Source organism: Cupressus sempervirens, chromosome 3 (genome assembly GCF_028749045.1).
Source record: "Cupressus sempervirens isolate cs-2001-9-10 chromosome 3, ASM2874904v1, whole genome shotgun sequence".
Taxonomy (NCBI): Eukaryota; Viridiplantae; Streptophyta; class Pinopsida; order Cupressales; family Cupressaceae; genus Cupressus; species Cupressus sempervirens.
In genome coordinates this window covers 396,744,877-396,889,055 of record NC_143120.1, presented here as the reverse complement: position 1 = coordinate 396,889,055, position 144,179 = coordinate 396,744,877, and the positions used below count along the sequence as shown (strand labels likewise).

The 144,179-nt window shown below is 34.5% G+C and overlaps 1 protein-coding gene across 3 annotated transcripts; it reads right to left on the bottom strand.

Moving 5' to 3' along the window:
* Positions 1-34,470: 34,470 nt before the first annotated feature.
* On the bottom strand, positions 34,471-123,860 carry LOC149566690 (uncharacterized). Of its 3 annotated transcripts, none has more exons than XM_089820004.1 (4): positions 122,902-123,860; positions 101,183-101,330; positions 61,228-61,334; positions 34,471-34,829 (listed from the first exon to the last, which is right to left on the bottom strand). In XM_089820004.1, the coding sequence occupies exons 1-4, from the start codon at positions 123,580-123,582 to the stop codon at positions 34,563-34,565; spliced, it is 1,203 nt and encodes a 400-aa protein (XP_089676130.1). In that variant the 5' UTR covers positions 123,583-123,860; the 3' UTR covers positions 34,471-34,562. The 3 variants fall into 3 exon arrangements, with proteins under 3 accessions (XP_089676130.1, XP_089676131.1, XP_089676132.1); XM_089820005.1 differs by lacking the exon at positions 34,471-34,829 and adding an exon at positions 41,294-41,891; XM_089820006.1 differs by lacking the exon at positions 34,471-34,829 and adding an exon at positions 43,264-43,660.
* Positions 123,861-144,179: the final 20,319 nt, after the last annotated feature.

The window sequence follows — 144,179 nt, the reverse complement described above, 5'->3', positions numbered from 1 at the left end:
CAGTTAAATGGATTCTCAGATATTTGTGAGGAACAACCAGTAAGTGTCTACATTTTGAGGGCTCTACTGATTTACAGGGCTATGTTGACTTATATTTGGTATGGGATATTGATACCAAGTGGAGTACTATAGGTTATGTATTTACTGTTGGTGGGGCAGTCGTGAGCTGAGTTTCTAGGTTGCAAAAGGTTAATGCTTTATCCACTACAAAGGTAGAGTATGTTGCTACTATGAAGGCAGCCAAGGAGATGATATGGATTTAGTTCTTTATGGAAGAATTAGGACACCCTTAGAGGGATAATTATTTATTTATAGATAGCCAGAGTATCATTCATCTTGTAAAGAATTCAACTCTGCATTCAAAGATAAAACACATACAGTTGCGGTACCATTTCATTTGGTCAATTTTGGATGATAAATAGTTAAAGATAAAGAAGATACATACAAATGATAATCCAGTGGATATGTTTATAAAGGTAGTGACAAGGGAGAAGCTAAATTCCTCTTCAGCTTCAATTGGTCTTCTCAACTAAACAGAATAAAAGAACAACAGAATCTAAGGTGGTTTGCTATATTCCAATGGGAGCTACAAGTTTAGCAATGCTATGATCAATCTCCAAGTGGGAGGTTATTGTTGTGGAGTTTGATCAGTCTCCAAGTAGAAGATTGTTGTAATGTGGAGCCTAATTAGACTCAGAGGTTTATTCGACATGATTTCCCTCCAAATTATTTCTACGAGGGTTTGGGAAGACAGGGTCAAGGGGCAATGCCCTTGTGGGGTCCTAGGTGTGCTCCTTGTCACAATACAGGTGGGGTCAAGGGGTGATGCCCCCACAAGGGTTTTTGGGGGCAGCACCCTCAAAGCCAAAAATGCCCTTATATTGTAAAAGGCACTGGCTACTATTTTTCTATTATTTTAGCCCTAATTTTTTAAGTAGCAAAAGCTTGTATAAAAAGGCTTTGGGTTAGGGATTTTATTATGAATGGTGATATTGTAGCTTCTTGTGGCAGTATTGAGCTATAAGAGATTATGAATAGTAATTAGGTTGTAATCACTGTATAATAATAATATTGGACTTGTTGTTGGTGGATGTAGCCTAGGGATTGGGTGAATCACGTTAAATCTTGGTGTATTGTGTTCTCTTTTATGCAATCTACTATTTTATAGTATTGGTTATATTTGCATGTAACTATTATTTCTATCTGAGGTTAATTCTAACAAGGGTGTCTACCTTTTAGGTTTTACCTTTCTCCTTTTATAAGGACAATAATTGTAAATCTATTCACTCATTCAATACAATTACAATATCTTTTTTGCACATCAAGAATGTTTCATCTTCTATGGGTCTATGAATTCCAACCTCCATATCTTTTGCTTTTCTCTTTTTGTGACAAGTGTTTACATGCAGTGATTCTTGGGAGTTGTGGGGTTGATCTTTCATTAACTTCTACAACTTCTGTTCAAACTATTTTAATTATTGCAGCTACTAAAGCTTTGCATCTAGAACAAATTGATGCCAAAATAGATTTACTTCATGGTGATTTGTTGCTGAAATTATATTGGTACAAGTGTGAAGATGTGTTTCAATAATTGTTTTGTCACTAATGTCAAACTTGTTACTTGTTGGTAAGATAACTGCCTAGTTGATTTGAGTACTATCATTTGTTTGATTAATGAAGAGGATTTGATCAAATGAGATAACAAGAGCACCTAGAGGAAAGGTTGAGTCATGGTAAGAAAAAGGAGTACAAACATCAGTTAAGACAGTGATATTATAGTGCATTGGTTATCTACTTAAGGTTGCAAAGGTTGGATACACTGACTAAGTATAGAAGAACAAGAAAGAAGAATTGACTCTTCCAAGCTTGATTGAGTGGATAGTAGGTGCCAAGAAAAGTAAGTGCAAGCCGAGAAGAAAATCAATTAGAGTCAAGAAAAGTGAAATTTTAGTGGATGCCAAGTGATATAGTGTAAGCCGAGTAAAGTTTAGTTAATTTTGTGCACCAGTAAAATTTAGTGATTGCTAAGTGATCTAGTTAAAGATGAGTAGAAGAATAGTATGGAAGCCAAGTGATAATATATTGATGTCGAGTGCTAGCATTCATGTTAATTTATAGATTTGACAAATTTGAGCTGACAATTTTAGTTTTTTGAATATCGTGAAGTGTGTGGATGACAACCATGATGAGTTGGTGGTACAAAATTTATGGTAAACCATTTTGAGGTGAATTCAAATTAGATTCAAGAAGAAGTTTCTAGAGGGACTAAATGAAAAGATAGGTAGATTCATTGAATCCTACCTAACCCTACCTAACCCTAAAATGGATGATGGAGGTTGAATGACAAAAGATCTTAATTCTCTATTTATAGAGGTGGTTGGTTAGAAGCAAAGTTGGTCATGTTTGAGAACCTAAGTTAGACAAGAGGTCTAAGGTATTGCTTCATTCAATGGCCAAACAAAAGAGATTGCTATTGGCATGTAAAGCGAGAAGGCTTAAGAGTATGAATGCTTGAAAGGTGAACAAGCTATTAGAGCTAAAGTGTGTGAAAGCCATGTAGAACAAAGGACTGAAAAAAAGATCTATAATTGGCAAGTTTGTTGTAAATTTTTTGATCAAAGTAAGCCTTACTATTATTTTCTAACCATTATATCAGTTTAGGATAAATCCTTTGGATTAAGGTTGACCTAACAGTCATTTGTAAATTCTTTAATTGAGTGAAATTTGAAGTGAATGATATAAAGTCCTCTAAAAAGGCTCACTCCTAACAGGATGATTGAAATCCTCCAACTAGGTCACATTTAATAGTGTGTATTGTAACATTTAACAGAGTTGGCCTTCCACAAGGCATCACTTTAGAAGAGTGAGAATTAGTAGCATGTTACTAGTGGTTTTTCTCAAATTGGGTTTCCACATAAAATTCTTGTGTCAAATGTGTTATGTTTCATGTTTACATTGCTATAAAGTTCTTTTGACCTAGGACAATAACCTACAAGTTTAAGTGATTGTATGGTCTAATGGATGCATGCATGAATATATTTTATGGATATGGGTTCACTAAAATGTGAAAAATTTTATTTGTACATTTGAACCTTGGATAACTGATTCACCCCCCTATTATTTTAAAGAATTAGAAGAAATATATATGGAAAAACTATAGGGATTTGAGGTCAAAGGTAAGGATAATTCATTGTGTAGATTGAAGAAAAGTTGATATGGCTTGAAGTGAGCACCTTGACAGTGGTATCTTAAATTTGATAGTTTTATGATTGAGCATGCATATAGTCAGTGTCTTTTAAACCATTATATTTATTTTAATAGATTTGATAATGATAGCTTCATTATTTTATGTTTATATGTTGATGATATACTTGTCATGGGGTCTAATATGGATCACATTAAGGGGTTATAACAACAATTAGATTTTTTTACAATGAATGATTTAGGGGAAGAAAATAAAATCTTTGGTATGAAAATTTTCTAAGATAACATGAATATAAAATTGACTCTATCTCAAGTTGATTATGTTGAAAAGATTTTGAATAGATTTCTTATGGAGAATGCAAAAGCTATTAGCACACATTTTCCTAGTCATTTGAAACTGACTAAGGATATGTGTCCAAAGATATAAGAAGAGGAAGATAAAATGTACAAGATACATTATGCTTCTATTAGGTAGTTTAATGTATGTCATGCTATGCACTAGACCAGACATTGCACATGTTATGGGAGTTGTTAGAAGGTATATGAGTCATCCTATAATTAAGCATTGAAATGAAGTCAAATGGATTCTTAGATTCTTGAGAGGTACATCTAGAAGATATTTACATTTTGGGTCCCTAATACTAATTTATAAGGCTATGTTGACATAGATTTGGTAGGAGATTTTGATACCAAGAGGATTACTATAAGATATGTATTTACTATTGGTGGAACATCAATGAGTTATATTTCTTGATTATAGAAGATGAATGCTTTATCCCCTATAGAGGTAGACTATGATACTTCTATAAAGGCATATAAGGAGATAATATGGCTACAATACTTCATGGAAGATTTGGGACACTTATAGATTATAAAGTATCTATTTATAGATATCCAGAGTGTCATTCATCTTTCCAAGAGTTCTACTTTATATTCAAAGAAAAAAACACATAAAGTTGTAGTGTCATTTCATTTGATCAATTTTGATTCATGGATATTTAAAGTTGGGAAAGATACATACAAATAAAAATCTAGTCAATATTTTTATAAAGATGATGCTCGGGGAGAAGCCGCATTCCTCTTCAACTTGTTGGTCTTCTACACTAAACATAATAAAAGAACAACAAACTCTAGGGTGCATTGATCAAGTTGGAGCTTTAGGGATAATGGTGTAGGTAAGAAATCAATCTACCAATGGGAGGTGGTTTAGTGTGGAGTCTAATGAGTTCCCAAGTGGGATGTTGTTGATTTATGGTGACTGATTAGACAAGTACTTTACACTTTTTATAAGACACAGGGTTAATTCATCAAGTATTTTTTGAGTTGACTCATTAAGCATTTCCCAAAGTTCATTCATAAAGCATGTTTAAGGTTAACTTTTTAAGCTAACATAAGTCATGTAATATGTCTTAGGGTTTTCTAACAATATATGTAGCTTCCTACAATGGTATTGAGATGTAAGAAAGATTGCACATTATAATAGGTTGAAGTTACCAGATAATAATATTAGACTCTCTATTTGGTAGATGTAGCCCAAGATTGAGTGAACCATGTTAATTTTTGCATATTTCATTCTATTTATGTGTTCTTTATTCCTTTGTGTTATTGGTTATATTTGCATGTAACTATTATTTTTATGTCTACATATTCCTAATAGTTTGATCATTGTAACAAGTATGTTGGTTATAAATATATCCTAGATGCTCGTGTTTTAAGGGATTATGAATAGGTAAATATTGCGCAAGAACTTGATATTAAGTTTATTAATACGGGAAAATGTTGTACACTTGAAGAGAAGCATAGGTTTTTTGAAATCATAGTGAGCTATAAGAGTTTTTTTCTTGGCCCTATACAAACTTAAATAATTTCAAGGAAGACTAGTTTCAACATCATATTCCTTTAAAACTAAGTCTAACCCCTCTCTAGAAAAAGTTAATAAATAACAATCCCAAGGTTGCATATGTCTTATTTAGGAAAGTAGACGAGACGTTGAAGGATATAGATATGTATCCAATGCACCATTCAACCTAGGTGGAAAATATTGTTCTCATATGAAAAATAAATTGGGAAATCCAAATCTATGTATACTTTAGAAACTTACATCAAGAAGTTTAAAAAATAATTACTCTCTACATGTCATGGATCATATTCTAAAAATAGTTTTTAGGTCACGTAAATGTTCATTCTAGATAGGTTTTTAGTTTAAAACCAGATAATGTAACTAAAGAAGACCAATACAAAACTACCTTCACAACCCCAAGGGGAACCTTTTCATATAATTTCATGTCATTCAACTTGTTTAGTGTTGGTACATTATTTAAAAGAGCAACAAATCTATCTTTTGGTTATTTCAAAGATAAAATAATTTTCATTTATTTGAATAATTTAACCATTTTCTCTTAGGGCCCGTTTGGTTGTTGGAATGGGAATATGAAATTAGGAATACATTTTTTGTTTTCCATTTGGTGCATCAATTTGAATAAGGAATAGGAATACATATTCCCATTTTGCCTCTAAAATGAACTTATGTCCAAATAGTTGTTATTGGAATAGCCATTACTATTCCCAATATGCATTCCTATTCTCAATTCCTTTGCCTGCAATAAATGGGATCTTAAATAATGAAAAGAAAACCTAAAGGACTTGAAGTTGTCTAGTTGGGATGTAGAGATCTGAAAATATGATTGATCCAGACATGATAAGAGCTATGTAATTGTTAATTCTCCCATCTAAGATAAGTGGTGTTATATCCTTCTTAAAAGAGGTGAACTTTCTCAAGAGGTTCATGCCAAACTTCACCAAGATTATAAAACATATTGTGGGAATGATGAGTGATAAACAAATATTTAAGTTTAATGAAGAAGAAAATAACGCCTTTGAATCTATGAAGGAGGTGATCATAGATGAACCCAACTTGATAAATCTAGACATCCACAAGGAGTTTAATTATTATCTATTATGATTCCTTTGATCATATGATATCTAGTATTTTGTTGTAGAAAATGAGTTTAATGAAGAGGTTCACTTAGATTTTATGAGTGCCCCAAATTAAAAGCATGAACTTAGATATTCATTGGTTGAGAAATAATCTTCTTTTGTGGTTAAGGCTATTAAACATTTTAGATATTATATCTTGCATTCTCACTCTATTATTTTTGTACCTACCCCAACTATTAAAGTATTTTGACTCAAAAATATGGTGGAATGAACAATTAGGCTACTTGGGTTTCTAAAATTCAAGAGTTTGATCAACACATCAAGCCAACAAAGGTAGTTCAAGTTCAAGGCCTATGTCAAATAATAGCAGAGAAAAAGGAAGAGAGAGGTAAATAACTACCAACTTCCTTACTAGTTGTTATCCTACAAGATCCATGGTTCATGGATGTAGCATACTATTTGACAAATAGATAATGGGTAGATCATATAATCCTAAGGGAAAAAAGGAACTTTTGACTAAAGTTAACAAACTGTGTGATGTTTGATGATTTCTTGTACAAGAAAGGTATGGACTAAACCTTTTTGAGGTGTGCTAACAAGGAACAATAAAAATATCTCTTGAGAACATTCTACTCGTCCATAGTAGACAATTTTAATATTCTTAGAAATTGTTATTACTAGCTTAGTATGTTCACGGATGAGAACAAATGGGTGGATAATTATGAGAAATGTGAGTTTTTATTTGGAAAGCCACAATTAGAAAAATTATATTTGAGGCCCAATTTTATAGAGGATCTCTTTAAAAAACGGCCTTTGGATTTTGTTGGACCCCTCATTCCCCCTTCATGTGCTATACATAGCCATATTATTGCAAGCACTGATTATTTTACAAAGTGGGTGAAAGAAATCCTAGTAAAGAAGACAACTTTAGAGGTTGTTTATAATTTCCTCAAGGAAGACATATTGTTACATTTTGGTGTATCTCAAAAGATTTTAGTAGATAATGTTACTAATTTATCTTCTTTATAGTTGGCCATGATGTGTTATGATCATGGTATCTCACTTTCCCATCATCAAATTATTATCCTTAGGGGAATGGAAAATGTATGTCCAACAATAAGAATTTGATAGCTATCACAAGGAAGCTAGTGAGTGGTAACACTAAGGAATGTCATAAGAATCTATATGAGGCACTCTAAGACGAAAAAACATAAAATAAGAGGGCATTAGGTATGAAACCTTTTAAGTTGGTAAACAAGATGAAAGTTCAATTGTCACTTCAATTGAAGTTATCTACAATTGAGTTATAAAAAGTGATTGAGGATCAATACTTCCAATAATATATAGATAAGAGGGTGATGCACCTAGCTCAAATAGAAGAAGAAACAAGCGAGATGGTGGACAATATAAAAAATCATCAAGTTCATGTTAGGAAGCTCTAATTGAAAAACTAGACTAAGGAAATTCATGAAGGGAGAGAAAATATTTATACGGGTTAGAAGGAGAGAGCCAAAGGGATTTCATGATATATTTGATTATCTTTGGAAGGAATCATTCAAGATCCATCAAGTATTAGGTCCTAACTCTTTTAAGCTAGAATAATGGGTGGAATAATTGAGCCCTCATCCTATAATGGACAAGATGTGAAGCTCTCTCAGTTGTAGAAAAAGAGTCCCATGTTCTTGTACATAGTCCTTTGTTTAGTTTTTTTTTTTGTTCTAAGTTTTGTTTGTGTAGCTTTGGTGTGTTATAGTTCTTTCTTTTGTGCATATTAATTTTTTGCATAACCAATTATTCTAAGTTTATCGTTGTAATACACACACACACACACACACACTCATGAAATAATAACATTGTCTATAACAATAATAATATTAGATGTCTTTATATTATTCAAATGATAATAATCAACAAAAGAATACATAATAAAAATAATTCTAATATATCTAACAAATAGAAAATAACACTATAATTTATTAAATAATTGAGAAAGTGAGCTAACCACTAAATATAATAAAATATATTTATGGTGTCCCTTAGAAGGGTCGCAAGGTAGCATGGTCACCATACATTAAAGGTTGAGCACGAATACAAAAAGGGGGAAGGGGGACACATCATATAGTAAATGAATGACTGCATCATAATCACCACAAAGTACAGACATGGAGCTATAAACATATTGTGATATTGCTATCAATATTTAACTATGTGATTTTTGAGTCAAACTCATTGACCCATGTTTCATGAGTAGTGATTCAACATGAATCCATCTCTCATGAGAATAAATGGACCACTTAGCACTCATTGGATTTAGGTGATGCTCATAGGGGTGAAGCACTGGGACTTCCTGGGAGGTCACCCATCCTAGTACTACTCCAGCCTGAGCATGCTTAACTATGAAGTTTCCTCCATGGTTAAACCCAAAGCTTGCAACCCCATTTCCAAAACCTTCACCAAGTGTTGTGCCTTATGAACCATTCATTAGAAAGCCCCTTAAGCTCATAAATTGATAAGTAGGAGATAATTTCCACAGCAAGTCAAATTGTGATATTGCTATCAAGATTTAACTGTGTGATTTTTGAGTCAAGCTCATTGACCCATGTTTCATGAGTAGTGATTCAACATGAATCCATCTCTCATGAGAATAAATGGAACACTTAGCACTCATTGGATCTAGGTGATGCTCACAGGGGTGAAGCACTGAGACTTCCCAGGAGGTCACCCATTCCAGTACTACTCCAGCCTGAGCGCGCTTAATTACGAAGTTTCCTCCATGGTTAAACCCAACGCTTGCAACCCCATTTGCAAAACCTTCACCAAGTGTTGTACCTTATGAACCATTCATTAGAAAGCCCCTTAAGCCTTATGAACCATTCATATATCATCGTGGTGACATGGAGGGAGAAAAAAATATCAAGATCGAACATAGGGAAGTACAAAGAGACCATGTGGACATACCATCAAACCAAAGGATAGATTGGAGGTTCATAGTTTTAGTGAAAGGAGTTGGTCAAACATTGATCGTAGTTCAAGTTCCTTCATAGCTAATCACGTGGAACAAAGGTGGGTCTGAAAGAAAGGGTGGTCAAATCATATTACTGACATCAACAAGGATTAAACTTGACCAAACATGGACATTGAATTTGCCACCATCTGGGTCAACGATTGTTAAGACTTCTTGCATGGCACCCACGTCAAACATAAAACAAGGAGTGAATATCCCTAAGTACATAATGCCTCACCCATATCAAGGCAAGATACAAAGAATATAATAGAAAATAAGCAAGGGAAAGCTTTGGGCTTAGGAGCATCACAACCCACAAGGTATAAGGTAAATGAATACACTAAATTCATATTTAAATATTTCTTAGACATTTAAGGTATATATAGTCTTCTATATATATAATATAATATGTTATTAAATACATAATAAATATGTAACTATATTATTCATGGAAATGGACATTGATTTAAAATGATGATATTTTTTGGTGGGATTAAATTCTTATAGTTCTTGTAATATCATTGTAGATATTACATTCAATAATATATAAATAGCTAAGTGCCAATATAGGAATTGAAAATTTCTATCTAAATGGTTAAATTGGATTAATAGATCCTTATAGTGACAGTGCGGAAGATTGATGTAATCTTCATATAAATGGCTATCATGCTAGTGCGAGGGATTACTGCAACGCCATATAAATGGATAGAGGATAATGTTAACTCATAGTGTCAGTGCATGAGATGTGTCCTCTCATATAAATGGCTTATGATGCCAATGCAAGAAGTAAATATATCCCTTGTATAAATGGATAATGAGTAATGAATCTTATAGTGCTAGTGCAGGAAGTGAGATCTTCATATAAATGGCTATCGTGCCAGTGCAAGAGATGAGTAACCCTGTATTAATGGTTAGATAAGAATGAGGCAATGACCAAAACTATGGCTAGAATAATATATTTAAACTTGTTGATATTTAAACCTAACATCTATTTTTGAAGGTAATAATGTTCCAATCTAACTCTAATTAGTGGAGACATTACAACCACATAATCCTTCACAGTTTTGGTCCCTAGTCAAAGCTGATTGATACCCTTATTTTTTCACATGTTAAAATGTTCCCTATAGTACCTCTTTCAAGATAAAATAAGATTTATTAAGTCCAACCAAGTTAGTGTTTTCTTGAGTCATTTTTGTCTCATTATAAATTCCTCTCATTTTTAGCCATTGAATACCAAAGTCTTCACTTCAGACCTCTCTACAAAATTCAATAGTACATTAGTTCAAAGTTCATTGTGTATGTGCGTATGTTTTAGGTCTTTGTTAAAATAATATTGAAGTATGAAAAATTAACCTCAATGGTGAGAGAATTTTAACCTTTGAACCTTTCATCTCAGTTCAAGATTTCAAAAGTTCAAAGGTGTTGTTAGTAGTACATTAGCATCCCTTGTGGAGATTAGTGACATAGTTTAATAAACCCATTTTTCTTCTAAAACATAATGGTTGTATTAGGCATTGACATGTCAACATTTTGGTGTAGTGAAAACCAATCATTCTAATAATTAGTATCAAAGCTTGGTCGTGGGCTCAAATCCATGCAAGCCACAATAAGTAATGTGGGGAAGGGGATTTTTGGCAGTGCACCAATATCCCTCATGGTGATTCATGCCATGGTTTAACAACCTCTTGTATCTTATATAAGTCTAGTGGATATATTGAACATTAACAGGTTGATCTTTTAGTGTAATGATAGCCACTACTTATAACAAGTATATTGGTTCAAATTTCATCCTATAATTATATGTTTTGTCACTCCCTCAAATCTCAAGTCTTTGTTTGAAAGGAATATGAAGTGTGTTGAGTGGTATTGGTGTGATGTTTTGATTAAGTAAAAATAGGTTTGAAAGGACCCGAAACATTTTACAAAGTATTAGACATATATAGCTAAGAAAGCCCACAAGGAACTCTGCATCAACACCAAATAAACAAAACAAACTAAGACAGAAGCCTTAATACAATAATTAGGAAAAAAAAACCAACAAAAAGACATCACTAGGACAACTAAAGGGTCTTTAGTAAATTAGCAGCCTGATCTACAAGGATATTAATGTTCACCGTAGAGGCCTTCAGCTCATCAATTTCTTTGTCTTCCAAAACCTCTTATTTCTTTGAATGTGCTCTAGTTTGTTTACTAGGGCCTTGATCCTCTATCTTATCCTTATACCCATGAATTCTCCCTTGATCTAGTTTATCCAACACAGTTTTGGTATTGGTGATGTTGAGCTTGAACTTTTGAACCTTTGTATTTGGTTCAAGTATTGAAGTTCAAGGTTCCTTTTACATTAAAGACAAGAATATGAGAAAAACAATTAAGGGAAATGATAAAAAAGGGATCTAGGGCATCTCTAAAGTTTCAAATTTCAAAATGTTCCCTTAGATAAAAGATAATTATTACACAAAAATTCCTTGTGTGGAAGAAAATAGTAATAATATGGGTTTCATATTTATTTATTTTCAAGGTTAAATCCACATGGATGAATTGGTTGTTCAAAGAATGATAATCTAGTGCCATATTTTATGCCTTTAAGTGTAAATAGTATGAGTTTTTTCTTAATTGTAAAGTCAAAATATTTTAAAGGAAGAAAATGACATTGGAGGTAAATAAATTATCTTCTATAGAAGCAATAGGAAATTTGGTGTCCATCATAAATGAGTTCTGAAACTTCTTAATATCATCATTGTTTCTTAGTTCTTGAAGGAAATGGTTTTAATTTTCTACATTTATTAGCTCATTACATTATTTTGTTTTGAAGTCTATTTAAAATCACCACCATGAGGCATGTCTACCAAAATTTAGGGTCAAGATATGGCCCGTGGCTATATAGCCACGAAAATGCACTCCCTTTACATTGTTTTTTCTAACTTTTCAAAAAAAATTATAAGTCCTCTCCTTCGTAAGGAAGTGCATTTTCGTGGATGTATAGATGTTGCCAATGATCTTGTAAGTTCCTTATTATAATTAAAATATATATACTTAGGCCAGGCCAATTTAAGGGATTTCTTAGATAAAGTCCAAAATCCCACAGATTCCTTTATGATGCAAAAACAAATTAGACAATGGTCTCATAGAATTTGTCATTTTTCCCATGGTCATCCAATGCCTAGAACTGGCTCTCAAATGAACAATTTGATATGACCCCTTGCATAGATGAATTCAGTATTCAGATGGTAATGTTTTAGTTGAATGTTAACATGGATACTATAATAGTAGTAAAAAAAATTCCCTACAAGGAACCATATCCCAACTAGAATATTACCATATCCTATTGTGTCTTTTCTCAACATAAATCCAAATATAAAAGCATAATCACCAAAAATATCTTCTAAAACTTTGAAAAGGTGATGCAAGGTTATCTAAGCCATTAACTAGAGAATACCTTAAAAATAGGTTATAAATATTGTGGTTTGTCTAAATTAAATTTTCTGGATCCAACATAACTTTATTGGTAGGATTGGATGTACATTTTCATCCAAGTACTACTAAAAAAGCAACAATACCTAGATTGGGAAGAAATCATTGCTGAGAGGTAGTGTGAAGGTTTGAGTAAAAGTATTGGGTGTAAAGATTTCTACATTTATTCTTACCTCTTCTATTTCTTAGCATGCACAAGGCTCTTGTTAGGTTTATATCATGAACCATTTTTTAAGGGAATGAGAACCTACGAATATCACCCCCATTTAAAAAGTTTAGATGTTCTAAGAATTTTGGAAGGGTGAATGATGTTTTTACTATCATATTAGTCTATGAATTGTAGGGAAATGTTAATAGAAGGATTTTGGATGAAGCTATGGAGCTAGTGAGCGCATATGAAAGCTACTTCATTCGATTTCCTAGATTCATATATAATAGGTTTGGAAGTTTTGAGGGTGATTTAGTTAGATTACCAAGGTATGCCATGGATCACTATGACACACATGAATAAGAAACTAGGAGAAAACTAGAGTTTAGTTGATATTATTCCCTATCAAATTGGGCCATTATATTTGTAAATTGTCCCAATTGCCTTGAACTTGCAAATTGAGCTAAAAAACTTAAAGTTGCATATACACAAGCTCACTTGAACCTAGTTGTAGGATTCTCCTATATTCCTCATCTAGAAATTTATTGGAAAATTATTGTAATGAAATCAAGGTGAGAATAAGGATGTGTTCATGGTTCACTTTGAACTAGATAGTTACTCTCAACCTAAAAATAAATTACTGGAGTTACAGATGAAGAGAAGAATGTCTTGGACCCATAATATGATGAAAAAGTGCAAGGCAAATCTATTCTAGAAATTGATTGGAAAAAAGATAAAGAAGATCAAATCCACAATAGGACTTTTCCATTGATTAGAAGAACTAAGAAATGGTTGAGGGATAGTTTTTTAGGAAAGTGACAATCTGTGATTCAGAAACCCCTATAGGCATAGATGCTAGTTCTCCCTCATAAGCCAATGTTATTTTTGTTGACAAATCTATTGCCGCTTTGGTTGAAAGTACCATCAAAGTTAAAAATGAAGGTTTAATTATTAAAAATTTAAAGAAATGTATTTTAATTCATTGCCCTATTCACTCTATGCAATCCAAAAGAAAGAGAAAGAGAAAGAAAATCCCAAGTAGGAAAGTGTTGGTAGATTTGGATCTTATTGAAGATGTTACTAATAGAATGGATGATCAAGGTTCTAAAGTTCCCACATGATAGAAAATGTTTATATAGAGAAGCAGCTAGAGAGCGTCTTAAAACCTTTGAGAACCATGGTTCTATTTAATGAAACACCAAGCCATGCTCCTCCTTAAAATAAAGATTCAATTACTACCTCTTAATGGTTGGAGACTTTCATTAGTAAAAAGAGGAATATCATTTCAATCTCCTTGCACATTGAGGATGTGGTAAGTAAATTTTTGGGGAAAACATTAAAATCCAAGAAGCTCAAGACTACTTCTAGGGTATATTTTAACCTAGATTCAAGGAGATAGGTTGTAGATAAGGCTATCCCTTTAACAAATAAAGAGGTGAAAGATGCTTCACTAAATGAATTTGCAATTAAAAAAGTAGATTTTGGAACCACATCAATAGTTGTGGGTGTACATCACCTAGAAGCCTCTATTAGATAAATGTTCACTAAGACCTAGAAGGATGAGAAAGACAAAAGGAATCTAAATAATACCATGCAGAAAATGGATAAGTATATCAAATCCATTCACCACCCTAGTCCACAACCAATATTACAGTTACCCCTATCATTCAATCCCAAATCCCTTGTTAGTCAAAAGATGGCAGATTAGATTCAAAAGAAGAAAAATCCCATTGAAGTCTTTAACAAATGGACGGAAGGAGCAATTCAAAGAGGATTTTATGCAGGAGCATCCTGGGTGTAAGAGCAATCATACATCACCCAAAAATATTTTCTATTTTAATAAGGACTAGTGACAAGGTAGTTACTATTTTTGGAAACTTTCTTCTTTTAGTAAGTTTTTCATATGAGTTCAGAATGTCCTAATTTCAAAGGTGGATATTCATCTTTGATATATTAGCCTACCAGTTGATGCTCAATGCCATATCATGCATATTCATGGATTTATTGTGGATTTTTGGTTTGTAATTTTTGTTTATAAACTTCAGGCTCACTGTTAGAGGCCTTAGATTGCTCAGATGAGGTCTGAAAACTCGATGAATGGGTGCTTGTGCCAATCCAAGCATGTTGCTTAGGAGTTGGGGTTTTTGAAAAGTGGTTATAATAGCCAATTGGAGCAATAGTTCAAGAGTTATGGTCTTTCAAAGTTGGGCCAACTAAAATATCCAAAATAAATGTCAAAAATGTATTTGGCCAACCTTATATGTATTGTTAGGATCTGTCGACCTAGGTATTAAGTTTGAATGTCTAGAACCTTCTCGGGAAACACAAAATTGCCTATTTAAGAAATGCCCGAACATGGTCTAGGACAACTTTAGGTGATAGTTCACAAATTTTTCTTGCATATTACTATAATGAAGGCACTCATGTGGGTTAGCATATTGTAAATCTAAATTTTGTAATTTTGCATTTATGACGATAATAAGAAGTCCATATGTTGTTCTTGCATTTGTTGTTGTTTCTTTGTTTATGTTGTGTGTTTATGGTATTAAGGGGGAGCACCCTTCATTGAGATTTGAGAATATTAATGATTTAAGGAAATCATATGAGGATGTCGTGGTAGTAATTAAAGAGTTAGAGTTATAAATCATCTCTTGCAAGAAAGAAGAAACTGAGTGGATGACAATGATTTTACAAATAAATGACTTTCATAGGTATGGGTAATCAAGATCCTAGAAGAAATGATTATGGTAGGTATAGATGATTTTTTTTTTGTATATTTATAATAAGAAAATTGAGTGGAGGAATTCAATTGTGAAGCATGGCAACGAGGAGTCCACTAAGATGATGGAAGAATTAACAAAACTTACCCTATCAATGTAGAATGATTTAAAATGTATCAATGTCAAGTTCTTAAAGAATGATGGTAAAACCATATAGGCTATTGATGTCATAATATAAAATTTCAATGAGAAAATTTAATTTGTGAAAGCAACTAAATCCTTGAAAATTGAAGACTTCTTCAGAGTAGTCAAGATCAAGTACCTCCTACCCTATTCATTGATCAATAGGAGACACATGTAAATAGGGTGGCAAAGGTTAGGAGGGATAAAGAATTTTGGAAGCAACATATTTCCCGCATTGGACTCCTTAACTTTGAGATAATTTAAAATTTATCCATGATGCACTTAGAATGGAATATGCAACATCTCGCTACTATAGGAAATGACCAATTAGCGATCTCCACATCACCACAACCTTGATCACACCATTGGATTCTGGATCCTTATTTTAATATTTCTAGACATTTCTTAGCATACCATATTTTTAATTATGTGAAAATAGATTTTACTTTGGGGTGGAGTTAAATAACTCTATGTTTTAAAGATAGCGAGCTTCTATTCTCACCACCGCCCACCCCACCCACAAACCCCCACCACCACCCCGACCCACCCCCACCCCCCCAACACACACACACACACACACACATTGAGACTTAAAAAAGGTTCAACAATTTCTAGTGGGGCTTATAGACATAGTCTTCATACTTTATACATGATCTTTTGAGAAAGACTTTTTTATCTGTGAATAGAATGAATGAATGACTATTGTAGAATCAAATGTGTGCATTTGAATTGATGGAAATAAGTCTCTACTTGGATTTATTTTTTAGTGTGATAGTTGTTTATTTCTTTGGAGATTTATCATGTATCTGAATGAATTTGGTTGGTGTATAAGCACATTTTAATTCATTTCATTGGAAGTTAAGAGTTTGTGCTCTTTGTTTATTAAGATTTCTTATATTAAAGTTCACATTCATGACATGCCTATGTGTAAATGATAGTTTCCATTACTACTTTATGGTGAAAAGTATAATTACAAGTTTATGTTTACTTTAATATATTTATCTTATATCATAGAAAAGGTGTACCCAAGGTTTACTTTAGTGGTGAATATTTTCCAATTGGCAAATTTCACACATCGGCCTACATCGATTTCAAAAATATTTTCCACATATGTGGTATGGCATGTCGCCCCAACTTTACCAAAAATGGGTCACACCCCCGATCCCTTCGCTACAGGATTTATGTCATCAACTCTCCTTTTCACATGATATAGCCAATCAAAATTGTTTTTTACACAAGGAAAATTAAACATGTTCACCTATGATTTCCAAAGGGAATATTTTGGATGGCCTAAATTCGGCCATGGTTTTAAAAGTTCTTTTTTGGAGAGGGATGACATTTGCCCCACAAATATGTGGATGTTTGTCCCACACTAATTCAGTTTTGATAACTAGAATATGCATGGCCATATATTGGACGAACCTTAATCGCTTAGGAAATTACGTAAGATGTGATTTTATTATGTGGGATTAGCTAAATATTTTGTATACGCTATAATATTCTTGCAAAATTTGCCAAAAAAGATTGGTATAAATACAGTCATAGATCTGTAGGTTATCTCCATTCCAATCAATAGTGAAGCCTCAATTTCTCAAACTGTCGATAACATTGGTGAGCGATGAATGCAATTTAGGCAAAGGTGAATAACTCATAGCCCTATTTGTCTAGACTCTACAATTTTAGTTTGTTCTTATTTAGAAGGTACAAGTTAGACTATTAGTGGTCAATTTTCACCTGGGACCAATTATCCTAAATCCATCAAAAGAAATATCAAATTCATAAAGAAATTTATGATCACAAGGAAAATTGAGTTTATCTCCTAATCCTCTTATATACAAATTTTTTATCTAGTGATAAGTTCTCATATGATTTTGCTAGTTTTTCCAAGTCAATGTCAATTGGATTTTGTGCTTCATACTCTAGGGCCAATAGACTAGCAAATTCATTCTATGTTATTGACAAAACTATCTCCTGTGTATTTTCATTGACAGATACTTTTCTATTTTCATCATAATTTTCAGCACAAACCATTAGAAATTCTAGACAAGGGTATTTTACTAGAGGTGTTCCCAAATAGGTTGTTCCCACAATCTGCATTGCAAACTTATTTACAAAGGACCTTATCATGTTGTTCATTTTAACATATTTTGACTCCTTTTTTGGATTATTCCACTTATTTTCAATTACATATCTGATTGCCTTCATACTCCTTCCATAGATATCATCAGTACAACCTAGCATTTTAATCAGTTTGTGTAAATCTAAAATTAGTTTCTCGGTCCCCTGTATTTTCTTTTGGGTTGCAAATGCACTTCCATTTCCACTGCCACTCCTCTTGTATGTTTCCTTCATCATTGAAGATTTTAAAGAACTACACATAATCACAAATTAAAATTTACGAGTGTGATTAAAATAAAACCCTAAATTGTAATTCTATTATTTTTTTACTTTGCAAATTAGCTAGCTGCTAGAATGTAAACAATTTAGGCTTAGAATGCATGACTGCTTCAAAATTAAACCCTAAATTTTACAAATGATACTACAACTATAGTAAAAAAGATAAGATGAAACTCAAATTGATAATTGTAGTTTATAATTTTTCTCAGAAGACTGAGACTATGTTGCAACTTGCAAATTGTAACTCCTTTATGATTAGTGATGCTCCAAAGCTTTTACTGAATCTTGGTAGTTTGTGTCAAGATCCAAGATTGAATAATGAAAACAAAACCTTATGGGTCTACAAAAAAGAAAATTTTACAAATTATGGAATCAGTAGAGTTGAGACTATGTTTGGTATTAATTTTTGTTACATACATTGTACATTGTACAACTGGTATTATAATTTATTGCGAAATGTGCGACATTACAGTATAATTCATGATTAACTTTACTAATTTTTCCTAACTTCTGAAGAGTTGTGGACTTCTTTTTGAAGACTTTTTTTAAAGAAATTTTTTGAAAAAAGATGATGCCAAAATTGACCTAAAATACATCTCGAGTCATTGATCTTTGATGATCCAACGGTGGTCGGTGCATCAATTGTTACCTCTATAGATGTCATCATCACACCACATCATAATGAAATTATAAATAGTGATTTCCCACTTGATAGATATATGTCACGTGTCTTCTTTCTGTGGGAATTTGGGAAAACAAACAAACTATTGTCAAAATTGACTCTAAATACATCTATAGTCATTGATATTTGATGATCCAAAGATGGTTCATGCATCGACCATCACCTCTATTGGTGTGTGTCACTACACGACGTCATAATGAATTTGTGAATAATGATTTCACACTTGATATGAGTATGCAACATATCTTCTTTTCATGGGGATTTGGGAAAACAATTGACTACTACTGAAATCGGCCTGAAATACATCTATAGCCATTGATCGTTGTTGATCAAACGATGTTCGATGAGTCTCCTTTTTGGTACAATGCAAATGATGTTGATGTTGTGTCACCACATGTCACTCTGATATTTATAATGTTTAGATGAATAGTGATTAGTCACACATGATATGTGTATTACACGTGTCTTTTTTCGAGGTCATTTGGGAAAACAAGTCGATTTCTACCGAAATTGGCTCGAAATACATCTTAAGTCATTGATCTTTGTTCATCTAATAGTAGTCGGGGCACACCCTTTATAATATTAACATTTGTGATATATTAATAACTATAATACTAATAATAATAATAATGAAATTATATTTCATGAAACTATAAATAATTGAAATTTATTTAGATCGTTTCATTCATTAGGAGTTGGATACTAATTTATTGTTACTAATAATTAGATTTATAAATAAACATCAATTGTTGTACTTGTAGTTAGTAAGTTACAAGTAAAAGCATAATTGATATTATTCATAAGATAAAATCATAAATAATATTATAGAGATATATTTTTGGCAAATTTAAGGTATTTAATTATCATATCTTAAATCAAATTAATTAAAATAAAAAATAACCCTTATAAATGTAAGCATTAAATTTTTTTAAGATTAAATGACAATAACATGCTACATCTTCTAGTTCTATATATATATATATAATAAAATAATAGAATAGTTCATAAATCTATTAGAATATTTCTAATTTTTAAAATAAAATAGTTTTTCAATGATACTTTCAAGATGAAAAATGAATTTATAGAACTGTAATAAGTGTTTCAATGATTCATTTGAAACCCATCTAATGAAGAAATAATCTTGATTGTCCAATGTCATTGGCATTTACACACTTGAATTGGTTGCACTAAAAGAAATCTAGTTTTTACATATATAACTTTCATAAAAATTTGAATATTATTATCAATAATTATTAATACACATAATAAGAGAGGTAGCATAAAAGAAAATCATGAATTCATACTTGAAACTTGTATGGTAGTAATTATATAATTTCATTTACTAATCTTATACTTGATAGCTCCCAAAAATACATATAAATTTTAAATTAATTAAAAACTTAATTTATTAATAGATTATAAAAGTAAATATCATTTCTGTTACACGTATTTTGTACTAGTATATTCTCATTATATGGATTATATTTTTCTCTTACTTTCTTAATAAATAGTTCATAGATATAATAGCACAAAATTTGTTGGATACACTTTTATACAATAAAGTCAATAACAATATTGGTTATTAAGTTGACATGTGGTCTTCCTTCCAAGTGACATTTATAAAAATGGTTGAGTGTTTCCCAAATTTGCCCAAAAGTCATCTGGGGTGGTTGATCTAAGTTGATCAAATGATGCTACTATTAGCATAAACTTAATTAAAATGTGAATTAATTGATTTATTACATAAATTAAATGTTAAATGTTAAACCTCAATCTATTAATTTTAATTCAATGTTAAATATTTTATTTTATTTCTTACAAATTTATAGGAAAAAATTGAAAATGCCAAAATATTGAAGAAGTCAGTAGAACAATAAAACACAATTGTATATGGAACTCCAAAGTTTTCATTGATTATTCTTGAAAATTATAATCTATAGCAAGACATGTGTATAGCATTGAAATTTGGTAAAATAAAATAGAAACTAGACAAAAGATGTAAATAGGGGGAAATCCAAGTACTATTATACTAGTCTGTGTAGAAAGTACAAGACCTGATTAAGTCTATGAATTCTTCAAGCCATTGGTTTTCCTTTACCACTTATCCACATTATACCATTTTCAAAGAAAATAAGTGACAATTCGTGCCCATTTATTATGGTACTTCAACTACCCTATAGTCATGCCCAAGAGTAATAGTTGTAGGGCCACATTCTGGCTAGGTTTCAGAAGCTTGTGGATTTCACCTACCCAAAGGATCCCAGCCCCTAATACCGCATGAGCAACAATGTCAATGTCATCACCCAAGTATTTTTCTTTAAGCGGCTTCCTCTAGAGAATTTTTTTTTTAGACCCTTTCTTCTTCAAGGTCGAGCAGAGAGGCTAGAAAATGGGATGTAATGTCTGTGTTGACATGATGCCTATTCTCATTCTCCAAAAACTTGCGGCCAAAAACCATTTTTACAACATGGATTTTAGCATGAATGATGATATCCATAGCAAGCACAACCCCATTGCAAATTGACAACAGGTTTTCATCAGGGACGTTGCCTAAAAAGGCCTTCTGGTCCACTTACAATTTGCATGTCAGGAAAATTGGAGTGTTTAACTTCATTCATAATTTATGTAAATAGGAGGATTTAGGAAATACTTAACTACATAACAATGACTACCACACTAATTAACTAATTGGCTGCAAATTATATTAGCTACAGGCTACAAACTGATGACTACTAGTCTACCACACCAACTAAGTAAACCAAACCAGTATTTATCGAGTACTACCACTACTAGACTAGTGACTACCAAAAGTTAGATGAGCAATGATGAAGCAAGAAGTTCGATTGCCTATAAATAAGCTCGAGTGCCTAGAAATTTATTTAATCTTAACCCTAGTCTCTAACCATTTTTCATTATGGCTTCCATTTCAATTGTTTTAAATGATTAAATCTTTGAAAATCTTCCTCATAAATGAAGGTTATTACCAAAAAAGATGTAATGGGTGTGGAGTCAATGAAGAGGGAATGTCACTAACAATGACAAGAAATCTATTTAATGTCCACTACAAGTGGTACAGGGTGGAAGGAGATGTGTCACAATTCCAAAGACTTGAACAAGGTCAAGGTTTTGTTCGAGCCATTTGGTTCGAGATAAACCTTCAACCATTGATGTATAATCATCAGACGATAGTCTATAGATGGATGTTATATGCATGTTGGAGATATGACATGTTATTTGAAACATTTCTCAAAAAGCTATCACTACAGATATCAATTCAAGCTTGCATGTGTATTGTGTACTAACTAGTAAATACTTACTAGAAAATTAAATTATAATTCACACAAATTTAGAAATTAATAATTAAAAACATCATCTAATTACTGTAAAGTAACTAGAGCCAAAAATAAAATACCATGCCACTAAAATATTAAAAAAAAGGGATTTACTTTGCATTATATTATCTATATCTACTGTACATTTCATCTTCATATATATATATATATACCATGCCACTAAAATATTAAAAAAAAGGGGTTTACTTTGCATTATATTCTCTATATCTACTTTACATTTCATCTTCATATATATATAGACACACACACACACACACACACACACACACCAAAAACGGTTGTGGTTTCTCTAAAAAAGGGAAGTGAGAAGCTTCCAACCATTAAATTTTATAAACTTTTCAATAATCTATTTTACAAAATAAAACCTAACTAAACTGATGATTCTTGGTGTAACGCTTCTTTTCTCCTTCAAAACATCCCAAAAGCGTTGAAATTCTAGTTTTGTTATTCCACCGCATTTGTAATTTGTTCTTCAAAATTAGTAGGGTTGAGACCCATTTCAATGAACATAGCTCAGAGGTCTTCCTTTTCCTACTCCTTTTCTTGCTCCTTTTCCAACTCTTTGATGACATCCACAAGATTAGCAGAGAGAACCTATGAAGCTGCGATAAGCCCAATAGTAAGATCACTTTTCTCCTCATCTTCCTTTAGAGTCAAATTTGGGTTAACAATAGGACTTGGATTTTCATTCGATGATTCCTCTACCGAAGGCAGTCTCATTTTTGGCAATCAAGTACGTTTCTAATAATGGAAAGCAATAAGCAAGATGTCTACAATTCAAAGAAACTTTTTTTGACCAGATTCCATTCTGCCATAAATGTAGCATAACATTCCATGTATGCGTCATACTTTAGCTAGCTCACTTTCTTATCAATCTTTGATTTAATATTGATCGTAATCTTTTGATAATCTAACAACTGATTTGATAAACATACGAATAATTTCCAATCATTATTTCATTGAATAATCATGTCATTTGTAAATGATATGACCTTATTTGTTGTCTCGAAGTGCACATTCTCCAACACATTATATTTTTTTCATTAGATGGGATTAATCGCCTAATCCAATATTTTTTTTCTTTTATTGAATGGGAAAAATTACCTATTCCAATATACATTTTTTCCATTAAATGGGAAAAATTGCCTATTACACTATATTTATTTTTTCCATTAAATGGGAAAAACCACCTCATACAATATTTGTTTTGCTATCACAAGGAACAAAATCTCCACTTAAATTTATTTGTTTTTCTATCATAAGGGAAAAAAATCACCTCGATTTTATGAAATTTTTCTATGGTCGAAGAAAAATTGCATCTAAAATCAAACTTTTCGAGACGTTGAAAAAAATTGCCAATAGAAATTAAAAATCTCCCCCAAATCTAATGTTGGAATCACCACAACTTTATATATTTTTCAAGGAGGGGGTCTCTTAAAGTTATCCCTAGGTGTACCTCAATATAGAGGAAAACTATTTATAATTTACCCAACTATTGATTATCAATTTGATCCTTAGGACTAATTATAGAGTCAAATAAATATATCATTGTTGAGGACAAATTTGCTAACTAAAAGATACATTTACAGTATCCATTAGTTTCATTGCAATTTATGTGGTTTTGGAAAAATTACCAAAATCTATAAAAGTTGTATTTGAGATTATAAAGTGTGTGAACAATGTTGTGCATTTGATTCATATTACAACTATGCAACTTTTTAGCAAATATTTTAAATTTGAGTAGCCACAACTAAACAATATTCTTCTAAATGATTTTTAAAAGTATTATGTAAGATCTTGCCTTATTAAGGACTCATAAGAACATGCTTCTTAAGAGAGAGATTCAACCTTAAAATATTTTTCGTCGATTATTAAAACTTGATTAATTAGTTGACTATATTGTAATATTCATTTTTTTAAAATTTCAAAAAGGATGTGATTTTTCATGTATATATAGGATACACATCTAGTATGTTCATTACTACACCATAGTACCATAAAATTTGCTTTTGAATAAATAAATAAATATGTAAAGTCTAAGTAAGTGATTGAAGTATTCCAATTGAATGACATTGAATGTATTGGCAAACTTACCCTTTGTGTATCAGTAAAACATAATATAATTGTGCATGTGGAGGATGTGATTTTCAATGGTTGGGATTCTAGCTTTTGACTCTAGATGTTAAGGTGGATCTAGTATGAAAATTTTGGCAAGATTGTGAATTAAGATGAGTATTCCTATTCAATATAATGTGTTATATGAATTGTTCCATATATAAAATTCTTACAATGCAATTGGGATATCATAGTTATTTTCCTTCCTTTACTCTAGATATCACTAAGAAACATAACTATTAAAATTAGAGAATTAGATGAATGATTTAAACATATTATACATTGTGAAGACTAAAAATGCTTAGTTTGTCATCCCAAGGGATTCCTTTCTTAATTTTTGAAGTACTTGATAGAAGGAAAGGATAATTTTAACATGTGAATTGGGTTGTATACTATAATTTTAATAAGTATATGTGCTAATGGTTTTAGGTATGTTAATGCTATTTCCAATCAATAAATTGTAAATGATTATTTACATGAGTGGGAATTAAGGATAAGAGAATGTTTCCAAATACTGGTGACTTCTAGGAGGAAGTCAAAGACAAGGGGAGGGGGATGTAAGATCCTGCCTTATTAAGGACTCATAAGACCGTGCTTCTTAAGAGAGTGATTCAACCTTAAAATATTTTCCGTTGATTATTAAAACTTGATTAATTAGTTGATTATATTGCAATATTCATTATTTTAATTGTAAATAGGATGTGGTTTTTCTTTAATGAATGGATTATTGTTTTCTAGTTAGTAGCAAGTTACAATGGTTCCCTCATGATTAATTTAAATATTATTATCTTATGTGTATACATTATTAATAGGATTAATTATTCTCCACAAGTCATTTGTAACATTTTGAACTAACTCATTGGATTATGTGGAAAAGTGTATGTGGTATTTCTCATAGAATGTAAGTCCTTCCATATGAGGGAATATGATTAGAGCTATTAAACTTATGAATAATTTCTTATGCCTTCCTTCATGAATAAAAACCTTATGGAAGTCATTTAGTTTAAAGGAAGTTTACTTATATTATACAAAATACCACCTTAGGAAAGACAGATTGATATGCCAAGTAGAACTATAATTGTGATTAACTAGGAACAAGATTCATCATGAGAATAGTTATAGGTCTCTTAGAGTACTTAGATAAAAATGCACCTTGCAAATGGTTCCTAATGAAGATATAAGAAATTTTAATATTCTTTATCGGATAAAGTGATGATGCATTTCTTTAACATAGGTTATGATGTTTTGTTATTTAGGAAGGATTAATAGTATTAGATATGATGCATTTTACATTATTACTAACCTTGTATTGGTATAATGATGCATATATCTTTATTGGATAATGCAACATATTTTATGGATAAGAACACCTTGTCTTGTTAGATATGATTTCATGATGATAACTAGATATTTTAAATAATTACATTAAGATCAATTGAATTGGATGGATACCGTGTTACAAAGAATAAATCCATGTTAGGTGAGTTATGGTTCTAATGTAAATTATTATGTATGTTGTATCCTTGAATATTGGAAAAAAGTGCATACATCTATCTAGTTGAAGCATGACATGGAATTATGTTGATTATGCAATTTATTTACACTCTATATGTGTATGATTTTGTTTGTTACTAATGAACAAGTTAAATTGTGTAGGAAAATTACCATGAACTAGGGATAAAACTGATGTGCGATAGTTGAGCCTGAAATACCTAATGGCAATGCAACTTGTTCGTAGAAGAGATTCTTTGAAATATAGCTCAAATGAAAACTAGAAAATTTGTAATTATGTAATTTTATATCTCCTATAAGACATGACAAGTGGAAGGTGTGATGTGATCAAGTGGAAAAGTGAGAAGTCCTATGGAAGATGGATAGGTTGGAAACTATGTCTTAGGTTGGGTCATGCAAGTCCTTATGTGAAACCTTAGTTATGTAGCTTTGAATAGGGTCAAATATAAGTAAAATTCGTATCAAAACTTCAAATGAGCTTTTGGAGGGTTAGGATGACTCCTAGAGTCAATTTAGGACTTGTTTTGAAGGTCCACATGGTAGACCTAGGGGTTAGGGGAATTTTTAATCATATAAACTCTTATTATGGACTTAAGGGACCACCCAAAAGTTGGTTTTCCCAAGATGGCCGAAAATGAAGGACAATTATTGTAGAATGTGAGGACTTGGAAGTACAAAAGTTGTTCTTGAAGATTGTGTAAGGAGGACCACCAACCAAGGGCATTTATTGTGAATGGAATGGGTGAGAAGGAGAAACCAATGTCACCCACACCTTTTCCAAGAAAGCTTGGGAAATAGAGAGGGAGGGGTTTTTAAGAAGGAGATGGCAAAACATTCTCCTTGTTCATCCACTCTTCATCTTGACAACAAAATTTTTGGATGGAGTTAGGAGAAAGCTAGAGGAAGAGGAGAGAAATGGATCTACATTTGGAAAGATTAAGATCTTGCATAAGGGAGAGCTTATGGAAAGATAAGTTATTATCCCTTTATATTCTTAATACTATTATGATTGTTGAGCTAAAAATGTAGTTAGAAAAAAGTTACATTATTAATGTCTTAGAAAGAGCTCTTAAGATGGCATCCAAGATCTTGGTTGCAATGAGTTCTCTTGCTCAGGGGTATGGCTAGGATCTATGAGATCTCATGATGTCATAGTCTAATTGCAAAGTCCTTTAAGTTTTTTTTATGTTATGTTTTAATGGTCTCTTTATTTTCTTTACATGCAAATAAAATAAGAATTTCTATCATAACCTACTTTTGCATAACTCTATATTTTTAAATCTGGTTTAAGTATAATATGGTTGTAGATTTACACTTCATATATATATATATATAAAGTGTTTGGCTAGAAAAATTGGGCATGACATATTCATCACAATAGGAATAGAGTCAAACCCTAATATATAATACAACAATGTCCTTCAAATTCATTGTTGGGAATGAGCCTTGCACATGTGTACTCCAAATCAAAGGAAGACATTCACATTAACATCTAGTAGTCGAGAATGCTTGTGAATTTATTGCAGTAGTGGACATCAAACCTTAATTTCTTTTACTTTGGCACCTCAACACACACTAAAGAGTGTGCCTTAGGTCACATTAGACCTTAATACCCATTAAAATAATCATATTTTAATTTATCAAATCTTTTGATGATTACACATTAAAACTATTGCCCTTAATACGACAAAGAAAACCATCAAAGTGTTGGGAAATCACCTACCCATCACACCTAGGAGACAAACATGAAAGCCCTCAATGTCCTAATATAAGATTTATTGGAAGACATCAAGTCATCAAGGTACCTTTGAAATGCATATGATAGGATATGGAATGAAACACTCCAAATTTTGAAAGGGCAATCACATCTACGAAGGAAAGGAGAAATTTCAAAATTTTGGAGATGGATGGAAAACTACAAAGGAATGAAAAAGACAAACTTTAAACTAATTGAAGGAAATTAGAACAAACCAAGAGAGATATAGGGTTATTGGACTTTAGGGGCTTCAATATTGAGTCAAAAAGTGCATTAAGGATGATGCATAGAGAGTTTTAAACAAAGAGCCAAATTTTATGAAATTGAAGAAAATATATTAGAATCAATATAAGATAAATCTAAAAGTCTAAAATGATGAAAATTTTTAACACTTTGGAAAAATTTAAATGGAAAGGGCGAGGACAATAAAGTCAAGAAATTAGGGAGTTGAGGACCAGGAGATGGATGAAGTTTGAAAGTTTGATCTAGACATGAATGAATTGGCATGTTTATGATATGTGGACTTTGGGGATCAAGGATAATAATGAATGATATATGGGAGTGTGAAACTCTATTAAAGAAACACAAACACAACTTTAATCATTGAACTTTGGGGTTTGACGAAGTTAAAGAGGCCTGAGTGTAGCTTGACAAACCCTAAAGATCAAACAAGCCATCTAATTTGACACTAAGCCAATTTTACAAGGTTCCAATGTGGGGTTTGAAGAGTGAAAAAGAAGGACATGCCATGATGAAAACTCCCAAAGCTTTGAAAACTCAAAAAAATCATACAATTTTTTTTGAAAGGATTGAAGTGTGGAATTGAGGTTGGAGGGGATGACATGAAAATATGAGCAAGCATAAATATCTAAAATCATAGAAAGCTCAACACTTACTCAATTTTTGGTTCTTCAACGTGGTAATTACTAAAACATGAAAAGGGGTGACTAAGGTGACATAAAAAACCACATTTTTCTAATAGAACATTTATAATTTTTGGACTATCGTAAATTCTAAGCATTCATTTACTATATAATTTATGGATTTATTTAGCACCCACCTTAGTATGTTATTCATAGGACCTCATAAGGCATGTAATAGACACAACAATTCAAATATGGGTCCTTTATCATTTAAGTCTTGTTCAAAATCAAGGCAAGCCTTTATCTCTAGGTGTGCTTCGTTTTCTTTCCTCCAATCACATTATTTATTTTATTACTTAGGTCCTATATTACTACTTGTGGTATTTTTGTTCTGCCTCAATCTCAAAACTATTTGCACTCTATAATCTGACACTCCTGATTGTCTGTGACTTGTGATTTCAATTTGAGCTCTAATTGGTTGAAGCATCATAACTTGGGGAATTTTGTTTCTTGATAATCAAACCCAAATTTGGTTGGGGCTCATATCTCAATAGTTTAGTTGGATATTCAAATCTATAGTCCACCTACTTATGTTTTAACCACTAAGATATTGTGAGAGGTACATAAACACCATATCTATCCTTATTTATCCAAGCTTATCATCAAGCATCTATTATCAGTTACCATTGTCAAGTGACCACAATCAAGATTATCAAGAATAAACATCTACTATAAAGAAAATCAAGTTCAAGTATTCTAGGTAAGCATCTAAGATGTAAACTTATTCTTAAGCATTCAAGGTATTCTTCACTTTGGATCAAGCTTATTTCCCTCATTTAAGGCCAAATAGAGGAGTAATATTAAGGAAGGAAATACAACCCCATTTACATCTTCTCAATCAAATATTTTGACAAATTACAAAATCCATCACATAAGGTTTTTCCATTTATTAATTCCTTTTTTGTTAAGTCAAAGATATTGCATCGACATGGTTGATCACATTCAAAGGAACATTGACATTACCACGATATGATAGATTCTATTCTCTATATCAAACCTCTATTATATGGCATCACGCTCCTATTTCTTTTATTTGATGTCAAGGTTGATTCTAGATAGGAGTTTGAATTAGGGAGACCCCTCTATCAAACATGCTTGCTTAAAACTATATGCAAGTACAAGTAACATAATTGTCAAGACTTGATCTAGAAATTATAGGTTCTGTTAGGAAGACTGCAACTAAATATAGCGCAAAATCTCAGCAAATAAATGCCCCATGTACTTTCTTCCCAATGAAAAAAATCTAAATTTGGTATACAAGTTATTATAGTCTCTAACTTTCCATTTCTAGTAATTATAGGTTCTTGCCTATTTCTATTAGTCTATATTTTCCCAGATATGCTTAATTTATCTTACATTATTAGATTACTTTCCCAAATCCATTTCATTCTTAATCACATATTATAAAATATGATTACACTCAGTGTATGAGTAGTACTCAAGTCTTTTGGGTAATCTTCCTTTCAATTATGCATTAAGAAAAGGAAAGTGAACACCTTTTGTATCTTGCCTCTCTTTTGTCACTATAAAATTCCTCAAATAAATCAATAATAATGGGTCAAACATTACTAAGGCATACACAAAATGGCTTAAGAAAGATGAATGTTACAAATTTAAGTCCCAATACAAGCCATAAAATTTCCACATCTTCTCACTTCCATTATATGTTCATTTACACGTACTTTACTATACACATCTTAATGTATCTAACTTCAAGCATGATCCAATTTTACTTTTAGGTAAATTAGATGGACACATATCTACCTATCTAATCATTGCAATCTGAATTGATAACTTAATTATTTGTAATCTATTTGTTACATAATTCATTAATGAATAGAATAGAAAACTCTATCATATGTTTATTAGGTCTTTCATTCTTTCAATGTACTTATGAGGCTTTCACACTCAGGGTGCACTTTATTGAGTTGTCTTATTTTCCAAGAATGCAACTCTAAATCTCACAAATAACTAACTAAGATGCACCAATCTCCTTTTTTTCAAGTCATGAATTCAAGCTCGTGTAATATGCACAAACTTATTGTGCATGGAACACACTTCAACAAACTATCGAAAGCATCCCATATTGTCAAATCGATCACCCACCTTACACAGATTAGGAGTACAAGCATTTCTACTTGTTTTAATAAAAGAATGTCCCATTCAATTACATCCATTGGTTTCTACAAGATTTAATGCAAATTTTGACAAAGATCGATGGTGGAAGAAATTGGATACAATCTAGTTGGGATAATTTCATTCAAGTCATGTTAAGTCTTAGGGATGTTAAAAATTAAATGTATATATATTACCATGTTTCTCAAGATTGTCTTAATGTGTTTATCTATTTGGTTTTACTAAATTAGGTGCAAGTGAGGATGGTAAAGAAAGGTACCCTTACATGCCTTAAAAATGAGTAATCTTGTAGAAAGTAGTGTTGATGGTAGATTATCCAAATGCATGAAATTTCCACAATCTATCATAATTGGTTTGTAGCTTCTTGATTTTGACCATTTTAGCAATTTTCCCATCAACTTTGTTAGATTGCACTCCATGATCCATCATCATAATGAGAACCCAAAAGAGAGAATGGTTATGTTAACACATGGAGTAAAGAAAGGTGTTCTTAATCATGTGCAAGCAAGAGGATGGTAAATTTTAGATGCACTTAAAATGATAAAAATTGTATAAACTAATATTGATGGTAGATTATCTAGATGAATGAACTTTCCACAATCCATCATAATTTGGTTGCAACTTCTAGATTTTGATCGTGTTGACATTTTTTTCATCAACATTTTAGATTGCACTTTGTGATTCATCATTACGATGTGGCCATGATTATGATCCATCATCATGGACTATGATCCTAATCTAGAAGCTACAAATTAATCATGGTAGATTACTTTTCTATATTTTGTTGATATAAGGAGAAGATTAAGCCTAATGAATTGGGATATTGGTTATGTTGGGTAATACTTCATAAAATTCTTAAGAGATGAGAATAGGTAGTAGGGAAACCTTATACAATTTATCATGAAGATGGTTTAGAAGGGGGAATGATGTGTGAAGATAGACTAAAATAAATCCTCTAAAATGAAACATCTTATGAGATGGAAACATACCTTATCCCATAGGCGAGGGGGGCATCTCTCTTAAATTCATTTGAAAACTTCATTGGATGCTTTTCACCCTCAACAAAATCATTTATGTATTCTTTGAATCGACTACTCTTTAGACATTTGATATTTGTACCTTTTGTGCATAGACTAGTAGCCACCTTGATGGGCTCCTTTGCCACCTCAAAACAAACACCACCAATATCATTTTTTATTGTAAATTCCAAGATTGTGAAAATTTTATAAAATTAAAGCGGTTCAAAAGCTTCTCATAGGTTCATAGCATAATTTGACACCACCATTTTTTGATATTTTCCACCCAAAACTGTTATTTAGCACCTATTGCCATGGAATTCTTTTAGTTCTCCTTTTTGCTCGATGCTTATTCACCCAAGTCGTCAAGGGACTTAGCAAACCAAAGAGCACCACACAATCAAGCATTGATAGAAGGAGAAGATGCTATATACTTTTTAAAATAATATTTACCATCTCTTCCATGTGAGAAAGATGCTAGCTCTGTGGCGAAGCTTTGTATTATGATGATAGTTTCTTTTTGTTTGGGAGCCAAAGTATATATATGTATACTAATCATGGAGAAAAAAAACCTTTAAAAAAAAGTATTTAAAAAAAAAATTTTAAAATTAAATTTAAAAAAAAATTAACATGAACATAATCATAATCCTTTTAATGTAATCATGAAGTGTAAGTAACAACAATCCTTAATCAACAATATGCCATTACTTCACATTGGCAATTCCAAATCTTTAAGAAAAGGCCAAGTTATAGGATCATAGATAACCTCTTTTTTATAAACTTACATAATATTTTGTGGATTATTAACAATGTGTTCCCAAAACCTCCAACGTTCATTCGGTAAACCAACATTGATTAATTCATATACTATAACATTATCCTTCTTGAAAACACAAGCAAAAAGGAAGTGAAAATTGGAATACAAAAATTTTAAGTTATTAGCATAAATTTTTTTTTTTCATCTCAATTCTATTCTTCCATTGAAGAAATTGATTGTAACTTTTCCTTCTCCCTCGAATCATATTTTTTTGATTCCAAGAGTGAGAATCCAACAATCCACAACCATCCCAACTTCATTGTTCATTTATATTTCAATACTTTTTGCATGAGCAATGACAAGGTCAACTATACCATTCCTTTAGATTCTCCCTCCAGTGGGCATACATGGATTTCCTTTTGAAGCCCCATCAAATTTAATTTTACTCCATCCTAGCTTAGTAGGATTTAATCTCACAACATTTTGTCTTTTTTTTTTTTTTTCCCTTATCAAAGAAAATATTATTAATAACCCTATTAATCCCCCAACATTAGGCAATTTTATCTTCTTGCAAATAAGAAGGATAATGGGATTTAGAAAAAAATAATTCCACATTTTTACCAATGGATATGCAAATGCAACTTAAAGTTACATCATTATTTTAAAATTGTCCTTAAATATTCTCTCATTTCTCTCTTTCTATACCTCCCAACAAATATGCAAGAGATTGAAAAATCGCAATTCCGTAATCACTACACAACAAAAATTGGGACATTCAACTTGAAAAGGGAGTTTGTTTACCCATATAACTTCATATTTTCCAAAAATGTTCTCCCTTAACTATCAGGAATTATTATAATGGAAGAATAGGCAATCCATTATTTTTCTACACTAGAGGAACAAATAGTACATCCATTTGGTAAGGGGCCCCTCTTTTTGTAAATTACTTTCCATTACAATTATATTCAATTCACCAAAAGTGGTTGGCTTTTGAGATGAATTACTATTTTAGATATTTTTCAATTTTAAGGATTCTCTAGTTGAATTGAGTATCTTGAAGCCACTAAATGTTGAACCATCATATTTTTACACCAAGAGGTTATGTTTTACCTGTTAATTCACACTTGCATCTTCGTTGTATTTTTATAAAGTTTATAGGCTTAAACACATGCTTTATCATTGTTCATATTCTTACTACGTTTTCTTCACCTTACGTTTGAAAACCAAAGACTATAAGTCAATATTTTTCTTTAATAAATCTTCTAGAGAAGTGTGGTGTTCCATGACATTATATGTACTAAGCCTATCAAGGCTTAGTACTAAATAGTATTGAACATGGCAATATGTTCCCGAGATTTCATGAGTTTATGAAAACACAACATGATTTGGCTTTCCCAAAATCAAAGCCAAAAAAGAACAATATTTAAACTTATTAAACGTGGATGTCTTGTAGTTGGGGAAACTTATATTTGGTTGAATGCAATTCAAAAGTAGATTTTTTCTAGTGTACTTGATCAACTTTCCTCCTAATTTGTCCTTCTCGTGTCTTTCATGCCACATATGTCATGGTAAATAGTTGTAGTATTTTTGGGAATTATTCATATCTTATAAAATATTAAATGTAATTATATAACTAGTTTACATTTTACCATTTAGTAGATATTCTAAAATTAATTGCCATCTTGGGGCCAAGTTAGAAAAGAGATAGAGGTGATTCAAATCCATGTTGTGCTAAGACAAGTTCACCTTTAGCTACCATGATTCAGAGACAACACATACGATTCTTAAACCAACAAAAACTTTAGTATAGAATTAGGTAGCTTGGTTTAGTAAAGTTATGCTTTTTGTAAATGGAAGTGTGTTTTAAACAATGCAACAATCTTGCATTCCTAGGCATGTATAAAATTTGCAAGACAAGAATTCACATTAATCTTAGATTAATTATACCCAAGTAAAAAATAGAATTCAAACATTCAAAGTAATAGCTAATTATACCCAAATAAAATATCGAATTCAAACATTCAAAGGAACATGCCGACAAATCATTTCCAATATTTTAGTACTCTAAAGTAGAATTTTCAACCTCTAAACATAATTCAAAACCCACTTGCATAGAAATGCATATAAAAATGTATGACAATAATAATAACCTCGTATGGTCCCAAGAATTAATTACCCTTATTATTAATTATAAAACTTGAATGTTCCAACGTTAACAAAATGCTTACAATGAACCTAGGTTATGTCATCATTTTAGTTGTTTAAGTGCCTCATTTGTTGCTTGAACACTATACCAGTTGAGAAGTGGCAAGACCAATGCCTTTGCAAGTTGAGGTTGTCCTAAAGAAACCAAAAATTTAATGAGTGGTTCAAGAGTCCTCTCATTTAAAATACCCCCTAATGTGAGAAGGAACCATAACATTTGATGTATAGGGGTCATCTGTATCATATAACACACACTATATATAGGGTATTTCCGATAAAAATATGCAGCACCTCGGCCTCTTTGCTTCTCCTGCAATTGCAAGTCAAATTCATACCATCATTATTTTTTATCCACACCTTTCATTACACAAAACTAGTCGTATCCCATGTTAAGTTCTTTGAGCTAATGTCTTGCTTATTGTTTGAAGAATGAATATACAATATCCATGAAGCTTTATAAATAATGACTCCCTTAAGAATAGAAAAATGTTACTTCCTAAGTAAAAGAATAATAGTAACAAAGTGAACAAATAAAATCATACTTATAGCTTCATGTACCCATAAAATCTTAGATAATTTATATTGGAGTCTACGTGTAATTTAAGTCCACAATTCATGTGTTATGGCTGAATAATAACTTGTCTTTCTTCATTTTCAAGGGAGGAGAAAAGGACTCTTGGTCAATGTAATCTAAATCTAATATAATAAGAAATGTCAAAACACACAAAAGGATGTGTATCGATAACAATCAATATGGACAACATAAAATAAGGAATATATCACAAAATCATAAGAAAATTATGTGGTCATTCATAAGATAACTCATTATGGATCCCCCTAGAGAACCAAATAACTTGGAAAACAAGGTAAACCATAAACAAAAAGATGACTAAGCAACCAAGGGATTAATGTAAGACAAAAAAATTTAAAACATAGAAAAGTTGGACGGTATGCAACAAACAATCAAGAAATCACAACCAAGTAAATGAAAGTAAGATAAATTGATACTTACTTAGGGCTGACATGGAGCATTAATCTCCCCCTTAGTTTAAGCAGTTGTCGAGTAGTTGTAGGTGAAAGTATAGGAGAGGTCCTAGTAGACCACAAGGAGGAACCATAAAGATTTGGCACACATTAGGGATATTTAATCATAGGTCCTTACATCTAACTTGTCTTGGTGATGTACTACTTACCATAGTAGTCAATGAATCCCCTAAGAGAAGATGGGTAGAAGTGCAACTTAAGAAGAATTTTTCATTATTACATTTAATAAAAAGAACCTAGAAGGATGCAAAAGTTGGTGTTATCTAGTGTTTTTGTTCCTCACCGACTCAAAATAGTTGACATCAGCATCCCCATAGATCATAAATGCAATGTGTTTTTTCCTCATTGCCTCAACTATTGAAGCCAGTCCAATAGGGGTTAGGTAGTAATGCATATTGCAATTCCATGTTCTTGTTGATGATGTAAACCAATACATCTTAGATTGAATAAGGAAAGGGGAATAATGTAGGAAGGCCTAAATGTATATGAGTGTTGTAGTGGGGTTAGTAATGACAATAATATGGGAATAAAAGGGAAATTAGTTTTAAAAAAAAAAATCAAAGGTAGATAAGGAAATAATAATGACCTACGATACATCTTTTGCCAAGTACTGAAATCATCTGGCCACTCCAATCTATTTTTGAGTTAAGCATACAATCTCTATTAAGAAGTAAGCACAACTACATGTCTTGACAACACAAAATGCTAGTTCGTTTTTAAGTCTATACACATGCTCTCACAAAGCGCATTGCTTCTCACACAATGTATAAATAGAAGGGGCAACCTTCTTCACCCTTACAAATAATGATGCTTCAAAAACACATATAAAATAAATAAATAAATAAAAAATACACTGATGACTCAAACAAAGTTTTCAAATATCTTCCACCAGTTTTTTTCTTTGAAAACAATGTATATATGTATCGGGATTTGCTTGTGGCTAAAACAAGAAGTTCCTACGGTAGCCTAGTGATGCAAGACTTCATAGAAAAATGTATCGTAAACAAAGTAATAACTCTAAAGATGTAGATCCTAGGACTAGTCTGGATAGCCAAAAGGGTCAAGATTTGTTTAGGCCTAAAAGCTCCAAAAAGGAATCAAAAGCAAGTGCAAAGAGTTATGAGGAAAATGTTAGACACAATCAAGTTCGAAAATCTAAATTTATGCAAGGGAAAATCCCAATCAAATTCAAGAGAAAACCTTGTGACATTAAGAAGTGGTTGAGAGGGCAACTTCAAATTCAAAGATGTAACTATATTCAAGTAGTCTCAGTAAATGACTTGTAGAATACACTAAAAGAGAGAAAAAAAATTGAAAAATACAAGAGGGGCTTGGAAACAAGATTGTCTACTGAGGGAAATATTTAAAGGGAGGGAAATAGGCAAGATAATGTAACCAAGGAAAAATAAGGTATATGTCTAAAGTAGTCAGTTCCCCAAGGCTCACAACTTCCAATATCTAGATTCAAGACACCCAATAGGTTTGGACTTGGGCTTGGGCTAACAAGTAATGTTATTAAGCATATTCCATGATAGACATTTGCTAATAATGTAATAAATTGCCACCTGCCATGACTTTTCACCATTTTTTAGCCAACATTAGATACAAAATCCCAAACAAAGATAAAGTCCTTGTGTGAAAATAAGGTAACACGATGTTTATATGTGGCTTGGTAATCTAGTCTATTGTTATACCACACCCCAATGGACTTGCACCACTAATTGAAGTCAAAAGCTAAGTTTGAGTTTTCAATGAAAAGATGAGGTATGCCAATGAGAGGTAGATGATCATGTAATTTGAGTGATTTTGCAAATATTATGTTGTCATTCTAGATTATTGGCCAAATAACCCAACAATATCATGCAAAAAATATTGTACAATACAATCATGAACCCATTATCCACACTTTGAAGCACAACACCTTGATGTAATAATTATCATAAACAACTAGGACAAATGCATTATAAAAAACCAACCAAGAAGGAACAATCAATATGAAGCCTACCCTGTTATCCCCCAACAGGATCTCCTTTGAAGAATGCATAATGGATCATGAAACAAAATTCAATTTTCTTAGAAACAACAAAACCTCACTACAAAATCTCATGAACCTTCATCTTTGGCTTTAGATTTTTAGTTAGACCAATGAAAGATTGATTCAACCATTCCCACTTTATCATTCACATTGACAACCTTTTGATCCCAGTTCGAAAAATATGCGTTACACATGTTTTTAAAGAATTGAGAAGAAAAATAAAAACATCGCAAAAAAATGCTTTAAATCAATCTTGTTTAGAGGTACAAAAAGTTGGAAGGAGAGGAGATTTAAAAGAAGAATACATTATGAAAACTAATTAACTACAAAATGGTCTAAAACAAGCACTCAAGTCTACCAAAAAAATCACTAGTAGACATAATAATTTGAATATAATCGTCTAAAATTTTTAAGCAACTTTTGACCTGAAATGTACTAAAGCTTTAGATAAATTTCATACCTAGCATGATGATATGTCAAACACTTGAATTTGAAACCACATTGATCCAATCAAACAATCAAATTTTCGCCTAGGGTTTTGACAAAGTCAAAAATTTGTGGTTGAATTCTTGAACAGATCTAGTATAAAAGAAACCCTAGGTAAAAGGTTCTAATGAAATTAGCAATAGAAACACAAGAAATTATCCTTAAAATCTACAATGGATGGCACTTTGAAAGGTGGTAGCTACCTTAAAACCTTAATATTTCACTCTTAATTTGTATCTCAAATGAATACCCCAACAAGTGCAAACTATGTTTGAAATATATATATATAAACATGGTCAACCACAAATCTACAACATCAATGAAACTCTATGAGCTCATATGGTGTCCCAAACTTGCGAAAAAAACCTTGCTCTATCATATAGAATGATCTAAAACTCTACATGGTGGAGAAGTTTTTGTCACATCCCTATGTCAAGCCCCTTCCAATCAATCATTAAATAAATGAAATGCTAACAAAGAATAATATATTGAAAGAAACAATGGAGAAGACAAAGAAAGGATGAATCCAATGATCTCATGCAACTCTTATTAATTAGGAATGGGTTCCTATATTTGTAATGATACCCATCAAGAACTTACACTTCATTGAGTACATTAAAGCAACAATGCTTGTATGGGCATCCTAACAAGAGTATGGAGAACCTATCATCACAAACAAAGCACACAAGATAGAAGGAGTGACTGTGATAGCCATGGAAGACATACATAGAGCAAAGAATAAAAATAAAGGGGAGGTGAGAATGGAATGGAAGGAGGTGGTAGAAGGAAGATGGAGGTAAGTGCCTTGGGAGATGGCATGAAGAGAAAAGAACACACAACAAGGAGATGAATCATTTGTGATCACAATGACTACAATCTCCATGATATTTGTCAACACCCTCCATGCTTGTGCCATCATAAGAGATCTAGGACAAGTCATGGAAAATGATGAAAACATAAAAAGGATAGAAGGATTAGGATAGATAAGATTAAGGTAAGGATGGGGATGAAATTGGTCTGTGAAAAAGCCTTCAAAATTTTCCATGAAAATGCAATAGGTAGGTGCATTAAGGTAAAACGAAGATAATGGGCAACGATAAAATGTGAAGGGAAGGAAGAAAGTGATATGAGGAAGCAAAAAACAAAGAGAAAACCATGATAGGAGGAAGTTGAATGGCATGAGGGGAAATATGGAGGGCAAATGTGAGAAGACAATAAAATCACAAAAAGGAGAAGAAGAATATGGACAATAGCAGGGCCATGAAGAATAGGAGAAGGCGAGATGGGGAAGAAATGAAGAGAGATGTTGTGAAAAAGGTGAAGAGGCTTCGAACGTTTCTTTAGAGCATAAATAATAAATGACATGTAGGTAGATTAAAAAAAACATGAAGGGGAGAATCATGTGAGAGAAGGAAGGCAAGAGAGAGAATTTTGAATCTAAACATAATTATGGTCAATGTTGGGCGAATAGAACTTAGTTAAGACTAGTTCGGATTCAGTGCATTACCAATTCTTCCTTTGACATGTTACGTATATAATCTGGAATCTAGCTTTTCCAATCAAGCTATAGACTTGGCAAAAAAAGGGCTATAGTGGCAAGGCACACATGTTACGTGTAGAATCTATTCACCATAGCCCCTAAAAAATTATGCCACCGATAGGGCCCACAAACAATCAATTGAAAGGCTTGTTAGGTCACTACCTGCTACCCCATGGAATTTTAGGGAACCTCTACATGCATGTTCTCCACGAAGGAGAAGAAGCCAAACAGGTGAGAGGAAGGCATGTGCAAGACATCACAACTACCCTAGCATACATATATGTACATATATGAAATTATGTAAAAGGCTTTAAAAATTCAAAGCACATGCATAATCTATATACCAAAAGATATCGACTTGAAGCTAGTTTAGAAGAATTTTGCACCTACATCCAAATTATTTCACCTAGAAATGAGTACCCTCCTCAACCATTGTTTCTTAAGATAGTATTATTCTATATTATTCAATATTGCAACCAAGATGAATGGATCTCTTCAATTTTGATTTGTCTAAATGATGCATTATATAGTTTCTCCTCTTCCACATGTATGAATTACTTTCTTTATAATGACTCTAGAACAACCTTTAAACTAAAATTGGCAAATCCTCTTGCCAAACATTGAAATTGAAGCTCCATGAAAATTCTTAAAACTGTGAAAACTAATCTCTAAGTTTTGACAGAGTTCAAAAGCCATGGTTGAATCTCTAGAATGAAAACACGACTAAACCTTCCTTTTGATGATGTTTTCCCCTTGAAAGCCTACTTGAAAACATATCACTTTGAGCATTCAAAAATTGTAGCATTTACCTTTTTCTATATATATATATATATATATATATATATATATAATAGATAAGGACTAAAAATTAAGCAATTAGCACATGTAACATCATGCTTTTTTGAAAATGTGGAGCCTTGTAAAGCCAAAGGATAACCCTTTGTATTCATCTAGATCTTTATCATAATGTACCTCTATTGCACACTAATAATATAATAAATCTTTGTTGAAAGCTCAATAAGATCATTATTATTCCATTCCAAACTATTCAGAAGCTCACCTCAAAATGATAACAAAAATTATCTTTGAAATCCTGGACATACTTAGTCTGCAATAAACTAATATGATCATAAACATTTTTCAAAGGTAGACTAAGTGATTAAAGTGCTATTGTGGGTTTAGAAACTAATATGATCATAAACATTCTTCAAAGGTAGACTAACTGATTAAAGTGCTACTGTGGGTTTGCAATTATGATATAGAGCACATTTGTTTGACAGCAAATCTTCAATGAAAATTTGCTGCAAGATAGCTGTTCAAACCTTATTCACTATCACATGTTCAGCCCTTTATCAGGGCTTGGCAAAGTCTTACAATGACTTTTAACCTGCCTTTATGTTTGGAGCAATTAATCAATTGAAACACTCTAGGTGCATGCTAATGACAAACTAACTGCCTATTGTTGGTGCCGAGCATAATTTTGAGCCACTTTAACCATGCTTTCATGTTTGGTGGAAGAATTAGATGGTTTAGCCCTCTTAAAAGTGTGTTTAAGTTATGGCATCTACCTTTTCCTAATCTAAGCAAGGTTTTTGTCAAAGAATGACATCGATGCAACCACATTTTATCACTTAAAAGTCAAGTAAAATTTCAATCCATTAACGCCACCTTTTCCTTGAAGAGAAATTTCATAAAACTTAAGCCAAAATGAAAACTTTAGAAGGTTTATGACAAGTTCTGATGTGAGGCAAAATTTTGGAGTGACACAGTCACTATAGGTAAGCACATGAATAACTTAGGCCACTTTCTGGGTCAAGATTAAGTCACTAGTTACCAAAAGGGAAAAATTTCCCCTCTTCAACCAAGGTAAAATAGGGCTACTTGAGTTCATATATTTGATTCTCTTTACCTATTTTAATTTTTTCTCAAGAAAAAGTTTGACTAACTTATGCCACTTTTCCCGTGCAAGTTAGGAAAGTTTATCTATACTTGAACCGTGCTTAGGGTCTTTGGTGGAGATTTAGACAGTTCTTGACAAGTCACCATTTTCTTGAAGACATAAGAGGAACTTTGGGAAAAGTTTCAATCACATAAAGAACTCTCCAAGCAAATTTTTCGCCTCGTGTTGTTTTGCCATGACTGAAGCCAAGGAGGAGAAATGGCACACTTATGCCAACTTCCCCTTCTTTCCGCTTAGTTGATGCCTTTAGCACTAACTCAAACATTGTTGTTTTCTTCTTACCAAACTTGTGATGATCATCACCAACCTACAAAAGTGTGAATTAGAAGTCATAATCCTGAAAAGATGATACTGCAAACTGATTTGGGATACCATAAATAAGTTGGATTGACACACAAACAATGATCAACTTGACAACAAATTAGTATAATGTAAATTACAAATGTAGAATTTTGTAGGAGTTCAATGATGTATCAAAATTCTGTCATTTTTCATATGTAAAATTTGTCCCAAGTAATCTACATGGTGTAGCAAGGTCAAGTGTGTGAATTTCTACAAGAAAAGTGGCAATGGAGTTTGAGCATATTTCCAAGATTTCTCTTCATGAGGGCATCTCTCCATGCAAACAAGTCAAATCCCACAAGAAAAATCTAAAAGGCACTCCTAAAAACTGAAGGAATGGCAAGAGCAACTAAATGAAGAATTTACAATGCCCTTGCAGCACAATATATCACTAACATACATCTTCTTGATCTATTACACCAGCTTCAAAAGAATCATACTAACAAATATACTCCTTGAGATTGCTAAGCCCATTGCTGATGCCTACATATACATGGTAGCATGACCATCCACCTTGGAACTCTAAATCTCCAAGAATAAAGCTAAATTTTACTAGCCAATACATTCTAGATGATGATGATAATTGTGCCAGGGAAGATCCAGGTTTTGAATCACAAGTCAAAAATTTGAGATTATGAAAAGTGGGATCAAGACCCACTTCTTGCAGATGGATTTTTGGCATATGAGATATAGTGGGTAATGTGACTATACATTTTTGCATCATCTTGATTAGCCTCCACATAGGATTTAGAACATTAGATGCATAATTTTAGGTAGCACGTAACAATTTTCTTTGGTTACAATTCTGTATGTGCTTGTATCCATTATCAAAAGCATATGGATTGGCATAAGTTTGGACCATATTACAGTTTTTAGGATTGGTATGGATGATGATTTATTTGGAGCTCTATATTATTACTGTTTTTTCAAGTCTTGGGGATGTGGTGAAAGATGTCAGGTAGATCTTTTGAAGGACTCTGCTGAGTTTGTTTGAAAAACTTGTCCTTAACCAGAGAGAAGAAATTGTTTTTTGGTTTTGTATATATTCTGATTCTTTGAGTTTTCAATGATTGTTTCAAAATTTTCGGGTTTTTGAATATCAATGCAAATATGGATCACAATACTAACTGAAACAAATTAACAGCTAATAAAAGTCACACCAAAACTAATAGAGAATAGATTTTTCTCATTAATCCTCAAGGCAATGAAATACATGTAATTGTACAAGTGAATGCTTGGGTAAATTCTGAGAAATCTGAAGTCATACAACTCTGAGATCCACTTATTTGTATTTTTGTAGCTGACAATGGCTGATGTCAGTCCTCAGGGAAGGAGGTACGGCTCGGGAAGTGACTGAGAGGAGTCTCCAAACCCCCGATCTGTTGAAGAATATGCTTATTTGGACCTGCTGATTGGTTTTGGGCTGGAACCCTCACTAATTCAATCTCAAAATGCAATTTTCAGATTTCTTATTGCTGTACGACATTAGGAATTAGCCTGGTGATTTTGAGAACTGCTGAAACTAGATCAATCTGTGGTATTTCGCTTCTGAAATTCAGTCACCAGTCCCTTCCACCTTCAAATTAACAGAAACATTCATTAAAAGACTGAAATTTTCTGCAATCACCAATTTCACCAGCTCTGGATGGACATCTAGATTGATAGGAAATAAGGGTTTTTGTTCCTGAACCCTCCAAACGCTGAAAAATCCAAAAATCTAAGCTCTCCACAAACCTGTAGGTCAAAATTATGAAAGCTGAATAACCAAAATGAATTCCTTTTTAACTCTTTATTGGCTTCTTCTCCCATTCAAACCATAAATAGGGTTTGCCCTATTATTTCATTGAATAAGTTTATTAAAAAGGACTCCTCTCCATAGAAGTTCCAACCATGAGGGGGAAATAATATTATTATTATGATGTTGGCCCCTTTATATTATTATTTTATGTGGAGATGCCTAGGTAAGGGGTCCATAACTTATTATAACTTCTTTTAATACCAAGTGATTATGATATCACTTTAGTATTATTTTATTAGAAACAAAACTTAGGAAATATTAAATTATTTAGTTGTTTTTTAATAAATAATAAGTTCAAAGCTCATAGTTGAATTCTAAGTGTTGTGATCATTGTTGTTGTCTGAACCCTGTAAGCTAACTTGCAAGCTACTTGCAGTTCCTCCTAAAATTTAGAGTCACTCTAAAAAATAGGAACCTCGCTCAAAATACTGGAAACTCTTCTAGAAGTCCCTACTCTATTCTCTGATCCCCCAAGCATCCTCCTGTCAATTGTCAGTCCTCTCTAAAAAATAGGAGACCACCCAAGAAGTAGGAACTACGTGGAAATGCTCAAAACAACTTACAAAGTCCTTGCGATGCTTTGTGAACCTCCAAGTAAATCCCCTAACCATCCCATTGGATTATGGGAACTCAAGTAATAGGCCAACCTCCAAATATTTGCTATAGTTGTCTAGAGAATGGACATGACCATCCTCCTCTCCCGTTGCTTGCTTACAAGCAACTGTAAAGCTGGGTGCTGCAATGGAGTCTCACTTTCCCAGGCGGCATCCTCTAAGGGAAAATCCTTCTAGCGTACCAAGTGCTCCTTGATAACTTTATTCCCTCATTTTCAAAATCTCAACAAGAAGCAGAATGAATCTACCCTCCTTATCCAATGGAGGTACCCCAAGTGAAGGTATAATATGATGTCCCAAATCCTTCTTTAGGCACAATAGATGGAATACATTATGTATCTTGCTCCTAGAAAGCAACTCAAGCTCGTAGGCCACCTCTCCAATCTTTCTTACTACTCTATTATCTGTATGGCCCATAAAATATTTTCTTGGGTTTCTCTGCCCACTCCTCTTAACTGTACCCTGTTTGTCGAGATGAAGTTGCAAGAAAACCATGTTCCCCACCTCAAATGACCTCTTTGTCCTGTGACGGTCCACTTACATCTTCTACTAATTTTGTGCATGAGGAATGTTATCCTTAAGTGCATTAAGAATAGCCTAATAGTCCTATAACATATCATGTTCTCTAGGTGCTCTATTGCCATCCAAAGCCAAATCTACAAAAGAAAGTGCATCATAGCCATAAAAAGCTCTATAGGGAGTCAAGCTAATGGACATATGGTATGTAGTATTATAGTAATACTCACCCAAATACAGCCAATGCACCCAAGCTCTCTATTGCCTTGAGACATAGTTACATAGATAACCCTCAAGCCACTTATTATGTACCTCTGTCTGTCCATCCGTCTGAGGGTGATCACTAGTCCAAGGAGTCAACTCCATACCACCTAACTGAAATAACAACTTCCAAAATACACATGAATTTTCTGTCCTAGACACTAAGAATGCTCCTAGGGACTCTGTGTAGTCTAAACATCTCTTTGAATAACAATTCTGCCACTTGAGATGCTATGAAATCTGCTGCAACAGGGAAGAAATGAGCATATTTCGTTAGTCTATCCACAACCTGCAATAGGGAAGAAATGAGCATATTTCATTAGTCTATCCACAACCACGTAGTGTCATGTCCCCAATTTTTGGTGACAGTTCGATTTAATTAATTTAATTAATACTGGTTGTCCAAGGACGACTAATTAATTATTTTAATTAAATAAATAAATAACTTTATATTTAATAAAGTGACTTGGATTATAAAAATATTTAATAAAGTCACTTGAGGGATAAGATCAAAAATGTTCTAGAAGTCTCTGGAGAGGATGGAGAGAAAAGAATAAATAGGCACCCCGGGGCTCCATTCGAATCAGGCAGTTGATTATCTCTCTTTGATTTTCAGATTGTGATTCAATCACAGGTGCATTGTGGAACCTAGGGTTTTCGCAATTGTCACAGTTGGCCATTGAGAACGATAACTCTCAATTGGTACGCAATTTTGAGGGTGTGAAATATCATCCGAATTATTGCAGATTGGAGGTGACATTCAGTCATTTCATCAAGGACAAAATCTGTGGCCTAAGGCCAAATCTTGCGATTCATTGATCATTGGAGGTTTAGTTAGGAAGGAATTAACTTATTCCTTATCAGGAATTAACTGGAGAGAGTCGAAGGGAAGCTGGAAGCACATTTGTGGTCATAAATTATAAAATATTCATTATCAGGATTGAGGGCCGAATGGAGGAGTTGGTATTGTGATAAGTTACATAAGGAGTTCGAAGAGTAAGGGACATCTTCTGCATTTTATATAGACACCAGCAGTGAATCGACTCAGGGCAGAAGAGCGAATTGCTAGAATTATCCCCTCTAGCAGCGCTGCCGAATACCATTGAGGTCATTTCAAGGAGCATGGAAGATTAGTTAAGGAGTTCGTGGGTTACCATCCAGCACCTCTGTATATTGATCAAGCCAGATTTCATTCACCTTGGACAGTCGGTGATGCCTATTTCCGTGAGCTGTCTACCAATCAAGATGATTGACTTCAAGGAAACATGGCCGGTGAGTATCGAAAGGTGGAGCGTTTGCAAGTGCCAGAACTGACTTCCGCCTAAGATTGAAGAGGAACACGCAGAGGAGATCGAAACAGGAGAGCATTATAATCTGCGGTTTAGATAATACCGACAACGAGCATTATAATCTACGGTTTTAACTCTCGATAGTACAAATTGCGAATCACATTAAAATTTCGCATTTGATATCCAGCGGTAACAAGGGCAGCCGGAGCAGTGAAGGTCTAGCGGAATCTATTGGAGTGGTAAACCTACTTGCAATGAATGATATATCGTGAGCAGATTAATGATAATAACGATGGAGGAAACACTGCAACCCCCAGTTTTCCTTCTGCACGATTTTTATCCACTTTCGCGTTAGGATCAACGGGATCTATTAAGCCAGGAATTTCAACATCAAGCGGTTCCATTTGGGTCGAGATTTATGACTTTACCTGGCTCGGTCTGGGGCGAGGCTACTGTTGCTGAGGTGGAAACAAACCGAAGGGCCAGTTGAAAAATATGAATATCAAGCAGAGGTTAGTCGACCTTTAGACTTGATTATGCATAGTTTGTATAGTCACAAGGAAGTGTACCCGTTAAAACCTCAGGTTCGTGTTATTGATTTCTTGTATAAAATACTGTTTGGGCGGCTCACATTCAACCAAGGAGGGATCACCAACTTAAGGGAACCGTGGCTAAAGACACAAACAAAATCAGGTTCTCAGTAGATCATTAGAATCAATTAAAATTATCAGGCATTGTTACTTTTCCTGTATTACCCGTAGGGTAACTTGTTATTGATACTTGGGTCTGTAATCATTGCACTATTACGAAGAGTTTAATATTATTGGTGTTCCAGTTATCATGGCATCCCTTGTATAACCATCTTTATTGCAAGTAGTTTCAAAGACAAATTCATTCCAGCAGTATTAAGTTGTTGACTAACTGTTTGACAAAATGTCAAACCTTTGAAGTTTTAAGTTTTTGGGTGTAAAAAGGAGCAAATACCTGCCGGGGATATTTCACGTAGATATAGTATCTCCTTTAAACCCTCGAAAGTCCTGTTATAAAGTCCAAATAAATATCTTCCCACTTTTGCTTTGAAAAGGGTAATGGTTGCAGTAGATCCATTGGGAAGTTGTGCTCTGACTTGTTCTGCTAACAAGTCACACACTCACGCAACTAATGCAAGAAATCATCCTCAAGGTTCATCCATGAAAACATCTCTCTAATCTTCTTATAAGTCTTGTAGTACCCCTAACGCCCTACAATTGGTGTGTCATGGATGGCTAGTATGATCTGCTCCTTATGTTTTGATCTAGGAACCAACTAAATTCTATTCTTATAATATATGACATCATCACTCAGTATATACAGGTAATCCTAAACCAACCCATCCATAATCTCGCATGCAGACTAATGTTTGGAATACTCAACCAAAAGTTGGGATTTTCAATCTGCTGAAATCTCGTTCAAGGAACATAGGGAAGTAACTGGATACCTCCTTAAAAGTGTATCAGCAAGAATATTTTTCTTCCCTTTGACATACTTGATGCCAAAATCATAAGCCTATATCCTACTAACCCACTTTTGCTGATGTTCATTAATCTCCTTCTATTACAACAAATATTTTAGACTATTGTGGTCACTCCTCGCCACAAACTTACCACCTACCGGGTACCGACAAAACTTTGCCAATGCATGCATAATGACAAGTATCTCCTTGTCATAGGTTGAGTAAGCCTTCTCATTATCTCTCATCTTCCTACTCCTATAGGCTATAGGATGGCGAATCTACTGCCCCAATACCCTCTCCTAACACTTCACACTCCAATACAAAGGGCTGAGAGAAATCCAGAAGGGCCAAAATTGGGCACTACTCATAGCCTACTTAAGCCTATCAAACACAACTGGTGCCTCATCTGACCATCTGAATGCACCCTTCCATATAAGGTCTATCAAGGTTGTTGCAAGCTGTTAATTGTAGGATTTGAGCAAATACACCAATCAAATCCACGAAGCCCAAAAAAACCTGCATGTAGAAAACCTGTCACGGAGAAGAAAAAGACAAGAAGAGGCAAGGGTTTGATTTGAAAACTGAAAAAGTGTATTCAAACAAAGAAAAATATTATTCAACAGATTCAATGAAATACAAAGAGATCAATCCTTATAAAAGGAGATCGAAACCCAAAAAGGGTAACCTAAAGCCTAAAAAAGTTAGGGTTGCACATTATAATTAATAAAATATTAATTACATGCACCTACACGATAGCTTAAGCAAACTAGAGTAATAGGCAACCCATTTAATTAAATCAAAGTGATTTAATTAATAAGTCCGAACAAATAATTACTCTAACACCCCCCCTTAAGCGAAGCTCAGGAGGTAAGCTAACCTAGCACAGCTATAAAAGCAAAGAGATGGGTCCCGGCAACAAGGCTTGATCAGGTACCCAATACAAGGAAATCTCTATGAAACGGAGAAATAGAGAAAACCACATGGGAAAAACCCTACTCCAAAAAGAGATAGCAAAGAATGTTCCAGAAGAAGGAACAAAGAGAGATCATGAAGAGAACCACGGAAGCATGAAAAGCCGCAAAACTCTGTCGAAAAGAGCTGATCTGTAGAACCTCCATGGAAATAGAAGGCACAAACTGAGTGTGTCTATATGGTAGATGATCCATCTCACCGAAATGCATAGGTAGCCAGCCACTGCAATTGCCTAGTATGTAGGATTAGGTACTAAATACATAGCTCACACTAACGAACCATCGAACCAAGGAAGCATTAGAACCAACAATATAACTCCCCCTTAATGCGAGGGTGACAGGCAACTGAAAAGGTGGGCCAAAAATCTCCTACAACACAGGAACCAAACACATCAAGAGTGAGGTACAGACACCTATAAAGGCACGTGTCACCAACACTGCATGAGGCAAAAAAGGAAGAGGGCACAAAATGGCAAACAACTATCCCCCCATGGCACTTTATAAAATAGTGCGAGTACAACGAATCACAATGATGAAAAGGATCTCGAAATGCAAGAGTGGCACTTTATCTTAGTGTGTTTGTATAAAGATGCTTACAAATGATATCAACAATGATCAGGAAAAACATAAGACTGGTACAACAGAAAGTACAAGCCAAAACGAAGCATCTGAAGCAACAAAATTGATCCCCAAACTTGAAACAACCAGGATATCCACCAGAATGCAAAAATGCATGACTGAATAAAATGTTCCTAGAGTAGAATCTGGAACGACAACCAGCATCACTGGAAAGAGCGTATAAACAACTTTCCAACGATATAAAGAAGTCCAAAATCGGAGATTGAATGCTCAAGATATGCCTCCCGGAGTACAAAACAGAACATCTGGCTTTGACTGCCAAAACAGGCAACCAAACTGCATCAAAACTCAAAAACATCTGCACAAATATCTCTATCTTGGAACCAACTTTCCAACACATTTTTTGGATCGAAAAAATACGTTCGTATGCTCAAGTTACGGAGAAGAAACCAACAGGCCCTCTGAAATGCATGAAATTTTTTTTTTTTTTTTAATAATTAAAAAACCTTCAAAAAAAAAGGCGCCAGTGGTCGCGAAGCGGCGCTGGGTGGCAGATGGCAAGCGGGAGAAGGTCTGCTTCGGCAGAGCCACCGACGGAGCCACTAGCGATGACCGCTAAGAAGGCTGCCTGCGGTGATCGCTGCGGTAACCGTAGCGGAGCCGCTAGTGGTTAGCTAATTGCGACGGGTTCAAAATGCCGAAAATCAAAAAAATTTCAATTTTTTTTGCAAATTTGTGTCTTGGAGTGCGTGCAAAAGGCCATATGGCCTTGCCCAGCAAAATTTTTTTGCCTCCTAGATCAATGTTGTCCAAATCGGACAAATTTTATATCAAAACGAGAGTTGACACCTGAATCCATCCGTGAGGTCTGTTTGGCCTCAAACTGCTCCAAAAGTAGTGACCCCCCTATTTTCTCAGGAAAACCCAAAAAAACACCAGATCTGATCCACTAAACCCTTGTTCTCCCTTTTTCTTAAAACACCGAACAAGCTACATTAGATCTGGGAACAAGCTACAGCAGATCTGGCTCTGATACCATGTAGGATTTGAGCAAATACGCCAATCAAATCCATGAAGCCCGAGAAAACCTGCATGCAGAAAACCTATCACAGAGAAGAAAAAGACAAGAAGAGGCAAGGGTTTGATCTGAAAACTGAAAGTGTATTCAGACAAAGAAAAATATTATTCAACGGATTCAATGAAATACAAAGAGATCAATCCTTATAAAAGGAGATTGGAACTTGAAAAGGGTAACCTAAAACCTAAAAAAGCTAGGGTTGCACATTATAATTAATAAAATATTAATTATATGCATCTACAAGATAGCTTAAGAAAACAAGAGTAATAGGCAACTTATTTAATTAAATCAAAGTGATTTAATTAATAAGTCTGAACAAATAATTACTCTAACATTAATACCCCTTAACAAACCTCCTATAATAGTACATAAACCAAGGAGCCCCCTCATGCACCTTGACACCATCCTGTCCAATCACATGTCCCAAATACAATATTTGTTAAAGTCTAAACTCACATTTGGACAACTTGGCAAATAGAGACTCAACTGTAATGTTGTCCTACATTTTGTCACCACAAAATGTTGGTCACAGCACGAACCATTTTCAAGCTAGTTTCGCATTTTTCTAAGATTGAATTTGATATTCAATTGCTTAATGTTGATCGATCGATTCATTCCAATTCATATATCAAATCTTTTTATTGAAGGCCTTTGTCAAGTCTTTTTCGTTTTCCTTTTTGTCAAGCCTTTGCTTGATTTTTGAAGCCTTCATCATCCGTTCTTTTCTTTTGAGTTTGTGTTTGTTGGTTTTTTGTCCTTTGGTTTTGCTCATGTCATGCCCTTCGTTTTTCCCTTCGATTGAGTCTAACCTAGAGCTCAATCGGAGTTTTCAGTCAAGAGATATGCCTGTTTTAGTGTCTCAAAAGTGGACCTTTTGGGTGCAACAACACGAATTAAAAATATGATGTTATATTTTTAATTTGACTTTCACTCTTTGATAAATATTACTTCTATTCACTTTTTGTTATTTTTTAAGTTACTTTAACTTTAAATTTTTAACTTAAAGTGACTATAGTGCACTTTATGTTATAATTTTAAGTTGAGTTACTTTTTAATTTTTCACTTAAAGTAACTATATAACTATATAATTCTAGTTTAATTTTTGGTTTTTAAATCAAATGTTTATTAAATTGTTACTTTTTAAATGATGTTTATATGTTATATTTCTAAATATGATAGATAAATATTGTTTATGGCCCATTTTGTAACATTTTTATAATCTTAAGTGAATTAAATGACTTAAAGTCTTCAAAAGTGGACATTTTATATGCAATTACATGTAAAATCCATCAAAAGTGGACATTTTACATGTCACTGCATATAAAGTTCACTTCGGTGGACCTTTTTGATGTCATTACATCAAAAGTCTATCATAACTAGACCTTTTTAATGCTATTGCATCAAAAGTGAAGTTTTTATGCTTTTACATCTAAAAAATGAGATGCATTTTAAAATATGTATCCTCCCCTAAAAGGTCTGATTTTGCTTATGAGCATATTTTAAAACATGTAATAGCACCCAAAAAGGTCCGATTTTGATCAAAAACATGTTTTAATATATGCAATGACACTCAAAAAGTCCAATTTTGAAGAACATGTTTTTGCCCTCCAAGAACCCGATTTTGATCATAAGTAGAGATTTTCTCAATGGATTTGCATGAAATTTCTTCTATTGGAGGTGTTTTTGATTGGCAATGATTATCTTACATTTAAAATGGATTCAACCAGCTAAACAATGTTATTGAAAGCTCCCATCTAGGGCACATTTTTTGAGAAATCAGCAAATAAATCCATTTTTGCTCCATATTTTGACTCCAAAGGAAATCAATTTGGCTTCTTTTTGGGATTGCATTACATATTGATGCATATGTTGGTGTTTAAACACCAAAACGTCTTGATCTTGCATCATGGAGAAACACATTTTTTGCTAAAAACGTCCCAAGCATATGTTCTTCCAAATGTTGGCTCTTGGAGTGTTTTTAGGGCACGTTTTGGTATCTTTTACCAACTTCTCCTTGATTGCTGCCTTCTCCCAATTGAATTTGAGAAAGTTTGAAAGGTTCAAACTTTTTTTTGAGAATTTTTCAAACATTAGAGTATCTTTTCCCTTCATTTTTGGCACACGTAAGTGTACTCTTTCTTTCTTGCTTTTAATTCATGCTTATCTTGCTGATTCTATGCACATAATTGCTTGATGATTGCCACTTGTTGAAATCTTTGCAATGGAAAGTGCAGTTTTCCTTTAAAATGAAGTTTTTGTTCTCTTTCATGTTTTTGGTTCTTCCCTAACTCCCAATTTTGAATTTGTGTGTTGAAATGCATTGCATCTTGGCATGTTCGAATCACTTTCCAAAGGTACATTTTTCTTGTGTTTTGTGCTCCATGCTTGCTTGTCGATTTTCTCCACTTGGAGAAATTGCAAAGTTCTGTCCCAAGAACTTGTTCTTGTTTCACTTCATGCGAAAGCATCATCACGTTTCACATTCCGTTTCCATGTCACAACACTTCATTTCTCACTCAACAAATGTGATTACACGTTTTCCATCTCATTCACCATCTGCACATGCATGTAATCTCATTTTCTACATCTTTCCATGTTTTTTATCTCACCTTCCACCTCCCGTTACATGTTGCACTTACATGTACTCATTTTTCATGCAATAATGCTTTGAAAACACTGTCACTTTTAAATTCAGCAAGTTCTCATTTGCACGCATTCCCATGCACCAAACACTTCGAGAAAAAAAAGAGGTAAAGGTGCTGATGGAAATTTATTCCGAGTTTACATCCGGACATCGTCAAGAAGGTTTTCAAAGTGTCAGAGAATCCAGAATGTGCCAATCTACAAAGGAGAATTCGCGACAACTTGAGCGAGAAAAGTTGGATCATGTCAAAGTTTTCAAATGACAATGGACAATTCATCAAAGTCACAGGTTATCAAAAGATGCAACACCATGGTTATCAAGGTGAATGTAGTGGCACATAATACAAGAACTCCCAATCCTATGATCATCCGAGAATGCATCGCCAAGTACAAGGTCTTTCAAGACAATCCCTAGGATTGTTTCAATTCTCTTCCATCTTTCTTCTTCTTCTTTCATGTTTGTAATTGAAGAGAATGTATAACATGAAGATGTGTAATTACATGTAATGCGAGTTTCATGTACATAAGAAGGTGTAATGCGAGTTGCACATGCAGTTGCATATAACCCTATATTTTCTCTTTTGGTTAGACTAGGTCAAAGTTGGTTGAGTTGGTCCCACTTTTTCCTCCACCTTTTTCTCAACTCTTGTGCCTATATAATGGAGTGCCCCCTCATTGTAAAATCGTCATTATCTTTATGCAAGAGAGCTTTGGAGAAATTGTGCCAATAGAACTTTGTGTAAGTACTATTTTGAAAGAAAGTGAATATAAAGGAGCATTTGAGACTTAACTTTGATTAAGTGAGATTGTTGCTTGCATGAGTTATAAGCTTTGTCTATAATTCATCTAAGTTATCTTTGATTCATGTTATCTTGTGTTCTTGGTAATTGTATCTCGTGAATTGAATACAAAAAAGAGTTAAGAAGCAATTGGAGCCAGAGCTTTGACTAGGAACAATTGTGGAAGTGTATAGCTAGAAGCTTTGTCTATAGCTTGTATTTTCTTCTTAATTCGCAAAATAGTTAAATTATTCTTACTTTTAGGAGTCTTTGTGCCCTGATTGTAAAGTTTTTCCATATAGAAGTATGACCGGACTTAGAGCCAAACTGGTACATTTTCAACTAGCCTTCGAGTTAGTGAAGGTTTATCGGTATCACTGTTTCCAGCTCTTGATAGAATTGTAGTTAGAGATTCACCCTACCCATTACTCGTGGAAGTGGAATCTTTCTTGAAAGATAAGAAGAAAGGATATTGGTAACACCCATTTTACAAAATCTCTCGACTTCTTGCTTACCTTGAGTTGATCCAAGGAACGGTGAGAAGGGGGAGCCTTTCCTTTAAGGTAGGAGAGACTTTGTCTCACACGTTGTGGCTAGTCATCCTATTTTGCGACTGAATTTTTACCTAAACTGTCGGTTGCAAAATATCCACCCAACATGTAATATTCCCAACGGCACACTTGAGTTAGCTCGAGAGAAAACACCTATAAGAAGCACCTGAGGGCAGCGCCCTAGGGAAAGTACCTGAGGGTAAGCACAATGGGCGTATGAACTTTAATGAATTGACAGTGTACAGTGAAACTTCAAGGGGGGATTGTTGTGTGAAATGTCTGGAGTGGATAGACACAATGGTGTGTGGTGGGGGTTTTTAGTCTGAGGGACACATGCAAGGAACTACAACACAAAAAGATGGATTCGTGGGCATAGACAAATAGAATGCCAAATTGCATGGATACCAAAGATGAGTGTCGGGTGCTAGAGATACCAAAAGTAATTGATAATAATATTTCAAATGAGAGACAAAACACTAGAAGGTTGTCACCAAAACCATCGACTCACATATGTTAACCTTTAAATAATGAAAGTACTTCAATTACATATAATAGAGGCATCAGACAAGATATACAAAGTAGTCGCCACATGACAACAATTGATAGATCTCGCGCACTAGTGAAATATTTGTATGATATTTGCAACAATAGCCTAGGGTGGACATGAACCCCTGAAACTGCAGTCACCAAATAGGGAGGATCTTCCACCTCCAAAATGGCAAACAAGAACTCCAACTGGAATTCGCAATATCAAATCAAATCCAAGATGCATGCCTACCACAACCTAAGACTAGCCTTATAAAGGTTTTTGGGGAAGCTTCTCGAAGGATTTCAAAAAGTGCTGACATGACTAACACTTACGAAAAATAAAATAAAAATGGCCCGTTATTAATTAAAGGTCCATTTATAATGTTATTTAAATTATGGGACCATTAATTAAAATACTTTATTAAAATTGGGGATAGTACATCAGCATCCATAATACCAAGCACCTCATCCAAATGTCTCAGACAATCCTCCAATATCTTGTTAAATCAAGATGTCATCGAAAAACATCAGCACAAACATCCTCAACCTCTTATTGGAGACGTGATTCATGCATAACTAGAAAGTGACAGGTGTATTACTATGGCCAAAGGACATCACCAAAAACTCGTAATGACCATAGTGGCATATGAAAGTTGTTTTATGTATATCCTCCTCTCTAACTTGATTTAATGATATCCTCATCGAAGATACATCTTCAAGAAAAATATTGCTCTGTGTAGCTCATCCAACAAGTCATCTATGTGTGGACTAAGATACCTTTTCTTTAATTTTTTTTTTGTTTAATGCAAAGTAGTCAATGAACATGCGCATAGTGTTATCCTTCTTTACCAACACCACATAAGAAGCAAAGGAGCTAGAAATAGACTTAATGTGCCCCATATCTAATAACTCCTAGATGGTATTCCCTATCTCATCCTTGAATTTCCTAATATGACAATAGGGAGTGGTGATCACAGGCTTAGCATCCTCCTCTAACTCAATCACATGCTTAAACCCTTGATCAGGAGGTACCCCAAGAGGAATGTCACCAAAAACAAGTTATTTTGCATGACGCTTTTACAATCATAATGTATTATTTTAATTAATAATAAGTAAAGTCCATTATTTAAATGCAACTCTTACTGAATTATTAATTAAATAATTATAATAAATCAAATTTACTCTTTAATATTTTAATTCTTCTTTTACCTTTTCTTTTTTATTTCAATTTTTCAAATTAGACTTTTAAATCAAATAATATTTAATAATTTGAATATCATAAGATTAATGCAAGCATCATAATTAAACCATTTATCAAGCAAAATCCATAGTCAAACCCACATACAAACAACATAAGAAAAACCGACCAAAGTCAAAATCAAACAACACAGACAAAGAAAAAACTCATAGGTTTCAAAAGGGTAGGCAGTCAAATACATATCCTTCTTAGGACAAGTAATTAGGCTTTGGCTAGGATTGGATATGAACATTATCTCCCCATTCTTACCATTGACTTATTGCGATAGGGCATGCTCATCCTGGAAATTCAGAGAAGTCAATGCCCAACACTTGCAACCTACATAAAAGACGAGCATGCACATGTGCATATATATCTAAGCTAAACAAGCAATGGCAGGGAGTGGTAAATTGTGTAGATCCTAACTCGCAGGTGATTAGGACTCCCTCAACCACATCAGGCACATCAGACATGCATCCACATGTAAAGAACAATCATCTTGTCAGGCCGATTTGGATGAAATGAAGCACTGTGCCCCCCAAGACACATCACTAGTTTGAACAAAAACTGCATCGTACATGTTGAGACTACCATCAGTCCTCCATTAGAGAGTGCCTTAAGCACAACCTTCTTGTCATCTTCCTTAAACTCAAGTTGCATCCTGTTGAAGTCTTGTACACATGTAACTAGGGATTGCAACCCCTGGATACTCAAAACTATGTCAATCTCCCCAAGTCTCATAACATAAAATCATTTGTCAAGGTATAAACACCCATTTGAATACTCAATTGTGTAGCACTCCCACTACACCAAAAAGTGAACTCATCTACCACTACCAAACTAAACCTAGTAAAGCCTTTTGCCTATAGCCCACGTCTAGAAACTAGTCCCTCATCTATAAAACTATGGGTAGCTCTACTGTCTACCAAGCATGTCACGCATTGTCCCTTGATCACCCCTTAAGGCAAAATGAACTGATCTTGGGAAATCCTGAAAGAGTGGTAATAATATCTTGTGTAGTCGCTAATGCATCATCCCCAAGCTCTACATGTTGCTCTTGCTCACTCTCAACACCACTATTCCCAAAACTAGTATCTTGCACGTGTTCATCATCCACATCAGAAGTCACTGCAAAAAGGTGCCTTGCCTTCACAAATGCCATGAAGTTTCTCTTGTAGACCCTCAATCAAAAGCACAACAATGCACCTCGAAGGCATCTCTGGAACCATGACTACAATGTGCTGAAACTCATTGATGTGTCTCTCTAGAGGATTTGTATCCTACATCAAAGCTAGATCTCTATAATATAACTCAATGTCCTTTTGATTGGATCTAGCTATAGGCCTATTTGTGAACGCAGTGTAGAAGCATATGATATCATGGTTTTGTGTGACCAATCCATATGCCACTAAATGTATGTAGCCCCCTTCAGATGTAGCACTACAAATTAAATAGCCTCCTGCTCTAGCATAGGCTTAAGTGTCAAATAAATGTCTAACTTGTGCACCTAAGTGTGTGTACTCATCTTCCCACTGCCATCAAATGGAGATAATGCAAGCTTTCTGGTAGCATGCTTAAGATCCCCATTCTACTCTTGTCTAGGCCCTTTGTCTCCTCTAGGCCTCAAATTGTCCCTGCATTGAACACAATACTATGACAGTGGAAATGCATTTCTAACATGCTGAGGAAAAGCACACCACTCCTCGGTATCTGCCATCACTGCATCCTAATATCCTACACCATCCAAGGGGTTTGTCAGTGCCTGTTCCTCTCTAGGAGGGAAATGTGATTGTAGAGGTCTATCAGTTGTGCAAGTGTGTTCTCTCCCATCTAGGAGAGCCAAATGTGCTATCATCCAATGAGAGTGACCTACTGCTCCTGTGACTACTAGCAACTGAAACTGACCTACTCCCTCTACCATGCCTACCATCCATGTCTCTATGTCCACCCAACTCCAGCTGATCCAGTGTATCCTGCAATCTATCTAAGGCCTGTGCTATCCGTGGTTGTGTATTTATTAGTGTTCTCATCAACTCACTGTCAGGATCCTCCTGCTGAACTTGTCAAGTACCACCATGCAGATCATCCATATTTGCTAGTTCCTTTGTAAAAATCTAACTATGCATGTGGTTTCCTGCGAGTGTAATATCTGTATATCTTAGTCTTGCCTGGATGCATAGGAGTGAGCACCACACCCTACACGCTGACAGAATCATTGCTCTGGAACCACTGAAAGATGCCAGCTAGGTCTTTTGAAGGAAATTGTTGAGTTTGTTTGAAAAACTTATCATTGACCAACGAGATGAAATTGTTTTTTGGTTTTGTATGTATTCTGATTTTTTTGAATTTTCTGGGTTTTTGAATATGAAAGCAAACATGGGTCACAATACTAACTGAAACAAATTAGCAATTAATGAAAGTCAGACCAAACCGATAGAAAATAGATTTTCCTTATTAATCCTCAAGGTAATGAAATAAATGTACTCATACCAGTGAATGCTCGGGTAAATTCTGATAAATCTTAAATCATACAACTCTGAAATTCACTTATTTGTACTGTTGCAGTTGACAATGGATGATGTCAACCCTCATGAAAGGAGGTACGGCTGAGGAAGTGACTGGGAGGAGTCTCCAAATCCCCGATCTGTTGAAGAATGTGCTATTTGGACCTGCAGATTGGTTCGGGGCTGAGACCCTCACCAATTCAATCACAAAATGCAATGTTCAGATTTCTTGCTGCTGTACAGAACTAGGAATTGCCAACTAGTTTCCAGAATTGCTGAAACTAGATTGATCTGTGGTATTTCACTTCTGAAAATTCAGTCACCAGTCCCTTCCACCTTCAAATCACCAGAAACGTTCATTAAAAGACTGTAATTTTCTGCAATCACCAATTTCACCAACTCTGGGTGGGCATCCAAGCTGACAGGAACTAAGGATATTCATCCTTGAGCTCTCCAAATGCTGTCAACTCCAAATCTGAAGCTAGACTTGTAGTCAAAATTATGAAAGCTGGATAGCATTTTACTTTTTATTGCCTTCTTCCATTTGAACCCTAAAAAGGATTTTCCCTATTATTTTATTAAATAAGTTTATTAAAAATGACTCCCCTAGATAGTAGTTTGACTTTGAACTACATGGGGGAAATATTATTATTATTATAATGTTGGCCCCTTTATTTTATTGTTTTACGTGGAGACACCTAGGTAAGGGGTCCATGACTTATTATAACTTATTTTAATGACAAGTGATTATGATATCACTTTATTATTATTTTATTAGAAACCAAACTTAGGAATTATAAAATTGTTTCCTTATTTATTTATAAATTGCATTATGGAGCTCATTACTGAATTCTGTCTGAAGAGTTGTGATCATTGCTACTGTTTGAACCTCTGCAGGGTAGCTGGCAGTTCCTCCTAAAACTCAGGAACTTGCCCTAAAAAAAGGAACCTTACTCAAAATACTGGAAACTCCTCCAGAGGTCCCTTCTCTACTCCGTGGTCTTCCGGCTGGTCCTCCTCACAACTATCAATTCTCCCTAAGAAATAGGAGACCACCTCAAAAAATAGGAATTGTCATGGAAATGATCAAAATGACTCACAGAGTCCTTGCAACACTCTATGAACCTCAAAGCGAGTCCCCTAACCATCCCGTTGGCCTACGGGAACTCAGATGATAGGCCAACCTCCAATATCTGTTAGGCAGTCTAATGAAGGGACATGACATGAGGGAATGCCAAAATTTGCCATATTTTTGGGGGCGATATAGGTTGGGTGGGGGCAGTGGCTATTTAAACAATATATCAAATTAGTGTTTAAAATTTTGAAATACAAATAAATCAAAAAAACCTACAAACATAATAAACAACCAAAAGATGCTGAAATTTTAGAAAGTACGTCCAATAACAATTCGATTTCCATAATCCATGTGATTGATTGATATTAATTGGCATAATAAAAAACATGTTTCATTGGGAGATGCAAAACAAGAAATCCTACATGATGATTAGAACATAGGTCCATTTAGGAGCAAACACAAAAATCAGAGTAATCATCCAACTTTTATATCAGAAACTAATTATTTCCTCTTGCTCTTCTATTTTGGTGAATTTAAAATAGCAACAGGCATGGGTTTTAAAAGGTTTTTGGGCTGCAGGACATTGGTGGGCTTCCTTTCTGGATTCTATTTGTTTTAGAATTCTTTTATTTTTCTTACTGTTTCTTATGCATTTGATGTCAGGAACAGCTAGGGGACTTCTTGTCCCCTGTCGCCAAGTCCCTCGGATATTTGGAATTTTAAACAGATCCAGGGGTGCATCCCACTGGAACAGTGGAAATTAGTGATTCACACTATCCCAGTGGAAAACAATTAATGTCAGATAGTGTCCATTTATGAACAAGCTTCTTGATGGTGACCCACTGCACTCAATGGACATTCCTAATCTTTTTGCCACGTCTTTGCATTTTTCCATTACAAGAAGGTAATAATCCATAACAACTGTCATGCTGGAAAGACTATCTAGTTAAAAATATTTTTAGATAGATAATAGAAAAAGTAATCAGGTGACTGCTACTTCTCTATTTATTTTTACAATTTCATTTATTGCAGTTAATGTTTGTGCTAATGAATGTTTTTAAAGCAATTAATCATGATCCCACATTACGATGTTTTATTTAAATTTTATTTACTATTCTTGTATTGGAGAAATAATAGAACATGATCATCCTCATAGTGGATGACGTTCTTCACCTCTCATCAGTTATCCTTAAAAAACTGTTATTTTGGAGCCATTTTTATCCTTAAAAAACTGTTATTTTGGAGCCATTTTTATCCTTAAAAAACTGTTATTTTGGAGCCATTGCCAATTTTATTTGCAATGCATAGTTGGTAGCAAAAGTGTTTGTGAAAATCAATGCAAAAAACATAAGAACAAAGACAATCTGTTAAATAGACGGAGATTACCTGCTCAATCTGCATGGGAAGCTGATCATAGCTAAATGAGGGATGCCAATGGTATCCAACTGCAGCAGGTGCGTGCTTAAGTTTTGCCCCGACTTTCTTCAGCCGAACTGTCCAAAAATTTTGATGAGCCACAGAACAGATCCTCTCAGTATAAACAGGGAGAATGGGCAGTCAACCCAAAAAATGCAGTATTATGTTACAGCACATGTTTATTAAATGATTGCAGCAGATTACAGATTTCAACAAAGATTATTCCAATATTTTGCAACACTTCATTACAATGATACATTGCTTTTATGCCCCCAGTCGAATGATAAATCTCTATAGAACCACCTCTTCTGATTTTATTTGACATGGGTTTACCAAACTAAGATGTATTGAGACTGCATACTACAATAATCTTAACCTCACTTATAAACCTGTAAATTTGAACTTAGCAATTTATGGTACAATTAAACAATTTCAGCATTAAAAACATTTCATTTGATGCTTTACTCTCATCTCACTCATTAAGGCCAGGCTAGGATTTATCCACTGATATTAGTAATATGCAGCTTGCAGAAATGTCATACAGGTAAAAAGGTGCTGCAAAATATAGTGGAATGGAGATGTTTATTTCTCTTACCAAAAGATATAGAAATGGATGTGCATGCATATTCATCTATTCTTTGAAAAATAGCCTTCAAACCCAACAATTTCTTTTCACAGGTGGAAGTTTTGCTAGAACCTCATTTTTCCAGAAGTTTTAGACTATTTCAGCCATATTTTGGCTGCTTGAAACTTTCAAGCCTTATGAAAACGATTCAAAAGTAAAATGACATATAAATGACTTGCAGCATTACAAATTATTATTTAGAAACCCACTTGAGGTTCCTTGCATCTTTTCTTCTATTTTTTAAAAATAAAATCAGTTATATGCTGTATTTGACCATATTCCTTTCCTAAATTCCAACTTTTCCTGAGTGTTCCCTGCAACATACAATGCCATGAGTAGGTTGGTATTGAAATGCAAATTTTATTAGCATTTCTGACATGAAGGTAAATAGAGTGGCTCACCTTTCATTGCAGGATGACAACTTCAGCTCATCTAGTACTAGGTCTTTTTCTACCAACAAAAGTGCTGTAATCTCTTGATCATCTAGTGCAGACAGATCAAAAAACTTCATAGCATACAAACTCTGATCTCTAGGAAACCAATGAAGTTTCATCCATTGATTCCCAGAACCTAAGGATTCTTGTCCTCAATTCCAACAAGTAAACACAAGCGCTTTAATCTACAATTTGATATATGTTGATATAACATCCAAAGATGATTCAAATTAATGAAATTGTTTGTCATATATAGAGGTTGGCGGCCTAGCATAAGCCCATTCATATTGAATTTCGTTTGTAAGTTTCATTCAATATTACATTCAAATTTAGGCCCACTAATAGTGTCCCAGGTGGACCTTGATGATCAATGAATTCCTTTGTAAATTTTTAATACAGCAGGGTCCTATGAAAAAGCATGGTATAAAACAAGGGCTGAGGAAAAGCTTGCCAACAGATGATGCAGGAGCATCCTGGGTTTCTTTGTAATCCTGCACAATAGTTCATTCTGCCTAGTTCCCAACTGGGCCGACTTTGCTCACATTTAAGTTTGGTATAGTTAATTATATTTGATGAGGGCCGACTTGTGGTTTCTCTATGTTCTAGAATTATCCGTAAGCCATTTTGGCAAGTATAAGTAGGGTGTTTAGGTTTAGGGTTAGGGCAGTTTTTGGGGAGAGTTCAAAAGAAAAGAGATATGTGGATTTAAAAAGCTGATTTGGAGATCTGGAAGTTATACATTTGTAATTGGCTGTAACCCAAAAGGCCTTACAGCTGGGCATGTATGCTGAATATTTGATGAATCAATAAATATATCCTTGTTCTCTCTTTCCTTGGTGTTGTTCCTCGTGTTTGCTTCCGTTGTGTTAACTCTTGTAGGGTGGTTTGGATAGCTGGGTGTGCCTTTGGCCCTAGTTATCCCTTGCCTACATCAGTTGGTATCAGAGCCCGAAGTTCATCCTTGTGGAGATTGGATTGTGTAGAACCTTGATTTGGATTTGGTTGTAGGGTGGTAGATCTGTGGATTTGACCTATAACTTGTAGAGGGTTACGATTTTGCAGGAACCTGATTTGTAAAGATGGTTCGTAGTAGAGGAAATAATGTTGATAACGCTATATTGGATCAGTTAAGACAAATTGCAGCCAGATTAGATGTTGTGGAGATAGCCCAGAGGAGAGGAGCGCATCTTGAAGATGTAAGTGATGATGAAGCAGCAGCACCAAACCATAATCCAAAACCTGAAGAAGATCGAGATGAGGAAAGATTGTTGCGATTATTGTCTAGGGAAAATTCAAAGCTTGTTGTAGAAGTTGTTCCTTACGATGGGAAATTGGATACAAATACTGTGCTGGATTGGATCTCTGATATGGAGAAGTTCTTTGAGTATGAAAACACTCCTGATAACGGAAAGGTGAAGATTGTAGTCACTAGACTGAAAGGTCATGCATCATTATGGTGGGAGCACTTGCAAACTGATAGACAAAGGAGAGGAAAGGAGAAGATAAGAACTTGGCCAAAGATGGTGAACAAGGTAAAGAACAAATTCCTTCCTGCTGATTACCAAGTTAGCTTATTGAGAAAGATGCAAAATTTGAAACAAAGGGACATGACTGTGAAAGAATATATCGAAGAATTCTATAGATTGGACATCAAATCTGGACATGTGGATGATGATGTTGAGAAAATTGCAAGGTACATTAATGGATTGAGATCTGGAATTCAAGATGAGATAAGTTTTGTGAAGTTGGAAAGTGTGGAAGAAGCATACCAGTATGCCTTGAAGGCTGAGGAGATCTTTACAAAGAAGCATGAACAAAGACAAAGAGGTAGAGGTGGTAGATTCCAAAGAGGTAGAGGTAGATCTTATGGAGAAAGTAGTAGATCTGACAATTCTATGCAAGATAAAGGCAAATCTGAATGGAAGAGTGATGATAAAGGCAAGACCGAATGGAAAGGTGGTAATTCTTACCAAGGAGGCACTAATTCTTACCGGGGAAGAGGTAATTCCTATTCTAAAGTGGATTTCATGGTAATTGTTTTAGATGTGGCAAAGAAGGGCATAGATCTTTTGAATGTAGATCCTCTGAAAGTGGACAGAATAATAGAAATGTTGTGATTCAAGAAGACATTGAAAGTTCACCAAGTGGACCTAAGGTTGGAGAAAATCTGATGGTGAGAAGAACCCTATGTAATAAAAGAAGTGATGAGGAACCTATTTTAAGGAGAAGTCTTTTCAAGACAAGATGTAAGATGGCTGGAAAATGCTGCAAAGTGATCATTGACAGTGGGAGTTCTACAAATCTGGCATCAGAAGAGCTGGTTACCAAGTTGTAGTTAGAGAGGCTGAAACATCCCAAAACTTATCATGTTTCATGGATAAAAGATGAGCATGAGATATTGGTAAGAGCGCAATGCCTTGTGAAATTTAAAATTGGACATTATGTTGATGAAGTTTTGTGTGATATTATGCACATGGATTGTTGTCATATTTTGTTGGGTAGACCTTGGCAATATGATAGACATGTTGTACATGATGGAAGATTGAATCAATATACTCTTTGGGTGAATGGGAAGAAACAAACATTGTTGCCTTTGATTGAAGTTCCAGATGAGGTTAATTGTATTACTGTAAAGATTTGTATGGTTAATGGGAAACAATTTGAAAAGGAAGTGAAGAAGAATCAGGTTTGTTTTGCCATAATTTCAAGAAATCCAAGTTTTGTCAATGAGGGCCAAGTGCAAGAAAATAATGCTAACCAAGTGCCAGATAGTGGTGACCGAGTGATAGATTGACCAAGTGCCAGAAGAAATTGCAGAATTGCTCAATGAATATAAAGACATTATTGCTGATGATCTTCTTGATGGATTACCTCCAGTAAGAAGTATAAGTCATTGTATGGATTTGATTCTTGGAGCAAGTTTGCCAAACAAAACACCATATAAATTGACACCTACAGAGAATGAAGAACTTAACAGACAAGTGCATGAGTTGTTGCAGAAAGGTTTGATCAGAGAAAGCTTGAGTCCATGTGCTGTACCTGCTGTATTAGCACCTAAAAAGAATGGAGAATGGAGAATGTGTACTAATTCCAGAGCCATTAACAAGATAACAGTGAAATATAGGTTTCCTATGCCAAGGATGGATGACATAATGGATTGTTTAAGTGGAGCAAAGTATTTTACCAAGATTGATTTGAAGAGTGGCTATCATCAGATCAGAATTAGAGAAGGTGATGAATGGAAGACTGCTTTCAAGACAAAAGATGGTTTGTATGAATGGTTGGTTATGCCTTTTGGTTTGACTAATGCACCTAATACTTTCATGAGGTTAATGAATGAAGTTCTGAAAAGATTTTTGGATAAATTTGTGATTGTTTATTTGGATGATATTCTGATATTCAGTAAGACTAAGGAAGAACATCTTGAGCATATTAGACAAGTATTGCAGAGGTTGAAAGATGAAAAGTTGTTGATTAATCTGAAAAAGTGTTCTTTTATGCAAGAGGGGATTATGTATTTGAGATTTGTGATTTCAGTTGATGGTTTGAAGATGGATCCTGAGAAGGTTAAAGCAATTTTGGAATGGCCTACACCTGAGAATGTGAGTGAGGTAAGATCATTTCATGGTTTAGCTAGTTTTTATAAAAAAGTTCATAAAGAATTTCAGTGCTGTTTGCAATGCTATGACTGAGACAATGAGGGGAGATAAAAAGGAATTCAAGTGGACACATGGAGCTGATAAGAGTTTTGAGACTGTGAAACAAAAGGTTGCAGAATTACCGGTATTGGCTTTGCCTGATTTCAACAAAGTATTTCAAGTTGAATGTGATGGAAGTGGTAATGCAATAGGAGCTGTATTAAGGCAAGAAGGTAAGCCTGTTGCTTTCTTTAGTGAAAAGTTGAGTGATGCTAGAAGGAAATATTCTGTGTATGATCAAGAGTTTTATGCTATTGTTCAAGCATTGAAGAAGTGGAGACATTATTTGATGCCTAAGGAGTTTGTGTTGTATACTGATCATAAAGCTTTACAATACTTGGGAAGTCAACATAAATTGAATCAAAGACATATGAAGTGGGTTGAATATTTGCAGAGTTTTACATTTGTGATTAAGCATAAGAGTGGAGTTACTAACAAAGTTGTTGATGCATTGAGTAGAAGACGTTCTTTGTTGACTGAAATGAAGGTTGAAGTTCTTGGTTTTGATGAGATGAAAGAGTTATACGATGCTGATCCTGATTTTTCTGAGGCATGGAGAGAGTGCAGAGCACCAAATCTGACAGAGCACATAAGTAAGTATGATGAGTATTTCATTCAAGAAGGTATGTTGTTCAAAGGCATTCAGTTGTGTATTCCTAGAAGTTCTATGAGGTTGAATCTAATTAAGGAAAAGCATAGTGGTGGATTAGCTGGACATTTTGGAATTGATAAGACATTGAGTTTGCTGAAAGAAAAATATTATTGGCCACAAATGTATAAGGATGTTCAAAAATTTGTAAAGAGTTGTGGAGTTTGTCAAGTTGCAAAAGGAGTGAGTCAAAACACTAGTTTGTATACACCTATTATTGTTCCTAAGAAACCTTGGACTGACATTAGTATGGATTTTGTTCTTGGATTGCCTAAGACAATGAAAGGGTATGATTCCATATTTGTGGTAGTGGACAGATTTTCTAAGATGGCTCATTTTATACCATGTAAGAAGACATCAGATGCTGAGCATGTTGCTGAATTTTTTTTAAAGAGATTGTGAGATTGCATGGATTACCAAGAAGTATTATTTCTGACAGAGACAGTAAGTTTGTTGGATATTTTTGGAAGACTTCGTGGAAGAGATGAGTACTGAGTTGAAGTTTAGTTTTACATTTCATCCACAAACAGATGGACAGACAGAGGTTGTGAATAGAAGCTTGGGTAATTTGCTAAGATGTTTGGTTGGAAATAAGCCAAGTAATTGGGAGATGGTATTGGCACAAGCTGAATTTGCATATAACAATTCTGTGAATACGAGTACAGGGAAGACACCTTTTGAGATTGTTACTGGAATGCATCCTAGAGGCATATCAGATTTGAGAGATGTTGTTGGTGAAGAAAAGAGAAGCGCTGCAAGAGAATAATTTGCCGATTTTATGGAGTCTTTGCATAAGGAAGTGAAGTTGAGATTGGAACAAAGTAATCAAAAGTATAAAGAGAATGCTGATCAGTCTAGAAGACACCATGATTTTTAGGTTGGTAATGAGGTGATGGTTCATCTGAAGAAAGGAAGATTCCCAGCTAGAACATACAGTAAACTGAAGATGAAGAAATTTGGACCTTGTAAGATCTTGAAGAAGTTTGATAGTGGTAATGCTTATGAAGTTGAGTTACCTGATGACATGGATATATCTACTATATTCAATATTGCTGATTTGTATAAGTATCATGAGTCAGAAGATGAAATTGTTGTAACTGATGATTATCCTAAGAAGCAAATCGAAGAGGTTGAACAAATATTGGATCAAAGAGTTGGTAAGAGCACATGAGGAAAAGATTACTATGAATATTTGGTGAAGTAGAAGAATAGACCAGTTGAAGATACTATATGGACTTCTCAGTCTGAGTTGGATTCAGCTCAGGGTGTGACACTTGCATGATTCAAGAGAATCATTTTTTTCCCAACCCTGGTTGTCTGATGCAAGAGCATCCTGGGTTTCTTTGTAATCCTGCACATTAGTTCATTTTGCCTAGTTCCCAATTGGGCCGACTTTGCTCACATTTAATTTTGGTATAGTTAATTATATTTGATGAGGGCCGACTTGTGGTTTCTCTATGTTCTAGAATTATCCGTAAGCCATTTGGGCAAGTATAAGTAGGGTGTTCAGGTTTAGGGTTAGGGCAGATTTTTGGGGAGAGTTCAAAAGAAAAGAGATATGTGGATTTAAAAAGCTGATTTGGAAATCTGGAAGTTATACATTTGTAATTGGCCGTAACCCAGAAGGCCTTACAGCTGGGCATGTATGCTGAATATTTGATGAATCAATAAATATATCCTTGTTCTCTCTTTCCTTGGTGTTGTTCCTCGTGTTTGCTTCCATTGTGTTAACTCTTGCAGGGTGGTTTGGATAGCTGGGTGTGCCTTTGGCCCTAGATATTCATCCCTTGCCTGCATCAACAGATCAAGCAAAAAATACACCCAAGATCCGACTCTAGTAATTCAGGAATCTTTATGCCTAAATGCTAGAAGGATGCAATCCTTGGAGGAAGTGGGAATCAGGGGTTAGTGATACCAAGTGCACAGGGAAGCAAAATTTTGCAGGTCTGCATTCTGTAAGGAAGCAAGAAGCTGGCAATCAAGATTTTGGAATACTTAATACCAGTGTGGAATGAAAAAATGATTACTCTTCCACTGTTTCCTTGATTTTCACATAACTTTGTACTAATTTCTGTCTCGAGTTAGAGTTATCTTGGATCTTGTGTCCATCGATATATGAATAAATATCCAAAAAAAAAAATCACATCTCAATTATAAGGATTTGATCCCACAAAAGCTTATTTGATCCCGCAAATCCAAAGTTAGGATCTCAAACTTAGTTCCAACATTGAATACCATTCTGATTGCTCTACTAAATAGAAAACCTAATCTCTGCAATTCTGTGCCTTTATTATTTGACCTTTGACAGAAATATGAATTCAGCACGTCAAACATGTAGAACAAGTTTGGCAGCAGTTGAACACATTGCCTACAACTGTTTTCAAATTTCAAAAAAGGGTCACCATGTCTTCCACTTCCTTGGACACATTTAAATTTTTGTCAGCTCCAAGCATGGCATACATCAAATTTGTAATGACCTCTTTTTGAAATAGAATTTAATAATAAATAATAATGAAAAAATATATATAAAATAAATAAATAAATTATTATAAATTATAATATAATATAATTAGAAGATAACAGGAGTTACAATGTTCACAGAGAACTTTGTAGTTTATCAACGATCCAAAATATATATATTATCACGTAATGTTATTGGTCACGGTAACTCCCTGAGGTGATGGCAGTCTGGCCAGGTCAGTGATATCATCAATAAAAGTGAATATCAACAAGGTACAATGGAATGAAAATGAAGGAAAATCAACATATGAATTCTTATGACTCCTCTAGGCCCATATCATCAGGAATAGATATTTGAAATTGATCAAGGTTTCTAAATTAACTATGGCAAGTGTAAGGAAGAAACAGCATATCGCATCCACTGGGTCAAGAGACTTCCATAGAGCCAACACAAATTATAACCATGCCAAGACAATATACCCTGAGGCTTTTGCAATACATTATACATTCACCATCACGCAGAGTAGAGGAAAACAATTATGGGAATTCATTACTGGTGTTGATATCTGAAGCCAGTTGTAGCAATTACCAAGAACGTGATGGGACGAACACTACAAGATCTGATATAATTGTTGACATGGTAGGGTACAGTTCAAAAAAGTTGATATAGGAAGTCAGAGACTTATAAACCTTGAAACACTATCCATTAAGACAAATACTAATCGATATTAAGAAGCATGATATTCAAGAGTTAATGAGACATCGGTAATTAGAAAGGGAATATGTTTTTGAACAGCAATTATGTTAACTAATGACAGCTATTGTTAAAAAAATCCAAAGGATGAGATGTGACTTTGAGAACAGATGTATCTCAGTCATTGCAGCTCTTCATTCAGATATGAAGGCAGTCCCATCAATCAATGGAAGAGAGGGGAAATCAATATAGAATTGATTTGGATCTGAAGAAGAATTACAGATTACATTCACAGACCAATAAGATACTATTCGTTGGTTGGCAAAAAGGTGTAACAGCAAGGGTATAATTTAGTACTGCTGTACAAAATATAATTATTTCAAAGCTAATAAGGCTACGGGCCCATATATGGTCCAGTTCATATGATAGAGCATTGGTATCAGTTTATATTGATGAATCAGAAGTGTGTGTACATCATTCACAATCTGTTTGAAGTTGGTATATCATAGCGTATCCCTTTGTCTCTTGCTAAAGCCCCTTTTGAGGACAGATAGGTCGCAGGTGACAGCTGGACAAATTCCTCACAGGGTGGATGAATCCGAAGATAGGCTAAAGCACCTATTTTTGAAATCCCAAGTGTATAGTTCCAAGATGGGTATGAATATGTATTTTGAAAACCTTGAGGGAATCTACTTGTAGATTGGTATCCAATTGCCCTATGACAAGTACTCCCTGTCCTCCTTAGTGTTGAGTTGGGAGAGAAATATGAAGTGGGTTTGAATATGTTAACTGTCAAATATATTATGAATTATTTATTTTCTTAAATTAATTTGATTCAGTTGCATTGTAATGTATGTTAAACATTGGAAATTGTCAGCTTCCTAGTGGGGGAATACTACAAATTGCAATTTCCAAATGCAATCCAAACCCTAGCTATGAATTTTAGGTTAAATCAAGTAAAGTCCTAACTGGGGACATTAAACAATTCCACGCATAATAGGGTACAATCAAACTCACAAATACATTTTTTTTCCCTACAAAAAGGCTACTAAATTATCCATTCTCTTGTCCTTTGCAAAATCTTGAAGATTATCATGTTGCTAAAAAGCTGAAATACTTGCCAGTTTGAAGCTCCCAGAATGAACCTATTCTAGGCCTTAGAAATCAGTCAGTCCACAACAACCAAAAACATGCATGGAGAAATTTGGGAAGCAACGGCATACTGTCAGATGTTCATGAGCTGATAGCCTGCAACTACAATCTGCCGCTTCATTTGGATGACTTCGAACAGGGATAAATCTGTCCGTCAAGTATGATGCTGCCAGAAACTGTACAACAAAATAAACTGCAGTTGAACCAATCATCTAGGTTTTTTTATTTTTGGGTTGCCTTCCCTTCTTTTGCAGACTCGCTAAATAAGTACCCACTAGTGCCATGTTCGCCTTACTTGCCAATCACAACTGGTGTTAAACAAGTAAAATGTAATTAAGACAACTTTTGTAATGTGCTACTGACCTCTATAGGCACAAGAAAAAACTTCTTTCATAGCAAACTAACTTGTGAACCCCATGGATGGTCCATTTGAGGAATCACCAATACAAATCCTACACTCTAAGATATTACTCACTAGTTATATGAAAATTCCAACTATCCAAACTAGCAACATAGCATAAACATGTACTTGAAAACAACCAACATAAGAAAAACACCCCTATGTGAGAAAAACTCCAACAAAAAGAATCCACCGTGAAAATTAGCTTATGCAAACTTTCTCCCTCCAAAGGCCTTTGGATAACACCTCTCTTCTACCATTCTCAATATTGTTTGTCGTATAGGTAGAGAAATCAACACATACAGACAATGAACACGAACAGCAGCATTATATTCGCATATGCCAAACATACATTAAGCTTGATAATATCCGTAATATTAGATGAATGATAATTTACAATGATCCCAGACGGGATATAAATACTACCATCGAACCTTCCCGAAGGAGTCCATCGGCCACAAATATTCTATCCACTACAAACTATTTACCAACGACGTCGGCTATAGAAACACCGCCGGGACCATCCAGTCGGCTAACAAATATCGCCTAATTTAGTGAAAAACGAGTATGTGTGATAACACAATTCTGGCTATGGACTTCTACCTCTAATTGCCAACAATCCTAAAAGATCAAGAGAATTATCTCTAAAATATTTCCTCGATTCTACACAAAAAAGGGGTATCCCTCCAAGAAGGAAGAACTAACTAGTACATACCCCAATGGATATATTTATACATGAACCAACCAAGAAATAAAGTAATGCCTTCTAGGCATCAAAGAATAATAATAACTGTTTGTAGTCCCTAGATAACCTTTGAGTTTGTCATTTTTTGCTACGAGGCTAATGCTCAATTTTGGTTGAGCTTGTCAACTGCACATGGTCCCATCATGATAACTTAAACTGCTGTCACTTAAGGACACACTTCAAAAATCCCTTATGATTGTCACCTTTCCATTCATCGTCTTTTAATTCTTGATGCCAAGCAAATGACATCAAATAGTCTTGCAAACCTGCAAGTTACCGAATTCTGATCATGGCATGCTAATGTAAGGATTGTGATCCCACAAAAGAATATATGTTCACAAGTAGAAAAATGTCTTCTATACTTTCCATTAACACCATACCATATCTCCAGCATGGATTTTCTCTTGCACTCTTTTGACTACTTGGGTTTATTATTTGGTTTGTCTCCAAGAGTTGCTCTTACACTCTTTCGTGTGTCAATTTAATCTTTTTGTTGATGTTCAATATTCAATGATAGTTGAGTAAAATAACTGAAACATGTCTGAAATGCAGAGAAATTAGAGCAAAAGTGTACAACTTTCCATATAAGTGTAAATGAGCCATTTATTTTCACGCTATACATCTTGTACGGGAGTTTTCTTGTATCCTAATGAATGGCTCAATCTACATGAGAGTGCCCATGGCTGAATTTGACAACATTTCAGCAACCTTACTTTGTATCTACATTTTCTTGCTACCAATATTTTTCCAAGTATTATCACTGCAATTTAAAAGTGTTCTTACCTTTATGTTTATTTCCTTTGGTTTCTTTCTTTTTTATATAGATTGCTAATTCAACCCTTTCTTATGCTACACCTCTATTCAAAGACAAACCCCTTGGTTCTTTGAAGACCATGTGGATATGGAATGCTTGCAAACATATAGCTTTTGAAACAATATGGAAAGCTTATTCTGTTTTGATCAATACAACCACAAACAATTCCAACAGTTGGAAGGTTGCTTTCAGAGAGTGATTTCATAAGCTTGTCCTGTCTTTGGAGAAAAATTCCTTCCCTTTTGACTTTTTTATTTGTAGCGGATGCTTGTTAGCTTTTCATCCATACCTCATTGTACCCTATGTCTTGTCCTCAATCCTGAAATTCATATAATTATAGAACTGTCACTCCTTTTGATTCTCAAGGTAATGTTTTTGGATGTAGGTTCCACACATTGCATCCATATGTCCATTAATTTTTCAATGGGGGTGATGATTCTTGGAAATTTAGGGACCAAATGGTTAGCTTGTCTAGACTTCTCTAAGTTTATCCAAAGGTACATTCACACTAGCCATGCCATCAACAATTTTACCAGTGAGATTCCTTCCAAGGATTACCATATGCACCACAGTTCGTTTCTTTGACATGTTAACCATCAATAACATGGGATTTATCACTTGATCTCCTAACAATGTCAGTTTGATTACAAGGTCTTCATTATCTCCAACTCTACACAGTTCATAGCATGCACCATCTCGTTTTTCTAAAATGCAATATTCATCATAGAATTTTGAGCTTTAGGAATACTTTGTAATAAATTCACTATAATTGGTAACGTAGTTTGAATTACTTGCCTTGGAATAATTATTTATGAATTGCAATTGATTTGATATCATACTTGCATTTGCATTTGAGTGGCGGCATTTTTTATACATAGCATGCTTCACCTTGACTCTTGCTTTATTTAGTCTTTCTTTTCTTTACATGGGTCTAAGTACACAACTTGTCTAGGCTCAAGTGACTACCAATGTTATGCCTCTACATCAGTCATGTCGATGTTGGCCTTTTCCTTTAGACATATGATGTTGCCATAGTTACCACATCCACACCGTTTGAACAATGATTCCATTTTGTTTTAGTTTATACAGAAACCTCTTACAAAATGTTCCCATTCAATGCATTACCAACATTGTATAATATGATGACCCTTGCTTTGATTTCAATAGTTTCTCAAAGTTGTGTTCATGTTATTCCATGGCTTTGGTGGAGCAGACTCGTCTCCTTGTGTAAAAGGAACTTGTGTGCATCTATTATTCAGATTGTATAGGCACTCTTTTATTGAATAACCTATAACTTGACAAATATCACAAAACACTTTCCTACAACAATAAGTTTTGATGTGACCTTCACCTTTGCAATCAGTGCACCATAGTTCTTTACATTCTTTGTTGGTTTCTTTCTCTACTTTCAATTCCTTCATCATTCAAAACACATCCCTCTATAGTGCTTGTATTGTTCTTGATTCACTATTGTTACACTCATCCAAACTATCATCTTCATCCACTTTTCTTTTGGCACAAAAGGACATATTATCTTTCCTTTTAAATCCACTACCTTATTATATACTCTTGCAATAGGATGAGGGCAAACCCAATTTTTGTTTTCTCCCTTAACAAAAGAATGAAGCCTTCAATAAACCATCTTTTCTTTAAATCGTCACCAGTTTCTACTTCTAGTTTTATAATTAATTTGTTATGGTAAATTGATATTGTTATTAAACAGAGGAGATCAAAGCTCCTTATATAGATTTATGAAGAAAAAGATGTTTCTAAAAGAAACAATTGTGAACTAAAGACAAAAATTGAAACTACCTTAATTAACTAAAGACTAAGATGACCATTCTAGAAACATTACAATATTCTAATACCCTCCCTTAATGGTCATCATCTAACTATTGTCTTTTGGTCACAAATTTTTCAAGACATATTCTACTACTGCCAAGACCCTCCCTAGATCTGCACAATGTTAATGACCAAGAAGCCAAAATTATCTAGAAAAGAACAGAAAAGAGTGTCCCCTTCTTCAGAAAGCTTTGCAAAAAGAGACAAGAATATGCCATTGACTTTCCAGCTGATGAGTCTGCCACTAACCTTCCCAAAATCAACAAAACATCTAACCATAAATCATCACAAAACATCCAGCCGGATGTTGGATAATGGAGCTGCTCTTCCCTAGAGACAGAGACAAATGCTAAGAATAGCTAGCATGGTTTTGAAGAAAAAACAACACACCCTCCAAACTTATGGAGAGGAGCATGATGCCCCAAAATAGACAACAAACAGCCATGACATTATTTAGGAGGAAAATTGGAAAAATCAAACACAATTTTGAGGTGAAAAATAGATCAAAAGTTAAAACCAAACAATAGAATCCAAGACACAGATCAAAGAATACAAAGTTTTCTTTTTGAGGAAAAACAATTAAACCCAATAGATAATTTTTGAGGAAAAATTTATTAAAACCCATCAGATAATTTTTGAAGAAAAAATTATAAACCTATTAGATAATTTTTGAGGAAAAATTATAAACCCAACAGAGAAGCCTTCATGCAGCAAAACACGAGACTTTGCATAGTAAACAACACATGCAAGCAACATGCGACTCACAAAAAGCACATGAGAGTACCCACAATATTAAAAAATTAAAGACTTTTGCTCAAACCCAAAAAATCACAGAATCAAAACCCTCAATTAGGCTTACAATTTTGAGTAAAAATCTTCAAAAGATCAACCACAAAATTTTCATAAAATGTTTTGGACCTTTTTTATTTCAAAAAATCGAAAAACAAATTCCAAGAATTAATTCTAGATTAGAAGAGGTTCAATTCGTCAAATTTTATGAAATCCCATCGACCCACTCTGATACCATGTTATGATAAATAGATGTTGTTATTAAAGAGAGGAGATAAAAGCTCCTTATATAGATTTACAAAGATGATGTTTCTAAAAGAAACAATCATGAAATAAAGACAAAAAATAGAAACTAACTTAATAAACTAAAGACCAACTAAGATGACCATTAAAGAAACATTACAATATTCTAATTCAATTTCTTTAAGCTAATGATTATACTATGCTACTTTTTTGTGTTTATCTTGTTCTCTATTATAGTTTTTTGTTGGGATTTGTTGTCGTCTCGAAGCAATTTGAATTTTTCTTCAAAGACCTCTTTAATTTCTCCCATATATTAATGAAGATTGGCTCAAACTCTAGATACCATTGGATAATAACACCTTATACAATTTCTAGGAAAGACCATAGCCAACATGTTGTGCCATCCTAGCCATTTGCTATCCAAATTGTTTCACAAGTCTTACAATTTCTTACACCTCTTGATCTATTGCCTATAAAATTAGGTAGCTTTTGTCTTTCTTTTGTCTTTCTATAGGGGCTTAATGGTGGAGTCACCATGGTTTCACTCCAAGTGCTTGGAACCTTCTTGCCAAGAATTTTTGATTTGGACATTGCAATCCTCCTCTAGCACTCTTGGCCACATGGAAATCCTCTACTCTTCCTATGACTTTAGCATTTTGCACACTTGTTTTGCCTTCAAGTTCTATTTAGTATGCTCTAGTCCTTAGCACTAGAGTTTTGTCTTGGTTTCTTCTTCTTAAAGTGACCACTCTCCAATACCTCAAAGATTGCTCTTTTATACTACTACTTATTTTCTTGGGGATTTTTATTGATTCTTCTTCATATTGAACTCAATTTACAGGATCAACTCATAGTTTGTCTAGTAATGAAGGACGTCTCGCTATCTCCACTCACTCATCCTTTGTGTGGTTATTTATATTTGATTGAATGTTCTAACATCTTTTTTTCCAACTACAACATTGACTCATGCTTTGACCCCAACTTCTACTTTAGGACAAACCTAGGCATAATGCCCCCAAAATTTTGGTGTTTATTTCAATAGTATTCAGCTCGGTGTCCTATTTTATTTGTGTTTGAGTCTTTTGGGGATCATTCACTTGGATGTTTTCCTCATACTTATTATTTATAGTAAGTTACCAGGGTGATCAGCTGGCATCATATTTATATTTGGAAAGTGATGGATTATTTCCATGAGTCAATTATTGGCAATTATCAAGGGTTTAATAATTGAATACAAATTATTTTAATAATACTAATTATATTAAATGACTTTATGATATGATGAATTAAAAGGGGTTAAAGTGCCTTTAATTCATTTTCATAAAGTGACTTTATTTTGGCACGTAGGGAGTTATAAGGTTTTAAACAATCTAATAAAGTGTTTTATGGAAATAGAAGCCAATATTGGGAGATATAAGGTGAATATACAATTAATTCATAAAGTGACTTTAAGTTAATAAAAATTATATAAGGGGTCACTTTATTTTTATTTCCAATCGCAAGTTAATATGAATATTAAATAGGAACTAAAAATAAGGATCTCCAGAAACTTCATGAGAGATTATAAAAGAGGATTTGAGAAATTCATTTGATATACTTGGTTTTGTTTAATTTCTCTCTAAGAAGCTTGAGAGCCCTGGCTTTCATTCACAGGAAAACCCTTGGAATTTCTTGGTTGTGTGGATGAAAAATCATTCAGCCTATTAGGTGGATTTCTTTCCAAAATTTACATTGAGCTTATTGCAGGTGTTCAACATCAAAAAGGGGTCAAAAACATCATTTTTGCTGGCAGTTTCAGACCTCTGGATCTCCTAGTGATTTTCAATAAATTCTCCTTCATTTGGGGAAGCTAGGGTTTAAGGAATACTTGCAGTTTGCAAATGGGATTTCACGAAGTTTATATCAGATTTCTGTGTCAAGGATTTGGAAACCCCTTTGGCATCTTATTTTCTTGATAATAGATAAAGGTTTCATTGCTTCCTCTTATGCCTTAGACGGCTACATTGGAGGAGATAATTCATAGGTGTTAAGGATTTACAGGGGTCTGCCATCACTTTCAATTTGCATCAGAATTGCTTCATGTTGTCCTGCATTTTGTCACCACAAAATGTAGGTAACAGTATGAAATTTTTTCAAATTAGTTTCACATTTCTCTAAAGCTTATTTCATTATTTAATTAATTTGTATTGATCAATCAAACAACACCAATTGATATAATGAATCCTTTTACTAAAGGCTTTAGTCAAGTCTTTTTCGTTTTGCTTTTTGTCGAGCCTTTGCTTGATTTCTGAGGCCTTCACCATCCTTTTCTTTTCTTTTGAATTTGCGTTTATTGGTTTTTAGTCCTTTCGTTTTGCTCATTTCATGCCTTTTGTTTTTCCCTTTGTTTCAGTCTAACCCAGAGCTCAATTGGAGTTATTAGTCAAGAGATGGTCGTTTTAGTGTCTCAAAAGTGGACCTTTAGCATAAATTAAAAATATTATATTATATTTCTAATTTTACATTCACTTTTTGAAAAATATAACTTAAATTCACTTTATGTTATGTTTTTAAGTTACTTTATCTTTTAATTTTTCACTTAAAGTAACTATAGTGCACTTAATGTTCTAATTTTAAGTTGAGTTATTTTTTGTTTTTTCACTTAAAGTCACAATATAAACTATATAGTTTTAGTTTAATTTTTTATTTTTAAATCAAATGTGTTAGTGTAATTTTTTTATTTTTCCTATATTGCTAGGTTTTTCCCACACTTTTAATAATCTCGCTTAGGTTAATAAAGCATGTCTTGTTAGGTGAATGGTTGTGAGGTGTCACCTTCCTACATGTGAGCATCCATTAGCTATCTTGGGAAGATACTTTGCTATCTTTAGTTCGATAAATAGTTGCTCCTCATTGGTTGGTGTTGCCACCTCCTCCCTCTTCCTAGCCTATATAAGCATGCTACCTAGCTTGTATTTGCATCTCTTATTTTTGCATCCTCTTAATGCTATTTTGCTTTTAGCATTTGCATTACTCTCTTGGAGAGTAACTCTATGTTGCTATTTTGATTTTGTATCATTTGCATTCATAATTTAGATATTTATTCTTTGCACTAGTTTTCTGGGTTATTAATCTTTTCAGATTCTAACATGGTATCAGAGCTTTTCTATGTGCAAGAGTAGATTTTAGTTTCCTTATTTGAGAGATTTAGAGGGGCTAATAAATCTTAATGTAATTTTTTGAAAAATGAAGTATGCTCTTCTCTTACATCTTTGGATGATCTTAAGAATCAGAAAAGTTTTGACAAAAACGTTTTTAATTTCTAGGGTTTCAATCTCAAATCTAACAACCAACGTGCATATTTGAAGTTTTCAATCAGCATTGCAAGTTCCAGCATGCCATTAATGGACTTAGGAAGCTTATTCAACATTTGCATGTCATTTTTTGATTGTTGGGATCGTTTCTTGGTTTTTGGAGCCATTTTTTATTGTTAAAAGCGTCTAATTTACACTACAGCTACAGCTACATTTTTTGTACATCAGCAAAAAAAATGCTTCCTAGGTTTTGTTCGCAGCCCCAAAAAACCATCTGGGTATCTTTTAGTTTTTGCATGCAATCTATATATTTTGCAGAATCGAGCACAGAAAGCTACAGCCGTACCCCTCTCCGTTGGCAATCGTAGATTTGAATGCAGTTTTCAAATGCCCAGTTCTTGCTCATACGGACTCCAATTTCGACGATTCTTGGTATGACCTTGGCTATTTTTTTGTGCTCTATCCACAAGTGGAGTTGTTTTTTTATTTTCATGTATAAATTTTTCAAAAATTGCAGATTTTTGGCCGTAACTGTGCACAGTTCTCGTTTTGGAAACTTCGGAGGATCATAACTTTCTCATATGACCTCATATCAAGGTGATTCTTTTTTTGAAAGTGCATATTTTTTCAAGTAGATCACAGTAGTGCTATTTGTTTCTTTGATTATTGTGCCTAAATTTCACTTTCAACATATGCTCTTCAAGAGGGTTTGTAATGCATTGAAATCAAGACCACTAAGTATTTTTTTCTAGTGGTAGTTGTAAACGCACTAAAATAAAGTGCCAAATCATATTTATTTTGGGGGGGGGAATTCTTTGATTGAGTAAAAAGGGGGGGGGGCGAGGGCGGGGCATTGTCGTAGCTGGGTTTTCTTCTTTTTAGCATTTCTTCATCATGGATCAAACAAATATGCCTATCCTAACTCCATACAATTACTTTGAGTGGAAATCACACATGACAATTCACTTAAAGAAAGCTGGATTAAATAGGATAACTATGGGACTTGAAACTGAACCTGATAAAGATGAAGATAAGCCTAAGTGGTTTAACAAATGTGATGAGGCATATGGAACATTGTGTTTGTCTGTTTCTCCTAACTTACTATTTCACATTGAGTTTTTGGATACACCAAATGAAATATGGACAAAGCTAGAAACACTATTTGGCACACAAGATTCAATGAGGGGTCATATGTTGGAAAATGAATTAATTAGTCTAAGTCCAAGCAATTTCAACACAATCCAGGATTTCTTCACCAAATTGAAATCACTAAGACTGCAATTAAAACAATGTGGAATTGAAAAGAAAGATGAACAACTGATTCTTAGTATTCTCTCTAAGCTAAGTTCAAAATATTCTGTGTTTGTCTCTACCTTCTATGCTACTAAGGGTGCACTTGGTACTCAATTTACCATGCCATCTTTAGATGATTTTGCTGTCAATCTCACTCGAGAATAGGACAAGCTAATCTAGATGGGCACTCTTAAGTCCTCTAAGTCACATGCCTTGGTTGCCAACCAAGGCACAAAAGAACAAAAAGGACAAAGTAGTAACAACAATAGTAAGGATGAGAAACAAAATAATAGCAAGGAAAAGAAGGATCAGATACCAGTTGCTTCAAAAGCAACTATTGATACCTCATCCTCTAATGGCAATAAGCCTAAGAAAGAAAAGGTCAAATGTGCCTATTGTAAAAGACTCGGTCATGATGAACATAAATGTTTGAAGAAACAAATTGATCACTTGACATACATTCTTAAGAAGAATAATATTAGTGTTCCTGAGTCTATCAAACAAAGTTCTAATGGAGGGTCTAACAAGGCAAAAGAAAACAACAAGGGAAAAGGAAAGGGCAAGGCTCTTGTTGCAGTTGCTTCCTCACCATCCACTTGGGTTCTTGATTCGAGTGCTTCGCACCACATGGCTTCATCTAAGGAAGAACTTGCATCCTTGGAGCCGTGTACTATGCCTTCTATTTTGATGGGTGATGACACTCCTGTTGAGGTGTGTGGGAGAGGGTCTGTTGATGTGGGGGATGACACATTCCATGATGTTCTTTGTGTACCCTCATTATCAACTAATCTCCTATCAATATACCAGATCACTCACACAGGTTCAGGCAAGCGGGTTGAGTTCACTCCTGATTCAGTGGAGATACGTGAGTTGCATAGTGATTCTGTAGTTGCAGTTGGGAGAGCAGATCATTAGTCACGACTCTATCTGTTTTCTCACTTTGTTCCTAATCCTCCATCTGTTTTGCTCACTCACTCTAATGATGTGAGTAAATTATGGCATGAGCGGTTTGGCCATCTTAACTTTCACTATTTGCATCAGCTCAACCAGCAGAGCATGGTCACAGGGTTGCCTTCGGTTTAGTTCTCAGGAGGTGTTTGCCAAGGTTGCATTCTTGGTAAGCATCCTAAGGAAAAGTTTGACAAAAGTAGGGCATGGAGAGCTTCACAGATACTAGAGTTAGTTCACAGTGATTTGGCTGGTCCATTTCAACATCCTTCTTTCAGCAGGGCCTGATATGTCCTCACATTCATTGATGACCTTTCTCGATATACTTGGGTGTATTTTCTCAAACAGAAGTTAGAGGTATTTGATCATTTTCAGGACTTCAAATTTTTTGTAGAAAAGCAATCTGGGAAAGCCATCAAGGTTTTGCGCACATACAATGGTGGTGAGTATGTCAACCATCGGTTTGAAAGATTTTGCACTTCAAAGGGGATTGATTTACAACATTCAGTTCCATACAATCCTCAGCAAAATGGTGTTGCAGAACGAAAGAATAGATCCTTGAAGGAAATGGCAAACTGTATGATTCACTCTAGATCTCTTGCACCACGGTATTGGGTAGAAGCCATTAACTGTGCTTGTTATATCCAAAACCGTGTTCCTCACCGAGCCTTGAAGGGAGTTACTCCTTTTGAAGCTTGGAGCGGTCGAAAACCATCAGTTAAGCACTTTCGAGTTTTTGGCTCCCTTGCATGGGCCCACATTCCTGCAAAGAAACGTAAGGGCTTGGATCCGCAAAGCAGACCTTGCATATTTGTAGGTTATCCTGATGGTGTGAAGGGTTATCGGTTGCTCCACCCTACTACAAAAGTTATTCATTAAGAGGAGTTTTCAGTTTGAGGAGGGATCTTCAAGCTCGCTTTCTATCACTTCTCCAACTCCTTCTACTTTGACATTAGAGTCACTTGGAATACATGATAGATCTTTTGATGAGTCAGATTCACTTGAACAGTCTTCTACCTCTACTTCTAATTCAGAGAACTCACCTCCTTCCTCTCCTAGTCATCATTCAGAGGTTAATGGTTCCCCTCCAAATTCTCCATCTTCCTGTCCACTTTGGGCTAGATAGACCTTGCAGTCTGCAGGTGATTGGGTTGGGGATCCATCAGACACTAGGTGAACTCGTTCACAATTCCAGGATGCTCCACATGTCTTCATTGCTACTACCTCAGATCCACAGTCCTTTCATGAGGCTTCTGGTATTCCTAAGTGGGATACAACTATGCAAGAAGAGTATAGTTCCTTGATGAGGAACCACACTTGGGATCTTGTCCCTCTTCCTAAGGGAAGAAAACTTGTTCGATGTAAGTGGATCTATCGGACAAAATTTGTAGCAGATGGGTCAGTTGACAAACACAAGGCTCGCTTGGTCGCCAAAGGATTCTCCCAGGTTCCTGGGATTGACTACTCTGAGACTTTTGCGCCAGTTGCCCGAATGAATTCCATTCGAATTGTTCTTGCCATTGCTGCAGCTAATCATTGGGAAGTACATCAGATGGATGTGAAGAGTGCTTTTCTTCACGATGACCTTCATGAGGAGATCTACATGGAGCAACCACAGGGCTTCCTTCAGGATTCTTCACTTGTGTGTCATCTTCGGAAGTCTCTCTATGGCCTCAAACAGGCTCCTCGGGCCTGGTATGCCAAGATGGACTCCTTCCTTCTATCAGTTGGGTTCACTCTGTGCCATTCTGATCCTAATGTCTACATTTTGCAACAGGGTGATTCACTTCTATTTTTGGTTTTGTATGTTGATGACTTGTTGATCACAGGAAGTTCTTCACCCACCATTAAGGCTGTCAAAGTGGCCCTTCAGGAAATTTTTTCGATGACTAACTTGGGCTTGTTGCATTACTTTCTCAGGATTGAGATCTTTCAGTCTCCTTCTAGGATCACCATCACACAGTCCAAGTATGCTCTAGATTTAATCTCAAGATTTCATATGGCTGACTATAAGCCTGCTCCAAATCCCTTCCTTTCTAGAGTCAAACTTGAGGCTCAATGTTCTTCTCCACTTGTTGATGGCACTATGTACCGCCAACTTGTTGGGAGTCTCATTTATCTGACTCATACGAGACTTGACATCTCCTATGCTGTAGGCATGGTCTCTCGATTCATGCAAGAGCCCATGAGCTGCACTGGAAAGCAGCCAAGCGGATCCTTCACTACATTCAGGGTTCTCACTGTTGTGGGATTCACTACGCAGCAAGTATTGAACTTGATTTGGTGGGCTACACAGATTCAGATTGGGCAGGTGATTCTGAGGATCGCAAGTCTACTTCAGGGTACAACTTCTCACTTGGGTTAGGTCTTGTTTGTTGGTCGAGCAAAAAGCAGTCTACTATTGCTCTATCTTCTACTGAGGCTGAGTATCGGGGGGCTGTAAATGCCACCACCAAGGCCATTTGGCTTCAACATCTTCTCACTGAGTTTGGTGTCCAGATTAGACGGCCATCAGTCATATTTTGTGATAACTAGAGTGCCATTCAAATCTCATGGAATCCGGTTCATCATCAGCGGACCAAACACATAGAGGTCCACATGCACTACATCCGGGAACTCATCCATGGTCATGTCATTGACCTTCGCTATTGTCCGACTTCTGAGCAAGTTGCTGATATCTTCACCAAACCCTTCACTGAAAGCAAGTTCCTTCATTTGCGAGCTTTGCTAGGGGTGGGGGATGCTTCATCTTTTGGGGGGCCTCTTCCTCTCACTCGGAGTCTTGATTTTTTTTGGGGGGTCTCTTTTCTCTCTCTTTTGGGGAACCGTATGTACATGGGTACCTCATCAAGCTTGACTTGCTAGGACCCATTTCTACATCCACCTAAGCTTCGCTTATGGGGGGGTGTTAGTGTAATTTATTTATTTTTCCTATATTGCTAGGTTTTTTCTACACTTTTAATAATCTCGCTTAGGTTAATAAAACATGTCTTATTAGGTGAATGGTTGTGAGGTGTCACCTTCCTACATGTGAGCATCCATTAGCTATCTTGAGAAGATACTTTGCTATCTTTAGTCCGATAGATGGTTGCTCCTCATTGGTTGGTGTTGCCACCTCCTCCCTCTTCCTAGCCTATATAAGCATGCTACCTAGCTTGTATTTGCATCTCTTATTTTTGCATCCTCTTAATGCTATTTTGCTTCTAGCATTTGCATTACTCTCTTGGAGACTAACTCTATGTTGCTATTTTGATTTTGTATCATTTGCATTCATAGTTTAGATATTTATTCTTTGCACTAGTTTTCTGGATTATTAATCTTTTCAGATTCTAACAAAATGCTCATTTAAATGTTACTTTTTAAATGATATTTATGTGTTATATTTTTTATATGATATCTAAATATTGTTTATGTCCCATTAAAGTAACATTTTAATGAAATTAAATGGATATATGTTTGTTAAATGACTTTAAGTTATCAAAAGTGGACATTTTACATGTCACTGCATATAAAGTTCAACTTGAAATCAAAAGTGGACTTTTTTGATATCATTACATCAAAACACTATCAAAAGTAGACCTTTTCAATGTCATTGCATCAGAAGATAAGTTTTTATGTCTTTGCATCCAAAATGTGAGATGTAACTTAAAATATGCTAGTCACCCCAAAAGGTGCGATTTTGATCACTTGCATATTTTAAAACATGTTATGCACCCAAAAAGGTTTGATTTGCCTTGTTGAAAGATTTTAAAACATGTTATGCACCTAAAAAGGTCCAATTTTAACTAAAAGCATGTTTTAAATTGTGTATTGCCCTCCAAAAACTCTGATTTTGGAAGAACACATGCATTTGCTCTCCAAAAACTCGATTTTGCATATTGTGAAAGATTTACTTGATGGTTTTGCATGAGATCTTCTCCAATGGGGTCGTTTATGTTTGGCAATTGATTTTCTAACATCAAAAATGGATTTATCTTGCTAAAAAACATTTTTTCAAACTCCTTCCAAGGGCACTTGTTTGGAAAAATCTTCAAATAAATCTATTTAGACTGATTTAAATCATATTTTTGCAAGAAAAAGAGGCGTTTTGGCATCTTCAATCATTTGCAATACATCTTGGCTCACATTTGTGCACTTGGAAGCCAAAAACGAATTCATTTCATGCCTTTTATGAATCACGTTTTTGCTAAAAATGGCCAGAAAATTGGGGGTTTTATCCATTTTTTTGCATTTTGGAGTCATGTTTTTGCATTTTGATCCATGTGTATGCATTTGGAGTTGTTTTTGCATTCACAAGTCAAAAATGACTCAAAAACATACATTTTTTGGCCACGTTTTTGCAAAAACGGCTTAGATTTTTGCATTAAAAAGTCACAAAACTTTTTAAATGACTTTTCAACCCATACATTTGGATCAAGAGGGGTCGCTTTTGAGTTTTAATGCATGCTATTGTCTTTGGAGACCTTGTATTTGGCATTTTCATGTCAATTTCGACTCTTCATTGCTCATTAATATTTGTTGAATGCAAGTACGGAAAAAGTCAAATTATTATGAATTCGGATTTTGAGGAGAATTGGTCTTCAAACTCTATGATTCTTGCTATTTTGGCTCTTTGATCTCCAAGTAAGTGGACTTTTTCAAACCTGCTCATTAATTCATGCTTATCTTGCTATTTCCATGCATATTATGGCTTGTTATTGCACACTTGTCCATATATATGCCATGAAAAGTGCATTTTTCCTTTAAAAATGAAGATTTTGTTCATTTTCATGTTTTTGATTCTTTCACATGTTCCAATTTCGAATTTGTGTGTTCAAGCGCTTTGCATCTTGGCATGTTTGAGTCACTTTCCAAAGATACATTTTTCTTTGTGTTTTTTGTGTTTTGTGCTTGCTTGCCAGTTTTCTCCACTTTGGAGAAGTCACAAGTTCTTCCCCAAGAACTTGTTGTTGCTTCACTTCATGCAAAAGCATCATCACGTTCCACATTCCATTTCCATGTCACAACACCTCACCTCTCATTCGACAAATGCGATTACATGTTTTCCATCTCATTCACCATTTGCACATGCATGCAATTTCATTTTTCATTTCCATTTTCACTCATCTCACTTTTCGTATCCATTCGCACGATATGATTACACGAAATGCCTTACGTGTAATTGCATCCAAAAAGTCCAATTTTGATTAAGAGTCACTTTTTGAAAAGTCAAAAAGATGTCATTTTCATCTTTCATGTACTTTGACTCAATGTAACGGGACTCGCCGAGTCAGCCTCGAACTCGGCGAGTCAGAGGCAAAGTCCACCTTTCTGAGGTAGACTGCCTCTTGACCCGGACTTTGCCAAGTCCTATCCAAGTCCATGGACTCGCCTAACTCGGCGAGTCCCGATGCCAGGACTCTCGCCAGCGGGTAACAAGTAAAAAGGCAAAAAAAACATAAAATGCTTTGTTTAATTGGATTTTTTTGGTTTGTATAACATGTTATTGACCTAAAAAGGTCATTCCATCATTTGCTTGTGCTCACAAGAGAGAGAAAAGAGTTAGAGAAGAATATTGGGGTTTTGAGAGAGAAATCAACAAACCGGTTTGCTCTTCCATATTGATTGCTAATGGTTTGTGCATCTTTCTAGCTTGCATTAAAGCATTGAGAGGAGCTTGAGGGAGCATTTGGAGGAGGTTTCTATAAACTTGCATTTCCATTGTTTGTGCAAATTTGAAGAGGTAAGCTACAAGTTGTTGTTGCATTTCTTTGTGTTGTTTTATACTATGTTTTAAACTTTTACATTCATATTTTTAAAGTATTTTCACTTCTCATTTTGTTTAAATTTGTTTGGTATCTACTCTCTACTACTAGTCTACTATTTTTTGACTTCTCATTTTGTTTACATTCATATTGCAGCAAGCTGACAGCGAACACTAACTTATTGAAATTTGATATAATGTCTCAACAACAAGGTGAGGGAAGTGGAAAGAGGCCTTCATTTAACCCTAATGCAGACCCAAGTGCAATAGCAAGGGATAGGGCTTGGAAACATGTCATCCCAGGGAACAAAAAGGGAGTTGCTACATGTTGGCATTGTGGTGTGGTATATAATGGGGGAGGAATAAATAGATTGAAGTATCACCTAGCAAATATACCTAGATGTGATGCTAAAAAATGCAAAGATGTACCTCAAGATGTTATGCGAGACATGCAAACTCTTCTAGAGGAAAAAATAGAGCAAAAAGAATTGAAAAAAAAGCAACATGAAGAAATGGCACAACTAACCGGAGCCCAACAGGGGTCTTCTAGTTTCTGCTCTCCATTATCCCCTACTCCACCTGCGGATACCACTGCTTCTACGAGTGTGACCATTGGGCCTTGCATTAAGCAAAAATCGACACTTGATTCCATGTTTGCTCCACGCACGGCTCCAGGTTCACAACCATCGCTTGAGGGCATGGGTTGGAACAAGGATAAACATGATTATGCAAAATTGGCACTTGGGGACTTCTTCATCTACAACAACATTTCATTCAATGCAGCAAGGTAATTATTTATGTAAATTTAAATTTAAGTCTTCTCTTGCTTTCAAAGTTACAAGTTTCAACTTTCAATAATATGTTTATTTTGTTTATTTTAATTTGTATTTTATTTTCAAATTTATTTATAATATACTAATTTGTTTAACTTTAAATATTATTCTATTTGTTTTAGGTCCCCTTATTGGCAAATTGGAATCGATGCTGTTGTTGTTTGTGGTCTGGGGTTCAAAGCCCCTAGTGCTGAAGAGCTAGGAGGCCCTATTTTGAACCAAAGGGTGGCTGATGTACAACTTGAAATCACGGAGCAGCGTGAGGTGTAGAAGAAGAAAAGTTGCACCATCATGACTGATGGTTGGACTGATAAAAGGAGCAAAACACTCCTCAACTTTCTTGTCTCCTCGTCAGGTAAACTGTAATTCTACTTAGAGTCTTAAACATTAAAAATTTAGAAGTAGAACTTGTACTTAAGTGATTAAGTTTATAAATTATGATTCATCATTAATCATTATACTAATTTGTTTCTTTTTCTTTAGGTGCCACGGTTTTTTTGAAATCCATTGATGTCTCGGGAAAAACAAAGAATGTTGAATATCTTTGTGGGATAATGGATGAAGTGATAAAGGATGTAGGTGAGGAGAATGTGGTGCAAATAGTTACTGATAATGCAGCGAATTATGTTGCTGCAGGAAAGCTTCTTATGGAGAGACACCCTCACCTATTTTGGACCCCTTGTGTCATACATGGGTCCTCAACCTCATGAGGAAACACAATGAGCAAAGGGAGTTGTCTCGTCCAGAAGTCACTAGATTTGCAACCAACTTCCTCATATTGAAATCCTTGCTTGATTCAAAGGGAGGTTTGAGACGTATGTTTGTTAGTGAGGAGTGGCTTGCATCCTCATATGCAAAGACCACTGCAGAGATTGCTGCAGCTAATCATATTTTTGACGAGCCCTCTTTTTAGACACTTATTGCTGATATTGTGATGGTAATTTTCCTTTTTGTCCTCATTTCAGCTTTATTTTGTTTATGAAATTATGTTATAAATTATTGTTCATTTTAAAAATAAAAAAATTAACGCTGATTATTTCTTTTCCAACTTTCATAATGATTGCAGTTTGTAAAGCCGCTTATTGTTCTTCTACAAACAGCTAATGGAAAGAAGCCCTCAATGGGCTACATTTATGAGGGCATGGATAGGGTGAAAGAGGCCATTCGCACTTTTTTTGCAGGGAATCGAGATAGGTATGGGCCTATATGGGATGTCATTAATAGACGATGGCACAATCTACTTCACAGGCCTATACATGCAGCGGCCTACTTTCTTAATCCAGCATACCAGTTTAACCCACATTTCAAGGCTGATGATGAGGTGTGGAGTGGCCTCTACGATGTTATAGAGAGAATGTCACCTAATTCAGCAGTTAGCACAGCATTAGTCTGTGAGATTGAGCTATTTAAGAAAGCTCAAGAGGGCTTATTTGCATGAGAGTTGTGCAAAAAAAATAGGATAGCATTGATGCTTGGTAAACACTAAAAATCTTTGATTCTACATCCTAATTTCTAATAGTAATTCTATTACCATCTTAATTTGATAAATTCAAAGTTATTGATATGATTCAAAAATTTCTTGTTTCAGATGCATGGTGGGAGATGTTTGGCACAAAGGTGCCAAATTTACAGAGGATTGCGATTCACATCTTGAGCCAGCCATTTAGTACATCAGGATGCGAACGTAATTGGAGTCTTTTTGAGCACATACACTCAAAGAAGCGCAATAGGTTGGCAGTGCAAAAATTAAATGATCTTGTCTTTGTTCACTACAACCTTCGCCTTCGCCATAGACAGATCCTTGGCACCGATACAACCTCGATTGTATTAGAAAATGTTGATCCTCATGCAGAGTGGAACACAGAGGTGGATGATCCTGTCTTCAGTGATGAAGATGTGGAGTGGGTAGATCAGGTGAATCGAGAGGCTGAGGCAGTAGCGATGGCAATTGAGGAGGCTAGAGCACGAGGAGATAGAGTGGACCCTGAGGCTAGGAATGATGGATCCCAGGCTGATGACGAGGATTATGTGCGTGAGGAGGATGATGATGATGAGGATGAGGAGGAGGTTCATGGTCAGCCTCAGACACAGGCAGAGAGGATGGCTCTAGAGTCTTACATGACTTATCTTAGGCCCACTCATAGGAGGACATAGAGGATGGCTCTAGTTGTTATTTTGATATATGTTTTGAACCTTTGAATTTGATACCATGGATTTTGTAATCCATGAATGTTGTAGACATTTGAGTCTTTGATATTGGAGTGACACTATGTTTATTACTTTATAGTTTATAACTTTATATTGTGGTTATTTAGTTTTTTTCCTTCAAAAATTCGCTTTTATGCTTATGTGATCTATGCAAAATTGTGTATGTGTATTAAGTAGGTTCTATTTATATCAATTATTGTGTATTTGATGTTAATTGACTAAAAGATGCAAGAAACAATCTTAAAATCTTTAAAAATCTTTGGATTTCATGAGTTTTTCAATTTTTCGAGTCCTTGCCGAGTCCGATCGCCGAGTCCGAGTCCGAGTCGGATTTTGACCTTTCCGAGTCAGAGGCGAGTCCGAGTCTCGTAACACCAAAGTCATCTTTTCACTAAAAGTGACTATAAAGCTCATTATCCCTCTTCCATTTTCCATTTCCATCCCTCCATATGCATTCATGGCTCCATGAGCAAATACATACTTTTCCATGTTTCCGCATCTTTCCATGCTTTGCACCTCATCCCATCACCCGCACTTACATGTAAAGCGCATCCTCCATCCGCATTTGCATGTCATCTCACTTTTCATCCCTTGTTACATGTTGGACTTACATGTAATCATTTTTCATGCAATAACATCTTGAAAATCCTAAGTCACATTTGGGAAATCAGCAATCTCCATTTGCACACATTCCCATGTGCCAAGGACTTGAATTCAAAAAAAAAAGAGTTAAAGGTGCTAATGGAAAGTTATTTTGAGTTTGCATCTAGATATTGTCAAGAAGGTTTTCAAAATGTTAGAGAATCTAGAATGTATCAATCTGCAAAGGAGAATTCACGACAACTTCAACAAGAAAAGCTTGATCACATCAAGTTTCAAAATGACAACGGACAATTCAGCAAAGAGAGTCAAACTATCAAAAGACATAACACCGTGATTATCAAGGTGAATGCAGTGGCACAAAATATAGGAACTCCCAATCCTGTTATTATCCAAGATAGCATCGCCAAGTAGAAGGCCTTTCAAGACAATCCCTAAGATTGTTTCAATTCTCTTCAATCTTTCTTCTTCTTCTTCTTTCATGTTTGTAATTGAAGAAAGTGTGTTGCATGAAAAAATGTAATTACATGTAATACGAGTTGCATGTACATGTGTATGTAAAAGATGTAATGCGAATTGCATGTGTAGTTGCATGTAACCCTATATTTTCTCTTTTAGTTAGACTAGGTCAAAGTTGGTTGAGTTGCTCCCACTTTTTCCTCCGCCTTTTTCTCAACTCTTGTGCTTATATAAAGGAATGCCCCCTCATTGTAAAAATCAACTTTTGTTGTATGCAAGAAAGCTTTGCCACATTTGTGCAAGCATAACTTTGATTGTGTCATCCGAATTTGGGAGAAAAGTAAATAAAAGAAGCAACTGGATTCAAAGCTTTGACTGGAAGCAATTGTGATAGAGAAAATTAGAAAAATTGACTGTAATTTGTGCCTATATTGTGTGTTCAATAATAGAGCATAGTGATTTAAGAAGCGATCGAAGCCGAAGCTTTGATTGGGAGTGGTTGTGGAAATATATAGCTAGAAGCTTTGCCTGTAGCTTATACTTCTTTCTTAATTCGCAAAATAGTTAAATTATTTTTACTTTTAGGGGTCTTTGTGCCCTAATTGTAAAGCTTTTTCATATAGAAGTACGGCTGGACTTAGAGTCAAACCGGTACATTTTCAGCTAGCCTTTGAGTTAGTGAAAGTTTATCGGTATCATTGTTTCCAACTCTTGATAGAAGTGTAGTTAGAGATTCATCCTGCCCATTACTTGCTCCATGAGCAAGTGAATTCTTTCTTGAAAGATAAGAAAAAAGGATATTGCTAACACGCATTTTATAAAATCTCTTGACTTCTTACTTACCTTGAGTTGATCCAAGGAACAGTGAGAAGGGGGAGCTTTCCCTTTAAGGTAGGAGAGACTCTGTCTCATACGTTGTGGCTAGTCATCTTATTTTGGAACTGGATTTTTTCCCAAAACTGTCAATTGCAAAATATCCACCCAACACTTCAGACTTCATCATCAGAGTTACAGTCTGATAATATTTGTACTATCAATATAATGCATTTTCCACATGATATTACAGTCTGAAATCATTTGTATCAGACCTGAAATTAAGTGTATGCAATTCTGATTTTGTTTGCAAGTAATCAGTTGCAAAGATATAAACGTTGTCATTAATGGCAACAGAATCAGATGGTAAGGTTGCTTGGACTTATGATCACTTTTGGTTTTAGTCTGCTAAGAAAATTGTCTAAGTATAGTTCAGGACAATTGTCAGCAGATGTATTGTTTTGATCAGCGAGCTTAACAGAGTAAGTCTTACTGGCCAAAATTTTGGATATTGATAGAATGGAGTCTGTCTATGATGTCAGTATGTCCACCAGAGTTTATATAACAATTAGCACATGTTTTGGTCAAGGAATTTAAAGGCAGGTTTATATCGCAGTGTACTGGACCAGAGATAGTGTCCAGACATTTTAGCCTAAGGAATTGAATTGCCTTGTCCATTCAATTACTTGGCAATGTAGGGATGACATCCTAGATGTTAACCCTCAGTTAGCAAGTTTTGGTAATTGGTTTTGGAAATGTGTTACACATTTCATCATCAAGGCCGACTGAATAATATAATTGGAAGGGTATATAAAGAGGACAATTTAGTCATACAAAGTATGGTATGGTATGCACATGATATGCAAACTCTATGTATGATGCTATGATGCTATTTTGATGGTCAGATGCGAACTACAGTTGTATGAGCAGAATCAGGTGCAAGATATACAAAGGACTAATCACATATTACAGATATCAGTACAGCAATTTTGGTATTGTATCTATAACTTATTGTATAGCAATGAGCTCCCATTGTAATACAACTCCTAACAGGGTTGAGACCTCTAACAAGGTCTAGTCCTCTGACAAGGACTAATGTACTAAATGTATATAACGGTTCCTAACAGGATCTAAACTCCTAACAAAGAGTTTTCAGATTAGCACATTGTTGTTGGTACCATCCCCACCAGGGTTTTCCCTTGGCCAGGGTTTCCTCGAAAACAAATCATGGTGTTATAAGTTTCTTATTGTTGCGTACTTTACTTTTTAGTTCATTTATTTGTGGATGCATATGGTTAAGTTTTGAAATATACAATTGTTGTACAAGTGCTGCAATACTGAGTCACCCCCCTCCCCCTCAGTATTGTCTATTTCTAACAATTGGTATCAGGGCTTAGTTATCAAAAAATGTTTCATGGCTTGAGGAAGGTCCTAATGGATATAGATGCTATCAAAAGCAACTCTAAAGCAACACTTGAAGATCTGGATCAAGCAAATGAAGAGAAGGAAAGACTAAAGATAAAACTCAAAGATGCACAAGACTACATTAAGAAGCTCAAGGATCAGACTGATATTTCAAGGATAAAGAGAAAAGAGCTAGCAGAACAGATCAAGGAATCTAAATCAGACAATGAATCAGATATGGTTGCAAAACTCAAGAAAGAAAATCAGGCACTCACACATGAACTTGAAGTCACATCACTTCAATTGGATAAGGTAGTTGATGAAGGTAAATCTCAAAAGGAGAAATTTGAAGCAAATCTGAAAGGTAAAGCTAGTGATTGCTAAAATTTGAATACTCAACTTGCTAAGGTAAAATCTGAACTTGATGATTCAAAGCTTAAATACAAGGAACTTGAGAAATACAGTAATATTGTCAAATGTGAACTTGTTGAGACTAAGTTGCATCTTGAGAAGTTATATTCAAGTACTAACAAATTTGATGAGCAACTAATGCGGTAGAAGCCTAAGGGAGACCATGACAGGAATTGGAGATGTGGAAGGTGAATGCTCTAAGGAGTCAGAAAACATATTTAGCAAAGAACTTAAGGAAGATCCTAATCAAATTGTAGAACAGATTGACGAACCTATAGAACAAAATAAATTATTCAAAGGAAGATGCTATGCTTGCAACAAATATGGACACATGAAGAAAGATTGCAGAGGTGATACAGATACTATATCATTTACTAGATATTGTTTCAATTGTTGGCTATATGGACATAAATCACATGAATGCAAGAAACCTAATCAACGATCCAATGGAAGAGCAAATGAAAGATCAAATATGATTGCAAGAAGACCTTTGGGAAAAACAATGTCATAAACAATGGTGTCACATGCTACAAATGTAATAACTTTGGACACATAGCCAAAGATTGCAAATTGCAAGTTAATTAGAATGGACCAAGGTATGGAAACTCTGTTGTTACATGTTACAAATAATTTGCATCACACAGCTAGATATTGCAGATTCAATGGATTTGTAAACAATATGAGAAGACCTAATGTTAAAAGGATCATCCTGTTGGAAGGAGAAATAACAATGTCAGTACAACTTAATATGAGAATCTTGATAAGAATTTTGTGAAGGAAAGCAATGCTAACAATGGAAAAGTATGTTAAGAAAAAGAGCAGATTGGTGCAAAAAGCAAAGGGGAAACAATGCCAAGCATTAAGCCCTCATCATCAACCTAAATGGTTATTATTGTCTTAGGGGGAGCATTTCAACAGTAAATCATCAGACTCTGAAATCAAAGTACTAAGGTATGTGAGCTTAGTATGAGGTGTGTGAGGTATTATTAACCATATATCTTTATCTGCAGAATTTGGTATGAAGTTTTGGATGGTCACCATAGATTTGAGCATATATTGTTAGTTTGTATCAACTTTTTGTCCTATGACCTAACACATTAATGTCATTAAGAGATTGTTAAGAATTTAAAGGGTAAAAATAAGTTTATTATCACGATTTGAGCTACCAGAGATACCAATGAGCTTGAGCAAAGTGATTGGAAGGAGATTGGAATGATTTCAGTTCTATTTGTGGAAACCCTAACGCATTTGATTTCAAGACATTAATGCTTTGCAAACTCTTAATTTGAAGTAATTTCAGTTGTTGAATCATGTAAACATGGACAAGCCTCAGATTTATGATGTTAAGGATAGGACAAGATATCAGTTTTAAAAACATCCTTTTAAGTTTATGGAAGACGACCCTGAGGGTGCATTCTTGCAAACCCCAACATGTGTACTTCATGTTGAGGACATTAGAGCCTACATTCACTGCAAATTTTGAGACCATAGGGTATGAAGATATTTGGAAGGACTTGAGTGAAATTTTCTAAGAAGACAAAACCCTTAAGAGTGAGTTTCAGCACTTAGAGAATTTGTACACCCTACAATACATTAACTATGAGGAGTTTGATGAACCTGAATGGATCAAGATAGTTTTAAAAAACATCATGACAAGTTTTTCTGGATTGGAGATAAGCCAGTGATGATCACCGAAGAGTTGATACATTTAGTCATAGGGTTAGATAATGCAGGGATAAATCCAGTTGAGAGCAAGATGTTCAAGAAGGAAGTTGAATCTAACATAGGAACCAAGTGGGATAAAAGGACAATGACACTTTCAGACACTAGACAACAAGATATAAGAGTAACTGCCAAAATATTAGGATACAAGATGCATTACAGCAATAGGCATAACTCAGTATCTACAGGGGCAATCCAAACAACATATAAGATGGTTGTTGAAAAAGGGAAAATTTTGATATCTGAGAAATTTTGAGACAACAAATGTTTGAGAATCTCAAAAGGATTAAACATGATAAGACACAACCTTTTAGGTTTAGGTACACATGTTCTTTCATATTATCTACAAGTTTCCAAACATGCAGCCACATGCTTGGATAGATGATGTACCTACCAAGGCACTACTAAGTAAACACTACCACACGCAAATACAGAGGGAACATCACAAGTGATCTATTGGGGTTGTTTAAAGGATTTCAAAGGGAGATGATGCAAAGGTATAGAATACCTAGGCATGTAGTTGAAAAGTATGCTGGTACAGTATGCTTTATGGTAGAAACTGATTTTACATGCATGAAAGTTGTAGAGCCAAGAGAGATATGCATTCATTCTCTAGGATATGAAGTAAGCCAAGAAATACTTATGCAATATGCAGATGTTATATTGGCTTCACCAAAGGAAAAAAATGAAGAAATATGGGGAACTTACAAGGAGAAATTTATCGAAGTATGGGAAGAGCTATCCAAAGGCTCTAGAAAAAGAAAAGTAGAGAAGTTTGTCGAAAATATAGAAAAGAAAGAAGGTATTTGTAAGGAAGAATGGACAACCATGAAAAAGGGAAGCGGAGTTTCTTCAATGGCACAGTTAGGAAGATCAAGTGCAAAACTAGTCAAGGACAACATCACAGAGAATATGGAGGTGCCAGATACACCTATTGTTGATATATCGGAGAAAAAGGTTACACCACAACCTCGCAAAGATATTAAGAGGTCTACAAGGACTCCTCCAATAGTTAAAGCAGAGAAACCAGTTGAACCAACACCTAGAAAGGCTATAAGACAGAAGGCTAAAGCACAAGGGCCTAGCCCAAAGAAAGCCAAGGTTGCAAAAGAGAAGAAGAGCATCCAGCTTGGTGTGTGACACCTCAGGGATCCAAACATAGGCAAGAGAGCCAAAAACCTTCAGGTGACTGATTTTGGGCTTGTGACTTGGCAAGGCCTCTTCTAGAGTCTTTCCTTTGACTGATACAGTGGGTGACCAGTTCAAAAGGTAAATTGTAGTGTTAAATGCTTCAGCCGAAAACTTCTTCGGAACATGTCTATGGTCGAGCATGGATCGAGCCATCTCAGTGATTGTTATGTTCCGATGTTCAACTACACTATTCTATTGTGGTGTGTGGGGTGTGGTTAACTGGTGCCTGATGCCATGAATATCACAAAAGTTAGAGAATTCATTAGGACAAAATCCCCCCCCCCCCTCATTATCTAACCTAACAGCAATAATAAATTTCTCAGACTCTTTTTCAACTAGATGTTTAAACTTCTGAAATACAATAAACACTTCTGATTTCTTTTTAAGAAAATAGAGCCACATTTTTTTACTAAAATCGTCAACAAACAACAAAAAATACTTGTACCCAAGAATAGAAGGGAAGGTCGTAGCATTGCAGCTATCAACATGAACAAGTTGAAGTACTTGAGAAGCCCACCATGAATCACCACTTTTTAAAGGTGTGATGTTGCCTCCCAGCCTGACATGCATCACAAACTCTAAGTTGTTGAGTCTAAATCTCTGGCAATCCAAGGACAAGCTCTTCCTAAGCGAGATGAGAGAGATAATGCACATTTAAGTCCCCATACAACTGATGCCAAAGTGAACTGACAAAAGACTGCCGAGAAGCCATAGCTTAGTCCCGAGAATCACAAGAATCAACAAGTCTGAAAAGACCATGATCCTCAAGGCCAATTGTAACAACAGACTGAGGCTCCCTATTAGTGATGGTGCACTAATGTGAACTGAAGGTGACATCCAACCAAAGTGTCACAGTAACTGACTGACTGAGAGTAGATTTAGTTCCATCACTAGAACATAGTACACATTGAGACAAATAAGATTCCTCCCAAAAAATTAAATCTCAAATTTTTCTTTGCCGACAATAATGTACTCTTCCCCTCCACCAAAAATTACTGAATCTAAAAAAGGTTGGTAGTCAATGAACCAATCTTTGTAGTGCCTGAAATGACGAGAGGCACCTCAACTAATGTACCAGGCATAGAACTTCACATGATTTGCAAGTCTTTTACCCATGAAGGCGTAAAAGGCAGATTTTATCTACTCAGTGTACTTTGCATTGTTCGCTTTGGGTTGTGAACCAGATGGCATAGACAAGGGAGCTAAACATTTCTAACATTCAGCCTTCATGTGACCATACTTGTGGCAATAGATGTACTGAACGTTCTTTTTCTTGGAGCCCTTTAATGCTGGAGTAGAAGACTTCTGCTGAGAAGACTATTGTGAATGAGACTTGCCCTTATCCTTCTAAAAGGATTTAGCAACGAAGGCATGCTTTGTGGAGGTGGGGGTGGAGGTGGAGGGGAAACTGTTGCCAAACTATTGTTTCCACTGATCTTGTTGAAGCAAAAGTGTATAGAGATCTGGGAACTTCAAATCAACACCAGTAGAAGTGATGTTGAGAGTCTTGATAAAATGCTCGTAGGACTTGGGTAAACTTTTGAGGGTTATTACCACAATGTCCTCTTCCTCCATCTTGCGTCCAATGGCAAGAAATTAATCACAAGATTTCTTGAATCTTATTCAAGTGTTCCTAGAGCAATTTCCACTCATCCAAGACAATAGAAAACAAAGTGTTTTTGAGAAAGAAGGCCCTTCTTTGTCTGAAGTCTCAAGAAGTTTCTTGAGATGCTCCCATATCTTAGTAGTTGTCTTGTGGGATGGAATCTAAGGTAGTTGATCATCATATATGGATAATTTGAGAAGCATCACCACCTCCCAATTACATATGTATCCTAATCAATACTAGTTGAAGTCAAACGCTGTGTAACACCCAAAACAATCTGATCAATATTTCAATATTCAAAAATTGTTAACATCCGCTGCTTCCATGTGTCATAATTGTGACCATTGAACTTCTGACTTCCCTTGAGAAAAATATCTGTCAAAGATGCCATAGCACTTTTGTTGGTGAAAAAGTGTGAAAATCTATGAAGGTGCGTACTTCGAGGCAAAAAATTAGAAGACCAGAAGGAATATGTTGTCGGATTTTGCATCTAATGGCTCAATAATCGAGGCACCCAAAAAAAGGACGACAACCTAGTTGAGCTCTCAAAAAACCCACCAAGAATCTATAATTAGTTTTTATCACAACCAAGAACTTGACATTTTTGCATGAAACCTTGGCCATTTTTGAGAAACTTAAAACAATGCAAAAAAAATGGTGAAAAACAAAGAATGTTGGCCATAGATCAAAGACCAAGCCCTAGACATCGTCGTTTGTGGCAAATTTGCAGAGAAAGAATGTGGGTCTAAGGTAGAAAAATCAAGATTCACGTCTGAAACAAAATGCGACCAAATAGAGCTGGAAAATGTGACCAAATCAGGGCTGAAAATCACATAAATTGCGTCCGAAAAAACATGAGGTGCAAAAAAAGATCGCTCAGTGTCCAGAATAGGTTGTAGCCTAAAAACGACTAGGAAAGGTCGGGATTTTCAAAGAGAAATGGCACTCAGAAACCCTATCCGAGTTTTGTAATAGTTGATTTTTCCTTCTTACAAGGTATCCTGAAAACTCAATTTCGAAAAAATTAAGGCAAATAATTTCAAAAGAGAAATTATAAATTTTTTAACAATTTTGTTTTAACCTTGCTCTGATGTCATATTACGGGAAGTAATTGGTAAAATAGTTGCTTAATATTAACAGAGATCAATGGATCAATATATACAAATGAATAAACGATGTTTCCTTAGGAAATGATTGTCAAAAATAGAAACATTCTATTCTAGCTAACAGTTAACTAACAACTAACTAAAAGCTAACTAAATATTAGAAAGATTCTACTATTTGTAATAGATTACAATAGATAACCATTAAATATAAATAGAAACTATCTATTATCGTAATAGATAGAAATCAGTAACATGTTCTTCTTAAATAGACTTTCTGACATTGACAGACCGATAAATGTTGGATGAGCTTCGCTTTCATACTTTGTTCATTTAGATAAAATAAGCTTCCAACTGAATATGCTACTGCTTGAAAGAGGTTATTGTAAGCAAAAGGAATTAGGATTCGATCATATTAGATGCCTTTCCTGACAAATACATGCAACTGTTGGGCCTCAAATCAATTGTACCAATGAATCTTGTAATGAACCCTTCCCAAATTCCCTGTCACGTAATTAGATAGGAAGTAAGGGAACATATATTAAGATAAGGAATATTAGTCACCCATTGAATTAATATAATAATGCCAAAAATTAGTTGATTGAATGGATGGGTCATCCTTGGTCCTTTCTCCATTTTCATAATGAATATTAGATTTACTGTGCTCAGGTAGAAACAGACTCCAAGAGGCTCCCTCATCAACAAAGCCTGTTTTTAGAATCTTTTCCTCACTGTGTCCGGATTACTCTACCTTTCACAAACCCCCCCTTCATTAAGAATATGCGAAAAACACAAGTTACCCCCTTTATTACTGAACCAGTTTATTGTACTGAGATTAATATATTATTCCCAGACGGATTTTCTTAATTATGTTACTAAGGCCATTTCTCATTATCATTTTCCCATATATTATTAGTGTAAGTTTAGATAATGGTTCAAAAGGTTGTCTGGATACTAAATGTGAAACATGCTTATGTATTCATATTATAAACAATGAAGGGTGTAACTTGAACATACCCTGTTGCTGTCAAAAAGGGAAGAGGCGAAATCCTGTACTGGATCGCTATTGTTTCACTGCTATGTTAGCTTGTTATCTACCAGTTATTTGCGTAGTGTGGCAGTTTTTCTGTCTTCCTTTGTTGCTGGCGCTGTCACGTTCAACTCCAAAATAATTTCATTCGATGTCTTTTTCACCCAATGACCAGCGCATATATATACTGACTTGGATGCGGCTGTTCATACTGTCTTTTGGTCTTGACGTCGGTTGACTTTAAACGAATAAATTAGGATTGCATCATGTTCTAAGATCACTTAATACATCCTGTGTTATATGGCTCGATGTTTATTAAACTATTTGCACAATGAAACTTATTGTGGGTGCTTAATTTATTAGATTCATCGATTAGAAGTAATAGCATTCAATTTATTATTAATTCATTTTTATCAATCCGTAACATGTTTAGAGATGTTGATGTTATATTTTGGATATTAACTGTGAATTATCAGTAACTAATACTGAATTATAATTTTGATTAATATTCAATTATAAATAATTATTGATACTGAGTTGATCATGATGATTTTTTTTATTACTGGTTTTAATATTTGAATTAATAATAAATAATAAAATATGAACACATTTACTCATACACAAATATGAGTGTCTTTACAGACAAAAATGTATGTATTAACACATTTCGTCATATACCAAGGGGGGTTCATTACAAATCCATGGTCAGATAGAAAACTTTACCTCCAAGTTCCAAATCTTCCCACCCATACTCACTGAAGTTTGTATCGAAAGGGCCCTCTGACAGTTCACTAAGCATAGCTGCTGCTTGTGCCAAGCGACTCCGAGATATTGCAATATTGCCAGTAGCAAAAAAAGCTGTAGAGATATCCTGTGTATGACACGTAACATTTCAAAAAAGGTCAGAAAAGGTAACAAATTTCTTAAGCACTGTATATACATACAGAGAAGAAAAAATATTTGATTTTGCTTCAGATATGATTTTACTGATCATTAATACTAATCTTAACCCCAATTATTTTGTAAATTATGCATCATCTACAGAATATATTAACTATTTATCAAAGAAAATTATTTCTTGCTTGATAAAGCAATCTGCAGGATCCCCAGAAAATATTCACCGGTATTGTTTGCCATATTTATGACAGCCAAGATTCCTTTTCACTGAGTGAAACCAAAAGTAATATAGTTTTGTATTGAGTTGTGAAATGTCTGTGAACAAATTTCCATATCTTCAAATTTTAATGCTATCCTCTTGGCCATGATAAAGGAGAAGGCTGTGAACTTAATAAAATACAGAGGATCCACTGACTGGCCCTTCAGTTGAAGGTGGTCAAGTCAAGCTTTTAAGTGGCATCCAACCTGGGTCTTGCAAGTGCTGGGGACATTCTCAGATTATGAGCATGAGATATTCACAGTCCAAGCTCTTGAGAGAGAAAAGTTTCCGTAATTATCCATGATAATTCCAGATGCTTTTATCACATGACATTCTTGGATGTTTAATGGTCTCTCATATCTCTTCTTATTTGTTCATGTCCGAGGTGGAAATGAACAATGAAGAACAGTCCAATGTGTTTGTTAAAGGTCTTATGCTGGTATCCTCTCCGAGGATCTGATATCCAACAGTCAAAGGGTACTTGCAAGAGGTAACTAGGGGCAATTTCAAAGGGCTCTTTCTAGGATTGGCTCTTTGATGCAATCCAGGATGAGGGACAAATTTAGCTGTACAAGATGCATCTCTATCTTAATCGCATATTTCACATGAAGCAAACAAATCAGCTCATGTCTTGCCTAATCATGGCCTCTCTGAGATTGGTGATCTTTGTCATACCTCTTGTTCAGCTTGGTTAGGTATGGAAAATTTGATACTTGATGAAGCACAGATTGCTTAATAACCTACACTTTAGGCATTAGAACATGGATTTTTTCATCATTGAAGAATGACTTTTTTATATTTGCAGTTCTATTTCATTTCTAGAATATTTTATATTTGCGATGTTATTATTTCTTGCCTGGCAATCTATTTGAATATTTTTAACAATAACTCAATAAGAATCATTGCAGTTCTATTTCATTTCTAGAATATTTTATATTTGCAATGTTGTTATTTCTTGCCTGGCAATCTATTTGAATATTTTTAAGAATAACTCAATAAGAATCATTGCAGTTCTATTTCATTTCTAGAATATTTTATACTTGCAATGTTGTTATTTCTTGCCTGGCAATCTATTTGAATATTTTTAAGAAAATTCATATATTATCACAATTTCAAAGCAAATTAGAGGTTTAGCAAGGTTAGAACATGTTGGGATTCTTACACCTAAGATGTGCCTACTTGATAAGCTACTGAGAAGAAAAATTATGCAATTTATATGTGTTACTTAAAAAACTTATATTATCACAATTTCAAAGCGAATATATCATTTGCATAGCAAATTAGAGGTTTAGCAAGGTTAGAACATGTTGGGATTCTTACACCTAAGATGTTCCTACTTGATAAGCTACTGAGAAAAAAAATTATGCAATTTATATGTGTTACTTAAGAAACTTCTAGATAAAACTTCCCAAATTTCATGGGATACTTATAGATTTATAAAGACATGAACAAACTTCATGTTACATCCATTGATGTTTGGGTGTGGTCAACATGCGTGTCTCTAAGATGGGATTTTCGTTACAAAAGATGAGTAACATGGTTCAAAATATGATGTTGTATGAGTGTCTGGGTAATTATATGTGTATGACATTCTAAGACTGCATAATCGATATTTGGATTTGGCTTACTGGAATACACAGTAACGGTTTTCAAATCCAATAAAAATATTTAAACAGAAAGATTTCAAGCAACGGTTTTCAAATCCAATAAAAATATTTGATCAGAAAGATTTCAAGTGGGCCAATAAACATATAATATCTTTTCATAGAAACTTCCACCCTATACATAACATGCCAGATTAAATAAGATGAAATTGTGTTGGTACTCAGTGGGTTCTTTAGAATAATGGCGGCTGGGGGGGATTGTGTATTATCCATTTTTTTATTTTTCTAATACTCGTGTATAATTGAGGATGGAGAATGAGATTACATGCAATTGCTCTCAATATGTAAATGCATATGAAGGAAATGGATGCAATATGCTTTGACATGAACTGGTGGGATACGGAAAGATGTGATGCATTTGCATTGAAAGGTGGAAAGTGAAATGGATGCAATATGCACTTGCATTCTTGGGAAAACATCTTCAACTTTCTTCCAAAACAAGCATGCAAACAAACAAGAAAAACAAAAACACACCCCTAGCTTTGACTTAAACTTGACAAACTTCTTCTACACGCAATTTCGAATTTCGAATTTGGGGAAATTTCAAGCTTTCGAAGTTCTCATTTTATTTTAAAGGAATTTTGCACAATACATGGCATGTCTTTGAACACGTGTGCAATAACAAGCCATAAAATGCAACAAAATAGCAAGATAAGCATGAATTGACAAGAAAAGTTGAATTTGTCTACTTACATGGAGATCAATGAGCCAAATGTGGAGGATTAATAGGTTTTAGGAAAAGTCCTCCAAATTTGAATCCACAAACAACTTCTTGACTCTTTCAATCTTGCAAGTGATGGATATTGACGAGCATCGAATGGACTTTTTGGCATGGCTATGTCAAAAACATGGTCTTTAGACTCCAATACACAAACCGTTTTTATCAAAAACTCCAAGTAAAACACGTTTTTGCTATTTGTGGATATTTTGCAACCGACATCACCAAAACCGAACTGTATATGGAAGAGTAGGTAGGGCAGATGGAGAACCAGCAAAAAAACAATGATTTCAAACCAATATAAACAGCCAATAGCTTCACAATCCGATGCCCTCAATCTGCCATATAATTTGCCATCAATCTATCAATAAATTCTGACATTTATTTCTCCAATCAGTACAATGCTGACCTCTGCATGAAGCCACCCCAATAAGCAATATCGGGTGAATATTTCACACCCTCTGGCTGCTGTTGCAAAGAACAAGCAACACTCTTCAATGTCGTTAAACTTTAAACTTTGTTGAAACCCTTGGTCTTTCACAAACTCCCATGCTCAAAAGAAGAAAATACTAATTCAACAATCAACATCGTAATAACCAAGATGAGCACTTAAGTCACCTTTTATTATATTCTTGTGAGAGCTCAAACACTTTCCTGGCCAATGTGGGATGAAAGATATATTCCCACTTTTAATGTTTTTAACTTAGAACTCTATAGTTGGTGCACAAATAATTCTTTTAAAATTAATTGTTCACTTGGCTCCATCTATGATAACTTGACCCTTCACTTAAGTGACTTAAGATATAATATAAAATTAATTATAACTTAATAATATAAGATCAAAACTATTAATATTTATTTTAGCCAAATAAATATTAATATCTCCCTTATTACTTGTTATCTTTGCACGTTGCCTAACTAGGAGATGACATGATCAAGCCGCATATGACCATACCCCATTTCTAAAAATAGCATGGGTCCCTCTCTAAGCCTCTCAAAACTTACTATTAATAGAAAGATGTGCTATAAATAGCAATTACTGCATACAGAGTCCTAGAGATCTCGAATGGAAGCCAAACCTACAAAACTCTAACCACTGAAGAAGAGGCATCCCTCACAGGACCCCCTAACCAACCTCATTAGCCTACGAGGGTCAATATAGGCTAATCTAGTATGTTCATCGATGTCAACTAGAAGGGGACATCATAGTCTTCACTCCCTGAAATTGCCTCAAGTAATCTCAACTCAGGATGTTGTAATATGTCCTTGCTCTCCCAAGTAGCATTCTCAATTAGGAAGTCCTTCCACTTAATCAAATGTTCCCTAATGACCTATCTTTGCAACTGTCTCTCTAACATCCAAGATGGCCTCAAGTACTAAAATTAATTTCCCCTCATCATCCAGGGGTGGTTAAGGAAACACTTGATGTCCTAAAGCCTTTTTTAGGCATAACAGATGGAACACATTGTGTACCTTGTTGTCTATGGGTAAATCCAACACATAGCCACCTCACCAACCCACTTGATAATCCTGAAAGGGCTATAATAACATGGCTAAAGTTTCTTCGCTCCACTTGTGCTATGAGTGGACTAATGGTAGGGTTGTAGCATCAGATACCCCATATCTCCTATCTCAAAAGAATGTTCAGTCCTCTTTTGGTTTGCATACTGCTTCTGCTGATTTTGGGCCTTAGCAATGCCTTCCTTGAGAGCCTTTACAACGGCCTCGCTCTCCTGCAACAAATCACTAACACTAGGCACTTGACTATCACTCAATAGTAAATCTAGAAAATTGAGTGCCTCATAGCCATACAAAGCCAAAAAAGGTGTCATCTGCATAGACAAGTGATGAGTGGTATTATAACAATACTCAGAGTTAAATCCATTTTCCCCAAGCCTTTTGTTGTCCTACAATATATTTTCTAAGGTATCCATCCACCCCTTTGTTCACTATCTTTGTTTGTTCATCTGTCTACGGGTGGTAGTTGGTGCTCAGAGTAAGCTTGATCCACACAATCTGAACAACTCCTTCCAAAAATGGCTTATGAACCGACTATCTCTGTCACTGGCAATATTTTGAGGCAACCTGTGAAGCCTAAATACCCCTCAAAAGAACAACCTTGCTACTAGTGTAGCCATTTATGTAGCAGAAATTGGAAAAAAGTGAGCATATTTTGTCAGTCAATCAACAACTTCATCTATACAATCCCTCCTTTGGGCTTCCCGCAAGCCTATGATAAAATCCATAGACAAACATTCCCACTTCCTATCAGCAATTGGAAGTGGTTGAAGTAGTCCTACAAGGTATGTGTGCTCCTATTTATTTTATTGACATACAAGGCACTCTCTAACATATCTAAGAACATTTGCCTTAAGCCCTTTTGAAGTAAAGTGCTCACAAACTTGCCTATATATTTTGAAATAACCAGGATGCCCTATCATTGACTCATCATAAAAGAATCTCAACACCATGCTCTTCATCTCCGATCCTACGATCAAATAAATTCTACCTTCCTAAATGATCAGCTCATTTACAACTAAATATTTTGTCCTAAATAGACTCCTCAACTATCCCTATAGCCCAAGTGCCTTTGGCATACTTAGCCACAATCAAATGCTACCAACCCTCTAAAATTTGGACCATGGAGTTCAAATGTGAATGGCGAAATAAAGCATCCGCAAAAATATTTTGAGTTCCCTGGACATAAGTGATGTCAAAGTCATATGCCTACAATTTACTAACCCACTTTTGTTAATGGTGATTGAGGCTAGTTGTCCTAGGAAACACCTCAAGCTAATATGATAAGTTTTTATGCTAAACTTGATGCCCACAAGATACTGCCTGAACTTGGCCAAGGCATGCATTATGGGCAACATTTCCTTATCATATATGTTGTAACTCCTCTCTACTCCCCTGATTTTCCAACTCTCATAAGTAATCAAGTGCTTATCTTGCATAAGCACAACACTGATACCCTCAAGATGCATCACATTGAAACTCAAAAGCCTTTGTGAAATCAAGCATAGCAAGAACAGGGGATGTAGTCATAAGCTCCTTAAACCTCATTAAACACTCCTACACCTCGAGAGTCCATATGACTGCACCCTTTCTCATCAAACCCATCAAAGGTGTAGCATGTCATGAATATCCACTAACAAACCGGCTATAGAAGCCACATAAACCCAAGAGTCCACATAGTTGAGTAAGGTTCATAAGAGTAGGCCAATCAATAATAGTGTGGAGCTTCTCAAGGTCCCTCTGCGCATCCTCTACACTAATAATGTGTCCTAGCTACAATAACTCTGGCATTCCCAAGTCACACTTGGACTCCTTGGCATGCAAGGACTTCCTATCCAAAATCCCCAAAACTATATCCAAGTGTGTAAGATGCCCCTTCCATGTCTTGCTATAAACCAAGATACCATCAAAAAAGACTAGCACAAATCTCCTCAACTAAGGTTGGAAGACTTTGTTCATACTTATAGTGATCTAGAAAGTAGTCGGTGCATTGGTTAGCCCAAATGGCATTACCGCAAACTCGTAGTGCCCACAATGACACCTAAATGTTGTCTTCTCTATATCTTGCTCGCTAATACGAATCTCGTGATAGCCTGACCTCAAATCTATCTTTGAAAATTAAGAGGCATTATGCAACTCATCGATCATCCCGCGCTTATTTTTTATCGTCCTCTTATTCAAGACCCTTTAGTCAATGCACATTTGCAAGGTACCATCTTTTTTCTTCAATAACACAACTGAGGATGGTGAATTACTCCGCCTAATGTGTCCCCTAGAGAACAACTCTTGAATTGTTTTCTCTATCTCATCCTTCAGTCGCTTTGGGTGTCGGTACAGTGTAATCATCATGGGTTTTGCACCCTCCTCCAACTCTATAATGTGCTTAATGCCCATGTCTGGAGGTCAACCTAGTGGAAGGTCTTTGAAAACCTTCCAATCCTCAATTCCTGAATGTCTAGGTGGTACTCTATCTTTTGCTTCTCCTCCAGTATAGGCATTAACATACACTCAATTGCCCACTCAACCATGTGATGACGCATGAGTCATTCCATCCACTTGAGTGACATTGTTCTGCAACTAGTATTCCGGATGGCTTTCAGAACATGTGTTATTCCATCCTTCTTATTTGTCATCTTCATTCCTTGAAGGTCAAGAGTGAACCTTCTTCTATTGAAACCATTGAATACCCAAAACAAAATCAATGTCTGTCATATTCACTACATAAAAATCAGTTTTGAACTCATAATTGTTTAAGCATAAAGTCAGTCATGTAATCACTTTGTCACACTTCAGAGTGTAACCAGCAGCCACTCATACTCTTATGCCTTCAAATTCTTCAATACAATCTTACACCTTTCTACCAATCTAGCATCAATGAAATTATGGGTGGCACCTGTATCCAATAAATTGATAATTCCTTGTCCCGCTAGTACCCCACACATTCGGAAAGAGATTTCCTACTTAATGCTAGCAAGATAGGCTTCCTCAAGCTTAACCTCTTCTTCATGTGCCTCCATTTTCTCCAACTTTTCTGGCTCACTTTCAGCCCTTTCCACATCGGGTTAGTCAGGATCAATTTGCTGGTCTGAATTTTCAGATTCAAAATCTTCATAGTGTGTCCACAAAACACAGCTTGCTTTACCCTTAGGCCTTAAAGTACAATCATGGTTTGCCTCATAAGGTCCTTAGAGTAGAAACACAACTTTTTCTTGCGTGGGTCATTAAGTGTTTCCTTATCAAATGGAGTTGCTGATTTCCCTTTTTGATCTCCTTTGAAATCTAATTTTTCTTTATTCTTGAGAAAAATATTACTATCTCTATGTGACAAGGATACCTTGGGCGGAAACTTGCTCTAAGAAGCTGCAAGTTCCATACTTCTAGCCTTCTTCATTGCAGCCTGCAATGTTACCGGGTCAAATCTATTTACCTAACCTTTTAAGGGTTTCATTAGGCCCTCGGTAAATAGTACAACCAGCCTCCATTTTGAAATGTCGGTAACCATAATAGATAGCCTATAGAAATCATTGATATAACTCTCTAAACTCCCAACTTGTTTCAACCGGGTAAGATCTCTAAAATATGTCTTTGGGTCCTTATCAAACCGATCAACCAACTTATCTACAAACTCCTGATATGTAATGATGTGAACATGTTGTAGTGACACCATCCCATGATACCACTTATCGTGGGCTGCTCCCTCTAGATGCAATGTGGCGTATTGAATGGCTTCTTCCTTAGACATGGGTCATAGTGACAAGTATCTAACTTGTGGATCCAAGACTAAGTTGTTGCCTTGTCGTTGCCATCAAAATAAGGTAATGTGATTTTACTAGTGGCGTGCTTTAAGTCTTTTTTTTTTTTTTGAATTCGTGGTCTATGCCCATGTCGAGACCTGTAGTACTCAATCCTCGAATTCACAAACCTATCAAAATGCACTTGTTCGTGCACTTGTGCGAGTTAATAACCCCCAATCATCATTTTCTGCCATAATTGCATCAACATATGTCGGATCCTCAACCTCTTCAGCATTCTCCTCCACCTGTGGTTCCCTCAAAAAAATGGGTTGAGTAAGCCTATCTGTTGTCTGTGAAGGTTCCCTTTACACTCTCTAGCTACACTCTAATCCTCCTAGATGCATTCAACTACTGCAAAGTTGTGAGCTATTGTAATACCCCAATTACCTATTGTTGGCCACCCTGTAAATCTCTCAGAGTCTCTCTCACTTTCCTGTCATAATCTATATCCTCATTTCTCTACGAAATTTCTTTTTCCCTGTCACCCATCGCTGCTAATGGTAGCTTTGCAAACTGGTTGTCTTCTTGCCAATTCTCTTCTGGCTCTTTTTTTCTACGTGTATAATAGCTGTGGTGACTTTTCATGTGAAACCTTGAACCTTCAAGATGGAAAGATTAAGCCTCTAATACCAATGTAAGAAGCCTTCAAGGCTCTAACTGTTGAACTAACTATGTTGTTTTCGTGTTTGTATTGTTTTCCAATTTTTTTGTTTTTGAGATGGTTTGACATAAAAAAAAAACAATACATATGCTGAAATAAAACTTCTGAAATTCAAGTAAACGAAATAGTACAAAAAGAAACAAAAAAATTTAATTATTGTTCTTCATTATTTCATAGAGAAAGAAAACTTGTTAGAATCAAATGACATAACCAGATAGTGCAAGAAGCCCTTTTAACAAGTGTTGGCCAAAAAGCAAGTCAAGAATATAAAACCCTTCACCAATTAGCAGCAAGAACTTCAAGAGATGATGCCAAACCCTGTTGTAGCCCTAGGGGTTCCTTCTTATCATTTCTATTGAATTTTTTATGCCTCTTTCACCAAAGCCAAACTGTTTATGGAAGAGTATGTAGGGCAGATGAAGAACGAGATAGCTTCACAATCCGATGCCCTTAATCTGCCATAAAATATGCCTTCAATCTATCAATAAATTCTGAAATTTATTTCTCCAATCAGTATAATGCTGACTCTGTATGAAGCCACTCCGATAAGCAATATCAGGTGAATATTTCACACCCTCTGACAACTGCTACAAAGAAGAAGCAACGCTCTTCAATGCCAATCAGCTCAAAACTCTGTTGGAACCCTTGGTCTCTCAAAAACTCCCATGCTCTAGAGAAGAAAATACCAATTCAACAATCAACATCATAATGACATAATGAGTGCTAAGTCCCTTTTATTCTATTCTTGTGAGAGCTCAAACATTTTCCTGGCCAATGTGGGATAAAAGATATATTACCACTTTTAAGTTTTTTAACTTGAAAGTTTGAAACTCTATAGTTGGTGTACAAATAATTCTGTTAAAATTAATTGTTTACTTGGCCCCATTTACTATAACTTGACCCTTCACTTAAGTGACTTTTACACTATAAAATTATATTATAACTTAATAATATAAGCTCAAAACTATTAATATTTATTTTAACCAAATACATATTTATATCTCCATTATTACTCATTATCTTTGCATGCCATCTGAATTGGGAGTTGACATGATCAAGCCGCATAGGACCATACCCCATTTCTATAAATAGAAGGGATCCCTGATCCAGCTTATCCAAAATGTTTGAAAAATTTTCATAATTTTTTTAAAAGCTTTTATAGCTTTTCTAGGCTTTTTTAATTGGCTTTTTCGGAGGTCTTCCGCTCAAAATTTCAAGTTGAAACTTTCATTGGTCCTTAAAACTGGGAAGCCAAAGGCTCACTATTTTAAGGATTGAAATTGGATTTTTAGTTCTTTTTTCCAACAGTGTAAATGGTTTTGAATTCCGAGCTATAACAAACAGATTTTCATAACAAAATAAAGGTGATCTAGAAAGAGCTTTCCACAACTAATTATTGAAACAAAATATCTTGAATTCTTTTTCATGAGACATTAATTGATTTTAACTACTAATGAGGTAACAAAACCCAACTGAAATAATTGTAATAACATTCAACTGAAAGAACTGTAATAATGATCAACTTAAAGAACTGTAATAACATACAACTAAAATAACTGTAATAATGATTAACTAAAATAACTGTAATAACGATCAACTAAAATAACTAAAATAACTGTAATAACGATCAACTGAAATAACTGTAATAATGATTAACTAAAATAACTATAATAACGATCAATTGATATAACTGAAATAATGATTTACTATCTTTCTATGCATACAAGTAAAGTAAATGCATAAAATGAAATAGAAAGAACATACGAGAAGTAACTGGTGAGTCTTTAATTGGTTGTGCAAGCCTCGGCTTTCGGTAAGAGGAGAAGCATTGACTAAGGCTTAACCTCCCAACCTCAGACCATATTCATCCCCACACAATCTATTGAATAGAAAGGCCCTCCCTACCTCGAGATCAAGCTTGGGATACTTTTAGTCCAGCCACCTGAGCATTCTGGTGTTTAGAATTTCTGCACAGTTATGGATGGACATTTCTGAATAAGTGGCACTACTGATATCAAGTGATCATAGATGGAAAACATGTCTTTAACAACCTTGGCCAAGGTTTTCGGATGGGTTCAATGACCCGATCACCACCGCTCAACTTGACAACAGGGGAACAATAAGTATGAACATGCATGAACTATTAAATGATTTTCCTTTTAAAAATAATTTAGAATTGTTATGTCATGTCTAATTCTTATTTCCATGTTATTGCAAATTTCTATCTCACCTCTTGACCTCTTCCTTGGCTATACAGTCAGGTGAGTCCCAAGGGTTTGCATCTCAGAGCAACCAACTCTTTCTATTGATCCTCAACTAATATAAGAATATTATATGTTTCTAGGTTATCATGTTTCTGTGATCTGAGAAATGTAACTTTAAGACTTGCAAAATAAATATCATATGATTCAGACATTTAACGGCATAATAAAGATATGATTTCATGTCATGGATGCTTGGTTTTGACTCATCATAAGCAGTTCTGTCCTAAAGAGGGACTAATCGATGATATTTAAACAAAGATGATTTACAACATATTCTGGAACTGTATCTTGCTGTTGTAATTTCAAAATGCAGTAGTATCTGAAAATAAAACATATTATAATCACTGGGATATGGGGGCAACCACATAACCTGGTAAAATTTGGAAATATAATTGACTCTCGGTTGGATGCTATCAATCAGCCCCCTTCACGGAAGAGCTCTGGTTGCAGACTAGTGTAGTTACTGATCACATGCTTCAGCAAGGAAAATATGTAATGAAATGGTAAATCGTGGCAAGGAAATAAGCAAAGGAATATCAGGTGTAATAATGCAGATATATGTCGTGAGTAATAATGCCCATGGTCTCTCACGGCTTCATAATATAAAGAAGTATTCGATATCTTCTTGGCTTCCAAGAAGTCGTAACTCATAAAGAAGAGACTTGGCTTCTTGATTGCCAATAAAATATGCCAAATGCGCATTTCGATTTCTAGCAAGAAATTGAATAAATATGGAAAAAGATTTGAAGGTTATAAATCAAGGATAATTATAATATATTTATCTACTTGCACATAGTACTTATGAGGTGGCATCATATTATTTATTTTATAAAAATAATATTATGGTGTCACCTTAATTCCTATATCTATGTGTACATACATAAATATACGTTATAATGATATGGTGGAAAAGTCAATTAAAAACTATTTGAGGTACGCATTATTTTTAATTAAAATAATTAACATTTTAAATGTTTATTTAATTGCTCATGTGGGTCCATCGATTGTACCCTGATGTTCAAATCGCTAGGTCCTTACCAAGACAATTAAAGGTCATAACTGTCAACCTGATGATTGGACTACGCTAGTATCCCATTCCGTTGATCTCGTTTAGCAATGCTTCTCCCCTTCATCTTCTCCTGCAATTGCTTGTGCAATCATTTCCACAATAATAACAAGTTCCATGATAAATCCATAATAACATTTAATGTAGATAAGGAATTTAATTATTAACCATAATTGTGAAATCAAGCAACTGCTAATCATCACATGACAAACAATGGATAACCACCATCATCATTAAATAGTTAACATAATGAATACAATGGATATATTAAACCACTCTCTTCACGTGATTATGATAGAAAATCCATTCAATCCAATAGCTATAAATAAATTTAAATTAGGTCAAAATTTGGGATGTAACATACCCTCCCCCATAAGTTTTTCATCGTCCCCGATGAATGTCACAACAAAACTTATAACTAATATCTATTCAAATCATTACATTAAAAAAAAAAGTTTAGCCTCTAGCCCCAGAGAAAAGATGAGGGTATTTTTGAAAAATTTTGTGATAATCATCCTAGGTAGCATTATCCTCTGCATACTGATCCCACTGGACCTTGCATTGAGTCACATCTCGATTTCGTAAGCATAGCTTATGCACCTTGAGTATTCTAAGTGGTTTTATTTCCACCACCCCTAGTTCTCGTACCTGTAATAGGTTCCAATTAATTATATGATCATGATGAATGATATATTTCTTAAGGTATGACACATGGAAGACCTCATGCATCCTTGCAAGAGCTAGTGGCAGGACAGCTCTATAGGCTACTGGGTTCATAATTTCCAATATTTCAAAGGGTCCAACATACCTTGGGGCCAACTTGGCATTCTTACCAAACTTGATGGTACTCTTTTGAGGTTTTACTCTTAATAGCACCTTTTCTCCCACTAAGAATTCTCTAGGTGTTCTTTTTGCATCTGCATAACTTTTCTATCTATCATTGGCTTCTTTCAATCTTTGACGAATTTGGATTGCCTGTTCTTCCATTTCCTCAAGCATTTCAGGTCCAACAATAATTCTATCCTCCAATTGATTCCAGCTCACAGGGGTTCTACATTTGTGGCCATAAAGAGCCTGCAAGGGGGCCATTTTAATGGTGGATTGATAAGAATTGTTATAAGCAAATTCTACCAAGGGTAAATATGTTTCCCACTGGTATTGCCAATCCTTATAGTAAACTCTTAAAAGATCTTCTAAAACCTAGTTTACTCTTTTTGTTTGACCATCAGTCTTGGGATGATAAATTGAACTGATGTTTAATTTGGTCCCTAATGCTGAAAATAATGTTTGCCAAAATCTGAAAGTTACCGTAGCATCCCTATCTAAGATAATTTTCTCTAGAACTCCATGTAATTTGAAAATCTTCTTCATGAATTTATGAGCAATTTCTAGTGCTCCATCGGTTAGATTTCCTGGTATAAAGTGAGCATCTTTTGTCAATCTATCTACTACTACTAGAATGGTGTTGTGTCTATTCCGTGTCATAGGTGACCCTTGTACAAAATCTATGGAAATTATTTGTTGTTTCCAATCTGGTATCTCATTTGGGTGCAAAAGGCCAGCTGGGTAACGATGTTCTGCCTTTACTCTTTGGCATTCCAGGCATCCTGCCACAAATTCTATTATTTTCGTTTTCATTTCTTTCCAAAAATATAGAAGTTTTATATCTGACAACATTTTATCACTCTAAGGTGTCCTGAATATGGAGCTGAATGGGTTTCTTCTAGAATCATTCTCCAAAGTTCAATTTTGTTGAGTATATAAATCCTGTCATGATATCTTAACAATCCATCCTCCTCTATCCTAAATTCTGAATACATGGGATCCTGTGGGTCTTTGCTGAGAGCTTGGTTGATCTCTGCATAAAATTCATCATGCTTTAGATGTTATAAAATCTGATCTTTTAATCTAAAATTTATAATAGCCACTGCAGAGATGTGTCTCCTTCTGCTTAAGGCATCTGCCACTTTATTTTCCTTGCCTTTGATGTAATTAATGTCAAACTCATAGTCTACTAGAAATTTCAGCCATCTCCTTTGTCTAGCATCAAGGTTGGGTTGAGTGAAAATGTATTTTAGGCCATGGTGGTCGGATCAAAAATCAAAAGGTTTCCCAATCAAGTAATGTCTCCACATTTGGAGGGCATGCACTATAGCTGCTAATTCTAGATCATAAGGGGTGTAATTCTTCAATTTCCTAGACTCATATGCAATCACTTGCTCATCCTACTTTAGCACACCTCCTACTCCTCCTGATGCATCAGTTATGATGATGAATTTCTTTTGTGGGTCAGGTACTCTTAGTATGGGTGTTGTAGTTAACTTTTCTTTCAAACATTCAAAAGCTGATTGACATTTTTCAGTCCATACAAACTTCCTTCCCTTTCTCTAAAGTGATGTGATCAGATAAGCTATCTTGAAAAAAATTCTGACAAACTTCCTATAGAACCCTACCAATTCCATAAAACTTTTGACTTCTGTCACATTTTTAGGTATAGGTCATTCCTTAATTGCCTTATTTTTGACGGATCTACAGTTAGTCCTCAGCACATATAATGTGTCCTAAATACTAGATTTCCTTTTGATAGAAAGTGCACTTAGACAATTTTCTGTATAATTTATGTTCTTTCAACTTTTGCAAGACTTTTTCTAGATGCTCTTGATGTTCTTTCTCGTTCTTCGAATAGATTAGGATGTCATCTATAAAGACCAATACAAACTTATCTAGACAACCTTGGAATATGTTATTCATTAAATTCATGAAAACTGTTGGAGCATTGGTTAAACCGAAGGGTAATACTGTGAACTCATAATGTCCATACCTAGTTCTCAATGCAGTTTTGTAAATATCTTCATCCTTAATACGAAGCTGGTGAATCCTAACCTCAAATCAATCTTTGAAAATATTGTAGTGCCTTTCATTTGATCAAAGAGGTCATCAATTCTAGGAAGTGGGTATCGGTTCTTGATAGTAACCTTATTGAAGATTCTATAATCTATGCATAATCTCATAATTTTTTCCTTCTTCCTAACAAACAATATTGGGGCTCCCCATGGTGAAAGATTGGGCCGGATCAGTTTCTTATTTAACATATCCTACAATTGCATTTGCAACTCCATTAATTCTGTATGGGTTCTGCTCCTGGTAACAAACCTATGGCAAAATCAAAGACTCGAGATGGAGGTAAACCGGGGAGTTCTTCGGGAAACACATCCTGATAATTCTTTAGATAGGGATACTTTTCTTTGAAAGATTCCTTTAATTTTACTTTGATTTCCCCATCTTCAAAAATGTAATCATCTCCATAAGCGGTATCTATAGGATCTCTCATATCGTCAACTCTTACTGCAAAAATCTCGTAGCCTTTTCTTCCACATTTCTTGAGTTGCATGGCGGATATCTGTTTTGATTTAATTTCATATTTAATCCCTATGATGCTTACAGGTTTGCCTTGGTCATCCAAACAATCTACAATTTTAGCAAGACAATCAACCTTGGCCTTATGCTCACTAAGCCAATTAATGCCTATAATAATATCGTAAGACCCAAGAGGTGCTACATACAAATTCAATTCAGTGGAGAAATTTGGAAAATCAACCCGAGCCTCAAACAGACACTACTCTACCTTAGCCCTTGACCGGTTTGTATACACGATTGTCCATGGTTTTTCCATAAAACTAGATCTCTTTGGAAATCTACTTAATAGTTTAGGTGATATAAAGCATTTAGAAGCTCCAGTATCAATTAAAATAGAAACAGGGTTCCTGTAGATCTTACCTGGAGTTTCGATCACGCTTATTTGTTGTTCTGCTTGTCTATTGTCAAGGGTTGCATGGATCCTTTGCTAATAAACATGTTGTTGTTGTGGAAGGGGTGGTCAGTGCGGCTGATTGGTATTGCTCTTGATAGGGTATTTATTAGCATAATGATCTTCTCCACAAGTGAAACATCCTAATGGTGGCCCCTTCTTTTCACTGCCCTTATTATTCTTATTTGTATTGAAATTACTTTTAAAATCCTTGATTCCATTCCCTTTTGTTTTTGGTTTGCTAAATTTATAATCCTTAAACTGTTTCTTCTAAGATCTAGTATCTGTACTTTGTGTATTCCAGTTTGTTTTTCTTTTATTATCCCAGATGGAGTCATCTCTCTTGATTTTATATTCCTGTAGGACAGCCTTTTCTAGAGCTTCTTCCATGGTTTGAGGAGTGAGAACATCAACTACTCCTATTCTATTATTCAGTCCCATGATGAATTTCCTCACTTTCAAGTTCCTATCTTGTTGGTATGGTGGTACATACTTCAGTAATCGGATGAATTTCTTCCAGTACTTGTGTACAGTCATATCTCCTTGCTTAAGATTTTGGAAATCCAACAACTTTTGATCATAAAAAGTTTGGAGTAACCAATGGCTCCTAAAAATGGTTACAAATTTTTCCTAGGTAATCTCAGTGGTTTTAATGTTTAGCTCAACCTTGGTGTTTTCCCACCATGTAGCAACTTCTCCAGTAAAGTGATATATTCCCCAAACTGCTTTTGAGGTTTCTGAAAAAATTTTAATTTCAAAGTATTGTTCCATTTCAGTTAACCAAGCTTCTGCATCCTCTCCGGATTCAAAACCAACAAATTTGGGTGGTTTGAACTTCTTAATATTTGCGGACAGGTCACTCACTATTTCGTGTTTCTTTAGATTTTTTGTTTGGGTGGGTGAAGCTTCAGAGGTTTTCTTGTTGTGTTCAAAGGTTTCTGTTTCTGTTCTAGGAGGAGGCGAGGATTGCATTTCCTCTTGGTTCTGCCCCATTTGGGCTGCCATCTCATTCATTCTTTTTTCCATATTATCCAACTTCAGTTGTGTTTCTTGCAAAATCTAAAGTAATAAATCAATGGATGATTGTGGGTTATTTTCATGTACCATGTCATGACCTGCAACATTCTCATTGCTGCTCATTTTGTTTGCTTACTGGTTTAACCTAGAAATTACAAGATTCTTATGTCAATTTTTTGTTTGTATATATATATTAAGCACACCTTCAACAAATTAAAAGAGTTTGCGAGTGAATATAACACATGAATAAGCCAATTTATTTAATCAACTTTAATACTTCTGTGTTGCATTAATAGCAGCCTTTATTTACAAAAATTTCCTCTGCTAAGGATGTTTACATTATGGAATCTAAATTTTTGTTTCTCAGCATTCAATTCTGATTCAGATTTGTACATATCCCGCACCATCCAAGATCTATGGAAGTGCATAAGAGAATTGTCCTGACAAGCGTTCCAATTTTGAATTAGTTTGTTTCTATATGCTGCTTTACTAGCAGGAGTCCACCTGACTCTTTCCTTCTTCATTCATTGCAAAGCCTGTTTTAGGGTTTCATTGTCTTGAGGCATGGAACAAGTGTAATCGAAGTTTGGCATGTTCTTAATCAAGTACATTAAGATGGGATGTCGTGCCTTCTTGCGAGGTGTTTTATGTACTTGCATCTTGTACATTTATTCTAAAAAATTTCAGGTTTACTAGAAAGTAGTGTGCCCTAGGCTCAATGTTGAACCCAATGCTCTGATACCATATGTAACAAACGAATTTTCATAACAAAATAAAGGTGATCTAAAAAGAGTTTTCCACAACTAATTATTGAAACAAAATATCTTGAATTCCTTTTCATGAGACATTAACTAAATTTAACTACTAACGAGATAACAAAATCCAACTCAAATAACTATAATAACGTTCAACTGAAATAATTATAATAATGATCAACTGAAAGAACTGTAATAACATTCAACTAAAAAAACTGTAATAATGATTAACTAAAATAACTATAATAACGATCAACTGAAACAGCTATAATAACAATCAATTGAAATAACTGTAACAATGATCAACTGAAATAACTGTAGTAATGATTAACTGTAATAAGGATCAACTGATATAAATGAAATAACGATTTACTATCTTTCTTTGCATACAAATAAAGTAAATGCATAACATGAAATAGAAAGAAGAACATACGAGAAGTAACTAGTGAGTCTTTAATTGGTTGTGCAAGCCTCAACTTTCAGTAAGAGGAGAAACATTGACTTAGGCTTAACCTCCCAACCTCGGACCATATTTATCCCCACACAATCTATTGAATAAAAAGGCCCTCCCTACCTCGGGATCAGGCTTGGGATATTTTTAATCCAACCAACTAAGAATTCCGGTTTTTAGAATGTCTGCACAGTTATAGACGGATATGTCTGAATAACTAGCACTACTGACATCAAGTGATCATAGATGGAAAAGTCAGGTGAGTCCCAGGTGTTTGCATCTCAGAGCAACCATCTCTTTTTGTTGATCCTCAACTGATATAAGAATATTATATGTTTCTAGCTTATCATGTTTCTCTGATTTGAGAAATGTAACTTTAAGACTTGCAAAATAAATATCATTTGATTCTGACATTCAACAGCATAATAAAGATATGATTTCATGTCATGGATGCTTGGTTTTGACTCATCATAAGTAGTTTTGTCCTAAAGAGGGACTAATCGATGATATTTAAACAAAGATGATTTACAACATATTTTGGAACTATATCTTACTGCTGTAATTTCAAAATGTAGTAGTTTCTGAAAATAAAACATATTATACTCACTGGGATATCGGGGCAACCACATAACCTAGTAAAATTTGGAAATATAATTAAGTCTTGGTTGGATGCTATCAATCAGCCCCCTTCATGGAAGAGCTCTGGTTGCAAACCAGTGTGGTTACTAATCACGTGCTTTAGCAAGGAAAATATATAATAAAATGGTAAATTGCGGCAAGGAAATATGCTGAGGAATATTAGGTGTAATGCAGAGATACGTCGTGAGTAATAATGCCCATGGTCTCTTACGGTTTCATAATATAAAGAAGTATTCGATATCTTCTTGGCTTCCAAGAAGCCCTAACTCATAAAGAAGAGACTTGGCTTCTTGATCGCCAATAAAATATGCCATATGTGCATTTCAGTTTCTAGCAAGAAATTGAATAAATATGGAAAAAGATTTGAAGGTTATAAATCAAGGATAATTATAATATATTTATCTACTTGCACGTAGATGTACTTGTGAGGTGGCATCATATTATTTATTTTATAAAAATAATATTATGGTGTCACCTTTATTCCTATATCTACGTGCACATACATAAATATACATTATAATGATGTGGTGGAAAAGTCAATCAAAAACTATTTGAGGTACACATTATTTTTAATTAAAATAATTAACGTTTTAAATGTTTATTTAATAGCTCATGCGAGTCCATTGATTGTACCCTAATGTTCAAGTCGCTAGGTCCTTACCAAGATAATTAAAGGTCATACCTGTCAACCCGATAATTGGATTAAGCTAGTATCCCATTTTGTTGATCTTGTTTAGCAATGCTTCTCCCCTTCATCTTCTCCTGCAATCACCCATGCAACATTTCCATGATAATAACAAATTCCATGATAAATCCATAATAACATTTAATGTAGATAACGAATTTAATTATTAACCATAATTCCGAAATCAAGCAACTGCTAATCATCACATGACAAACAATGGATAACGACCATCATCAATAAACAATTAACATAATGAATACAATGGATATATTTAACCACTCTCTTCACATGATTATGAAAGAAAATCCATTCAATCCAACGGTTATAAATAAATTTAAATTAGGTCAAATTTGGGATGTAACACAAGCTCTAGGTCAAAAGTTATGACCTCGACAAGTTGGGGTAAATAAACACCTAGTTTTGAATAGTTTTAGTTAAACATTGTTGTTTTTATTATAGCCACATATACTTTTCGAATTCATGGCTATGGTGACTTTTGATGTTCCATCATTGTATATATTCTTACATTTTCAAAAATATGATAGCTTTTGGTTTGCATACAACTCTTTCGAGTTTCTGCAAGTTTTTCCAGAAATTGAACATTGGTATCGCAGGTACTTGATTCTCACCAGATATTGTGTTTCAGCCCATTTCTTAAATCAGATCAGTCCCACTTTGAGCCTCTTGAAACTTACTATAAATAGCAATTACTGCATATGGAGTTTTGGAGACCTTGATCAAAAGCCAAGCCTGCAAAACCCTAACCATTGAAGAAGATGTATCCCTCACAGGACCCCCTAACCAACCTCATTAGCCTGCAAGGGTCAGTGATAGGCTCATCTACTCTGCTGATTGATGTCAACTAGAAGGGACATCACGTCTTCACTTCTTGTTTTATGCCAAATAGAGTTGTTTTTTAAAAAGAATTCTGCATACTTAATTAAATGCCATGAACCCTTTTATCATGTTAGATTCTCCGTCATCCTATAAACCACTATGATTAATCCATGAACGCGTCAAACAAGGGAAGAATGTTTTGAATGGAAAAGCAACTCATAGTCTATGATTCAAATTTAGTGCAGGTCTTTTACAAAACGAATTTGGGAAATACTCCACTTCACAGAGAAACTTCAAACAAACCTCAAACATGATATTCAAAAGTTTCTGCCTTAAAATCCCAGAAAACACACCGCAAATGGTACATTATGTGATCGAAATATAGTTATCCCTTTGTTGAATAATTATTCTATTTGTGAAGCTATGTTTATTGCGCTTTGCTGGTGAGGTGTCCTTGTGAAGCATGAACTGCTTGATTATAATGCAAAGATGTCTCTATCAAACTGCCCTAAAGGGGTTTTCAACTTGACGTGTCACCAGGTCATCATTGACAGTTTTCAACCTAGTGGACTGACAAATAGCCATTTCCGTTTGCCGACTTGGGGATTGAGCTACAAAATCACGTAGCCCTTTTTCAGTTTGTAATGGCAAGAGAAATTTTGATTTTATGAAAGTGACAATTGACCTGGATTCGCCCAAGGTTGACTATATAAAGACCCCATAATGGCAAGCGATGAATCATATTCATAGTGAGACTCAAAAGAGACCCAGATTAAGGTACACGATATAGAATAAGCCTCAAAAAGATTGGGGTTAACAAGTGAAATAATGCAGTTGATGCCTTTCTCTAGACTTTTCCTCCCCTTCTCTATTGGCTGTTAAATTTTATCCATTACAAATGTAAATGCAATTATGAGCACAACGATTGCAATAGTCTCAAACGTGTTCTCCTCCCCATGTGCCAACTCGTACAAGCTATCAAAATGCTCTGAAAACCCATTCATTTCTTTATTCCGCTTCATGAAAGTATTAGTGTCTGATATAAAAAACAATTGAAACATTCTCTCATCGCCGTCTATCTTGAGGAACATCTAATTAGATGGAGCAACGTTCAAACCTTTCGTTTGGTAAGCAGTATAGTGGAATTCTATATGAATGTTTGACGCTTAAAGTCACCAGATTCGTATGAAAATCCCTATTATAAATAATTGGGTTTATTTTATTTACATCAACGTATAGGATCATCTTAAACAGTAAATAAAATAAACGCTGTTATTCCAGAAGCCATTATACTCATTCTTATGTCCTGTGAAAATTCCATGTTCATCAAGCCCTTATATAATAAATGAACGTGGAGGCTGGTTAAACAAATAATGAAAACAATTTCGAGCATAGATGATATTGCTTACTGTTAATTTGAAAGGCTCCGACTGTGGATTTTCGAAATTGTGGGTGTTTACAACACGCCCGTAAGTAAAAGTTGCGTCATCCCCGTCAGTGAGAAAACATTGATATAATACCCGAGCGTGTTCTTTTAGAAAATCAGAGGTGACAACCAGATCCGAATCAACAAACACAATGATAGAGCCCCTGGAATGCAAGAAGCCTAAATTCCTAGCTCTTGCTGCGCCTCCATGATTCTGCTGCAGGACCTTCACATGAGGAAAGCGTTTGCTAGACCTGATACATTCTTCACAAGAAGGGTGTCCTTCATCTTCACTCAACAGAAAATGGAGAGTACCGTCTGTAGAGCCATCATCCACTACAATTACCTCGTACTCCTTAATGCCCGCCTCTACGTAATTCCTCTGCTCCTCCACCGCCTTCAAACATTTGCTCAATATTGGCAGCCGATTGTATGTGGGGATTATCACACTCCATAACCCCTCCTCCCCCTTCTCATCAATGTAAGGCTGCAGCTGGGTATCCTTTTTTGACATCATTACAATGCCTCTCCGGCTATAGCATTTCCCCATCAAGCTTTGTGAATTTGTGCATGGCTGTCTTACCCCAGCTTTACCACAAGAATTGAATTGCATGGCAAAGGAAGAGAAACGTCTGGCGTCCATGGAAGGATGGAGTTGCAGCATGGTGGCCTAGGTACTTGGAATTTCACCTGTAAAATGGCAATGGAGCATACCCATTAAAAAGAAAAGATCGTCACGCCTGAGTTATGGTGGCACGATCCATGGAAGTACTTTAAGCATTTCCAGCAATGAAGCAGGATAAAAGGACAACTCTGGATTTTTTTTCATATTCAAAATCACAGATGCCACGCTCGTATTCTCACGAGTAATAAGGCATAACATCCAGTTGCTGTATTTCTTCGCGTGTCAACTTTTTTATTTGTCATTTTCCTGTTTTTAAGTTAGACGGAATGGAATAGAAAGTTTATTCATAAATCAATGATTTATTTTTTTGATCGGTAATCGTTTTGACTGGAATCAATCATTATTTTTAATATCTTGGAAAATGATTATAGATAGATAGATTTTTAATGTCGACAAGGTTAAGAATAGTCTATGGGACTAAACCAGCTTTAGTAATTCAGATCTTTTTTGTGCAAGTTGATGACAGAACCCCCTAACTTCTCATTGTACTCCTCATTGAATAAGTTGTGCCAAGAGCTTCCAATATAATATCCACAAATTTGAACCTGATGTTATTGCACGCATCACATTCTAACATAAAATATTGTTTCGTTTCCACCTTCCCAAAGTTGCATAACGTGCAAATTCTCTCTTTCCAAAACTCTTTTGGCCTCTTCCGTCGACCAGTCTCACATCGGAGTTGATGAGAGTTGATTATAAGCTGTGCAATGAGATTTTTAGCTCTCCAAGAAATGTTGGCCCCTATGTATGCATTTTGGAGTTGATCACATGTGGGGTTGAACTTGTTGATATAATAAGTTTTTTTTCCTTCTAAGTTCATTACCCCAAATTTTCTTATAGAATTTCTCCATAACAAAGAGATTTATTTATTTATTATTAGCGGGACACATATTGAAATGGATATTCCATTTGCACATCCACTTGATGTTTTGTTGCATCCATGACCTTTTACATTTGCACAATGTATCATTAAAGACCATTTTAGGTCAGCTATCTTCACACATTTTTCCAGTTTTTTTTTAGGTAGCTAATGAGGCAAACCATAGCAATTGCCTTGATAGGTGTAGCCCCCACTTTGCTTAACATAATATCATATGAGATGGTGTTCTTGATTTTAAACTTGATGTTATCCAACACTTCTGAATCCTCTCAATTTGTTTCCACTGTAAGGTTGAAGTGATGCTAGCCCATATTTCACATCTATAAAGAACAACCAGTAACACAAGAAGACCAAACAAAGTTTGACTAGTTTTCCAATCCCAAACCTCTACCTCCCGACACCTATTTTGAAGTGCATAAAATGCATTTCACCCACCCAATAACATTTTCTTTCTACAACCTTCCCAACTTAGAATTTTGTTGAAGTCTATACCAAGGTATTTATATTCTGCAACCTCCTCAAGTATGTTGCCTTCAAAATAAAACTTATGTTGATGTTGTTTTCTGTTTTTCGAAAAAATAATGATTTTAGTCTTGCTGATATTGACCTGCATCCCAACCATTTTGCAAAAGTGCTCAAGAGAAAGTAGATGTTTTTGCAAACCACAAGCAGATTTCGCAACCCAAATGAGATCGTCAAAATAAAGGAGCAGCCTTATTAAAAATACACCTAACTGGATACCCTCGCCATTTTGCATGTCTAACAATTCCTCAAGTTTGTCAATATATAGACCAAACAAATTAGGAGATAATGGACAGCCCTATTTGACCCCTATATCACTCCTAAAGCACTCTAAAATGCCATCTAACATTCTAATTTTGACTTTTACCTCTTAATACATTTTATAAGCAACAGCTCTGAGATTCATAGGGATCCCTAATTCTTCCATCCTGAACCAAAGCTTGTCCCTAGGGATAATGTCAAAAGCCTTTTTAAAATCAACAAATCAACAAAAAACCTCACGCCTTCTTTCCCACATTTTTTCGATGATAATCCTCAAGGTGATATAGTGACCCATTGTTGAGTGCTTTGGCCTAAAACCAACTTGCCCTTTTGCATGTTTATGATTTTTCTCAGCCCATTTGTTGATTCTATTTTCTAGCATGCTAAGCCAAAAAGTTTTGCAAGTAGGGGGTTGATCATTATGGTTTTGTAATTGGAGGGATTATTAACATCGCCGCTTTTGATTTTAAAATTGGGAAAAAAAGATATCTTTTTTTAAAAAAATAGATGTGGCACAGACTTGTCATTTTATTATGAAATGTTCATCGTATCATTAGATATGTGGATATTTTAAAGATGAGATGCTTAAGTTCTTTATTTGAAAAAATAAAATATGGTGATCAAAATCTACTATCAGAGAGCATATTTAATTGAGAGGTTAGAGCTGATTAAGGTTCTTAGCACCCTTGTCTTGGGGTGTGTGTGTTAGTCGGTCCCATAAAATGGTTTGGCCTTGTGGGTATTATTAAAATATTTTATCCATTTGTTCAATGATTTTTATGCGACTCGATAATTTAAGGAATGAGGGGATAATGTTCTTACATGATCTTTTCTTACGGACCTTGACTAAATAGGTAACACTAAGGTTGATCTTATCATTATCAAACAAATGATGCATGTTGTCAATCTTCAAGTTGTATTCATGTTAACTACAAATTTCCTCATAATGCATTCTATGTTAAAGTGACATTTTATCTCCGCTTTATTCTTATTATAGAATAAGCAAGTTAAATCTTCCTAGGTTTCCTTGTACCACTTCTACCTACCAATCTCACACTTGAGATGATGTGATCCCATCTCTAATTGTACAACTAACAACCTTGTTTTTTCTTTAATAACTAGCCCTAAATGTGTATTTTGCCTCATATTCACAAGTTAGATCAAACTCTTTGATGTACTATGCTTTTATTCACCCAATATGATTAGTCCACATAGCAGTCCTAAATTTTTTTCTCACAAACTTTTTTATTTCCGCATTGGTATTAATGTTTTCGCATAGGTTGATGTTCTACTTTCTCTGTCATTTTTTATTTTGCTTCATCAATATTTTATTCCTACAATCAAGACCTTCCTCCATAGCTATTTTAGGTCAATGTTGGTTATCCATGTTTTCAATATTCTCTAAATGGCTTATTAGCCAGGTTACCTCCAAAAGAAAAGCACTAGCTTCCACAAAAAAAATTCAACAAGATTAAGGTTTTGACTTTGAGATTGTTTTTAATTAGTTGCTTTTGGATTTTATCTAATTCTCTCCAATTATAGTTTGACATGCTCCCACCCCAAACTTCACAACAATAGAGGACCACTAAAGTGACCAACAAACCAATAAGTGTTTTCTAAGTTTCCTAATCTCAAAGTTCAACTTTTATGCACCTATTTTGGAGTAGGTATAATGCTTTCCTTCTTCCCTCTATTTTTTTGGTCCTACAAGTCTCCTAGCTAAGCTTATAGCAAAAGTCTATCCGAAAAGATATTTGTATTCTTTCACTATTTTCAATGGACTGCCTTCAAAATGAAAGGTAATTTATTTGTCTTTCTTTTTTGAAAAAAAACCATAGTTCTAGTTTTGGTAATGTTTGCTTGCATCCCAACCTCATAAGAGAAGTGTTCGAAGGCCCTTAAATGACCTTTAGATCCATGAGTTCTTTTTATATTAGGATATAAGGTTGTCTAGATACATAAAATTAGCTTCACCACATAGCTTGCTAGTTGGATACCTTCTTTGTCTATTTTGTTTAACCAAGTTTCCAACTTATCAATGTATAAAGAAAATAAAGTGGGGGATAAAGGACATCCCTACTTAATGCCAATAACAATACCAAAAGATCCAAACATTCGTTCATTTGTTCTGATTTTAGCTGTAATTTTCTCATAAAGTCTGTGCATTATAACTCTATTTACACATTCAGAATACCCAATTCCTCCATTGTGTTCCATAATTTGTCTCTAGGTACTAGGTCAAAGCTTTCTTAAAATCTACAAAATAGTAAAAAGCTTACTCCCCTTGATTGTCCCATAATTTTTCTATAATATGCCTAGCTGTGATACAATGATCATCGGTAGAATATTAGGGCCTAAAACCCATTTGCCACTTTTTCTCCTTTTCCTTCACCTTCTATTGAACTGTTGACTCTACATTCTACCACGGTCTCCAAAAAAAATTTAAAAAGGGAATTCGTCATAATAGTGTGATAATTAGATAAGTTATTACTATCTCCACTTTTAAAGAGGAGGATAACCACACTAGTTGTCCAACTTTGGGAAGTTCTCCCAAATGACACTATAAATAGCTAATTTTTTCCCAATATTAATTCAAATGCTAATTATTTTATTCCCTACCATTATTTAGTTATCTTATATTTTTCTTAAATGCTAACAATATTCACAATTTAAAAATATGTGTAAAACAATTCTTCTTAATTGTTTTAGTTGTACAAAACGCATGTATCCTCTCTTTGATCTTTGCTTTATCTTTTATTTCTTTGTTTCAATTCTAAGATTTTGTAACATTTGATTGGACTATGACCATATTTACTATTATAGCAAATTGGTTATATATGGACTTTTTAATCATATGTAAGATTAAATTAATGAACATTATATATTATTTTTTCTTAGATGTTTTTTCCCACATAAACTTGTGAAATTTATCTACAATGAATGCCTTTATTTCTTTCTTATTTTTTGGACACGTAAGCATGTTGTTATTTAACTTATTCATTCATTTATGCTTTGTTGCATCCAAAGTCTCCTTTCTGGTTCAAAACTACTTTGGTGAATACTTCAAGTCAATTATTCATATTTTCAGACATCAAAGGAGATAAGTTTTCACTAGTTTATATGTGTGAAAGAGGAACTAGGCCCTTTTCAACTTTGATTACATTAATGATACTAGATTCACTTAGCTCAACCTCAAGTATGATGGAAAAGAATTGGGTAAAAGTTAAATTTATTAATCATTGTGTATGTTTATATATGTATGTATGTGTGTATGCATATGTATATGTGTGTATGTGTATGCATATGTGTATATGTATGGGTATGTGTATGTGTGTGTTTATGTGTATGTGTATGTGTATGTGTATGTGTATGTGTATGTGTATGTGTGTGTCTTTAAATATAATCAACAACATGATTATATGGTCATTTATGGAGTTAAATGTGATAAGAAGTTGTGGATATGGTTAATGTTATACTAAATAATTTTGCAACATTTAGGCATGGAAAATTAATACAATTCTTGCAACATCTGACTGTTTAATATCTTACAACCATATGGGATGCATCGATGAATGAAACTTGCAAACTTGTGTGTTCTTGTTGATCTATCAAAGGATGAAGGTGATGAAGAGGTATTCCAATTATAATTTTTTATTTATAACAAACCATTTATTGCTTTTGTTGATGTGTATGGGATTGTTAGTTGTTATTTAACCAATCAAGGTTATACAATTTCATCATGATTGTTTCCCACGAATATGTTGTTGTTATGATTCTTAAATATTTCTCCTAGATCTAGGGAGTCATATGCATGTGAGGTTGATTTATTAAGACTTTGGGAAGCTCTATATATTGAAACTTCATATGTCATAACCAAGGATGACATGCTAAGGAATATGTTGATGTTATACTTAATCGATTTGCTATGGTGTATTCATGATTATGTTGAGTATCCTTCCAATTAATTTGCTTCTATTTATTTTTTGGGGGTGTGTTCAAGGTAGGCAACATGAGATGTACACTTTCCTTGTTTAATTCCATGTTATAATATAGGAATTAGTTAGTATATTTTATAGCTATTATTAGAATTTATTGAGTTATATTGTTAAATTGAATGGTACTAGAAAATAGATATCATAATGAATTCATTCACTATACACATTGAGAGTTCTTTTAGTTGTTATTCTTTGTTTTATTAGACTATACTTATTTATCATTTCTATATCAGTAAAAGTTGTTAAAAATAGGATGTAATTTTGTTATGAATGTTCCAATTTGAGTAATATCATAACACATATTATGCCGCACCATTTCAAGTTTAAAACCTTATATTTATAGTTAAATATATTCCATGTCTTGCAAGGGTTGCTTAAGTATATAGTTTAGTGTTAAGTCTATAAGATGGAGATATATTAATCATAACTCAATTTAGCAGCTCTATATTTTTGTATTCTTGTTGGGGATGAGTTCTAGATCACAAACTTACTTGGTTTTCTTAGTAGTTTGTGAGCTTTGTTAAATAGTATAATTATTATTGTTTTTAGCATATAGGAATTAGAAGACATTGTAGATGCCCCCATTTCACTTACACCATTTCAAGTTTAAAACCTTAGATTTATAGTTAAATGTATTCAATGTCCTAGAAGGGTTGCTTAAGTATATAGTTTAGTGTTAAGTATATATGAAAAAGATATATTAATCATAACTCAATTTAGGAGCTCTATATTTTTGTTATTCTTGTTGGGGATGGGTTCTAAATCACGAACTTATTTGGTTTTCTTAGTAATTTGTAAGCTTTTTAAAATAGTATAATTATTATTTCTTTTAGCATATAGGAATTAGAAGACATTGTAGATAGCCCCATTTCACTTACACTTTGTTGGTAGTTGAAGAAAATGAATGTCCACCATACATGGGTAGGAGAAGATATGCTCATGAAATATTTCTTCCTTCAAATAGTGAGCTAGTACTTGAGGAAGCATTATCTAAAATACTAGTACGTAAGGAAGAAATATCTAAATTAGTAACACCTAAATAAGAAATATTATAAAAATTGAACCTAAACTAATGAAAACACTTCCAGGTTCTCCACATTCATTTTCTAACTCTCATTCTTTGAGAGGTGGATGTGGTGGAGAAAACCTTGAAGACTCTACACCTACTCTCCACTTTCTTATAGTCTAGTAGCAAATGGGCTCAAATTTAAATAATAAATCACATTATATGCCTCCTAACTTTCATGGGTTAGTGATTGAGGACCCAAACACCTTTTTCTTTAGTTTGATGTCTTATGTTAAAGTTACTACTATGACACAAATGTTCGTTATCTAAAGCTTTTTCCTACCCTCCTTAAGGATTCATCCTTCAGATGGTTTATGGGATTGGGGGAAAATGTAGTGATGAATTGGGATACCTTAAAAAATAAGTTACTTTATAAGGATTATCGTAGGAGAGGTGACTTTCATAGAGATGATATTTTTAGAATGCCACAAAATGAGGATGATTTATACAAATAATATTGTTTATATAATTTCTTGTTCAACCTTAAGAACTTAAGACATAATATACTAGGAGACGAGTCTATTAAAATTCTCTTCCTAAGATGAATTCATGAAAATTTTATGGACAAATTTGATGTAATTAGGTAAGGAGACATTTTCCAAGCACCTTGTTATTTCCAAACATTATTCAAGAGATACTATGGAGAAGACCCAAAGTATAAGGTTCATTGCCACTAAGGTGGTTGTAGGAGTTTCCAAGATCCAGATCAATAATATGTTAACTAACATGAACAAGGATATCATAAAATAGATGGTTACCCAACTATACACTCTTCAAGTAAGGAGAAAACATAAACAGTCAATGATGTTTTGACTGAATATTACCCCAGTTGTCACTACAAGAACTTGAGATTAAAAGTTCAAGAAGATTGTCATCTCAAACGAAGAATGTCTTGATTTCAAACCATTAGAGGATGATGAATACTAAGACTTATACATATCCCAAAGTAAGCCATGGAATCAATGATAAGGTATGCTCCAAGATCCTTTAATGTCTTTTAACATTTCTTATTTAGATTATCCTTTGTGAAAAATTCAACCTCCTCAAGACTAGATGAACTATAGTAATCCACCATGGAATACCCAATTAGGATAATGGCCTTTGTTATAAATGGGGAGTTCTAAGAGTGGGGGGTGGGGGTGGGGCTATGGGGGGAATTAATATTCCAACACTTTTTTCCCCATTTTTGGATTTCAGCTATTAACCATAAACATGCATAAATGGGTAAGTTGAATGAAAAAAAAGAGCATGACACAAATAAACTCATGACATTATATTTTTTTAACTAGGGAAATGTTGGCCAAGGGAAAACCCCAACAAGGATGCTACCCTCAAAATGATGCATTAATCAAAAATACCTTTTAAGGAGTCTTGAATTTGTTAGGAGTCTATTACATACATGTAGTACATATGTCCTTGTTAGAGGCCTCAACCTTTTTAGGATTTGTTTCAAAAAAGGATCTCACTTCTTGTACAATAATATACAATCTATGCAATAGATAGAAATATTGTACCAAAACAGACTATGTTGACATCTTCAATATCTAATTAGTCCTTATGTGTTCCTCTCATCCAATCATGACCATATAATTTATGATATTCTCTGACCATCAAAATGTACATCTCCCAAAATTTAAACAAAAATCACATAACATAATCATACCATAGTATAATCATGTACATATTTGTGTAACGAAAAGGTCTTCTTTTATACCATTTTCCTTAAATCTGTACAATTGTATTGACTAACAAAATGTGTTACACATTTCCAATTTTTTTTATCACAATATTCTAAGGGAGGGTAAACATCTAGGATGTTATCCCTTCATTACTAAGTTCTTGAATTGTCAAGACAATTCAATTCCTTAGTCTAATTATCCATTCTTTACCATCAATTATGGTTCTATGATAACAAACTAGCTTCAAGTTATTCACCCAAAACTCACTCCAACCAATACATTAACATTATTGAACATAAAAACATCATGTGCACTCACTCTTATATCAAAATTGTTTCCTTGTGTCTACTTCAAGTGAAGCTCATTGACTTAAACTATGTGAGTGCTAACAATTTTCTTGGCTACACTTAAACAATATCTTCATCACAACATGCCAAAACTCTATCCTTACCTTAATAAACCTTAACTAATAATAGTGTTGTCATAAATAAAAACATCTAACCATTCACCTTAGCCAAATTTACAACAATCTCCCCCTTTGACATTGATGGAAACACTTAGTGAGAAATTGGCTAAGCATCAAAATTTTCTCTACTCCAAAACTTTATATCACAAAAAATTGTATCTTTCAATATATATCTCACTATACTTCATCTATTCCTTAATACATATCTACTTACTTCCCTTTTTCATACATATTATTTCCTTATATATTTTTCATTGTCTACTTACACCCCCTTTGATATCAATGGCAAAGGTGAATGATCTATGTGCAAGTCAAGATTGCAATCCTTTGTTGACTCATTACACATGCCTCAAAATATCAACAAATTTTTTTCTTTGAGTCTCATACTTTGTGTCTCATGTCTTATTCATTGGTTCTACTAGTTGAAAGACTACACTTATAACATAGCCTTCTATCTTCACTCCATTTAGGTCTAATGGCCTGAAAGGATGATAACTCTTTCTTGAAGACTACAAAGTTTCAAGTTCCTTCTATAACATATCAAGTTTGGGGGTTAACAAACTTTGAAATAAGTAAATCTCCCCAATACTCTCTCTCTCTCTCTCTCTCTCTCTCTCTCAAATATATTGATGACATCATAAGCCTTGCTAACTTCCTTATCCATATCAATAATACTTGAATCCTTCTACTCAAATTCAATAGCTTGTTGCTCTAGATTTTTCTGATTCTCCTTGATGCATTTTTGTGACATCCTTAATATATCTTGTTGATCTAGTGTAGGAAATGTAGACTTATTTACCATCCTAAATACATCCCTAGATGTCCTTTATGCACTCATCTATGATAGTCAAAGTCTTCTATTACCTTTCTCAAATTCTCTGCAATGTTGTTTCCTAGAAGTGGTGTGGGAGTAGGTAGTGTCTTTTGCAATCTGTCTAAGGCTTGCTCAAGAATCTTCACATGCTTTTCTAATTTATTCTTAGACTTCTCTCTTGTTTATCATATTGAAACAATGATATTTGCATAAATTTATCTTTATCCATGTCTTCTTTGACAAGCTTGGAATGTCTTGGCTCAAATTTATACTTGCCAACAATGCTTGGAATGATGTGCTAGTTGTAAAAGGTGTGGTAAATTCCTTTTCCTTCTTAGTTGTACTAACTTCTTTCATATTTTTCCTCTACATTGGTGAAGTGGATTGATTCTCCACTTTATTACTATAATCTACTTTGGGAAATGAAGATTTATCTTCACTTGCAATAGATGTAATCTTAGACTGTTCAAAATCCATATCTTTATGTCCTTGATCCTCTGCTAAGTTCTAATCTTTATCATCAATATAATCAATTTGATCTACCATGTTCATTACTTCTATCATAATGTCTCCAATGTCTATTGTGTTGGTCAAATTATCATCATTTGTGTTCTTCTCTTGTTCCTCTAGTGTAGCATCTAATGTGACTATTTTTCCACTCACAAAGAAATTTGGCTACCTCATTATGCTAAATAATTGATTTGCATCATTTTTCTCATCAATGGTGTTAGTCGTAGGTTCACTAACTAAAATACCCGCTAATTTTCTCATAGGTTGGGTGGCATGTTAAAGTATAAAACTAGGTTCATTTATCACTTTTATAAGTACATTTTCTATCTCTTTTCCTATCTCATTACACAATCCAACCATAATCTTCGATAACATCATCTTTGTTCTCATTAATTCTCTTGTTCTCTCTAGTAAACTATCCATTTCTTGGTGAGTAATAAGTGTGCAGAGGTTGCACAACTTATCCTCTCTAATTTTCTTATCTTTTTCTAATCCTTTCAATCATTTCTCATCCAACTTGTCAAATACATGATCATGGTTTCTTCCCTTGATATCTACTAATTTCCTCTTGAAATTAAATAGATACTTAATAATATAGTTTTCAATCATATCTTGTTCATCTTCATTGTATCTCCAATAATACCTTTGAATTTGATCTACTTTTCCATCATGTTCAAGCCTTTCTTTGATGGAATTCAAGTTAGGTTTCTACTTCTTTCTTGTTGCTTCAATGTCAATCTTTGATTCCTTGGGAGTAACTAATTTAGTAGGTTATACTTGTACTTTTTCAATTTTCTCTAATTTCTTTTCTTTTTTGTCTCATTTCTTTCTACAACTTTGGGCTTCTAAGGGCTAGTGCCTTGGACTTTTTCCTTTTTTTGTGTAGAACTCTTAGGTTTTGTCTTCCTTGAAGGTGGAGTCCTTGTAGTTCTCCGTAATGCACTATAAGGTTTAGGTGTAACCTCTATTGCATTTATCTCAACATCTAAAACTTCTTTCATGACAACTACCTCTAAAATAGTCTCTTTGGTAGGCTCACTGCTTATTCCTTCAAGCTTGGTCCTAGAGGGGACTTTTCTTGTCCTTTTTTATCTCTACCCACTCTTCCTTCAATATCCCTTATTGAATAGAGATTATTTCAACTATATTCTCTACTTTTCTTTTCCTTGTACTGTTGTACAATTATTCTCTCACTTGTCTTGGCTTCTCTTTTTAAGTTCCCCATCCCTCACATTCTATGTCGCTAGGTAATACAAGCATCACATCTGCATATCCTTCAAGTACCTCCCTTTCCACTTTATATCACATAGGATGGATGGATATCTCTCTTGGTTCTACTGCCTCCATACAAGTTACATCTATTTCAATCATAAAACATATAGTGTGTGCATAATTTTCTACCACTGATCTAGGAATTCTGAATCTTTGTTTCATTTCCTTTTGGAATCCTTTGAACATTCCAAATAAGTCTATAGTAATATTTCCTTTTTATTGCATATTGTAGTGTTCAATAATAAGATCCACTATGCATCAATCATTAGTCCATGTGTGTGGGTGCATGTTAGGAAATTTGTGCATAACATGAAAGAAAATGTGTGAGTTAGTGATCCAAATATGAAAGGTTTATTGATGCAAGGATAGGGTATGTTCAAGCAGAAAAAGCTCAACTTAAAAATATAAACATGCCCTGCTCTGAGTTGCACATGAAAGCTATATATATATATATATATATATATATATATATATCACATGAAACAATGAAAAAAAATTATATGGGGCTAGGCAACTGGCGACCACACTAATGTGATAATTAAAAGAAAATATGTCAACATGTTTGGCTATGAGGCCTTCCTATCAACATGCCCAACTGTGAGACCTTTTGGGTTTCAGCCATGTACAAGGAAATTATTAAATTAGAGATTAAGCTCCCATCCTATCTTCCTTTTTGATATCTCATGCTACTCTCCTCCACCTCCCTTTACATCCAACTAAGCTTCTTATATATCCAGCTAAGCCAAAAATTGACTAATCAAGCATTTAATTACATAAAGAAATGTGCACTCGAAGGCAAATCCACACATGACTGAGGATTTGTCTCCTAACTTCGTAACACACCACATTAACATATGAAAGCATGCCAAAAGAAATAACACACCTCTCTAGAAGAGAAATATAGGAAGCAAGGAGCACTAAGAACATTCACAACTTGAGAAATACAAATGATCAAGTAATATTCCCTTTTTATTGCATATCATAGTGTTGAGTAATAAGATCCACTATGCATCAATCATTAGTCCATGTGTGTGTGGTGCATGTTAGGAAATTTGTGCATAATATGAAGGAAAATGTGTAAAGTAAATGATCCAAATGTAAAAGGTTGATTGACATAGGGGCATGGTATATTCAAGTAGAAAAAGCTTAATTTAAACATACAAACATGCCCTGCTCTGAGTTGCACATGGAAGCATATATATATATATATATATATATATATATATATATATATATATATATATATATATATATATATATATATATATATATATATATATATATATATATATATATATATATATATCACATGAAAAAATGAAAACAAGATTTATATGAGGCTAGGCAACTAGCGACCACACTGGTGCAATAATTAAAAGAAAATATGTCAACATATCTAGCTATGAGGCCTTCCTGTCAATATGCCCAACTATGAGGCCTTCCGAGTTTCGACCATGTACAAGGAAATTATGAAATTAGAGTCTAAGCTTACATTCTATCTTCCTTTTTGATATCTCATGCTACTCTCCCCCACCTCCCTTTACATCCAACCAAGCTTCTTATATAGCTAGCTAAGCCACAAGTCAGCTAGTCAAGCATTTGATTACATTATAGATCCAACCTAAGAAGAGTAAACCAAAACAATTTCCAAATGAAAATTAAAGCAATGCACACTCGAAGGAAAATCCACATGTGACCAAGGAGTCAGCTCCTAACTTCTCAACACACATCATTAATATATGAAACCATGCCAAAAGAAATAATACACCTCTCTAGAAGAGAAACACACGAAATAGGGACCGTAAAGAATGGTTCACAACTCGAGAAATATAAATGATGAAGTAATATTTCCTTTTTATTGTATTTTGTAGTGCTCATTAATAAGATCCAATGTGCATCAATCATCAATCCATGTGTGTGGGTGCATGTTAGGAAATTTTTACATAATATGAAAGAAAATGTGTAGAGTAAGTGATCCAAATGTGAAAGGTTGATTGACACAGGGACAAGGTATATTCAAGTAGAAAAATCTCAACTTAAACATACAAACATGCCTTGCTCTAAGTTTCACATAGAAGCTATATATATATATCACATGAAATAATGAAAACAATATTTATACAAGGCTAGGCAACTAGCGATCGCATTGGTGTGATAATTAAAAGAAAATCTGTCAACATGCTTGGCTGTGATGCCTTCATCTCAACATGCCTAACTGTGAGACCTTCCAGGTTTTGGCCATGTACAAGGGAATTATGAAATTAGAGTCCAAGCTCACATCCTATCTTCATTTTTGATATCTCGTGCTACTCTCCTTCATCTCCCTTTACATCCAACCAAGCTTCTTATATAGCCAGCTAAGCCACAAGTTGGCTAGTCAGGGATTTAATTATATTATAGGTCTAACCTAGGAAGAGTAAACCAAAACCATTTCCAAATGAAACATGAAGCAATGCACACTTGAAGATGGATCCAAATGTGACCGAGGATTCAACTCCTAATTTTGCAACATGCCACATTAACATACAAAACCACGCCAAAAGAAATAGCACACCTCTTTGGAAGAGAAACACATGAAATAGGAACCACAAAGAATGGTTCACAAGTTGAGAAATACAAATGATCAAGGCTTACACACTTAGGAGGAGGATCAAGGATAGGTCCTCATCATCATGTTAACCACACATAACACAAAACCAACAACAATAATGACTAGATCTCATGAACAACAAATTGGTACAAAAAATAAAGGATATTTTTGGTTGATGCAAGATTGATCCAAGACCCGAGATGATCCTGCATCAGTCACCTGGGATTAATAAAGAATTGATATCCACATTAGGCACTACTCATATTTTTACCTAAATCATAAAGATCCAACTCTTCTTTTGTAATCCATGAACTATCTTCAACTATTTTGTCTTTCCATTAAACTAGGTATTCCATGTAATATTTTCCTCTCGTACTCTTACTTATTCTACTATTTAGGATTTTCTCAATGTGGGTTTTCTTCTTTTTAGGATAATCTAGGTTATTTTCCATCTCCTCATTTGACTCAAAGTACTTAAAGATATCTACAAGATTGAACATGGGTGAAATACCCATGTCTTCTGTTAGTTCCATTCATAAGCATTTCTACTATCAAATTTCTTTAGAATCTTACAAGGTCCAAACTTCTTCATTTTCAACTTAGTATAGGTACCAAATATAAATCTATTCTTCTTCAAATGAATCATAACCTCATCTCCAACCTCAAAAGATTTATGTCTCTTTCTCTTATTTGCTTCCAAATTCTTGTTGACTTCATGAAATCCTTAGCTTCAACACTTCTTATTGTCTCATTAGGAAAATCTCTCAACTCCATGGTCCTCTTAGGATGAAATCCAATAACAATCTCAAATGGTGTCTTCTTAGTACTTCTATTCATAGAATTATCATATACAAACTTTGCTTGTTCCAAAACTAAATCCCAATTAGCAGGCTTATCCCCAACCAAACATCTCAATTACTCACACTAGTACATTTTGGAAAATATGTGACTACGCAACTAAAACTTTTAGTCACACCACTAAAATTTATAGTCAAATGACTAAAACTGATCGCATTCGATAATTTCTTTGTAATTTACTAGTATAGGTGACTAAATAAGTGATTAATTTGATCATAAGGTAAAATCAAAAGATTAACCAAATAAAAGTGATGAAACAAACTACCAATAAATGACTAAATAGTTAGTCACTAATAATCAATCACCCAAATAAGAAACATTGAATAAATTATTATTACGCCTTTATATATAAGAACATTTGATAAAATAATCATTGACTAATATATAAACTAGAAGTTCCATTTCATTATAAATGCTTGTTTGCTAATACAATATTTATTACGTCATAAATATTTCAGGTGGTTTTAAAATCAAATATTGATAAACACCATTTAGATTATTAATTATAATAAGAATAAAAATTAGGAATTAGAAAATAAAAATGAAAAAAAATTGAGAACTAGTTCTTCAAATAGAATTTATTTAATAAAATAAAGAAAAAATTATATAATACAAAATAATGGAGATAAATTCTAATGTATGACACTATTAAAAATAATCTAAAACAATTTATATAATAAAATTAAAGAATTTTCATAATTAAAAAAAAACTTAATAAAGAATAAAACAAGTTCTGTAATAATAATAAGAAAAATAATCTTTATAATAAGAAAAAAATATAGCCTTGTGTATTTAGTTGACCATGGATCCTTTACAATATTTTGAAGGGGGTGTATTTAATCATAAAAATAATTTGACTTTCAACATGAGCAGGGAAAACACATTGGTGTGTGCACACACAGAGAAAACTCATTGGCTCCAAAATGAAACTCATATTGCCAAGATAAAAATTAATCCATGTTTGTTAGTTTAATTCATGGGCAAGTGGAGTGATTGATTAAGAAACCAGATTATTGTAATCTTTTATCAGGTGTGTTTTGTCATTGTTATGTTTTTTCCAATTATATTGCTTAAGTTTTTATTCAAGTAGATCCAACTTGTAGATGTAGCTTTTTCACTAGTTAGTGTAATCACTGGAGCACCTCAATACCATTTGGGCATGTGTGTGGGTGGAGAGGGTCTTATAGGGGTTAAGTCCTACCCTTTCTTCAACTTTTAAGTTCATTTTGACGATCATTGTTGAAAGAAATAATTGATTGATTTTGGAAACAATAACTCCCTCTTATTTAATTTCCCTCCACTTCCTCTACTAGCAAACACCTCATAAACACATTCTCATGCCCTGCCCACACTAAATGAACCTTAGAACTCTTTCATAATGGTGAATAAACATTCAAAAAAGATAACTTATGACTCTAATATTTTGATTTGGTAGTCAATATACCCTTCTACAAACTATTTTTCTAGCTCTTCCTTTGGGCTCTTAGACTTAACCCACATCTTCAACAATTGACAAACTTCATTCACTTCATCTCTCAATAGTCTTTCATACCAAATAATCTTGGATAGACTTGTGGACAAAGCCTAGCCATTAACTCTACTATCCAAACCCACTTTAGTAATTGATCACCATCATTTCATCATTGAATCACAAGCTCCTATCATACATGGTTGCTGATGCAGAGCCCTTTGTTATACCTCCCAGAAATCCTAGTTCATCTCAAGGGCTTCAAAATAGATTGGCACACCCTCAAGAAGCTAGGCACATCTCAAAGGCTTCAACTGAGAACCATGACATTTTAGGAAACTAAGACAACATCAACCCACTTTTGAACATGTTTACTTCCTTTTAAGCTTTTACACAAGGTTCACATAACATCAATTCTAATTTTGAACTTCACTCTTATCCTTGGGCACAACTCTAATTTTAAACTAGATTGAGCTCACACTTCACCTTGAACTCAACTACTCAACAAAATCTTCACACCACTCTTCACCATGGACTCTATTCCATTTTGGACATAATATCTTAAACACAGATACATTATCACTATGATCATGACTTGTGATTTATAATCCTTCATTCTATGATTGTCTTTCACACACAAAATCCCTTAAACATACTTGATTCAAGATTCTAACCATGGGCCGACCTTTTCACATTGATTCTCCAATACCCTATCCTTCATGGAGAGTATCTACACCATGCTTTTAATGACCAAACCACCTTATACTAGTCCAACTTGGTTTACAATTGACAATTCATTGTTCACTATTTTCATGATAATCATCATTTACTCTTTCAAACAGTCACACTACACCAACATATTATTGTGTCCCTTCCAATCAACTCCAAACCTTATTAGGGTCTGTCCACACTTCATCCCACCATTAGATTCCTTAAATGTAACTTTAGAAATAAAATAAAACATATTTACCTTATGAATGTTATGTAGTAATAGTAATACCCTTTTATGGACTTTCAGTACTATTGTGTGTTCTATAGAAACCAAGAGATGCTTGATAATTTTTTTTAAAAAATTGAGACTAAAGAAAATGCAAACAAATTGAGACATAAAAGTCTACAAATACCAAGCATGTATACTAACCAATTTCCTCAATGATTTTTGGAATGGTTTCTAAAATAAAAAAACTTTCATTAGTATTTTAGCCAAGACCACAATTTATAACCGAATCTTGAAACCTATAAGCTATCAAAAAATGAACCATCCTCAAATAGTTATGTAGAGAAGTATGATGGAAGGCCAAACTTATATGGATCTATAAGGGAAATACAAGAATTACCCAATAGGCCTAATGACACCTAAATGGCTTCAAGAGGTTAAAAACCAAACAATGACTTACCCAATGTTCCAACTGAATTGAATAATTTTTTTGTTCCTAATTTTAATTTTTCCAACAGGTTTTAGACTTTTAGGTAGTGTTTTTCATCCTTAAACTCCAAATTGCTCCTTGCAGGTCTAGTTTTGCTCAAATCAACATAATCCGAGACTATTTTTCTCTATTTTCTCACAAATTTTCCAAAAAACTTGAAACATAAATTGCATTTTCAGACACCCATTTCTCTTATCTAAAACATATCAAAAATTTGGATGGGTTGTTTTGGACCATTTCCTTGCTGTACCAATATGACCCCCTTTTAATGTTTAAAACCCACCACTTTTATAAATGAAGTACAAGAAATACTTAATCCCAATCTACCAAAACTTGGATACTATTTTATTTTGGTCCCAATTAAAGGATTCTATAGTCAATTTTAGTCTATGAATTTATTTTCTATGGAAGCCCCAAAACCCTCATCAAATAGGCTTTAAAATGAGAGTTTCTTCATTCAACTTACACAATCACTTTTGGGATCAATTGGTTGAACCTAAAGCATTTCATTGATATCCTAAAACTTCTCCAAACATAAAAACATAAGCTCCTTAAGCCAAAACTCTTTCTGCTATGGGCTACCCTCAAGTTTCCTTCACTTTACTCCACAAAACTTAGAGGGTAATCTTACAAATCTTAGTTACCTTGCATGAAACATGTTAGTACATTAATGTAAATTTTTAAAGTGTCCCATTCCTTGAGAATCAGAAATTCATTCAAGCAATGGACTCCAAAATCCAAAGTTCTACCAAAACTAATTAATTAAAACTATGATTTCCTTGCACTAGTCAGTATAGCTCAGATTTTAATGTATTAAAAGTTCAAAAAAATGTTTAGAGACTTATTATATTAGTATATTATTATTCCCCCACCATCCAAATAAGAGATTCAATCAATAAGAATTAGTAACAAACCAAACTCATGAGAAAACCCTTTAATTTGATTGCAAAATCTCTACCTCCAGCCGTACAATCTTGTATATATTCATTATTCCTCCTTATCCATCGATATAAAGGCATTAAAAAAATGATTTAAACTTCCCAAACTGAATCCAAAATGTTAGAAGTTGAAAAAAAATGCATAATAAAATAAAATAGACTTTCCCAATTGATCTCTGCAAACTTATTAGTATTATTCTTTCATTAGGCTCCAAACCTCTTCTACAACCTTAAACATAAAGCATAATCTCCTTCATTCATTCCTCCTTATCCCTCATTTCCAAAGAATCCATGAAGCTTGTGGATAAAACCTGGTTACTTTCACTTTTATCAAACCCACTATTGCTGACAAATCACAATCACTTTCCTTCATCATAGCACATGCCAAACTATTGCATCAATTTCTTGCAACTCGTTGAATAGTTAGTCTACATGATTTTAAGAGAAAACCCAACACCCTTGGTGATTTTTTTCTTGTTCTACAAGCTTCAATTATAAACACAATACCAACTATATTAAACTTTATACTATTAAAACCCCACTCTATAATTGATCACAACTACAATCTTGTATCCAAATCATGTGTAACTTGGTGAATGAATAAATGAACATTTAAAAAATATTTAAAACATATTATCCCCCATCATCCAACCAAATATGGGGCTGGAGTACACACATATATGAAAATATTACATTTTTGGCACTCACAGATTATCCTAGTAAGTATTTGGGCCAATTTCAATAAAATGTCAATAACTATGTCAATTTTTAATGATGATAAATGATTAAAAAGCTAAAATAGAGAGGATTAATACATCCTTAAAATAAAATAGGTTTTGGGACTTTATGGTAATACTAAGACATAAAAAATAAGTTTGCAATCAAATTGTTTTGTTATGGCAAAACATTAATTCTTTTAGAAAAATTAACTTTAATTAACACTCGATTAATTGAATCTACTCCTATTGCCATTATTTGGAACATACATCATTTATAGACCACTTTAAATCATTAGAACCAATAACCACCTCTCAAACTACCCAAAAAACTAGCATTTGACCAATTGATCTCTTAGTCTGATGGGGAGGATCTTGAACAAGGTTCTAGCCTCAATTAATAGAACTCACTCTAGGATTTCTCCTAGCCTCTTAGGGTAATTATACTATACCTTATTCCAAGGGAATATTCTCTCTATTCTATTATTATACTGCTCCTCACCAATCAACTCAAAACTCTATTCCACCCTTGGGGCTCCCTAGTGCTTGCATTGTACCAAACTTCACAACTGGCTTCCAGGAGTGCATTCTTGGCTAGATTTAATTCCAAGGCTTGTATTTTTCTCATTCAATATTTTTAGGATCACTAAGTGGATTGGAGTATTGGGTTTCCAATCAATTTTCTGATTGCATAGTTAGGAGGGCTAGTAGGACTAGTAGCTAATCCTCTAAAATTGATTTTTTGCTTTTATCTCATCAAAAACATTAAGGAAATAAATTATATATATATATATATATATATATATATATATATATATATATATATATATATATATATATATGATTAGGATAACCTTTTGGATCTCCTTGAATATTTCTCAGGTCTCCAACTCCTGGGTCATCCATACAAGTGATTCCAAAAAATATGCCTATTTACAAGGGTTTCTTGATTGTAAGGACAATAGTCAAGAGGGTTTGTTCTTTCACCACTCAAATGGACTCCAAATGACTTCTAATCTGGAAAAAATTACATTCACTCACTTCTCTTACCTTCCATGATCCTAGATTTCACCCAACACTCCATTCAATGCTCCTTTCAAACACTTATTTGTTG

Coding starts and splice junctions, on each gene's coding strand:
- LOC149566690 (XM_089820004.1), bottom strand. CDS start 123,582: ATGCTGCAACTCCATCCTTCCATGGACGCCAGACGTTTCTCTTCCTTT. Junction 101,331..122,901: donor CGGAGCCTTTCAAATTAACA/GTAAGCAATATC, acceptor TGTCATACACAG/GATATCTCTACAGCTTTTTT. Junction 34,830..61,227: donor TTCCCATGCAGATTGAGCAG/GTAATCTCCGTC, acceptor TTGCAATTGCAG/GAGAAGCAAAGAGGCCGAGG.